Source organism: Cyanistes caeruleus, chromosome 4 (genome assembly GCF_971803275.1).
Source record: "Cyanistes caeruleus chromosome 4, bCyaCae1.hap1.1, whole genome shotgun sequence".
Classification (NCBI taxonomy): Eukaryota; Metazoa; Chordata; class Aves; order Passeriformes; family Paridae; genus Cyanistes; species Cyanistes caeruleus.
In genome coordinates, this window is record NC_141704.1 from 47,654,533 (window position 1) to 47,797,594 (window position 143,062).

General features: G+C 39.6%; 6 protein-coding genes and 2 long non-coding RNA genes across 26 annotated transcripts in view; 3 read left to right on the top strand and 5 right to left on the bottom strand.

Moving 5' to 3' along the window:
• Positions 1-2,373: 2,373 nt before the first annotated feature.
• On the top strand, positions 2,374-30,886 carry CPM (carboxypeptidase M). 4 transcript variants are annotated; one of them, XM_086884455.1, is made up of 9 exons: positions 2,380-2,534; positions 2,678-2,834; positions 18,047-18,144; positions 25,166-25,338; positions 26,799-26,983; positions 27,234-27,404; positions 28,210-28,362; positions 29,398-29,546; positions 30,193-30,886. In XM_086884455.1, the coding sequence occupies exons 1-9, from the start codon at positions 2,517-2,519 to the stop codon at positions 30,430-30,432; spliced, it is 1,344 nt and encodes a 447-aa protein (XP_086740581.1). In that variant the 5' UTR covers positions 2,380-2,516; the 3' UTR covers positions 30,433-30,886. The 4 variants fall into 4 exon arrangements, with proteins under 4 accessions (XP_086740583.1, XP_086740581.1, XP_086740585.1 ...); XM_086884459.1 differs by having other exon boundaries at positions 2,387-2,577; XM_086884457.1 differs by lacking the exon at positions 18,047-18,144 and having other exon boundaries at positions 2,374-2,534.
• A 1,227-nt stretch (positions 30,887-32,113) lies between these two features.
• Positions 32,114-50,134, bottom strand: MDM2 (MDM2 proto-oncogene). Of its 7 annotated transcripts, none has more exons than XM_086884453.1 (12): positions 49,996-50,128; positions 49,563-49,644; positions 49,402-49,474; positions 46,687-46,761; positions 46,189-46,322; positions 45,980-46,029; positions 44,636-44,703; positions 44,401-44,494; positions 41,684-41,841; positions 40,585-40,740; positions 39,180-39,257; positions 32,114-37,671 (listed from the first exon to the last, which is right to left on the bottom strand). In XM_086884453.1, exons 3-12 carry the CDS (start codon positions 49,468-49,470, stop codon positions 37,102-37,104), a joined length of 1,452 nt encoding a protein of 483 aa, XP_086740579.1. In that variant the 5' UTR covers positions 49,471-49,474; positions 49,563-49,644; positions 49,996-50,128; the 3' UTR covers positions 32,114-37,101. The 7 variants fall into 7 exon arrangements, with proteins under 7 accessions (XP_086740579.1, XP_086740578.1, XP_086740576.1 ...); XM_086884452.1 differs by having other exon boundaries at positions 41,684-41,844; XM_086884450.1 differs by having other exon boundaries at positions 41,684-41,844; positions 49,563-49,764; positions 50,104-50,121.
• A 39-nt stretch (positions 50,135-50,173) lies between these two features.
• LOC111932717 (uncharacterized) lies at positions 50,174-64,170 on the top strand. Of its 2 annotated transcripts, none has more exons than XR_015285534.1 (5): positions 50,174-51,582; positions 52,491-53,302; positions 55,303-55,401; positions 56,169-56,291; positions 63,620-64,170. It is a non-coding gene; the product is annotated as an uncharacterized LOC111932717 (long non-coding RNA). The 2 variants fall into 2 exon arrangements; XR_015285533.1 differs by lacking the exon at positions 63,620-64,170 and adding an exon at positions 57,832-57,916.
• LOC147653621 (uncharacterized) lies at positions 56,101-63,625 on the bottom strand. Its single transcript, XM_086884463.1, has 3 exons — positions 60,453-63,625; positions 60,236-60,299; positions 56,101-59,061 (listed from the first exon to the last, which is right to left on the bottom strand). Exons 1-3 carry the CDS (start codon positions 60,777-60,779, stop codon positions 59,024-59,026), a joined length of 429 nt encoding a protein of 142 aa, XP_086740589.1. The 5' UTR covers positions 60,780-63,625; the 3' UTR covers positions 56,101-59,023.
• Positions 64,171-65,591: 1,421 nt separating the features above from the next.
• SLC35E3 (solute carrier family 35 member E3) lies at positions 65,592-71,874 on the bottom strand. The gene is made up of 5 exons (XM_023938918.2): positions 71,435-71,874; positions 71,237-71,347; positions 69,557-69,715; positions 68,582-68,664; positions 65,592-68,125 (listed from the first exon to the last, which is right to left on the bottom strand). The coding sequence occupies exons 1-5, from the start codon at positions 71,822-71,824 to the stop codon at positions 67,939-67,941; spliced, it is 930 nt and encodes a 309-aa protein (XP_023794686.2). The 5' UTR covers positions 71,825-71,874; the 3' UTR covers positions 65,592-67,938.
• Positions 71,875-72,992: 1,118 nt separating this feature from the next.
• NUP107 (nucleoporin 107) lies at positions 72,993-94,943 on the bottom strand. Of its 3 annotated transcripts, none has more exons than XM_086884449.1 (28): positions 94,694-94,943; positions 93,530-93,615; positions 92,443-92,532; positions 91,590-91,705; positions 90,605-90,740; positions 89,987-90,090; positions 89,358-89,485; positions 88,967-89,015; positions 87,694-87,765; positions 87,126-87,214; positions 86,274-86,352; positions 85,221-85,334; positions 84,244-84,334; positions 83,027-83,103; positions 82,470-82,529; positions 82,126-82,271; positions 81,964-82,012; positions 80,797-80,866; positions 80,236-80,354; positions 78,683-78,721; positions 78,091-78,241; positions 76,982-77,088; positions 75,939-76,041; positions 75,598-75,758; positions 75,280-75,405; positions 74,486-74,599; positions 74,034-74,201; positions 72,993-73,343 (listed from the first exon to the last, which is right to left on the bottom strand). In XM_086884449.1, the coding sequence occupies exons 2-28, from the start codon at positions 93,597-93,599 to the stop codon at positions 73,236-73,238; spliced, it is 2,736 nt and encodes a 911-aa protein (XP_086740575.1). In that variant the 5' UTR covers positions 93,600-93,615; positions 94,694-94,943; the 3' UTR covers positions 72,993-73,235. The 3 variants fall into 3 exon arrangements, with proteins under 3 accessions (XP_086740575.1, XP_086740573.1, XP_023787646.1); XM_086884447.1 differs by lacking the exon at positions 94,694-94,943 and adding an exon at positions 94,384-94,507; XM_023931878.2 differs by lacking the exon at positions 94,694-94,943 and adding an exon at positions 94,019-94,394.
• Positions 94,944-96,904: 1,961 nt separating this feature from the next.
• Positions 96,905-131,203, bottom strand: RAP1B (RAP1B, member of RAS oncogene family). Of its 3 annotated transcripts, XM_086884462.1 has the most exons (10): positions 127,177-128,655; positions 126,946-127,050; positions 126,232-126,327; positions 112,575-112,659; positions 111,204-111,272; positions 108,379-108,435; positions 107,126-107,266; positions 105,102-105,245; positions 103,257-103,372; positions 96,905-101,831 (listed from the first exon to the last, which is right to left on the bottom strand). In XM_086884462.1, exons 4-9 carry the CDS (start codon positions 112,629-112,631, stop codon positions 103,286-103,288), a joined length of 555 nt encoding a protein of 184 aa, XP_086740588.1. In that variant the 5' UTR covers positions 112,632-112,659; positions 126,232-126,327; positions 126,946-127,050; positions 127,177-128,655; the 3' UTR covers positions 96,905-101,831; positions 103,257-103,285. The 3 variants fall into 3 exon arrangements, with proteins under 3 accessions (XP_086740588.1, XP_086740587.1, XP_086740586.1); XM_086884461.1 differs by lacking the exons at positions 126,946-127,050; positions 127,177-128,655 and adding an exon at positions 131,044-131,170; XM_086884460.1 differs by lacking the exons at positions 126,232-126,327; positions 126,946-127,050; positions 127,177-128,655 and adding an exon at positions 131,044-131,203.
• Positions 131,204-131,287: 84 nt separating this feature from the next.
• Positions 131,288-143,062, top strand: part of LOC111932690 (uncharacterized) — a 26,011-nt gene continuing 14,236 nt past the window's right edge. For 2 of the 5 annotated variants that reach the window (XR_015285536.1, XR_015285535.1), the window contains exon 1: positions 131,288-131,447. This is a non-coding gene — a long non-coding RNA (uncharacterized LOC111932690). The other 3 variants (XR_002866262.2, XR_002866258.2, XR_015285537.1) reach the window with 3 other exon arrangements.

The window sequence follows — 143,062 nt, forward strand, 5'->3', positions numbered from 1 at the left end:
GCTGAGCTCACATAAAGACTTTCGGGTTTTTCCCCACAGATACCACGCTCAAGTGCTAACCTAAACAATTACCAGTTGAATACTTTTGAATGTCCGGTCCGGAATGACATCGAGAGGAGAATAATGCTTCTTACAGCAAGAGGAGCTGGCTTCTCTGTGTATGCCACTTCTTCATGAGGGTCACTGCTCACTGCAGTGTGAGAACCACTGCAAACAGTTTTTGATTTTGAGCTACTGATGCTAACGGGAGATTTACTGCTAGTTTAGTTTCATTCAGGATTTGATATTTGGTACTGACTTTTACCCACTACTTTAGTGTTATACACAATATTAATAGCCCAGGCTGGTTTAAACTGACCTCGTAAAAAGCAATTCAAGTTTATCTCTGAATTTTGTGCAGGCTGCGGGGGGAGGAATGTTTTTTAATTCTGTCACATGTAACTCAAATATTGCCAAACAGGCTGCCTTGTCTCAACTTGCAGGTACCTGGCACAGAAACAATCTATCATTTTGAAGACTCCTATATGCAGCAATACTCTCATTTAACCATGACTGTGCTGGCTACATTAGAGGGAGGTGTAATTTCCAAATGAGATAACACTGTGTGATTACCCAGTGTCAAAGGTGTCTTTAGTTATTTCATTAAGTTTTTACACCCCTTGCGATTTTTACAGTGTTGCCAGCATCCTAGTCTGTCTTGAAATCAGAGTTCTCTGATTTCATGTGATTACCTTGGGAAGGTTCCAGGTATGTTTATGTGGGATTACCACCTGAGTGTATCTTCTTCCCTGCTTACTCAAGTGGTGCGTCCAGATCATCTTTCAAGGAGCCTATAAATATGTATATTATACCCAAATAAATTCAGATATGAAGCTCACATACTTGACTTCTCCCTTCTGCTTCTCTGGTGACATGTTTACAGTGTAACCCCACAGTTTCTCTCCCATTTGACATAGAAGGTAACTATAACCAAAATCAACTATCAACTTTTAATTTTTTTTTACAGAATGTAAAAGACATTCATATATAGGTCTCACAATAATTTTGTTTTGTGAATAAGAGAGAGAAGGTCTTGTTAAATTATAAGAGTTCAAATGAGGTGGAGTCAGTGTATTGGAGAAAGGCTCTGGGTCTGTCCCCTCCCCCAGGATACCATAGTGGAAGGAACCCTGTTCAACAGAAATATAATATTACATATCTCTTTTAATCAAGTAGCCTCATAATTTGCATACACTCCTTGTTGTATGCCATATATGATACAGAAGTGTGGTCTGGATGTGGACATCATGCGTTTTTAGATATATATGCCTCTGGTACATTGGGATACTACAGATAGTTGCATTAAAATATTGTTTCAACATTTTTTTCTTAAAAAAAAAAAAGGCATTTTTAAATTTAACAGTTTTTGTTCAACAAGAACTTTTGTTAAATATAGTGTCCTCTATTTGGAGCACAGGACTTGTTATTTAGGATCAGCTTATAGGTTCATTTGCTTTAACGTCCTTTGCTGACATTAACCAGCATAGTAAATTTCAGAAGAAAGCAGATGAAATCCCATTGGTGGTTATAACTTTTTTCTCAGTAAAATAAAACAGAATTTACAAGCAGCTGTTTTCTAATACTTAGCTGTATCCACATTCATATTTTAAAATAAATGCGGACACTATCCTAATTTTTGTTTCTGGAAGCCAGCTTAACTTTCTTTCTCTTAGTTCTTTTCAATCTTCAAGACAACAAAAGGTGATGAAAAAGTCTTTGTGGTGAATCCCAAGACCAAGATATCCCCAAGGCAATGTGGTTAGTGCAGAACCAAGAAAAGCACTTAATCGTGTAGATAGAATCCTTTTAGTAAGCAAATACGAGCCTATTAAAAACTCATCTTTAAACAAAGCAAAGAATAGCACTAGGTAGAGATTTTGTTGGATTTGCAGATATATTCTCTCACTGCTCATGCAGCAGGCTTTGTCTCTGTGCCTGCCCCAGGTGTTGCCGTCCTGATCACACGCCAGGACCACACAGGTGCTGAGGAGGAGCTCGGTTTTATTTAACAACCCTTCTCGTGAATCGAAATAACACCGAGAGTCAAAACGTGAGCGTTTGCACCCCTCCCCGGTTTGTTGTTTGGGGTTTTTTAATCCCTACAGGATTAAAACACCTCTCCCCCGCTCCTGTAAGCAAGCCGAGGGGGAGCCAGCGGCGGCGGTGAGGAGGAGGCAGCGCGGAGGCCGGGCCGCTCGGGAGCCGCGCCCCGCAGGTGAGAACCTCCGGCGGGGCGGGAGGAGGAGGGGACAAGGGACAAGGGGAGGGGTGTCCCCGCGGGGCCCCGACCCCTGGGCGGGCCGGGGGAGCTGAGTGGCCGCAGGCCGCGTCAGTCAGGGGCAGGGCAGGGCGAGGCGGGCGGGGGATGGCGGCCCCCGCCCGGCCCGGGGCGGCAGTGGCGGAGCGGCCGCGGCAGCATCAGCAGCATCAGCAGCATCAGCAGCAGCAGCAGCAGCAGCAGCAGCAGCAGCAGCAGCATGCGGGCGGCGGCCGGGGTAGGGCGGCGGCACCTGCTCCCGGCAGGGCGGGAGACGGCCAGCGGGACAGGGAGGGAGCGAGGGAGGCATCTCCGCGGGCTGGCCGCTGCCAGCAGCACGGCGCCGAGCCCGCGGACGGAGCTCCATCTGTTTCCTTCTAGGACGTGGTGGGCATCCTCATCCTCTGCCTGCTTCCTGCGGCGGCCGCGCTGGACTTCAAGTACCACCACACGGAGGAGCTGGAGGCGTACCTGAAGGGGGTTCATGCCGCCAACCCCTCCCTCACCCACTTGCACAGCATCGGGCGATCGGTGGAAGGTGAGGGCGGAGGGACGAGGGGAGAGAAGGCTTTTTGTTCTAATTAAATCACGGCAGGTGTGGGTGAAGGTGGCGTTTCCTGGGTGCTTGCTGGCGGCGGGGCTGCTCTAACAAACCTCTGTGAAGTTTCGTCTTCCTCTTGCTTAAGCGTGAATAACACACTCTGGCTGAAGCATCGTACGTGTCATCAGGGTAAAAGTTCTCCCAACACTTACGTTTCTGAGAGCTGGAAACGTCCTGAGTGGCAATTTCAGCAAGAGGGCCGTCCCTGTGGAGCGTAGGGTGTGTGGGACCCCTTGGCCAAGTGTCCGTCCTGGGTGGGACTGTAATTAAAGACGTGTGTTTTCTATCGTGTGGTTGTGTTAAAAATACCTTCTGATACAAGGTCCTGTGCTGTAGATGAAGAATAGGATTTCGGTCTCGAACCTCACAGGAAAATGTACTGAAATCAATAATCACCTTTCTGACCTTATATGAATGTTTTAATTCCTCTCTCTATGATTGGTACTTTTTTTACTATAAATTTGGGGGGGAGTGGCTAAGTTTTCAGAAGAGATTTAAAAGATTAGTGTTTATTAGCATATAGACTTTATTGTACGTCTGTTTAAGCAAAAAAAAAAAAAAAAAACCAAAAAAAACCCCCAAAACAACCAAAAAACCCACAAGAAAACCCAAAAAAAACCCCACTAAAAAGCCCCCCAAACTGCTTTACTAAACTTGAATTCGAGAAACTAAATCACTCTGAGAAGAGCTATAAAACTAGATAGAAAATCCACTCTTTAGAAAAATCATCTGTTCCTCTAATCCCATTTTGTACCACTGGAAGCATTTGTAGCATCTATTATCAAATCCATGCTTGTGTTTCAAAAAATAAAAATCTGTATTCTTCTTGGTAAATGATCGTGAAGACATTTTCATGCCTTCTCCATTGTTTTACCATCTATCTCAAAGCAGACAAGGAATCTTAAAGTTATTTATACTGTGTTGGTTTTGGTTTCATCAAAGGCAGAATTAGATTGGATTATATTATTCATCCATTCAAGAGGCTAGTTCCTGTAAGGACAGTTCCCTCCAGTACAAACTAGCAATTATCCACATCCTCATTTTCATACCTTTAGAGAACTGAGCTAGTGTTCTGATGATAGAACTAGATTATGACTTTTATGCCAGCAACTCACTGGCTTATCTTTGTGCAGGTAGGCAAAAACCTTTCATCCAACCTGAGAGATTGAAACTTTGGCTTTTACATATCTAGATACCTAAAAGCTGATAACATGAGGTGTTCAACTTGTCTGAGTCCCATCAGCATGAAAACCGGAAAAGCATCGTCTCTTGATGGTGATTGAGCAATGCGCATCATTCAGATTTTGATATATTGACTTTTGCTTTGCCAAACTCTAAGAGAACTGTGTGGGCTCTCCTTGCTGTTATTCTCAGTGTCACGTAAAGCAGAATGGCAGTGAAAAATGTTTAGTGCTCCTCAATTCTTTCAGTTTTCTCTAAGTGTTAGGAGATTCCTATCTTTGTTGAGAAATGAGCCTTCAGAGTCACCTGGAATATGGTAGGGAACAGTCTGAATTAGGGTCTAATTTGGTTTTTTTCCTTGAACTAATATAAAGTTTTATGTCAGAAGTGGCTATATAATTTTGGTGAAAATCAAGTTTCAGTTCTGGTCCATGGGTTGAAGTTCTGTTCCTCTATTCTCAGCTAAGCTGACGTGAGCAGGACTGAGCGTGCCGACGCTTGTATGGGTTTCCTAGTGTTGTCTTCCTGCCAATTAGCTAAACCGTGATAGCAACATGTACTTCTTGATAGTGAGAAACAGAAATTAATTTAAGTACTATAAAACTGAGATCAATGTTATATAGTAAGTTGATATTCCTGACATAAAAATTCTTGTTGATGAATACAATATCCCATGGATCAAAGTAACACCTCTAAATCCAACAGACATTATTTTGTTATTATCATGAATGGCTATTGTTCCCATGTTATTTGTTAATCTATGTTTTACTCCAATTTTATCTAATAATTGAATATTTTATACTGCCATCTAGACTTGGATTATGAAGAATGTGAAGTAAAGGCCTGAGTTTTGGTCAGTGTGTGTAGACCCAGAGCTCAGTAAGGATATAAAAATCCACTTTTAAAAGCCCAGATGTGGAGAGTGATAGGATCCTATGTATTTCCACTTCAGAAAGTGATTGCATGTATTCAAGAGAAGTCTCTAAACCCTCTTCATGTCAGAAGTCTCACCTGCTTCAGGCAGATCATAAAGTCATTTAGGTCTGGAGGCTATCTAGTCTGAGCTCCTGTTCAAAGCCAGGCTCACTTGAAAGTTAATTATGCTGCTCAGGCCCCTCTCCACGCTACTTCTGAAAATCTGCAAGGGTGGATGTTCTACAGACTCTCTGGGTACCTGAGCCACCTTGCAGCCCATAGGCTGCACAGCTGCAGCCCAGCCAGTCTGCAGTCTGTACCTGCATGAGGTTATTTTCTTGAGTTGATAATCCAAACATGGGGTTCTTTTGTTCCAGGTGCAGGATTCTGCATTTATCTTGGTCAAACTCCATGAGTTTGCTGTCAAGAAATTCCTTCAGCTTACCAGGGGCCCCCTGAATGGCAGCCCTGGCCCTGATGAAGATATTAAACAGCATCAGCCCCAGTAGTGACCCTTGAGGAATGCTGCTAATAATTTGCTGTCTCTTGAACCACCAGTTGCTCAGTCCAGTCAGCTTCTGATCTTACTGTAGTCTATTCCTCTAATCCATATTCCCATCTTGTTTGCAAAGACACCATTAGGTTGACTAGACACTGGGACGGGCTGCTCAGGGAGCATCCTTGGAGGCACTCAAAAGCTGTCTGAACACAGTCCTGGGCAGCTGGTTGTAGGTGGCCCTGCTTAAGGAGAGGAGCTGGACAAGGTGACCTCCAGAGGTCCCATGCAATTCCTGAATCTGTGATTCCACTGAAAGTCTTGCTAAGGTCAAGACTAAAGAAATAGGGTGCTTTGCTCCCTCTCACTAAGTCGGTAATTTCTGCATAAAACCCAAAAAGTGTGATTTGTTATGGATAAATTTGAGGTGAGATTTACATAGTGTGTTTATTTGATGCATGTAGGCTGTAATAGCAATGTGCACAACAGAATCTGTATCAAGATCCTCAATGGAAAATGAATGAAAAGATGCCAAATTTGTTTTGTGGTGATTAACATTGCCATATAGAAATTCCCCCCTGCCAGGTTACTGGGAGCAGCTCTGCCAAATTACTGGGAACAATGTGTTCTAGACAGGCAATAGCCTGTTCAGTCTCCAGATCTGATTTGGAAGCTATGACATTTAATGATGATCTGCCAAGCTACTATCCTTAAATGAGAGGAGAAAGGAGTTTAAAATATGTAGCTCATTGGCTGACAAAATGGAGTGTTACCTTTTGCTCTAATTTAATAGGAATTCTCAAATCCCTCAAGATTTGTAGGTGATTTGTGTGTGAGAAACCTGACATGGTCTTAGCAGCAGATAGGCAGAGGTATGTGATGGCCCAGAAAATACCTTAATTCTTTTATATTGTTTCAGGTGTGTTGTTGAGTAAAGGTGCAAAAGCTTTCAGTCAGGAGTTGAGTTTTCTAATATGTCCACTATCAGAACAGTGTGTGCACTCTACAATAATAGAGGAATCTGCAGAGCTGCATCAGTCTGGGATGGGAGAATGGGACCTGGTGTCATATTCACTAAACATGTCATACTTAATCATATTAACCCATCCTGCCTAATGCCACCTCAGTGAAAAACAGACTGTCTCTTCAGCAAGCAAATCTTAGAGTGCATTACCAAAAGGAAAATTGTCAATGCATGTGCATGATCTGTGGCTTTGCACTGTTCAAGATAAAGTGCTGCTGTTATTCTTTGAAAAGAAAATGAAGGTGGCGGGAAGCCGACTTAAGGATTCTAACAGACCTGATGACCTCCTTAGGAGGACAAAACCAGCCAGCTATTGGAAGAGTGGAGTAACTTTTGTAGTAGATCCACACTCTAAAAAGTCTTTTCAGATACACTCTGGATTAAGATAAAGTGATAGCATTCTAATTACAGCTTGGTTTAGATCTAGATTTTCTGGAGGCCAGTCTGCATTTTTAGAATTCCAGTTGACTTGGGACAGTTGTAAACATCCTCAGGCCAGATTCTGCTCACTGAGGGTAAGGTTGTGTATGGTTAAAGTACCCATGTCTTTATCTAGTGAAGTTTCAAAGTTGACTTTATATATTAATATTCCTTTGGCAGATTTTATCATTGGAGAGACAAAAACTAAAACAAACTGATTTTGTTGTGGTTCCACCAGAAATTCTCAGAAATACCTTGCAGAAGAGCTGAAAGACACTTTGGTTGAGAACTATGTGGTTTAGTCATCCAGTTCTGATGAACAGAATATTGGTGGTGAACACCAATATTCAGTTGCTCTCTCTGTTGCCTTTGGACAGACACATTCTATCCATTAATCTTGAAATGCTAAATTTAGGGCGGTAGTAAATCTTGCTTATTAGCATTTTGCTATCCCTGCTCTGTAAACAAGAGAGGCTGAACTGTGCAGGGAGTGTGTGTATGGTTGCTGTGAGTTTTACAGTGCGTGCAGGACTCTCCCGTGGCTGCAGCCATGGCCTGGGCTGTGGACTGCAGGGATGGTGTGCTCAGCAGGGCTCCCAGCAGACCAGGTTTCTCTGTGCCTGTTGGAGCACATTGTGTCTCCTTCCTGCCTGCATTCCTGTGTTTTCCTCCTTGGCAAACAGGAGGGAATGAGCATGCCCAGGTTTCCATCTGATAAGCAGCTGTGACTTCAGCAAAAGGGCGTGCTGGGGATTAGGACTCAGGTAGTGCCTGGTCATACAGTCAGTAGAAAACCCAGGCAATTAACCTGCCCATCGTTCCTCACCAACATCCGTGGAATGTGTACCCAGGATGTGCCAGAGGTCAGCTTGAATCTCCTGACTCTTCTGATACAGTGCAATTAAAACCTTTAGGCATTTATGAGTGGCTATTGAACAGGGGAGTATTGATTTAAGGTTCACTGCACTTCAGTGAAAATATTTAATAATAAAAGGTCAGGCATTGTACTTATCTCCTCTATACATTAGTAGTCTGTGTACGTAGCTGGGAAAAAATAGGAACTCATTTTAAATTATTTATTGTGACACAGTATGGAAGAAGCCTTAGTTACTACCATCAACAGTAGAGTGCATTGTAAATTCTATTGAATTTATATTACAGACTTTTATATCCTGGATGTTTTTACTTTGTTTAAAGTACTAGAAAACAAGTTTTACTGCTGGAGAAAACAAAGCTGAAACACGTTATCCATAAAATGTTTGTATTCTACTGGAATTATTATTGGGTAGGCTCAGGGGTTCTGGCACTGCCCAAAAATAGAATGAGAAGGTTTTATACAGCCCACTGTACTTTGAGGTAAGTTTCTTCGTGTTCCCCATTATTAAATGCTAGTACCAGTGTTTTTAAAAGGAAGAAAAATGAAAGGTAGTACAGGGCATTCTTTTTGTCTTAAAAATAAGCAAATTACATAGATGAAAATCCATAGTAAATATGTTGTCTTTAAACACTTTATTGCAGATTTTTTTTTTCTGTGGTTACATTTTGTGGGGTATATTTGTGTAGAAGATTGTTACCTTAGGCTTGTTCCATTTGACTACTGCAGATGACTTTCCTCCTGTCTCCAATCCTTGTTAATGTCTCTTCTTCCCTTCCCTCCTCCTTATCCCCACCCCACAGATTTCCTTACAGGCTCCTCATGCAAGTATGCTGTGTATAGATAATATAAGCATTGAGGTTTTTCAAAGTTCGTTTTTAGAAACAAGAATGAATGAGACATTTTCCATTCTGAGGGCCCCATGATGCAAATTATACTGAAGTTGCTTGTCTCCAGTCCAGAGTTCCATGTAAAAATGGGCACTCTAAAACTTACTGTGATAGTAAAATTTTTATCCATGCTTGCCCGCTTCTGAATTTTTTTCCTGTTATGTTACTTGCTCTTTTTCATGTCTTTCCTCATAACCATCTTTGTTCTTGTCTTTGACAGTATGTGGGGCATATAAATGTATGTTAACTATGTTAACAAGATTCTAAGTAGGTTTATATGTTAATTTAATTATTAAAAAGGCGTTTGGGTTCATGGGTGGGCTTGGTATTAATAGCCTTGTAAACTCTATTTGTAGCACATTATGTGAATCACCGTGATGGGAAAGAGAAACAAAACAGAAGGAGTACTGGCTCCTTCCTGGTTTATTTAGTGAAAGCTAAATCATGACTTTAAAAACAAGAAGTATTAGCTTGTATTCTTAAGTCTTCAGCTCCCAACTGAGCTTTGCTTTGAATCATGTGTTTTAGTAGGAGTCACCATTACTATATTAGCTCTAAATTCGAAGCCTGTTTGTCCTAACTGAAGCTAAAAGTTCTTTTAACACTGAAATATAGATTCATATATGATCTGACTGCATCCTCTAGCAGTTTGACTTCTGTGATGCGACACAAGTAGTTTGTGTGCAATCAGTCCAACAGCCAAGTACTAAGATTTTATCTGATGATAACAAGACTTAACTTTGCTTTCCTTTTTTCCTTTTTTTTTAACTTTTGCTTTTCTTGTTCTTTTTTTTTTCTTTTTTGCTTTTTACATGAATCATTTATAAGAAGCATGTCGTTTGGTCAGCATCAGATCTTTAAAAGATTGATAAGCTTAGACTTTACTCTTGGAGATGCAGTCACTGACACTGAGCACTTTCCTGTTCTCTTGCAGTGAAAGTAAAATTACTTGCTTAAGTCTTCTCTTCTTTACACTTGCTGTGAATTGGTCAATCATTTTTGTTCTGCCTTCTATGATCTCTCCTACTTAAATACACTCCTTGCAGAAAATTTTGTGGGAAAGTTTGTTTTTTTCCTGTGGAACATGCTGTATCAGAGATTTCGGTCCTAGCCTAAATAAATAAATAAAAAAGTGTGAGGGGAACCTACACTAGCAATATAAATCAAACGTTTCTCATATATAAACTGTTATCTGGTACTGAAATTTTCATGTTGTAACTTCAAAATGGAAAGATCTGGTTTAGAAGTAGTACACTGTTTATGTGAGAAGCATTTATTTAGAATCAGCCTTGTGGGAAAAATCTCTGTTCTCCTGCATCCTCTCTACCTTTTACTTTGTAGTTCTTTGGTTGCAGAATATATTTGCTGAACTTTTTTTCAGAGCAATAATGGTCTTAAGGCTGCAGCCATCCAGATTTCCTTCAGCAAGACTTTGCAGCTTTCTGTGTTTGTTTAGAACTGGGGAGAATTGACTACTGGATATTGTAATTCACACCAGTGAAGTTAGCAATGCTCTGGAGCTCATGTAACATAGAGTCAGCAATTGCAGCTGGTGGATGCAGTATCCATATCCTTTCCTGGTGTTGAGGAAGTAAATATGTAATACAATTTATATTTTGGGGGTTTTGTTTGTTTTAAAACTAACTAAAATATGGACCTCAGGATACTAACAATGGTGCACCATGGATGTAAATCACTGTTTTTTCCCCGCCTCGCTCCTTGTAGGAGTCTGCATTTTGGAGCATTGTGCATAGGTTTCTAGCCCTGTAAATGAAATGTGATTCTAATCACAAACTTAAAGAAATTAAACTCTTATTTTGTGCTTAAGTTTTACCCAGATGTTCAATTTGCCTGTGTTCTCCTTTCAGCTTGAGGAGAACTTGATAACACATCCCTCCTCCCCCAGACAATGAGACTTTTTAGCAGAAAAGCATTTCTAGTAGCTTTCCATTCACTTCCCACAAAAGAAGAGCAGTGTGCCCTGCATTTCTTCTGCCCAGCCTTTCTGCCTAGGACCTCTGGCTGTAAACCTTGAAGGAACCTGTCTTGCCTATTTTCAGGGCTACCTAATTAAAGGTTTGCTGTGTGTAGCTATGGCATATTGTGTTCACATAAGTACATGGAGACCTACTTATGGTCACGGCACCAAGCCTGACAGAGTTCAAGAGGCATTTGAACAATGGCAGATGGTGTGACTTGGGACTATCCTGTTCAGAGCTAGGAGGTGGACTTCAGTGATCCTGATGGGTCCCTTCCAGCCTAGCATATTCCATGACATTAATTAATGGTTTGCAAGGCTTCTTACAATGAAACATTTGTTCATTAGGCAGTTGTTCTGTACATGTTTTTATGTAGAAGAGAGATCTAGATAGTTTTTAGGGCCAAGACTTTTCTTTGAATGAAATCTGAATGTACATGTGATTCCTAAACTTTCTGAAAGTTACACTTTTGGAACTTTCTATTAATTAGAAGATTAATTTCATGAAGTGGATATAGAAAAAGATAATGCACTGGACTGGCTGTAGATCTCTTCCTCTCACATCTGAGAGAATACCTTCCCTGTAAAACTGCTCAGTCTTGTAAGCTATGCGGTGGCTCAAGTGTGAGAAAGAGGTTAGAGGATGTTTCTAAGCAGATGATTCTGCAGTTTGATATCTAGGAAATACTTGTTGTTATGGGAAAGGTCAGACCATGGCAGTTGGAGTTACTTAATTAAATTATTATAGCTGCTACGTAACGTGCTGAGCTCACAGTGGATTTAGGACAGTTGAGTTACATTTCCTGTTTGTCCCTAGCCAGTGTGTTCTACATCCGTGGTCTTGCAGTTACCTGGGGCATTTACACAGAGCTTGAGCACATCTAAAAAAGTAACATTTACCCTAAGTCTAAAATAAAAGCAAATTCTCTTCTCAATAAGAAATGTAGTCCTACTGTGTCAGTTCAAAAGTTCAGTCTGGTCCAATATTCTGTTTTCCAAAAAACAGCTAGAGAAACTTATGGGAATAAGGTAGTCACAGATGCCTTCCCTGGTACACACTTCAAGCAATGTGCAGGATGATTCTGATGGAGTGTATTTCCTGTTCATGGTGTGCCTAAAGTACGAAACTTGCTTTGATACACAATCGCATTAGGCTGATCTCAAAATCCCAAGAATAAAGAGAGGCCATCAGAACATGTTTGTTCAAGAGACCAAGGACCAATTTCTCCCAGCCTGATTCTTAGCTGTTGCCTCGTGTATTTGTTACTTTTCCTGAAAGCCAGTTGCTACAGAGACATTTTGTTACCTGTTTTAAGAGAGAATCTGGAAACAGCTAGTCAAGATAATGTAGTTTGTTAATTAAACCAGAGACAGATGATCACGACAAAGACTGGATTATTTGGTAAAAAAAAAAATCTAGCCTCCACTTCTTCCCATCTTTATTGAGTTAAAAAAAAAAAAAAATAGGGGTGGGGAGCCACTCAGTGTCTGGATTTGTCTGCCTGTCAGTGTTGAGATGTGCATGGTTTTGAACTTCCTATTCTTGAGGCAAACACAATGTCTGAGATGTCACAAGGATTTTTGCAGGATAGGTGTAGCAAGTCTCTTGGTGAGGTACTTCAGTGATATGAAATTAGAGTGCACCAGTGGCTTCTCAGCCATGTGTGAACCACAACCTGTAGTGTAGTCCCTCTATTACCTTCAAGTGGCAGAAATAGTTCTGACTGCATCTGGAGGTAAAAGCATAGGCTACACAGAACTGTTGAATCTGGATAAATTAAACCTTAAAAGAAACCACCCCTCTCTCTTATGGCTGGCTTGTGTTACAAGCAATCACTTTATTCATGATGATCCAATGGTACTGCTGTGAATGGGTAATATTTATTGCTTTCATGTATACAATAGCTTTTCTGAAAATTACTAGATGCATACCAGTTTCCCAGCTTTCTCAGAAAATAAAGTACCCCTTTTTAGAACTAGGTTTTAAAACCCTCTGGTGAGAGAAACAAGAGTCAGTGAAAAGGGAAAATAGTCTATTTGGTTTCTGGGTGTAAATATAAAAGCAGTCAGTGTAAGTATTAGAAAAAGCCTGCTCAGACTATTTCTGTGTGTCTGTGGTGTTCTCATCTTCTTAGTGAGCAATACTAAATAAGTCTAGTATAACTTAATTTAAAAACAGTATTCCCTCTGAGTGGCTTTTCTATGGCAAATTTATTTTTATTTCTTGATTTTTGTTCAAATAACCTGTAAGGTACTATTGTAGAGCCTGAGCTCTGTATTGGCAACTTTTAGTGGTTTTGTGCATAAAGAGTGTGTTCAGCTTGATTGTGAGAACTGGAAATGGTGCAGTGATGACTCACATGCACATAGGAAAGAAAGGCTTGCTGTTCTCATAAGATACAAGTCTTGTGAAAGTGTCCAAAGCAGCTATGGATGTCCCAATCAACCAAAGATTTGTAAGCCTTTAGGAAGATAAGCAAGCATGTGAACCATGAATTGTTTTGACTCCCTTCCTTTCTCAAGTGCTTTGGATACAAATAAACAGTATCTAGTGGTTTTTGGAGTCGTTGTTTATTCTGACAGTTTATTCTGCTTATATGGTGCTGACTCTAATTTAGAGTGACTGGGGTAATCTCTTGGAGTAGATAGGAACTGATTAAATAGTGGGAAAATGATACTTGTATTTACTTTTTGCCAAGAGAGAGTGCCTTATGTCCGTAATAAGGGATTTGTGGGAAGAGGCCAGAAGTACTAAGTTTAGCAGTGGCCCCCACATAGTGACACAGTGGCTGTGATTGACCTGTAGCTGAATGTTACCTTGGGTTCTTCTGGCTTTTTTTCCCTGCTTACCTAAGCACCATGCTGAATATTGCCAGATATGCCTGGTTGATATATGTGATTGATCTGTATCTCTTCATTCTTTAAAATACCTTAAAGACTTTCTTATATTTAAAGTTTCCTAGCTCTTCTGGGCACATAAACTTTGTTCATTACTAGTACCACTGCTACTGCAGGCCAAGTCTTTACATAATCTGTTCTCAGTGGACCATGGTACACCTGAAAGTAAGGACAAATGCTCACAAAATAATTTGATGTACCAGTTGTTCTTACAGGTGTTTGTCTGATCTCAGCTTCAGATATGTAGCTTATTTTGGGGGTGTTTTGCTCAGTCTGGCTAGATTAAAATCACATGTTTGTTCATGTTTGCAAGCTATTTCTGCAATACTGCTACATCAGTCATTCCAATTAACCATTTCTGGTTATCCAAATAATCTACTGGTACTTCAAGTTCTGTTAGAATCTGAATCAAGCCACATGTGTTGTTAGGCTGTCCCCTTGCAGAAGAAAGGTTCCAAAGTGGCCTTAGATTTTCCAAATTGACTTGGTGATGACAAATCAGATCACCTCAGGGCAAGGGTGCTGCTGGTGATGGTTTAGCAAAAGGAATTACACTTGAAGTCCTTCATTAGCTGTGGTAGTGTTTTACTGGAAGACAATGTTGCCCTGAGGAGGCTCATCTGCCTGGAGAAGAGAATGCTTAGGGGGGAATCTTATGACAGAATTCTGGTGCTTGAAGAGTGGTTACAAAGAGAGTGTGTTGTAATGCATTTTTGAGTGGATCCTCTCTCTTTGCAAGGAGCCACATGGAAAAAAAGCAAGGGGCAATGGGAACAAGTTGCACTATGAGAGGTTTCATCTCAATATAAGAAAGTTTTTTTACACTGAGAATCATTCACTGGAACAACTTCCCTGGAAATGAGGTAGTCTTCCTCACTGGTGGTTTTAAAGATGCAAATGAACAAAGTGCTAAATAATCTTATCTAGGTTTCCTTTCCCATGTAGGGTTGGACCAGATGATGTCTTGAGGTTCCTTCTAACCTGGGCTGCTCAATAATCCTGAGATTGGTTCTATGATTCAATTGCTCTGGGACCTTGCATTCTAATGAGAGTTAATCTCTCTTTCCCTCTTCTCTGTCCTGCATCTTTATAGGTAGGAACTGCCTCAACACAGATGAACATTACTGCAGTTCCTACCCATGAAGCCAGTGTGCAACTCATGGCCAACCCAGGAGGACTGTAGTCAATTGCTTTTTCTTGGACAAAGTGGTCCTCCCTTCAAACTCTTGAATCAGTACCCTAGCCTGACTGGTACTGACAGTGGGTCTGAGCCATTCCCCAGTCATTTCACTTCATTTCCTAGCCATAACTGCCTTTCATAAATGCCTGTCATAAATGAAGCTGTAAAGAACAAAGTGAAGAAAAACAGAAATAAAATTCAGAACAAAACCAGGGAGCACAATCCAGTCTCCAATCATCTACAATTTGATTTTGTTTCTTTCCCACTGGATCTGGAGATCAGCTTCAATTCTTCCTTTTAATTACCAGTTTTTGTACATCTGTTTAGAATACTTGACGCTACGTTGAGAACTAGTGGCAATGCTAGAAAACTTTGTAAAAAGTTAAAAAGGCTTCTCATTCTGCTAGAAGCTGTGTGGTCTGGCTCTGCTCCAAAACAAGTCTTGTTACTTGTCCTGAGACACACAGCTAGAAACACACGTTTGTCTTCATCACTTGAAATATGGTTCACTAATTAGTTGACGTCAGTTTTGGTTTGGCAGTTTGGCAGTGAGAAGTGGCTTTTCAAAGCATGAAGAGGAAGCTTAGCTGTTCCCTTCAGGTACCAAACCATAGTTATCTAGGCTTTACTGATTAAAGGAAACCATCCATATGCTGAATCTTTTTATATGCAGTTAATTACAGCCGTATGGAAAGAAATCTTACATCATCCCTCATAGATACACTATCCAGTACTGCAGGCTGAACAGACCCAGGAATGTATTTTAATTGTTAATGGAAGGTTTAGTACTTCTTACAAGCTGGAAATGCCAGGAAATAATTGGTATCCCAGTTCATGGGAGTGTTTATAGTGTAGATGGCCCTCACACAAACTCTGAACAGTCTGAACACTAATGCAGGAAAGACCAATTTACATCAGGACTTAATATTAGTCTATACTTAGCTCTTCCTTGTGTTTCCCATGAGTGCAATTCACAGTGAGAGCAGCAGGAATGAGTACTGCTGATGGCAAGACAGTGGAAGTATTATTTTTGTATCTGAAAGCAGAATATGCTATTATTTGTAGAAAATATTAAATGATGGAAACATCTAGTGCACTTTAGCTCTACTTGGACTCTGCTTGAGTATATATCATGAGCTGCATGTTGTAGGGCTGTAGCAGCCTCCTTTAGGTTTGGGCTGTGGTGGAAAGGCTGTAGTCACTGCTGTAAGCAGGTGTGTTCCTCTTGGTGCAGGAGTCCAGATGGCAACTGACACCAAGGAGGGATGTCTGAATTTGCCTTCCAGTAGAGGGAATGAGAGCTGGGAAGCAGGGCTTAGAGGGCATAAGGACAAAGAATCATAAGAGCATTCTGGAAGGACTTCCTTGGTAATTCATTGCAAGTTGCCCCAGGATACAACTATAGAGAGAATGACACATTGCAGAGTTGGAAAGCAAGTTGAGGTGGTTGTCCACACTTGATTATGAATAACAGTTTTTTCACTACTAGGATTGTTTTCAGTTCCAAACATATTCTACTGCAGCAAGACTTGTCATCTGTTTTCACAGAGCTGCAGGATGGTTGAGATTAGAGGAAACCTATGGAGGTTTTGGAGAGGAGAAGAGCTAGGGTGAGATGATTTGTGTTCTCTTTCTTTCCTTTTTTTAAGAAGAATGTGATTTAAAGTTAGTATCTTTGGGTTCTCCACTTTGCAGCTTGTCTAAGCTTACAGAAATCACAATTTTTCTTTTTTTTAATGAAACAGTAGTTCTACATACAACAAGGCCAAATAACTAGCTCTTACCAAATCAGTTGCACAGAATTATTTTTAAGGTATGGACTGCTTGCTCATGTTGTCCTTTAATGAAAGAATCAGTAGCATCATCTGACAGCATGGTTACATGGGTTGAACACCAGTGTCTTCAAGAGGAGCTGTAAAACCAGGGGATGCTGAGATCACTCTGTTGAATCTGTCAGCTCTCAGCACTGTCTTGCTGCTTCTTGATCCTAAGCCTAAGACTCTGATTCTGTTAACTGAGAGTTTAGTTTGGCAGCCACTGTCTTCAGTTTTACCTCTCTTACAACTGTTTCAGTGCATCTTGCAGTGTTGCTTCAGTCCTCTTCAAGTTTTTCTCCCGTTCCTGAAGCCATGACCCTTGTGGTACAGCTGCTGTGAGTCAGCTGCATAGCTAGAAAAGAAAACAAAAATGCTGTGGCATGTGCATGACTACAGGGGTCATGCCTTCAGGAATGGGAAGCTGATATGCTCCAGAGTTTGTTTACTTCAGATTTGATGAGCCACAAAGATTTAGGAAATAAGGCTTTTTATAGTACTGCGTGTAGCAGCTCCTGCGTTCTTCTTTCCCGCAAGTAGCGGTGATGGCTGGGCTCCTCCCAGATGGGCTGTGGGTCCCAGCAAGCCCTCTGTGGAGCTGGGGACAGCTAGCATGCTTGCAGGGTCTGGGCATTAGCAATCCATAGCCTGGCACTGCTACTGTCAAGGAACTGGTCCAGTTCCATTGCTGCCACCTACTGAAACTTGAGTTTTCCACCTCACTGAGCAGACTAGTGGGAAGCACAGATTTGCAGATGAGGTCTGAAATGCCACAGTATCACTAAAAATAGTAACAAAAACTGCCCTCTCCTCTCCCTCTCCCCCCTGCTTGTGGATTTCCAAAATGTGTGTGTGTTTATTTTGCTACTTAAAGTTCATCTTCTTGTGCAGCTTTAGTGGTCCTAACTAATAATCTTTCTGCAGCTTTTACTTCTTCCCCTGCTAATATATTTGAGATATGTCTATGATACAGCTCTTTCTCGTACCTCCTGTTTTCTGAGCAATAATGCACGCATTTAACTTTTTTGTGTTGTCTTTAGTACAAAACCAGATGTTCTTACTTTGTGATAATGAAAACTTCTGTATATATTTTAGAAAATCCTTATGATTTAAAAATGGAGGGGGAGGGAGGGGGAACGAGTGGTCTTATTTGCTAAATTTAATTTGCAAAGTGTTTATTGCCAAAAAAAAGAGCCTTCTTTTCTAGTCCTGGTTAAATGCTTTAGAAATTGCAGGGTTTATTACAGACTTGGGCAGAAGGCAAGGCATATTTATTCCTATAACTAATATTGCAAATATTGATAGAATAAAAGATCCCCACAGTCTACTTTGATATGTTGTATATGGGACTGAGTGGGCACCAATGAAATATGAGAAGTTTTACAATGGTCTTAGTGACCAACTCTTTTTATTCTTCTAAGGCTTGTATGATTTTACACTCGTTTTAAAAAATGTCTTTTCCCCTTCCCCTCTTAAAGGTAGAGACCTCTGGGTTCTTGTTCTGGGAAGGTTTCCAACCCATCATAAGATTGGCATTCCAGAGTTCAAGTATGTTGCTAATATGCATGGGGATGAGGTACGTTTCAATTTTTGCAATGTCATTTATACCAAATACACTTACCAGAGGTTTAGAGTGAGCTCCTCTCAGGCATGTGCTTCTTATTACTGAGGTATGACATAACTCAAGGAAGACAAAATATGTGTGTATTTATTGAGGAATTTTCAGAATAAAGTTCCCTTGTTTTGGTGGAAGGGCCTTAAGAGACCTTACATCATGCTGAAGAGTCCTACAATCCTACACTCAAGACCTCTCTTAAGTAGAGAGCTTTGTCTTCTCCAGGTGAGTAAACCCAGAGGCTTTAAGTTGCCTGGCAATGAGTCAGATGCAGTAGTTTGCTTGCACATTGTTACTGCCTAGGCATGAAATATGACTGATAGAACTCTTCAAATACATACTAAGATTAAATAATAATTGCTGTGAAGCATCGAATTATTTATTGTAGGAAGAAAATTTAGCTTGGGAACCTTAAGCTAGGAACAGCTAGATTCACCTGAGATAACACAGAGTACAAAAGGAAAAGTAATGCCAGAATAATAAACTTGCTCTGGGAAGAATGCCCACTTATTAATGATCAAGGAGAAATGGTGATTATGAGCTTACCTAGTGCAGTACTTGAATCTGAATCAGAAAGAATCAAAGCTTCACTGTACAATACTTTTTTGCTTTGTATTTCTTCTATTCTTTAGCTTTAGCTGATTATATTAGTTATCTTCAGGAGAGGTTTAAACTGTGCTGTATGTTTTTATGCATTCTTTCATGTGCAGGTTAAATAATATAACAGGAGGAGCAAGATATATATGTGTATGTATGTGCTAGACTGTGAATTCCCAAATCTAAGAAAAATGGCTATAGAAGAAAGTGTATCCTGTGCAAAGGGTAATGTGTCACGAGTTGTTGCTGTTAACAATACTGTGTGTGAGCACTTGCACGCCTACAGGCACTCGTGACATGATGTGCCAAGAATGTTCCCCAAGTTAGACTAGTTTCACCTTGTTCGACACTGGCCTTGCTCAAAGTATTGCTGGGAGTTTAACTCTGTGTGGGAGGAAGCTGATTCATGGTGTCAGATGGGTACATTTTTTACTGGATGCCCACGACAGGGCTTGCAGCTCCTGGAACCAGCTGTGTGCCACCAAGGCATCTATAGGAACTGAGGCTCCGTACTGCAGTCCCTGCAGACTGCCAGAGGGGATTGCAAACCTGTGACTGGAAATCACCCAGCTTTGATGGGGAGGAGGTGGAGGGCAGGATATGATCTCATCCAGAATGGGCTGGCTTGCAAATCCAATATTGCTGGACTGCAAAAGGCCACACATACTGAAGTCTCCACAAGGAAACACCCCTGTCATTATCACTGCCCAGCTGGATGTGCATAACAAGCTTTGACCATAGAAACACACACTGTTTGCACATCCACAGGGCTGGGAGTTGCTGGGGATTGGCAACTCGGATCACTGCCTAGGATCTAAGTTTTTATTGACAACATGAGGAAATGAGGCAAGATTTTCTCCTAAAGTCAGACACTGTGCCAGACAGTCTGAGCAGGGTTGGTCCTTGAGCTGCCTAGCTAAGAGGTCCTACATTCCAGTTGTTTGTCAGACCAAGCTCACACCTAGGGAAATATTCCTCCTTTCAGGCCCTCATGATGATTTTTGTGATATGGGTTATTTTGGAGCATACAGGTAACACACAGTTTGTGTTTGGGGTTTTTTTTATCTGATCATAAATGTATTTCAGATGGCAGGAAATTAATTTCTCATATAGAGAAGCATTGGTAAACTTGAATAATTTTTTCCTGGAATCTAAGATTCTGCTGGACCAGTCACTGGGGATAGATTCAATTACCACTACAATATATTAAGCGGATAAATTTTGCACTAATGATCCAACAAACTTCAATTTGTATGCCAGAGTCTTTCATAAATTGGAATTACAGGATTATGGGTTCATTGATTGGGTCTTTTGTGCTTCAGTGACGTATTCCACAAAAGATACCAAGTGAGACGTTCTGTTCTCAGGTGTTGTTTGGTGATGCTGCCCTTCTAACCTGTTATGATCACACATATGACACTTAACTTTGACTCAGCTGGCCTGCTGCTCCAAAATCATAAAAGTTGGGGTGGAACCTGAATTACATGTGTGTGGGCTGTTCACACATGCTGCTGGAAGAAAATCTAGGTTATTTGGAGAGCTGCCCAATAGGGAAGTTCTAATAAAGTAATGTGAGTACACAATACCAGGAAAGGAGTATTATTTTTTTAGTAAGTTCATTTTCTTGGTACTCTAAGACATAACCAGCCAAGATTTAAAAGATTTTCATTTGTGTTCACTGTAGCCAGATAGAGCGAACTTTTGCCCCAGATCCACTGAGAGGCAACAAAAGACTTCTCCCATTCTTTGTGTTGCCTGTATGAAGCTGGACACCATTTTTAGCAGTACTTTTTATATAACCTGAGCCAAATTAAAACTGATTTAAGCTAACTTTAATCAAGATGGTGGTAATTGACTGCAGAAAATGCATAATCCTGTGAAATGTTAGTAAAGTCTTCAGGGGCAAGGTGAAGGAGAGGTTGCCTGATCTTCTGGGGCAATTCCCATTCTGAATTAGACAGCAGCCTCTCTTACTTGAAATATCTTCTCTTTCTAAGTCATGCATTTCTCCCTGGGGAAGAACTCCTCCTGCTTAACATTGACCACAACCAAACCCCTAAATACTCCTAAGTCATAAATGGTGCAGAACTATCACCTTTGGACCCTCTGTGCCAGTGACTTAGGGAAAAGCACATCTGAATAAACTGCAAACTTCCTGTGTGTTTCTGCTTCCCCCCTTAATGTACTGAATATATGGCTTTAACTTTCTGCAGCTGTAGTGTAACTGGACCATCACTAGATTAAACTCTTAGGATGGCAGTGCTGATATCAGCCCTATTTTCCTAAAGTGCCCACTTCTGATCTCTTTATTTTCTGAGTATATAAAATAACAACAATGCAAATAATATTAAATAATACAATAGCTTATTCATAATAAAGAATAATTTATAATAATATATACAAAACACTAATATACATAATATAACAATATAGTAGTATAAAATATTATTTTAAATAGTAGTATTTTTCCTCTTTCATTACGTGAAACTGAGCCTGTACTGATAGGTCTGAACTAGCCTCTGTGAAAAGATGTGTTTATCTGCTGCCTTATCTTGTGAAATAAGTTAAAGCAACTCTACCCTATTTTCCATGTCATCATAGACATAGTCATATCCACAGTAGGGTTTCCTGAAATATCAGGGCTTAGGTGAATAGAGACTGGACTAGATTGATTCATTTGTGGTCAATATAATGGAGTCCTAAAAAACCACCAAACAATAAACTAAAGAGTCTTGTGTAGAATTTCTTACTCTTATTTCTAAAAAAATTAATGGAAGCTTCATTGCACTATCAAAGTACCACAGTGGAAAAAAGGCTAGGGTTTTTTTTATCATCCAATTGCACAAAAAGAATACTGCATATACTGCACAACCTGCTATAGAGAATTGTAAGCCCATACTGACTTCACTCATTGAAGTGATATGCAGGGAAACAGTATTTTCTCTAGGAAAAAAAAAAGCCTATTTATTGCATAGTGAACTATTTCCCACCTAGTTTCAGTATTAGCTGATGTACTGTGAAAAACGTCAGAAGCACCATAACTTTCAAAATTCGAAACAATCAAATCTCAGTGATTTTTTTTTAGAAAAAAGCTGGATGTTGCTGAGGTCTGTTTCAGCACATTTTAACACTGTCTTGCTGCAGTTACTTTTTTCCTTATCTTTCTTCACATTCTTCTGAGTGGGAAAAGAAAAAGATATCCATGTCTCAGCCAGGTAAATCCAGAAGCTGGTGGAGTTTGTCCTGGTGGTAACAACTTATGCCAGTTACTAGATCAAAAGCAGGCTTTGTGTTGCCGTTTTCCTCCAGTAATAAACCAGAGAACTGCACTTCCCTGTCATAGCCATGGTATTTCTCAGATGTCCATAGGGATTGCTGCTGTAGAAATAAAGGGATGTGTGCCAAACTACTCGCACAAGCAGCCACTTTAACCCTGTGTTAACCTGCTGGGGTGTGTCCTAGCGGTGCATAACAATTAGTGCTGTACAAGTGTTAAAAATAACATCTTGCAAGTGTGACGTTTCAGTGGGAAACCAGGATGGCCTACTGGTTTCTCTGCTCATACTCTGCTTCCTTAGGTGGGGTTGTGGCTGGAATGCTGAACCTGGCCTGTGGAGCAGCTGGGGCTGGAGCAAGGAGGCAGGCAGGACTGTGGTGCCCTGAAACAGGTCCTACCTGACGGTTTGCATCTTTCTTTCAGCATTGTTCAACTTAAAAAACAGGCCACGTTTAAGGACAGAATTTTAATAACAAAAATGGGCAGAGTCTGTCCACCCCTAGTCCCCTGGTGTTAGGTCTCTCTCATGTGGTAACAACACCGTTCTAAACCCAGTGATGCAGTGAAGTGGTACAGTACAGGTGCATTTGGAGCTGACCTTAATCTCCTAACTGGCTGCTGCTCGAGCTTCTTGAGTAATCCCTGTGGTAGCTGAGCAGGGTGCTGACACAGCCCTGCCAGCAGGCAGAGTCAGGAACTTTAGAGGATTTGTGTACAGAAGCAGCAGTCGCACCCTTTTCTACAGCGCTGATCCATGTCCTGACACATGCACACTTCTCCATTCAAGGCTTCCCCTGAGGATTGCTGAATGCCTTTCCTGCTGACTTTCTCCCTTTGAGGCACAGGAGGAAGCTGACATCTGAAAGTGCACAGAGAAACTTAATGTCTAGTTGTATCCCTAGAGGTGGGAGAAAGGGATTTCCTTTGCTTTTCTGTCATCCTTCCTGTGAAATACAGTAGTACAATCCACCTCAGCATCTCCTTTGGGATACTGCAATCAAAAACAAATGTTCGTGTCCTCTCAAAGCCCCAGAACACATTCATGCTGTCCCCTGCTCTTCTCACTATCTTCATATTAAAACTGAGGCAGGTAAAGGTGTCTGTCCTAGACTTTACTGTCAGTAATCTACCTTCAGTGTGTCTAGATCCTTTATTTGAAGCTCTAAAATAAAACTGACTCATAACTCTTATCCACAGGCACACCTGACCTCTGTAGTAACAGGGCAAAGCTTGACTGAGCAGCAGATGCTTTCCAAGGCCTCGATCAAAACTTGACCTTGAACTTGAGCTTTCCCAGAAAAAAAACTTTCCCTCAGATACTTCCAGATGTGCTTTCCCAAGCAATGCAGGCTGCTCTGGACCAAAACAAAACCACCCCTCTGTTGCCACACCAAAACAGTGGTAATAAGTATATTCTTTCCTCACTGTGTAATCACCCAAATGCCAACACTTTTATGATAATCTGAATCACCTAATGCCCTGAGTACAACAACCAGGAAACCTATAAAGTAGTTTGTAAAATACCATACATGTAAGTAAGCCTGGGATTAGCTTTTAAATACAAAGAAGGTCATCTGTGAAAATCTGGTCATCTTTCATTCTTTGTAAACATTGTTCTTTTCTGCCACATTCTTCTGTTCCTTTTCTTTTCCTCCCTTTCTGTTCCTGCTTCTCTACCCTTTCTTTTTGTGATTTCTTTTGCTCAGGCACTGAAGAGAAGTACAGTAGGAGATGAGCATTTTCCCAGTTTCCCAAGGCAGTCCAGCCTTGTCTGTAGTTTAGCTGTCTCTGTGGTAGAGCCATTCTTGCTGATTCTGAGTCTGGTAACTTCACCTATCATGCCCAGGGCCATGATTTGGCTGATTTCTCTCCTCTCCTTTCTTCCCCCACCCTTATATGCTTCCCAAGATGTCTATCACTCTTTTCAGGAGCTCCCTGTACAAGACAGGTTCTGTTGCATCCCTTCTTAAATTTCACAGAGTATGTTTATCAGACCTGCAGAGCAGTCTGTTTTTACATACTCAGGTGCTGGTTTAGATCCTGTTGTGATATACCAGGCTTTGTTCTTGGAGATAGAGATAAGTTATTTCTAGAACTCATCTACCTGCAAGTCTTGGTTTGTTCCCTTTCCAAACAGGATTTAGGAACCCTAAAGCACCCTTGAGGCATGGTGCTGTGGAAAGTGCCCCTGGAAAGTATGGTCCAGTGAACACTGGCAGTGGTTTCTGGGGTAGAATAGGATGGTCCTTAACTCTGAATCTGGTACTTGACACTATTTTGCCTAAAATCTGAAAGACTAAAGGGAGATGTCAGTTTTCATGACTTATACAAACTTACATGAACAAAAATATGTGTTTAACTTTTTCTCTGCCCCTGCCTTTCCTTGATCTAAAGTCTGTATCCAAATGTCTTTCCATGTCTTTTTCTAAGGATTTATTTGGTTTCCCCAATGCACACGTTCATAATGTTAAAAGAAAGCAATGTAACAGAAGTATCTACGTGGCCTCTTTGATCTTGTATTAATATTGACTTCCCATGAAAGAGGATCAACAAGGAAAAAATCCTGCTCTGTGGAATCCTGGAAAACTTGTGGCAGACTTGTCCTCCCTTCCCTCTGAAGCACCAGTGCCAAGCAGTGCCACACAGCGCTGGTGCTCGTGTGCAGGGTCATTCTGGCACCAGCACAGAGCTGGGACCCTGCAGTGGGGCTGAGAAAACACAGTTTTTGAGGCGTTCCCAAGCCCACACGATGTTTATCAGGCAGTTTTAGTTTTTGTTATAGCTGTTCTTTATCCATGTGAGATTTAAGCAGTGCATCTGACACAGTCAGTTTCCCATTATACAAAAAGGTCTGGTTGATCTGGGTTTAAAACCCTTGTGAAAACCCTCCAGTGATTCCTTTTATCTATTCAGTTACTTTAAATATATTTAAGGGAGGGCATAAAACAAAGCATTGTTGATCAGAGTGCTCTCATATGCCTGGTATGTCTGTGTAGTCCATAAGAAAAACCTCTAAGTTCAAGGTGGTGGATCTTTATTTATTTATTTATTTATTTTCTTCTTCTTCCATTATCAAACTTAAAGTAAAATCTGTGCTTCTTTACACAGACTGTTGGGAGAGAAATCCTGCTCCATTTGATAGATTTCCTGGTGAGCAGCTATGGACGTGACCCAGTTATTACCCGGTTACTCAATAATACCCGGATTCATATCATGCCAACGATGAATCCAGATGGATTTGAAGCTACAAAAGTGCCTGATTGTTATTACACACGAGGAAGGTAAGGGTGGCTTAGGAGGGTGGGAGAGGTAAAATAAATGGGTGGGGAGTAATAATCACAGATAGCCAGAAGACTGATTCATGCTTGGTGGAGAGCAGAGTCTACAGGATGTGCTTGGGCTAATTTTGGCTGTGCTCTTCTGAAGACATGTTGTTGTGGCATAGAGTTTCTGGAAGACTGAGTCAGAAGGGTATTTATATGTGGTGTGGCCAGAAAAAATTGGTCAGAATGGTATAATGACCTCACCTTCTAGGCAGGAGACCCAGATTGCGAATACAAGCACAATTCCCTATTTTGTAGCACCTTTGGAGTGCTACAAGAAAAGGAAAATTCCACCCACAAGGATCTATTTCAACTGGAGAATTCTGTAGCCCTTCTTAATGAGAAAAGGTGTGTCTAAGCTTGTTGAATGGACTTCAGCAATGTGTTTAAAAATCATGTTGAATGTGGATTTAGTAAGGAGTTACACAAGCAGAGCTGGTATAATAGATTCTGTGCTAATAGTAATGGTGAGAAAAAAAAACCTACATAGAAGAAAATATAACTTGACATTGCATCCTGTGCTACTTTTGCATTTTTTAATGTGGCTATTGCAGAGACCAAAAAGGGGATGAAAAGCTTAACAAGCTAGAAGAGGGAAAGAGACAGTGAGAGAATGGGAAGAAACACCCAGAGGACAAATTTGGAATGTGCAGAAAAAGCAAACCCATGAGCTAGAGGTTCTCTTGGATCACTGGCCTTGGCAACCTCAGAAACAAGAGAAAAGAAAAGTTTAGGTAGTTCAGTTCTTTAGGTGACCAGAGTAGGCCATCTTTTTTATTAGGAAAAAATGTATTCCTCAGCAAATAGATGGGACTTGTATGGAGGGGGATGTTTTTTATCCCCTCACTATTAAATAGAGTTTAATAGATTGAGGTAAAGAATTAACACAATCAATGGTGAATACCCTCTTTATTCCTGTACTGACCTATCTGAGTGAAAAAGCAAGAGAGCATTTGAACAGAGCTGGGCATTAAGGTTCAGGGAGAAGAAAATGCATCCCGTGTTTGACTCAGATTTTTTCCTGTCTGTTGAGATTGACGGCAGCCCAAGGAATACAACTATTCAATAGTTACCTTGGCCTTCTTTACAAGCAGGAAAAAACACATACAGGAGGAGGACAAAGTTCTTCTGACCTGGCTCTGGTTTTTCTAATTCACTTATGAGTAGATGTGCATTCTCTGTGCATGTTAAATATTCTCTGTTTCCACTTGAATTGTTTTGTTGTGGCCTATGAAAACTCCAGAGCTGCCAGAAAGCAAATTGAAGTCCATCACTGTAATGCTTGAGAAATAAAAAATGGTCATCTTGCCTGTTCCCTGAAGATAGTAGCACACCACAGATCTGGAGTACTGGGAGGCCGGTGATGTGGAAGTATCCACAGGCAAAACAGTAAGGGGAATGTCTTCTCTCTTTCAAAGGTACAACAGGAATGGAGAAGATCTGAACAGAAATTTTCCTGATGCCTTTGAAAATAACAGTGCCAGCATTCAGCCAGAGACTCGAGCAGTAATGGACTGGATAAAAAATGAAACATTTGTTCTTTCAGCAAACTTGCACGGGGGTGCCCTGGTTGCCAGTTACACCTTTGATAATGGTAACCCAGGTAAGCTGGTGACAAACTCTGTTCTCCTCAGCTGACTGGGTTTAGGAATCTTGGCTGCGCCAAAGCACAATTTATAAGGATTCATGCAAAGTTCTTCTACCTTTTGAGCTGGGATGGGCAGAATTTGATAAACCTCATCAAAATTCACTCCCTAATATATCCTTTTGGGAGATGTTTATCCTGCATGTAAGCCACCACTGTGTGTTTTACCAGTAATGAGAGTTGCACGATGGCTGTCTTCACTCTGCAGTTACTGGCTCTTTGAATGGCTATAGCAGATCTCCAGATGATGATGTCTTTATTCACCTGGCAAAAACCTATTCTTCCAACCACGCCAGCATGTACAAAGGGACGGGGTGTGACAACAGGCAAACCTTCCCAGAAGGCATTACCAACGGGTACTCCTGGTACCAGCTGGAAGGTAAGAATGTCATTGACATTTCATTCAGCTGGTAAGATGATCTCACTTTCTCCTGCCATCTCTGATGATGAAAGGGCAGTGATTTTAGTCAGAGTAGAGGGCTGATGAGGGGAGCAAGTCAACTCATTCACACAGGTTCTGTGAGCAGGACCTGGGTGTTTTCAGACTCTTCCAGCCAGCAATTACACAAGTAAATGAGGCAGTCACTGCTGTTTGCCTGATTCTGTGCTTAAGGCCTGCAGTAGCTGTAATACACATAACACACGTGTGCACACATTGCTTGGCATCAAGATCTTCTCCTTTCAGAAAGAAGGAATTCTTCTATTCATATGTCTTCAATTTTTAAATGTTTAATTACTGAAATAAATGTGAAAGAAATAAATTCTTTATGTGTAGCCAAATAGAATATGGGGCTTGTGCACTGTGTATGTTCTCATTGTCTGAATTCAAATACTTAAAAGGGTCTTGGAATGGCTTTGGCAGTAACAAATCCTATGCCAGCCTATCTGTCCCTTTTTAGCTGGGAAAGCTTGAATGAATTTAAGTCTAAGGCCCACTCTTTCTCAGTCACAATCATCATCATTTCCAAAATGAAGTATGCTTTAGAAAACAACACTCTATGAGTAAATAATAAAGATTTTTCACAGGAGGCAATAAATACAAGTGTGGCATTGTGGAATAACTTATCTGATTCACTTTTCTTACAGGTATGATGCAAGTACTAACGTTTTAATTCTCCTGTTTGTCTTTTAATTTGACCTTAGTGTTTCTTTGCAGCTGAAAACCCTTTTATTTCACTTTTAAGGTGGAATGCAAGATTACAACTATGTCTGGGGACAGTGTTTTGAAATTACATTGGAGCTGTCATGCTGTAAATATCCTCCAGCAGACCAGCTGGAAAAGTTCTGGAGAGACAACAAAGTTGCTCTGATCGAATATATCAAACAAGTACACCTAGGTGGGTATGCCAATGGGGGCAGAGAGAAAACTGAGGCAGCTTAGAGGGAACTCCTCAGCAGCCTGGGTCAGTGTCACAGCTCACAGGGGAGAAATCTGGTGTTAACTTGGGAGTTCCTGAACTGGAAGTGCTACAAAGCCATGGATGGGTAAGGTAGGAGAACTTACAAGTGTGAGGCGAGGGGCAATGGGTGCTACTACAGGTGTGCAAGGGGCTTAAAATGTGGGGCAGGAGCAAGAGAGAGACCCTAGGGGCTGTCTGACCATGCACTCCCCCCCTCCCCTCATTTTTCTGAACAGCCTTGGGACAATCATTTATTTCAGAGGTTTCTAAGTGTATGTGTGCCTCAGCACAAGTGTCACGGGTCTTTGCTTGCTTGGATTTTGTAAATTTGAAGGGCTTCTCTAGGTGTAATCTGACTTCATATTTGGAAAAAACCGCTGCTTAGTGAAGCTGTGGTGCTTAACAATGAGTTGCAGGGTTTGCACAAACCTGTTGCTTATCTTGCATTTTGTTGCCCTAAATATCTGACTGCTATTTTATCTCTGCCTAATGTCGGTGCTGCCTTGAAGATGGTGTGTGGGAATTAAGGGAAACTACTTCATAAGCAGACATTGTTGGTATTCTGCCTTTGGGAAGTACTAGACGAGAGGCTGACTTATTTTAAATCACAAAAAAAGAAGGGTGGGTGGGTGGGTGTGTGCAAAAACTGCCAAACCTGTACTGAAGATTGAAGCCCTTCAGTAAAGGACATAGAGTAAGTGTGCATGATGCCTTCAGCAAATGAGATTTAGAAGAGGAGATTACAATACTGCTAACTTAACATGAGAGTAAGCTATTAACAACAACAGCCAAGGATTTTCTGGTTTAATTCCCTTGAGCAAGGCCAAAGTGACTAGTGATATTATTAGATGTGCTGAAACGTGGTGAAATAGCCTTTGAGTGCATCCAGCAACAGAACAATCTGTCTTTCTCAGAGAAGGAGGCTCACCAGTTGCAGTTCACGATCTTTCCCTCCTCTCCCTTTTTTCAAAGGTGTCAAAGGCCAAGTTACTGATAAGAATGGGAATCCTATTCCCAATGCCATCGTGGAAGCCAAAGGAAGGCCACATGTCTGCCCCTACAGAACAAATGAACAAGGGGAGTACTTTCTTCTCCTTTTGCCTGGGACCTATGTGATCAATGTGAGTATGCAGCCTTACTGAAGTATTGTTTCTAATTGCACTGAGTCCCTGAGCACAGTGAGACTGCAGCCTTAGAGCTGAACTGCTAGGAGGTGTAAAGACTCTTTAGCAGACTTTAAAAAAAAGCCTGTATATTTAAATATTAGTCAGCAGAAAGGATATTTTTTGATACAGTCCTCAATGTCCAGAGATAAGCACTCCTTGGACCTTGATGGTGGAGCCAGCTGGGATGAGCGTCTGGAGCACAGCACAACAGGAGCTTGAGGTGTTTGAAACAAACCACAGAGCTCTTGCAGGGTGAGAGGGTGGAGCCTGGGATCCGGGCAGCAGCGGGCTGGCACCACCATCCGTGACTGTCATTGCCTTGTGTCAAAATAGTTTCTTGTGGAAGTCCAAAGAACACCCATGATGGACAGGCTCTGCCTGCTGCCAAGGGCTTGTGCTTAAGCATCGCTGCAGGATTCCGACTCTTGCACAGCCAGAGTCTTTTTGCTATAACATGAAAACTTTACTCTTTTCCCATTCCATGTTCTCAAATGTATCTTTAGAACATTTCCCCTGTACATTTAAAGTGTAAACAGTTACTGTTTCACAGTTGAACTCAGCGTTTCAAACCAAGGAAGAACGCTTTTGTGTTTGTTCTTAGGCTACTGTACCAGGATTTAGATCGATGCTGAAGACAGTGGAAATACCTGACAACACTGGAAACTTCAGTGCTTTGAAGCAGGACTTCTCCTTCCCAGAGGTCTCAGATCAGATCAGATCAAGAGTTACTTCATGCCCCAAAACTCCCCTCTACCAAGAGTTCACACGGGCTTCATCTGCAGTAAAACCAACTGTACACATCTTGGTTTTAATGACAGTTATGCTGGTAATTTTCAAATAAAGTCAGGAATGACAAAGGCTAAAGGCAAAATCTTCCTGCACAAATATGGCTTTTTGGAGAAGGAATTGTATATGCAAAAGAATGTATGTTTTTACAAACCAAATTCTCGGATTCACAATCATGTTTACTGTATTTTGTAAAATACTGGCTTGACAATTGAATGTTTTACTTTAGTTACAGCAGATGTATTTTTAATTGTAACAGACTCATATTTTTCTATGTATTTTACTCTGACACAATTTTGTACAGCCTGTGGCGATAACCACAGAATTTTGATGCAGAAAGTACAAATACATTTTAAAGACTTTTCCCAAATTCAAAAACATTGAGGATTGTACTGCAGTGTTTCATGCAAGCTCAGGTTCCTCACTGAGCCAACAGCTCAGGTACCACACAACTGTAAGTCATCAGCTCAATACTGATTTCTCATAATAAAGCCACTGCTATAAATGAAGAATGGCATTTTTTTATATGCTCTTTCTTACCTGGACAGATGGGACTGCTCAGGGCTCAAATGAGGTAAAGACCAGTAACACAGACATGTTTTAAGACAAGAAGATGAAAATTAAATGTGAGTATCTGCCAAAGGGCCATGCTGGGGAAGCTGGATGATAATCTGCACCAACAGGGAAAAGGGAGGAATTTATGGCTCTGAAAACAGTGTTCTCCTACAGCAGAGCTGCTGAAAACAATGTGGAAAGAGTCACTGACAGCTTTATACCTTCTCCATTTTTAACTGAGTATGTTGTGGCACAGAACCACGTACAATTCAGAATTCTTTGAATAGTTTTAGCAATGGCTTTATACTGTTTCAACAGCTTCACAGCCCTGCTACTCCACTGCTGTTTTAACACCCATGCCAGGAGCTGGCAGCCACACTCAGCAAGGCACAAGCCAGCTCCAGTTACAAAGGGTGGTTTCAGTGCTCCCCTGGCTGCATTGTACTGCAAGACAGGATTAGCAGATTCCTTTTGCCTGGCCAGTTGCAAATCATTTTCAGGGCCCTTTGAAGCTGCCCAATAAACAGAAAATTTATCAAGAAAAGCCAGTTAGTACTGTCTCCTGTGTTTATTTTAAAGCTTTATCTGCCAGTAATTTTCTTAAGCAATTTCAAAAGTAAACCAGCAAAGATTATCTTTGGAAACATCAATCTTTTCCTGTATACAGTAAATAAAAAATGCAGGAATGCAGTTAATCCTTTAATGCCTTTTAAAATCTTTCCTGAGGCACTGCTGCCTGTCACACCAAGCCCTACCTGCTGGACTGTGGAGCTTGGGCATCAGCCGCTTGTCTGCCAGACGGCCACATTCAGTGTGAATCCACTTCAGAACTTGAAACAGCAATGCTGACAGCAATGACAGCTGTGTGTGCGAGACTGGTTTTTGAATGTCTTTCTCATACCCATTTGCATTTTCTACCTTTTCTCATCCTCTGATCTGCTGTGGGTTGTTTACCACACAGAGAAGTAATTATCCACTAAATCCCATCACTGATCCTGCCACTTGTAGCAGGAAGAACGAGATTCCTTGAGTTAAAATTTCCCAAACCAAAGAAATCTGATAGAATTCAGCAGTCCAGCAGCTGAGTGGGGGCAGGAAGAGCCTGCATAAGAATCTGTGTGAAGACAAAGTACCAGAACTCCTAACAATCAAGTAACTGACATGAAAAAAGGAGCACCATGGAGTATATAAACAAATCTTTATTTAAAGCTTTTAAATGGAACACAGTATTCAATTTTCATCAGAAAAGGAAAAACTGAAAACTGAAAGATAAACGCAACATGTGGAACTCTTCATAAATAGGTCTATACTGTGTGCAATTGGAGTGGATATTTGCATTTTAATGGTTACTGACTGTGGTCATCCATGCACTGGGTAGCTGGAAAGTAATGCACCAGGTCAAGCTCTTGAAGGCGTGTTGCATAGTCATTTAAATTCACGATGAACTACTCTGTTCAACAGTCATCCCAGCTATGTGTACTCAGACAACAGAGATTCTGGTTTCAGAAAAACAATTTGTATTTTAGGTGTTCAGTTATCATCATCCTAACAGCCACTACTGTCCTTTGAAAGCAGGCTGTTAAGCTAAAACAACATCTACTCAAAAGGAGAGCCACCACCTTTTTAAGTATCACTGACAAATTTCACATGTATAATATAGCTATAGATACACTAAAGAAGCATTCACTTGAAGCTTTCGGTGCATCTGTGCTAAAAACCCCCCCTAGCAAACCCCCCACACTTTAGTTAAAATTTTTCATGTTGAGTAAGTGCAATCCATTGCTAAAATCTTAAGCTGGGGTTTGTGCTCTGCTTGTGCAACCTTTAAAGAGCAAGATGTGCCTTGGACTCTGGCATGGAGGAGCAGGAAAGGCAGGGCAGGGAATCCCCTGAAGAGGAGAGGGCTGATGCTCCAGAGCAAGGCTCTGCTGTGCTGTGGGACCAAGGCCACCCTACAGCCCCACCACAACAATGCTGCGCACCCACAAGTCCCGTGTCCAGTGCTCCTTCCACAGGGAAGCCCCACAACAGCAAATGCCCCTTTTCAGGCTAAATGTTGCACAACAAAATGTTGTATCTTCCTGGGATAAGGGGTAAGTCCTGCCCCACCATGTGTGGCAAGCCAATATGCTGAATGAATTACCTGCTTTAACATATACTCTACCTAAAGTTATGCCTTAACACAACAGCAGCCTTAGATTAAGATGGGGAAGAAAAAAATCTTCACCCCTATTTTCATCCTATTTATTCAGTTTATTCAGTTTCATTAAGCTCCTAATAATTTTCTAATCTTTCTTTCGTAAGATACTATTTTTTTAAACAATTATTCTTGTTGACACTTTCTGTAAGAACGAGGAATTTTCTCTTCCTCATATTAGTCATAAAAGAGAAAAAAAAATCTGCCTGAAGTCCTGCAAGCATCTTCATACCCACAGACACTTCAGAGACAGTGACATTTGAACAAATGTGCAGCAAAGAGAACTCGGTGATAAAAATAGTACCACACTCTTAGAAGAAATGTAAGCTTTTCACCAGTGAGCATTTTGAAACACTTTAACCCTTCTAAATCATCTGCTAAGGAGAGAGGCACAGGATGGCACAGCCCACGATCCTGCTGGTGTGGGGTAAATTTCAATACTAATATAAAGGCAATACTAACAAACAGGTAAACAGTTAAAGACTTGTATTTAAACAACAAGTAGGTTCATTGTACTTCCTAAAAAAAAAATAAATGCAAGTTTTTGCACCATTTGTACGTAACTACTGTCTACCTGATGTGCAAGAAGGACGAGACGAAGAAAATTACTGAAAATCACATACAGCCACATCCTGTGGGCATCTGGCCTCCCCTGCAACCTTCCTGGTCATGTGTGAAAAGGCAAATGCCATTGCCACCTTTGCAAATTAACCTTAAAGACTCCCATCACCGGGTCCTGTGTCTCCTAGACCATCACCCCCAGTGTTACCAGCACCCGGAAGCAATCAGCTCCTTGCCTGCACTGAGGGATGCAAAAGCATTCCAAAAGAAAGTAAAACACCACCAAAATATTTTCACTATGCTAATGTTGCATCAGCTCTATTTCTATTTAATAAATCTTGTTCATGTTCAATGCAGAGTTGTTTTAAGTGAAGGAAAGAAGGAAACATAGCCATTAATCTTCCTGTGCCCTTCTCAATCTGAATATAATAAAGAGTATTTCTCTGTATTTTAATGCTACATTTCTTAAAATATTTTTCTTGTGCCTGTGATTTACTAAATAAGTATATTTATATAACTATACACGTACCAGTAGACTAATTCAATAAATTAGAGCTCAAAACATCAACTGTGAGCACAAGGATATTTACAAACAGCAATAAATTAACGATCAAAATGTGTGCGATATTAAATAAGGATCTCAAACACCTCACCAAGGAGGAACAACTTTTGTACCAAAACTTTACTGATTTTTGTGCCATTACCCAAGGCCAGGACCGTGTTTAAGGGCCAGAACAAGCAGGGTGCTCGCTGCTTGTGCCCACACACGGAGCACGGCCAGGCTGGGAGAGGGGGTGGAGGCAGAGCCGGGAGTCACCAGGGGAGTGACTGTGACACAGCCCCCGGGCACCAGGCCTGCACTTGCACTCCCAGTGTCCCCAGCAGGAACAGGCATCAATACCCAGCACTTCCATTTGGAAGGCAAGCACCCACACCAAACAAACTAAAGTTGTACTAGAAGTCAGTAAGAATATTAAACCATAAAATGTAACTGAAACCCAAACACTTGACACAGTGATTTGCAGATGCAAAAATTAAAATTCCCCATTTCCTCATCACTCATAGTGAGTGGAAGGTATTTCCAGGGCTATTCTCTGCAACAGAAGGCATGTGACTGGAAAAGAATGCCAAGAGTGGGACGGTACAATTTGTCCCAACAGGAACTAGGTAAGGACAGCTGCTCCCCCAGCACTGCAGTTATACAGGCAGGGCAGAGAAGGCATTGTATGGAGAGAGGGGAAGACATGGTAGACAATGCAGTGAACAAAGCTTCTTAAGATGTAACTTTTTAAGTACAGTCCCCATGTTATTGATGCTTCTGTATATACATATCTACAGTTCTCCCTCACCTGCAGGTGCAATGAAAGCCTCTGGAAGCCTCACTGAACCTAAGTTTATCAAATCAAAAATTAAAAAAACATTAATTTTTAATTAGTGCAAAGTAAGGCAGGTAGCCCTCTTTTAGTACTCCAACTTGGAAAAATTAACTATCTACCCAAAGGCCTTCTCTATCTCAGGCTGAAGGATTATCAAATCCTATAAAACCCATGAAAGGTTTCTGCTGATCAAAAAACTTCCAAGAACCTCCAGCTACCTGCTGCCCCTTTACAAACTGCAGGAGACAAGAAACTTGCCAGTAAGAATTTGAATGTATACAATTGGGGTTTGTATTTTGTTTAGTTAAAATGAACTATGTTAGAACTTCAGGTATACCAATATCTTTTAGCGGTATTTTTAATGAAATAGCTCAAATGTATGAACAAAATATGAATGATCCCAGTAATTCAGTCTTTACCTATGAAGTTACTACTTTTCAACCAAGCCACAACCAAGGATTTACTGAGTCTCTCCTGTTCTTGCTTTAAATCCTTTTCCTGGGCGCTTGTAGGCATTTGCAGCCCTGGAGTTAAGGAGAGCAGCAGAAGTCTCTGTGCCAGCACACAGGCATCAGCAATTTTGTACTGCTGGTGTTAGGGAAGCTGTTGAGCCTTGGCCTGTAAGATGGTAACACAGCTCAATTCCTGCACTTGGACTACACCTCCACTCTTGGCACTCCCCTGACTGTTTATCTGCCATTCCCTACTGGACAGACAATCAGCAACCACCTGTAAAAATAAAACGTGCTAAAAATATGCAACTCCTCTTGTAACATAGCTTTCCAAAGGAATAACTATCACTCACTGGGTACAGAAACTCCACGTGAAAAGCAGCTGAGTGCTTTACTGCATCCTGGTTCCCACACTCACACTACCTTGCCTGAAGGCCCCCAGAACTGAGGCAGACTTCCTGGGCACAGAACTTAAGTTCACAAAGTTTCTGACAAAGTACAGCGAGGAGACAAGAGCTAAAAGCAGTAAAGAACAGGTCCAATGAGACCAACTTTGAGTTGGCCAATGATTTTCAGAATTCTTGTGATACAGATAAGAACAATGAGTTGGAAGGACAACTGCACTTGAATATTGTGAACAGGAACTGCATAGCTCAGTTGTTTCTGCAGATGAAGGTGGATTTTCTTTTCTATTTTTATTACAGTGAATGCAGCAGTGCAGCTGAATGTATTTTGCTAAGTCAGAAACAAGTGCAGAAAAAGAAAACAACTGTCCCCTAATACTGCCTAACATGACAGTTCATAGCATATCCTTCATTTATCTTGTCTGCTAAACTAATAATAGCCATTATCATAATCAGTACAGACCTACAAACCCACAAATGTCAGATTCTCAGGATACCTGAGAGAGAATGGTATGACTGAGCTTGGATCAATGACTTCTCATGGGGGACACACAGCCCTTAAGTTTACAATTGCAGACTATAAAAATAAAAGGCACACAATACCCTTTTCTGTTTCCAAAGTATTAATTATTTTCTACCACATCTTTCTCTACTTCCTGGTAAGATCTCCCACAGAATTTGGTTATCTGGAGGAATGTAAGATTGTATTTATTCATTTTATTGACTTATTCAGAGGGGTCTGATTGTACCTTATGTCTTCACCAGGCAACAAAAACAGGAACCTGGATAATCATCTATTTTCTTAAATCAGGAACTTGCAGAAATAAACACTTCAACATGTCTCTCCTCCAACAATCACTGAATTTGGGGTTTTAATGCATGTATTAAATTCAATAAAACAAATGTCACTAACTTGCAAGGAACATTAAACACTTGGAGAGGCAAGTGGTTTAGAGGACCTGGTTACTTCTACTGAGAGGAATTTAAAATCTCCAAGTTGACTTATGAGTATAGGACAAACCTCTTAATAACTCCAGTGCATTTATGTCAGCAATTATTTTTCACACAGAACGCCAAGAGACACAAAATATTAATTTTCCAATAAGCATACAAAAATAATTTCTTACTCTCTTAACCAGTTTATGAAGTTTCTTTTGCAGCTTTCCAGTCAACATATGTCTAACTAAAATAAGTTAGTACAATCATTTGTATGGGCTGCCTGCATACTGGGCAGGGTTTGTTCCTCTTCTTGAGCTTTTTTGCACACGTAAAACATGACATGAGGTGTCCTGTTTTGCCGTGTACTATGCAGCCATTTTTAGGTCTGCTCTGACATATGACACATGGCTCTATGCTGGTAACAGGCAGACTGGATTCCATGCTTTCCTCTTTGTCTTGTGCTTCTCTCTTCTCAGGTTCCTTAAAGTCCTCCTGACTGCTACAGAACATGCTGCTTGATGTTGATGGCTGGGAATAACCTTCACTTTCCTGGGACTCAGAAAGCTGTACTGCTTTATCCTCATTCTCATCCATAGCTGGCTCTTTTTCTTCAGTCATTTTTGTTTTCTTGCAGTCAGGAACATCAAAACCTTCTCCAGACTCTGCAGGAAAGGAGGCTTCTAATTTGCTCTTTTCCAATTTCTCACTCTTTTCATCTGGAAGCCAATCCTCGCGAAGGGCCCAGCATCTGTGGCAATGTCGTGGAAGCGGAGGATTCATCTCATTACATTCGGGACACTTCCAATAATCCTTTAGTGAATCAAAGGTTGGAACAGCTTAAGCTACTTTTGAAGTATTCAAATTCAAGTCCAATTGAAGTATTCAGACATTATAAACAACTTATTACTGCCAAAATAATTATTATGTTGAGCTATCAACTTGTTTACAATTTTAAAATTCCATTCAGTGGTTTTGGCCCCATTTCACAGTTCTAGATTAAAATGGTTCCTTTTTTAAAAAGACCTTGGCCTTCCTTCGTTTTGCAGTAGGTTTGTGAATATAACAATTTATTATTTCTTATGCAAAACTGCAGGAAACAGACCACAAAATTCTTCAGGGTAAGAATTGAAAAACGTGTTAAGAAGGTCATAATTTCCCTTCGATTACGGACTTCTGGAACGGGGACTATTCCAGACAGAGGGAGCCCTCCCCTGCGGTTTGCGGAGCTGCCGGTGCACAGAACGGCCGCGCGAGGGCGCTCCGACACAGCCGCAGGACACAAAACATCGGCCAATGCGAAAACAGACGGAAGAAGGGGGAAAGGAAAAAAATAAAACGGAAAAAAACAAAGCGGTGCATCAGCCTCTCAGAGGCTACTCCATATACTGCAATGAGAATACACCACTATTTCGTTAAAAACACATTTTCTTTTTAAGGACAGAGACCCTTCTTAGAAAAAATGCAGGCTGTAGGGGAAATCAAAACAAAAAAAAAACCAACCCAAAACTTACATAAGTCCTGAATAACATCAGTAACATCAAAAGCTTGTAAGACCAATTTTAAATCCTAAAAATAATGTACAGGTCTCTTGTTCCACACATAAGCACTGCTACGTTTTCAGAAGGTGGCCAGCTCTTTAGCACACAAAGTCCCTCAGTCCAACAGACTATCAAGGGACTGAACACTTCACAGTTCCACCTAACAGCTTTAATTCAAGCATCAAATGTGAAAAACAAATATAAATAAGGAGATAGCACACTTTAGAATAAAAATGCAGTGTCTTTTCACAAATATCTCCATACTTTGCCTCAAGACTGTAAATTTCTTCCCACCCTTCAAGAATGGTCTCAAAGAATGTAGTAAAGGCCTCTTCTACAGTAGTGTTGTGAAAAAAGGCTTGCCTTCACATCTGTATGTTACAGATACCTTTGTTCAAGCTGGACAATAAAATCAGGTATTCTAACTTTTCCTATAATTTGTTTAAACGTACATGACTAAGATTTAAATTTTTTTCCATTTTGTAGAGGAAGTCAGATTTAGGCTCTAAATAATTTACTTCCATTAAGTCAACAAAATCGTAAATTAGCATGGGATTGGGTTTTTTTAATGGATTAGGAAGTTTATTAATCATTAAAAAAAACCTCCAAGATTCTTTAATAATCACATTTTCAGTTATTAAAATATTGTACTGGAACCTTCCCACATAGAAGTTAATTTACTTCTTAAAAAAATCACTCATAGCAATAGAATTAATATATATTTCTTCATCTATTCTATGTCAGCTTACCAAATTTATCACCAGACAAGTTTTTACTCACAGCTAGAGAAATCTCTGGATCTTCATCAAAGGAATCAGCATCACTATCTTCATCCTGGTAAATAGTCAGCTGATAAACCTGGTTTAAATTTAAAAAATACATAACTGGGTTTTGGCGTTTAATTAAAAACCCAAAATATTTTTAACCTTATGAGTTTTTCAGATAGCAAGCCATTGGAGAGTCTCCAGGGATGGGCTATTGAGATTATTAATGGATTAGAGGAACTCTCACATGAGGAAAGGCTGAAAGAGCTAGGACTGTTCAGCCTGGGGAAGGCTCAGGGCAAGGGGTGCCTGATCAATGCATGTGAATACCTGAAAGGTTGGCATCAAGAACACAGAGCCACGCTCTTTTCAGTGTGTCCAGTGGCAGCACAAGAGGCAACTAGCACACACTAAACACAGGAGGTTCCCTCTGAGTATCAGGAGACACCTCTTCCTGTGAAGATGAAGGAGCACTGGCACACACTGCCCTGAGCGTCTATGAAGCCTCCATCCCTGGAGATATTCAAAAGGCACCTGGACATGGACTTGGGCAATCAGCTCTGCCTCAGCCACAGCAGGTGTTTAAGACAACTTCCAGAGGCCCCTTCAAACACCAGTCATTCTGCAATTCACAAAACTACTGTCTTCCTCCAAATTACCATCCCCTCTCAGGGTGCAGCTCTGCACTACACTACAGCTACATCAGTACAGTCAGTCCCATTCAGCCTCTCAGGTACCACAGTCATGTATGTCCCTGGTGAATTCTGCCTCTGGTACTTACCCAAGCTTGCCATGAGCTGATTAACCTCTCTTAAAGTAACAGAAAACTAACCCAGAAAGAAAACTCCATGTATATTCTCACTTCATTCCCAACATTCCAGAAATCTCTTGAAAATTGCAGTAATCCAAATTTTTCTGTCTTCTTGCCTATCAATAATGATTTCTAAAACTTTGGTTCAGCATCTCTATGAAACCCTTACATTCAAAGAGGCAAAGAACTTGGACATATCCCTTTGGAAAAAGTTACTGAGAAAGGTTTCCTTTGGTATCCAGTGTTGTCAAAGCTCAGCACATATTTCTAGAACTAAAAATGCAGAAAGACTAGAGTACACATTCTGCCACAGACCCCAACAGGTAGTGAAAGAAGTTAAGCACCCAGACTCTCCTACGCAGCCTGTTTCAGAGCCTACAGAAAGCCTCGGCACCGTTTCAGTCACTGGCTGGTGAGCTGTATAACAGTGACCCAATTGCATCGATGTGTAATTTGATTTAATGAACGACTGGGTGCAGACTGTGACACCAGCAGTTCAAAAATACACCTGAAGAGTTCTCCTTGGAAACTTACAGTAATTTTTCATGTTGATATTTCTTCTATTTATCATCCTGTACCCCCAGGGTCAAACAAGGAAAGCAGATAGTACCTCATCATCTTCATCTGTGAGCTCCTGCCCTTCTTCATTATGGCTATAATCTTCTGAATAAATAGACTCAACTTCAAACTCAACACTGAACTGGTCTGATACAGAACTGTGGTCAAACCAATCAGAATTTTCACTTAATGAACTACCATCAAGATCCTGAAAAGAACAAAAAAAGAAAGCACACATTCAACTTCACCAGTCCATATACGTAACATTACTGTTAAAAACAACTCTCAGGATAAAAGCTGTACTATTCTGTATAATTAGATATGGAAGGGAAAGGACCAGCTGCTGTGAGACACAGTACTTTTTATGAGATAAACAAATTACAGGTGGGTAAAAATAATGCTAGGTCTGAAGGCCTTTTGTTGGCTTTGTAATAAGAAACTGCACTCAGCTTACAGACAGCTGAAAGGCTGCAGTTATTTCAGAAAGTCCCTCCTAAAAAGTGAAAGAACAGATGCAAGAAGATGGTATCTTTTGGCTGCATTATGTCATTAAATTCTCTATTCTCATAAACTTTTAGTCTGAGACCATGGCTTAACAATTACAAAACAGGAAGACTGAAGATACAGTATTAGTTCTGTCAATTTAGAACACAGTATTTAACTAGGACCACTGTTAGTTCAGCTCTGCATGACTTTATCAAACTACAAATAATTTGCCTTAGTGTTTGCTAAAAACAGTATAAAATTTCCAAGAAAGTGGCATGGCAAATGAATACAATGCACCACCAGCATCCATTCCACTGGATACAGTACCAAAGCTGTACCAGAACTACCACCTAACTGAATTATGGGAAGTCTATGACTCTTTTTGTCTCCTAACATTTTCCATGCTGTGCCAAGCAGCAAGGATCTTGGTTTTTAAAGAATATTCAAGGTTAATATTTTAAAAAACTTCAGGTTTGCCAGCAGACCTATGAAAATCCCCACCACCACACACCTCCTTTTCTTTCAACCTCTTTTCTTTCCTCAGACACCACTGAAGGCACTGCTGCTTTTAATTAAGAACACTGTGTTTTCAGATGCATGTTTGCACTTGTGGCATCTGCAAAATTCGTACCACAAAAATACTTTACATTTCTATTTCGACTTACAGGAATGGAAAGAGAATCTGTTGAATCACTGCTATTGCTTCTTTCATGGCACAGACCACTGACTACACACCATGAGAGACTTTCATCAAACGTCAACGAAATGCTGTCTGACTTGTGTCGCTTTCTTCTCTCACTGTGCAGATCATCTGAAGAATTTTCTTCTGGGCATAGTCAAGAATTTTTTTATTACTCAAAAACATCTATGCAATGTGCAGTTTTGAATATTCTAAACAGAAACTTAAAATATAATTTACAATAAAGAAATCTAATAATTAAAGTAAAATATTTCAGTATTTTTTTTATGGGGCAAAAAGGCACTAAGACTTATTTTAAAAGACACAGTAACACTTATTAACCCATACAGTGTGAAACATTTCTGAAACCAGTGTTTTAGGGGCTGGCTTTCCCCATTTGTCCCACCAGTACAGCTTATGAATGGCAGACTCCGCATGGAAAACAATTGCAAATTTGAAGGAATTTTTACTCCACACGTGATGTGTGTTAAACCCTTCCTAATTTTAAGAAATACAATCAGAATTTTACTTGTCCTCACTCCCTCTACCAGCAATAGAGAGAAAGGCATTTTCAGAGAGCTTTTGAATCCATCCCAGAATTTGTAGAGACAGAGCAGTTAGCTCCCAGGTCACATGCATACAGAACACCTTGTGCTAAGCAAGGTAAGTTCAGGTTCAAGTTTCAGACACCTCAATATATTTATCAGTGAATAGTTGCACTATATGTAATTGTATTTACTCAACAAGACTTTTGTAATGAACCATTAGAACTGTCATTGCACCGCATCAAGAAAATCTTCAAGACATACTATGCAAAAGCTGAACTCTGAAAGCATTGCTTTAAGCTCTGCTTACTAAGCATGCTTGGTTTGAAGGCAAAAAGACAATGCTTTGTAAATACACTGTGTTTTAAAACAACCAGCTACAGCAGCGCAAGGACTAAAGGTAGAGCATTTTAGGGGTAGGCAAGTCAAAATCCAGCTCCATTGACTTCTAGAGCGTTTGGCAAAAAATGATTTTATATAAAAAAGTGTTGTAAATTCAGCATTTCAGTGCAGCAGAGTAAAACCTCCTAAGCTGCCAACAACTTTTGGTTCTACAGGCCTTGTTATGAGCCTGCCGCCCCCACAGGTGCCTTCTGCACCCACCCTCTGCTGCCCAGCTTCTCCCTCGCCTTGCAAATCACACTGTGACAATCCACAAGTCTTCAAGTCTTGAATCTTTCATTGAAAAAAAAAAAAAAAAATAGGAGAACAAAACACTTGTACATACTTTGAGACTTCTCTTACTTTCCCTTGGTGCTTCTTGGCTCAGCCCCTCTCTTTTCTTTTTTCCGCCCTGAGAGCCCCACCAAACTTGGTGCCCCCAGGCCCAAAGGTTGCTCCTGTCCATCGTTGTCCTCATTTAGTTGTCATGGCTCCATGCCGTACTGATACTGTATCACCACAAGGTCTCTACACACTATTTAAGTGGCTCCAAAGGAGCCGCTACCATCCCAATTTAACAAGAATAGTGGTTTAAAGGGAAGATTTCCTATAAATTAGAAAAAAAGTGTATATAAAAACACTATATTAAAAGAACTCTTAAGGTTGTAACAAACTAATAAATGGATGCAAAGACAAGAGTTAATAATCAAACCTACAATAAGTAAGCACTACACAGGACTTTATATGCTCTGTGCCATGCCTAAATATTACAGGTTGTGATATTTAACTGAGACTTTCCATCCTTTCATCAGTTTTAGTTACAACATTAAAATGTTCTTTTAATTTAGTGCAAACCGCTCAGCAACGCAGCACTGGATTGGGACTGACTTAATGTAACAGTGGCCTATGAGGGACACAAAAAATACTACTTGAAAGCTGAAAAACTGAAAAATGTCCCTGAGCAAGTCAAGAAAAAGAAGTTCTACAGAGTGACAGAAGGGTATCACTGTCCAGGTAACTACAACTACCAAATCATGAGGCAAGTAAGTGATGGAACAAACTAACCTAAGAAATTCCAGAGAATAAATTTAAGTAGAACCATAGAGAACACTTCCATTGAGAAACTTACTCAGGTTTTTGCCGACCAGATTGTTAAGGCTACTAATCAGAAGAAACATTTTGTATTTTGAAAACGTATCTGCCAGTGATTATTGAATAACCACAGTAAAGACAAAGGGGAGGCAAATAGGATGCTTAGGTCACCAGATGTTTTAACAAGTGCTTAATGAATGGTGAGGTACCTCAATATATCCAAAATCATCCTGTGTTACTACCACACCTTTGATGCCTCTCACCAGTTGAAATCCAAAGAAAACTGGCTTTAGTTTAGTGAACCAACAAAATGTCAATTTTTGTGGCTTTCTACAGAGGGAATTGAAATTAATTTGATGGTATCAGTCGATTACAAACAAAAGTGTTCTCATCATGAAGATAATACAACTGATAATGTCCTGCTGATGTGAAAAAGTTTAACAGAGCTGTGAAGCAAGTTATTCCATCATCTTACTAACAATTCTAGAGATCGAAACTGTAACATGATACTGGAGCAATGCAAGGAATTGTGTTTTTCTTTCAGACTGAACATTTTGTTTTAGATAAGCAGAGAAACACAACTAGTATTTGTCAGCATCTTTCAAGTCAGCAAGGCAAGAGAATGTAGCTTTCCTCCCTAAGTGGCCATGCTACTGAAAGCTCTTCATCATAAATCTGCAGATACCAGATTCACTGTGTGTCCTCCTTCTAGAAGATGTAGTTGGTCGGGAAGTCACATTTGATGAAGTCTGCTTCTCTTCTAACTCTTGCAAAGACTCCTGATAACAGAAAGGCTGAGTAAGCCTGAGCATGAATATCAGGTAAAGAGCTAGATTTGACTTACTGCATTAAACCACTGACACTATCATGCAGAACTGAATAGAATGTTTGAATAAAATTTATTAAAATAAAAATAGCACCTTAATAACGTTTTCTTCTTCGAGCGGAGATGCGGCATCATCTTCAGGTGTGTCACCAAGGGTAGAGTCTGAAACAAAACCAAAATGAAACCCATAATACAATATAGCAGAAAAAGTCTATTTCAGGCTTGAAGAATAAATTCTAAGTAAAACTTAAAATCCAGACATTTTGCAACAATTGAAAAAACCACTGCTCCTTTGTTTTTCACATGTGTGCAGCACCTTCCCTGAAACATTACTCAAGTGGAAATGACAAGAAAGAAATGCCAGCTGAAAGCAGGTCAGAATTCTGTTATAAATGGCTTCAAATGAAGTCTGTGCATAAACTGTGATTCTGCAGATATGAAATAATATAGGCATGAAATCTAATTACTTGCTCCTCTAAGTGCTTTTTGCTACTTATCTTATGGGAACCCTGGGTTAAAAAGACATATAATAGAAGAAAAATTAGCTATCATTAATGATTTATGCTTACTAAGACAGATCCTGAATTAATAAAGAAGTGTTTAATGAAAAAAGAATTGAAAAATAAATTTAAGTTTGCAAGCTTAACAATGGGGATGACAAAGACAGCAAGTTTCCCATCCTCAACAGCTGAACACTTGCCTCTAGGAAAAATTAGAAACAAAGGGTATCCTTATACAGATTTAGAGGACAATTTACACAAAATGGCTTCCATTGTTTAGCTTCTGTTTCATACCCAGTATTAGGCAAAAAATTACAGCTACATCGAGCATTTTTGTACTGCAGGACTGTGTATAACAATTCCCTATTGAAGGAGTGGCTTTCCACAGCATCACCACAAAGCTCTATTTTTATTTAACCATATACAGCCCATTTAAAACGGGGTTGAGTACAGCTAAGAACGACCAGTTCTAAATGTACTTCACATTCAGCTGTGAAAATTAAAATAGAACTTCAACATTAAAAAAAAAGAAAAAAAAAAAAGCTTTTGCCCTGATTTCATCAGTAATGTATGTTCAAGAAGCTAATTTTTCATATTAAAAACTTTATATGTTGTTGAGGGCTTTATCAGTAACAAATACAAGCACATTACTTCATTTTGTAATTTAGCAGCCTTTTTTTTCAGCTCTGTGTTTTTTCTGGTTCTAGACAAAAAAAATTACCCAAATGCTCTGTTCAGAGTATTTTTCCCCTCCTGAAGAAACAAGTGTTTACTTTGATTCACTATTTGTGATTGCTCTGGACTATAGTGAGCAAAGCCAAATAGCTAATAATGGGAGAGCTCATTGTTATCTGATCACTACCTGCAAGATACATTATGTAAATTATATTTTCCCTACTGCTGTTTCCCAAACAAATAACCTTCCTAAACAAGCTTACCTTGTTGATTGATTGCTATCAGATTTCTGGAAATCATTGAATATAGTCTCCTTAAACAGGAATAAAGAAAAATATGATACAAGTTAGCTACACGTAACCATAAAAGAGAGCTTACCATCTTTGTAGACGTGAAGAGTTAAAAAAGGGATATATGCACTTTGTTCTTCATTATTTCCCAACCAGATTCTCAGAAAAGAATCCCATTTTACCTGTGTTCTTTTACTGAAAAGCTTGTTACTCCAAATAAATCCCCCAGGAGATCATTTGCACAGTGTACAATATGCTGCTGTTTTTCATCATATAATTGCTTAGACATAATATATTGTCCAATATAGAATATTACCTGTGAAATAAATGAAATACAAATGTTAAATACCCAGGTTGTTGCTTCAAGTTTAAGTGTAAAAGACAAAGCATATTAAATACATTGTAATTTGCTCTTCAAACTCTGCCTAAAACTCTCTTTTAGCCAACAGATTTTCATCTATCATTCCAGAAGAACACTGCTACTCTACTCATCACCAGAAACTTTAGTTCATATTTTTGAGAAACTTGCTGAATACCCAGTTACAAGCCAGCAGGAGAATAAATACAGTGTCTTAACTAAATTTCTAGACAAGGTATGAACACTAGCCCCCCATTTACCCAACCCAAAACAATCTATCTGTACTCACTGTAGTCTACCTCTAGTGATTAAAAGTTCTTACCTCCTTCATAGTAAAAGTGTCCTTTTCAGCACCAGCTAACTTTAACAATTTCAGCAATAGTGGCTTTGGTTTAACCTGTGTGTGGAAGGAGAGAAACAGTATGCACTAATCAGAATTTATACAGAATACAGAATTTATTTATACAGGTTGTCTCCCTCCTTCTGTATTAACCTTATATGCAAACATACAACTGCATTAAAACCTATCTTCACTTAAGTTTTTCACTTTGCAAAGTTAAAACTTACAAGCAAATAATATGAACCAAATTGTACTAATCTTTTTATACACTGTACATCTTAGATCAAACCCCAGTTGTTCATTGTCCCCTGGTTTCAGCTGGGATAGTTAATTTTCTTCCTAGTAGCTAGTACAGTGCTGTGTTTTTGATTTAGCAGAATGTTGACAACACACTGATGTTTTTGTTGTTGCTAAGTAGCAACAACTAAACCAAGGACTTTTCAGTGTACCATGCTCTCCCAGTGAGGAGATGCACAACAAGCCCTAAGGGAATATGGCCAGCATAGCTTACCTGAACTGGCCAAAGGGATATTCCACACCGCAGAATGTCACACCTAATGTTATGAACACGGGAGTTGGCCAGGAGCTGCTGACTGATGCTTGGGGGACAGGCTGGGAACCCATCAGCAGGTGTTGAGCAATTACATTGTGCAACACTTTTCTTCCTTGGATTTAACTACTTTCCCTTTTCTTTACTATTACTCTTACACTTCAGTTACTAAACCCACATGTTCTGCCTTTTTTTCTGATTCCCCCATCCCACCGTGAAGGACCTGGGGGGCAGGAAACAAGATGCTCAATGCTACTTAGCAGCTGGGATTAAACCTCAACACATTGGTAAATACAGATTCCTTAATTGGAGCTACAAGATTTGTTTATTAGTTCCAAGTCCAGGGTCGGGTCCTCGGGAGTTCAGCTTTACTCTTTTAACCATTACCATGATTCCCAAAGGGGAGGGAGGATGGAAACAGGAAACTGTCAGGTCCAGACAAGTCATAAAGCGAAACACTTGTTCACCTCTTTCTTAGTTTCCTTCTGTGACAGTTTCTAGGGTTTTTGTTTTGCATTTGCCAGCTGGGCTGCTTTACCTCTGAAGACTTTTCTTCTCTGGGACAAGCACACCCTGTCCCTTCCGTGATACTTCACTCACTCCTACCTCTGCAGTGGCCTCCCACCCACCGTGCCAGCAGTTTAATGTACAGGCAGTCTATGACAGTTTCCGAGGCAGAGGAAGGCAAGTTTAAGAAAAGTCACCTCCCCCATGCCTACAAACTGCACTGTCCCACACAGCTGTGCCAGCACCAGTGCAGCAGATGAGAACAAGCTGCAGGGGCTGACACAACAGCAAAGCCTGTGGAGCCACTGATGCTCCCAGCACAGTATACTCTCATGTCACCTCTTGAACAATAGTGTAACCATTCTAAAACCAGGCTAATATTTAGCTATCCTGATAAATTACCTAAAATTAAATATAAAAAATAAACACAGAAAGTAAAAAAAAAACAAAAAAAAACAAGCAACAAACCAAAACAGAGAAGTGTGAATAAAATATCATGAGACAAGGAATAAATGTTTGAGGGAAGGGTGGAGGAGGGGAACTACCCTACATTACATTCCAAAGATCTGCTAAAACCAACCTTACATTTTAGTGAGTTAACAAGGTATTAGCTGCAAGAATTACACATAATGAAAAAAATAACTGAGCTTGTGGACAGCATTAACTGTCCATTCACCCGCTCCTAAGAAGTGAATTATTTAGAATATGCGGCATATATATTAGAGTTTCATAAAGGAAGCAAACAACTTATTCAAGTACTACTGACAGCTAAGCGTACCAAGGCACAGTTTCAGAACTCTGAATCCACAACTAAGTCCACTTTTATTCCCAAGCCCTCTCCTCCTGACTCCTCAAAGTATGAAGAACTACAGCCTTGAAGATCTGACAGCAGACTGCAGTATCATGATATGGTGACGTAAAAAAAAGGAAGACACAAATGAAAAAAAAATATCAGATTTTAACAGTCTGCTGTTCTCCAATTTCATTTTTGAAATTTTTCTACTGCAAAGTCCACATTAAGCTTTACTCTTCTACACAAGATAACCCAGTTCAACCATCATTGTACATATGTACTTTATTAACTCGCATTTCAGGTGTAAAAGGCTTCCATCCTCAGGAAAACTACGGACGAAACAACAGAACTGTCACTGTATCATGGAAAGCCTGGAAATGCAAAGCCATAAATACAAATGAAGACTCGTGATTCTTACAACCGTCTTACAAATTCCAATAGAGAAGGGAGTCGAAAATCTTCAGATTATTTCACCAACAGTATGTTTTGTACTTTTTTTTTTTTTGTATGGAGATTTTCCACAGCTCTTCAGTTATGACCTGTTAACAATTTCCACCCAAAATACTTACCACGATCAAATCGGATCATAGGATCCTTTTTATTAACAGAAAGCAAAAAACATCAAGCGTCTCCAGGAAACAGTCTAGATCTACATCATCACCCTGTACTCTCAATTATGATTAAGATTTGCTTACTACAGAACCAAAGAGAGAGCACCCTTCACTGGCTGGACTTCCTGGCATTTCTCCAACCATCGCTCGCTAAGCACAGCGGATCTTCTGAATGAGCCGCTAAAAACTCTGCAAAAAGCATGCAAAAAACCCACGCGCCCCACACAGCTACTGACCAGCGCCTCTTGCTCCGGAGCGGCGACAGAGGAGGCATCCGTAAGGGAGGACATCTTGGTATTGCACATTTGCCTGCAGTTAAGGGGAGAACATCCTCAGAACGCACTCAGCCACACAACCGGGGCGGGCGGCAGCCACCAGGCCGGCGGGGCCCACTCACCTCAGTGCCTCGTCCCGCCCTCACGCTGGACCCCGCCGGCGGTGTCTGGGCCGAGCCGGGCCGAGCCGGGCCTTATATAGCGCTGCCAGGAGGCAAGTCAGGGCTTAGCTCCCGCTCCGGCCCGGCCCGACATGCCTGAGCATGATCCGCAGCGCCGCCGCCGAGTCACCGCGGGGGGCGGGCGGGCGCGACGGGCCCGCCGCTGACTCACCGCGGCCGCCGAAGGCGGGGGGGTCCGGCGGCGTGGAGAGACGGCGCCGTGCACGAACCGCGGCGTCCCCGCACCCCCCGCCCGCCAGCCCCGGCGCGGCCTGGCCCCGTTCTCCCCCGCGGGAGCCCTTCCCCCAGCACCGAGGGCCGCACGAGCGACCAGCGAGAGACCCCCCCGGCTCTCCCTCGGCCCCGGTGCGAGCCGCGATCGATTCCCACGCACCGCCAACCAAACCCGCTCCGCTGCCCGGCTGCGGGCGGAGCGCCGGGACCGCCGCGGCGCTGCCCGGGCCCTCTACCGCGGCCCCGCCGCGCCGCGCGCGCCGCCCGCCGCCATGCTGGTGCCCGCAGCGCCCCCTGGCGCGGCGCGCGGGCACAGCCCCGGCGGGAGGCGGCCGTGAGGGAGAGGCGCCCGCCGGCAGCCCCGCGGCAGGGCCGCGCTCCAGTGCCGGGGCTGCCGGGCCGCACGCCTCAGCCCAACAGCGCATCCGGGCACCGATTCCATTTCCAGCGCCCGCTCATGCCTCCTAAGTCGTTTGGTTTTGGTTTGGGTTTTTTGTTGTTTTTTTTTTCGGATATATTTAAGAGATGGAAGTAGGAGAAAACACTGCATCCAAAGATAATTGGATGTTGTCGTTCTAATTTCTTGTCGTCTCCCATTCTATAATTTTCTGTATCTTTTAAATGTATGGCGTTTGGAAGTATGTTACTTTCACAGGCACTTATTAGTTGCTACATTCCAACTCAAAGTGGTTCGTTTTTATTCTGCCTGCCTTTTCTAATTCTCGGGTTTTTTCTTTGCCCATTGACATTTTAAAATTATTTTTGAATAATGAAAAGCTTTGTCAGAGAACATGAGTGCTGCAGACAGTGTTTAAAGATAGGCTAGAGCAGGGAGAGCGTAACGCTAAATTTTCCATGACAACTAACTTGTCCAAACAAGCAGCGGATAACTGCCTGGACTTGTCTGCTGGCCAAATACAGCTTCTCAGCAACCATGGCACCTTGTAAAAATTCCAGCAATGGTTTAAATCTAGATATTTGTGTGATGATGGATTTTCAAGATCACTTTGTTATCCCTCTAGAGCATAAAACTCAAGGTCTAGTGAGGGACAACCGAGAAGCTGCCAAAATTCTGCAAAGCCTGCTCACCTCCTTTTAGTGCTGGGATTTCAAGGCAAACAGAAATCTGTTTCAAGTGGAGTCAAGAATGTCCTGCAGCAGACAAAGTCCGATATCTGCTCTTTTCCACCCAGCACCCCAGTTCCTGAGATCCTTAGCTAGCTGATTTCATTATTAGGAGAAAACTCCATCTACACAAAAATACAAGAGGATGGAAGTGAATAGCTACTAAACAGCTCTACTACTGATGCTCAATCTTTTCCTCATGCAGACAACACAAAAACTATTTAATTCCAATGCAAAATATATTTTATTGAACTGAAATCAAACCAAACTGTTTATGTAGTTCTCCCCAAGCTATCACATTATTGATCCTTGTCTTAAGCACAGTTCCATTTTGCTATGGCTGTTTGGAAATTGAAGAGCTTTTTTAAATTTGCAATAAGTTTTCTGCAGTCCAAGACGTGCCAAACTCATTACTATGACTTGCTTTTCCCACTTCTCTACCAATAAGCATCTTGTGACCAATGACTTTGAGACTATTTAAATAATAATTTCCCTTACCGACTTATTAACTGCTAAGGATAAAAAACCCTCAACAGTTTCTGTCTAGAATTTTTATCAGTCCTCAAGGACAATCTTATCTCTTTTCTCCAACAGAATAATCTTGAGTTAAAGGTGATAGCAAGTAGGTAAAATATGCTGTCTGTGCTAGCTTAAGGAAAGAGGGGGTATTTTCTGATATGCAGTGGTGCAACACTTGTTTGTCACTAATACAGCTGGTGTTGCTATGTCATCAACATACATTATTATTTTCTTATTATTATGTGCTTGATAATTTAGGACAAGTATAATTAAAAAGTTTTACTTGAAGGATGAGTAATAAGCTTGTATAGTTACAAGAGCTGGCTTCTCCACTATTTGAAGGCTGTAAAAAGAAAAGGAGATGTCACTATACCTGTGTATTTTACTTACAGTGCTACAGAAAATATCTGGAGTAGTTAAGACCCAGCTGCCTTAACTGGAGAGACTTACTTTATATTGTGGTTAACTAACATTGTATGAGACCCTTTTTAATATAAATTCAGATTCTAACTGTAGACATTTCCCTGTTTAATGCTTACAAGCTAAATTATTTCCTGAGTTGGATCTGGTCCCCCTATAGGCACATGCGCCAGAAGAAAGGTGGGCCCTTGTGCTGCAGGAGTGCTCAACTCAAGTGAATGGATTAAAACACTTCAATTTCTGATTTTTGTTCCTCACTGTAATTTTTTTGCAACCCCAAGATGTCCTACTTACCTTTTCCTAGCAGACCCCTGTTCAGCATCCAGCACATACATGATGTGTTCCTTGCCAGATGCTGATCAGAGGCATAGGTGGCCAGGGTTTGCCAGGTCTCATCTCCAAGCCATTTGTTCCTGATCAGATAGAATAATCTTGTACTGTCTATGAACTGCACCCAGGCAAAAAAATAAATAAATTCAAAGCAACCCTCCTGGGCTTTGCACTGTGCTGATATATGCTTTCTGTAGCCTTAGATTGTATCTCTACTACTGTGACATAAAGCTGGGATCTGGGGTCCATTGTGTGTTGCAGATTATCAGGCATCTCAAGGTAAAAGGACAAAGGAAGAAAGATGCTGAAATGCAGCTGGGACATGTGTTGCTTAATGTGGCTTTCTGCCAGGGCTGCCTGCTGCAGCTGTGACCCCACGTGCCAGACAGTGGGTCAGTACAATTCTGTACAAATACAGGAGAAAGAATTCTGTTGTTTTCTTGACACTCCTGTTGTGTAAAAAAAAGCACAGCAATAAGAAATCCTCATGGCAGTAATAGCATATTTAATTCAGTGAAATTATATTTCATAATCTAACACCTATCCCAGTGGAGAGGTCTGTCAGCACCTCCACCAGAAATTCTTACTAGAAATGACACTCAGGTTCTACTAAGTGAAAAGCAGATGCAGCCTTCCTGGGAGCAAGTTTGAACAGACAGGAAGGAATCAAGAGCACAGCTCATAGCAGCAGTGAGAACCCAAAAACCACAGGCAATGCTATTGCAGTGGTTTAACAAGGAACAGTAAATTCTCCTTGCTGTCCAGCTTGTGTTTTCATGGTGTGCAGGAGACATGTTTAAGCTTCCCAGGGCTGCACTGCCGTTCCAAACAACCCCAGTTACTCTGCAGGCTGTGTGGCACAGCAGGCGTTCTACAGCTTCACCTGGGTGCACATCCTGGGCTGTGGTGTCTTATCACAGGATCACACAATATTCTGATTTGGAAGGAAACCCAAAAGGATCATCAAAATCCAACTCCTGGCCCTGCACAGGACACTTCCGAGAATCACACCATGTGCCCCATGAGTGCTTTGGATATGAGATTGCCAGTTTCCTACACTTCCATAACTTCAGGTATTTATTCTGAAAAATGTAAAATTACTTCAGGTGTACTGGAAAAGAGGGTCTCAAAAAAAACCTTTTCTGGCAGCTGTTCATGAGCTCTTACCTTCCTCCCACAAGCACTCAGTTCATGTGTGTCTGCTCTCCAGCACGTTAACTACAGCTGCTTCAAAACCACTGGAGGTGGAATTACCCCACATCAGAAAACAGCAGCTCTTCTGCTTTTGTTTAATTGGTGTACTTTTCATCCATCTGGGAGACATTGGTAATCTGATGCCCAAATCTGATTTCTATTTAGCAGCAGGGCAGTCAGCCACAAGCACAATTAAACAAAACAATAGTGCATGCTTTCTGAAGGGAAGCCAACTGGCAAAAATATAAACCAGTTCTTTTGAACTCAAATATCCAACACAACTCAATATCCAACACAGAATGAAAGGCTCAGGTGTTTTTTCCCACTCTAGTTTTCTGTTTAGTCCTCACTTTTGAATGAAGCTAATGGAACAATTCTAAAGAACTAAAAGGGAAAAATCTCAGGAAAAGACTCCTCTTACTTTCAAATAGTTTTTGTTAAGCACATCACTGAGTGAAGAAACATACTTTTCTTCTTAAGCAGGAGTGAAATATGTGACTAGATTGTAACCATATCCTGCTTCACTAAACTATGAAAATTAAACAATCCAGTGATCTCTCCTTTGGTAGAAATACTTGATTGTATGCAATTAGATCAGAAAAGCCCCAGTATAATCATGCTCATCTGCCTTATTTAATCAAACTAGGATAATGCCAATTCAGTTTAGAATTGTTCTTTTAATTCAGTGCTCATTTGTCATTCAAATGTGCTGTTCAATCCAGCACAAAAAACCATTTCTCTTCAAGGGAGTGGCCCAGAAGGGTGTGTGGGGTATGCGCAGGCTAATACGACTTATGTGAAACATAGTGGTATCTTTCAGTCTGAAACTGGAATGTATTCAGGGACAATCTAGATCCAGGAGAAGCTGAGAGCAAACACAACATGCAATCCAAATCCAGTCTGGAATGCTATGCATGGAGAGAACTACAGCTGATGATGAAGTCACGCCTGAAGTACTGTTCAAGTCAGGCTGCAGTCTAGTTTAGAGGAAGAAAAGACAAAAAATATTTTAAGGGTCCATCTGTTACTTGAACTGTTTGTTTCTAACAACAAAACCCAGAAGGGATTTTATTGCACAACCAGCTTCTTAACTCAGACCCATTCCAGGTACCTGATCATTTATCTCCCAGAATTGTCCTTGCTGGACCATCCTTGCTGGGTCTTGCTGACCCAGTTGCACACATCTCCTCTGCATGCTCCATACTTGCTTTCTAGCTGCCTGTTATACAAAGAATATATGCTTTCCTTTGGATCACAGGATCTATAAAATCCTTCCTTGCAGACCTTCTTGTGCTCCACTCCACAATTTAATGTTTCGTTGATGCAGTCTTACTGACTGGTGTATGATTTTACTTGACACAGGATGAACCATCCATTCCTGAAAAAAGCCTCAGCCCTCTTCCTTTCCTATTACGATTGATTTACAGATTAATTACAAAGTCACCTTTCTGCTGGCTCTCTATGTTTGGGAGCACAGCTTCTTCAGTACAAGTTTTAGCATACGGTTGTAGCATATGCAGTTAAACAATAGTTCAAGTAGCTAGACAAGTAGTTTGGAGCATTTACTAGAGGCATTAGTGTCTGATGTAGCCTTGACCTGAAACTCTCAAGGCAAGTAAGAGTAGTTTCCCTCCAAGAGTTTGTTGCCATCACAGACAGGGCTAAGTTATCACTCTTGCATGTATATTTTGAAGCCCACTTTCGAAGTAGATTTGCTGCAAATAGTTTCCTTGAGATTAAATATACCCCCAGATGAGGCATAAATCCACATACCTCCTGAAACAAGCTGATTTATCTTGCTAAGTCATCCTTCTGAAAAACCACACTGCTTACCCAGCCTGTCTTTTTTCTTTTGCCCATATGCCCTGTCTTGATTCAGGTGGATCCTGATCACAAGTCACCTCTGCACCCAGCAGCTGGTATTCAATAGCTTGCTGCCAAGTGAGAGAAGTTTTTTACAGCGCCCAGTTGCTTGCCTGTGAGTTAGCACCTGTTTAAACACAAACATGAAACAATGGCATGATGAAACAGAAACAGTTGTCTCTGTGGAGCAAGGGAATAGTAACCTCAGCACAGCATTCAGCAGAGAGCTGGGTATTGCTGGGAGGAGTTTGTGACCCACAGAGATGCAGCACAGTTCCACTGCAACAGCAATGACGGTTTACCTGCTTACTCCGAGCTGGGTTCCAAGGCCCTGGAACTTGACTGTCACAGAAATCAAGGGAAAATGTCATGTTTTCCCCCTGGGTCAAGGAAAAAGCTCTGACACATGTTTTACGTTCTCACATCTGCAGTAAGAAACACTAAGGAAGTGGAAATTTGGCATCCTCCAGATCGGATGCCAGACACTGGTTGGGATGACCAGCACTGTCTTGAGCTTCTTTTTCATATTCACCTCTGATTTTCTCCACTTTGACTCTAACAGTGTTTTCTTCCCAGTACTTGCATATTCCTGTATCCTCCTCTCCTCCATGTAATTTCTGCTTTTCAGATTGTGTCAATATTTCCACAGCATATTATATATATATATATATACACATACATGCTCTAGAGCTATAAAAAGTAGTTCCATACTAAGAGCTCGCAAGCTATTCTGCAATTACTCTTATGTGTCCTAATTTTTGGTAGTTATATTGTTTGTAGTTTGTAGAATTGGATCAAAAAAGAAGCAAGAGGGTTTGTTCCTTTTGAAAAGTGTTTTAATATCCATATATTTCACACTCTGCTTTTCTTCTTTTATTGTAGTTTTAATTCTTCATAAGTTCCACCTGAAAGCCAGCTGGTAGCAGTTTCCAATATGTGGCATGCATTACCCTGAGGTGGACTGTGTTGGGCCATCTGCACTAGAGACATTTGAACAAGTAAAAGGTAGTTCTTGTCCAAGTCCATGACTTGGTTTTGTTACCAGAATCTCTTTTTTTTTAAATAAATATGGAACAGTAAAGTTAAGGGAAATCCCCCACCCCACCTGCTGTACAAACTGAAACCTCTTTCTAAGTACCAGTGGGCAGTTCAGATCAGGAGGGTAGTATTTGAAGAGAGGAAGTATTAAGCCAAATGGTACATGAATTTTTGAAGGCTGTATGTGCCACTAAACTTGTTTTTCTGCCACCTGCCCTGATTCCATTAGCTGGTCTGACAGTCACCACTGCAGTGGTGGAGCCTTGGGACTCGGCAGGAGGTTGGTTAGGGGAGGTTCTCTGGTGGTTGCGCCTTCTGGTGCAGAAAAGGTTTTTTTTCATCTACATCACCCAAAAAAGGCTCTTGGAATTCATGCATAAAAGTTGCACAAACCCATTGATGCCTCTGGAAAAGCAGGACACAAACTAAGCTCTGACTGCAGATGATGAAACCATGTAAATACTATTCTGTACTTTCTTCAGTTCCATTGAAGCATTAATACCTCAGTTATCTCTTACCTCCACAAAAAGCAAGTGCATTGGTATTCCTTCATTCAGCTGGTTTTGCAATATCCATCCTAGCGTCTTAGTTTAAGTCACTTTTGTAGTTTAAAAATAATTTGGCAATTTCTTCTGCATTTGTTTGTGTACTTGGAAGTACACAATGCAGGCACCGGGCTTTGACTTCTGACCTACCTTATTTATCTTAACAACATGTTGTTCACCTATGAGCCAAGGCCAGAGGGTAGGGCACCTTGAGAGAAATGTACCATGTAGTGCTACTCACAAGGGAAGAATCCAAATCCACTTCTCTGGGACTGTAAGATATTACTGCGTAGTGCCTTTGCTGTCAGAGGACAGGCTGCAGTTTGCTCACATAAGCAAAACAAGCCTCACACAAACATACCCTGAAATGCACTGTAGTGAGACATCTGAGAGCACAGATCTGGTTTTCATGCCAAAATACAGTTTCAAAAAGATTCTCAAGAACACTTGTTTTCCCCCATATGTATTGAAGAATAAGAATTAGATATAATAGAATAAAAGGATTATTAGAATTATTAGAATAATATCCTTTTTGGTAGATAATTGCCAATCCTGAACTTTAACTCATTCAGTGCAGAAGATACCACAATATTTAATTTACTCTTTCTTATTGGATGGGGTATAAGTAGAGCTGCAGGGAGTCATTGACTTGGGTCTGTCTTACCTCTCTCTGGTCCTTAATCAGCCACATTATCTGCTCTGCTTGAGAATTATAGCAGCTGTGGGGCTTACTTAGCTGCACAACCACACTAAAATGGTGGTGTTTAATGGCAAGATGATGAAGACTCAGCATGCATCCCTTTGTTGGGATGGGGTTGGTGGCATGTTACTCCTGAGAGATCTGTTCCCAGCCATTTCTTCCATCCTCTTGCTGCCCTTCTGTTGTTTGTGCTCCTATTGTATAAAGTGGATAAAGTGACCTGGCACACCTGAGAAATAATGCCATTTTTTTTTTTCTGTAGATCAGTTCCCTGAGGTAGTCCTGAGCAGCTACACAGCAGCTGGCCCAGGACATCACTGGAGTGGCAGCAGACAGGCAGGGAAAAGGTGGGATCTGTTTCAACTATCTTAGCAGCATTACTAAGGAGGAAGACTACATTAAGCTTGTATGATTTCAAGGCATTCCACTGTGAGAGAGGTGTTCCATTCTCCTCCTTGCCTCCTCACTTATGGCTGTAAGCTGATGGTGAGAATGTTTTACGAAAAAGAGTGGTGTTGGATTGCCTCAGCTTCCTTGCACTGTTTGGTGATGCAGCTGAGCCCATCAGTGCCTCACCGAAATAATGTCTGGAGCTCATCTGTTGCCCTGTTGAAACATTAGCCTTGCCAGGAGCTGTGCATTCCTAGCCAAGCATTTCTTTGAACTGGCTTTGGCTCCTTTGACCACAGATTTATCTGATTCAACAGCAGGATATTTACTTGCATTTGCTGTTAGTATGTCAGCTTGCTTTATCAAGAACACATAAGACATCATAAAGAAAGCAGCAGGGACACACAGCTGGAAGCAGAGAATCAGAGATGGAAATGGGGAAATAGGCAGGGAGCCACTCAGTGGTCTTTTCCTTATTATCTAACCACACCTTGAATGTTATCTCCTGTATCAGTCACCTGGGCTGATAAACCAGTTAGAACTGGGACCGTATTCCCAGAAGTTTCCCTCGGGTGTTAGTCAGGGGGAAGCAAAGAGTGCATGTTAGCACTGATGACAACTTCAGTTACCCAAAGCCAGCTTTTCCTGTGTTGCAAAGGAGCTGAAAGGTTTGCAAGATACTACCAAAGAAGGCACTTCTGATGGTAATTTGCAGGCCGTTGTGTTTTTTAACTCATTTGCTCTGTACTTCAAACTGAAAGTGCTCTTTTCTGTGAGGGCTGATTTTAAAATACAAGACATCGTCCCCCTCTGCCGTTGTTGTGACTTTGTGACAAAAGTTACTGCCTTTGCAACACAATTTAAGTTGGAGGGATTGTTGGAAATGATACAACTTCTGACATTTTTAATGTAATTTTAGTCAGGGGTTTGTTTGCCTTTGCCCAGGGAGAGGGGAATTGAAGTTTCTCTTCAAAAGACGCTGTTCACCCCGCTGGCGGGGGTCTGATGATCTTAACATCTACAGACTGGGAGCAGCCAGAAGGTGCACAGGAGACAAGCGACCATCAAGGACCATTACCCGCCCTGGTGCGGTAGGAGACACCTGGTCAGGGAAAAGATCGCCAAGAGAACCGAAGAATGAGGATCAAATTAGCATCGAAGACAGAGGGAATCAATAACCCATAGAAAACAGAAATACGAAGATCTGTGTAATTTAAGACCAATGAATGTGAATTGATTTGGGATTCGTCTGTATAAAGATGAGAAATGTGTGGTGAGAAACCATTTGTAATGGAATCATTTTCACTGCACAAACCAGGCATGTGTGGAAGGAATTTCTATTGCACATTCTGGCCAAAATAGCATCCTGGCCAGAATAGAGTACTGCCTTGATTCTCTAACAAAGCAGAGATATTGGAGAGTTTCTGGTTTTCCTGCAGTCTCGGTGACAGGATCACTACCCACATCTCAGTTATCACTCTAACATGTTAAACTGATACTCCAAGGATTGTATCCACAGCATGGGCACACATTCCTTTTTGCTGACACAGACTGGAAAATAACAATCATCTCTGGAAAAACAGAAGCCTGAAGGAGCTGGGGGCGGGGGGCAGGGGGGGCGGTACTGGTACACACCACTGGCAACCTCTGCACACAGACTGAGTCCTTTTGGTTCATGTAGCCATACAATTATTTCATGCAACACCAAAATGATGACTGCACTAAAACGAGGAAAACTGTATGGTTTTATCTATGTTTCATATATGCATATCCGCTCTCCATTTTTACTAGATTCTGGTTCCAGTTTCCAGTGCAAACAATCCCTCTTTAGATCCCAGTGTCTCTGGCTTTTACTACAATCCAATCTGCCAAACCACTTTTGCAGCAAAGTCTTTATGTAAGTTTTTCTCCATCTAGCACTCCAAATTTAAATCTCATTAGACAAAATAATTTCTTCAGACATCTTTGCATACACTGATTTACATTTATTTTTAAAAGGAAACTCTGAAGATGAGGGGACTTGCTTATCTTACTTTTACACTCAATGAAATTTGACAGCATTTAAATCCTGGCTTGCTTAGGGACAAGTAACTGATTAGAAAAGTAACCAGCCTTTATAAATTATATCTCAGTGATTCGTGATTTGTGTGACACCCAGTGAATTACTATAGGATATGAAGGAAGTAGAAACAGATGTAGCACAGATTGGTTCAGCTAAATAAAGCACATTTTAAAAATAAATAAAAAAATAAAAATAGGATCAACGCACAACTTACATTCCAAAGATCTTCCCTTTATACGGGAGGCAAGGGGAATAGAGAACTGCCAGTCCACAGTAGGCTGCAGAGAACAGAAGCAAGCCACTGAGGCTCAGGGCCAGTCTCCCAAAGGCTTCGAGACAACTTAAAGGCTCATAAATATATTGAGTGCTTAAGAAGCTCTTTGAGGCTTCTGAGAGGCTGGTGGCTGTACATGAAAATAGTGTTTTCTCACCATTTCGTATATGTGTGACACTTCCTCCTTCGAAACCTCTTCCGAGTCTGGGTGTTCCATCCGGGCTCTGGAAAGAGGCGCCCGGCCCCGCCCCGCTTTCCTCGGTCCCGTTTCCAGCCGTGCGGTGTCACCCTTCCCCCTTGTCCCAGCACGGAAACTTGCCTGCCTGCACAGGAAGACTCTGCAGCTAGCCGTGGCTATTCCGCCTAGCAGAGGGCCATAGAAACTCAGTTCAGACAGATTAAGAGACACAATCAAAAGTCCAAACTGGGTCCACAGGGAGACGCGGGACTTGTGCCTTTGAGCAGAACATGATATACCACTCATGCTGCCAATAATGTGTGCTAGGAGTGTGTCTTCAACTACATCTGCTAATTTCTCAGTTTCTGAATGTAAATCTTTGTCTTCAGCATCCAAGATGAGGTTTCAATGACATCCAAATACGGCTGGTTCTGTAAATTTGCATCTACTTCTATAAAACCAACTTAGTGCAGGTGCTCAGCAATCGCAGCTCAGTGTCAACCTCCCACACATTCACACTGCTGTCAGCTGGAACTCTTCGAGACTGTAGGTATAGAATTAAGGTTTACATGTCCATCCCAATAAAGACAAAGCTATTAATGATCTGGAGAATGCTTTGTGGAAAAGTTTTGCTTAGGTTTTGTTTGAGAAGAAATCTAACTCATCTCTGAGGAATGATACTAGCTGGAAAACATTGGTTAACTGCTAATCCTGATCAGAAGAACCACTTCAGCAGTCAGAAAAGCAGGATTGTGTGTTTTCAGAAATGTATAATTTTCTGGAGGGTGTATGATCACCACTGTCAGTTTCTTCTCTCAACTGGATTAACAAATAGGAAACCACTTTCTGACTAACCACTACAAGAGATGCACTTAACAAGTAAACCACTTTGGATCCCAGACCTTAATATTGCTTTGGACTCTCTGGAGAGAAGCATCTATTTCACAACCATTGATGCTGTATAATAGGAGCTGGAGAGGCTTTTTCCATTCAGCTCAAAGACAGAAGCTTGATTAGGAAGATCTTAATCCAAGTTTTTAATACACAACTTTGGTGTACTGTAAAACAAAACCCATTCAGTCACTCTAGTTAGAAAATAAAGTGCACAAATGGTTTATTTTCCCCGGAGAGTAAGGAGGATTAAAAATGTTGTGGGCAGAGCAAGGAAACAGAACAAGGACTCGGTTTCTTGGTTGAGTAGGATACCTAATTTAGTTGGCAACAAAAAAATGTCAAACTTGTCAATTATGCAGTTTCCTTTCTGGGAGTGCTGAGCCAATGCCATTTTCTATCAAGTTCTCTTGAAAGGTAAAAAATTCACACTGACAAATATGGCCCTGTTATTGAACTGCCTAATTGTGGAGTTAAGCATCTAAACTTAGACCTTATATTTAAAAACCTGCCTAGATGTGCATGTGCTATTTACTCTTCTCAGTTGTTTCTTAATCCATTGTCTCTTTTTTCTTCTTTAATCACAACCACCCCTATTCTATGGTCTTAGATTATTATTATTATATACATGTATATATTATATACATGATTATTCCATGTGCTTCAGAACACAGCTCCTTTAAAAGAGTTTGCTTCTCTGTCTCTGCTTAGTAGGAAAGTAAAACCCAAGTTTTTTGTGCCACAGTTATTAAAAATTACATTCTTATGCTCTGCTTCAACCAGAGATCTCCTCCCTGTACTTCCTGGATGAGACACAACCATCTATGGTTCTAAAAATAATCCTGCTGTTTTCTGACACACTGCTTAGCCTGCATGTGCATCCTGCATGTGTGTGTTACCCACACAGCCATGCTGGACTTCTTGGAGCTCCTTGAATATAACCACATGCCTTCAAATGAATGGCTTGTATTCATGTTCCAGTGAAGCCACAAACAGATCAGAAAATATCTTTGCAATGCAAATCCTCCAAGCAGCCTTTGGATTGTTCCCCCTACTTGCTTCTAAATATGTAATTTACTTTAATTACATTATGTTTAATCTGCCCATGTCTGTTCCTGCCTATCAATTATAAAGGCAACACATTGTGCCTGTTTGATTTTGAGCAAGTGCAGCTGTAAAGTCATGTGCAGCTCCTGAGCTGACTAATTACCTCTTAATTCAGGTTAACCTGACTCCTCTGGTATTTTTAGCAAATAAGTTTTTCTGGATTGGAAGGCAAACAAGGGCCCCTGCGTAAAAAAACAGCAACAGTGGATGAGGTCAATGTATTTATGTGAGCAAGTGATACAATTTCTGTCTCAATTCAAGAATTCCATAAACTGTATCATAACTATACGGAAAGGACAGACTAGAACAGGAAAGGGAGCTTACTTATGAACCTACTAAAGGGAAATGACAAAGACTAAAATTGGAAAGTATTAGAAACTGCATGGCAACTGAAACAATGAGAAGGGATCACATTTCCCCCTCCTTTAGTCCTTGTACTGTAGATTGTAACTATGACCCCTTGGGCTGGGCTGGATTCCCTAGTGCTGACAGCCACTGTAGTTACACAAGGCAAGGGGGCATGTTCCACTCTCCAGGGTCACAGAAATATAGAACAGAATCATTAGGTGCATTAGACCTTTCAGGTCGTTCTACACAAATAAGGAAGACAAGAGAACGATCCACGTCAGTCAGATGAAAGCAGAAACAGCAACTCCAGTGAGACAAGCCCTATAGGGAGAGGTGATATGTTTTCATTGGACCAACTGATACAGCTGAAAAAAAGCAGAATTTCAGGAACACAAACCTTTCTTCACCAAGCCCAGCATCAATGGAGCAGGGGAGAAACAATAGCTCCTTTCTCTCAAGGAAGGTTAATCACTGCTGTGGAACAAGCTTGGCAAAGATCTTATACTGTCTGAATCCAGCTTTTTTCTTTCCCCCATGGCATTTATCTTTTCAAATTTATATTATTAAAAATTGCTTTATACTAAATTTGTTAACTAGTACAGTACAGTAAGAATGCAAACTATTTAGCTCTTGAATTCTTAGCAAAACCTGCTTGGAGATGAACCCACACCTTTCCCTGCTGCTTTGCACAGGCCTGTTTGGTAAGATGTGTCTAAGTCTTACTGTAAGATTTCTCATCACCCAAAGTTATATCAGCTCCTGCTTATATTTTTTTCCTTTGTGTTCTTAACCCTCTGCAGCTGACATCCCAATCATCTTTGCAACAACTGAGCTGTCAAAAGGAAGGCTGAGACTGCGATCAGAGGGAGAGCACCTGCAGGAAAAGAGCAAACTTGTATGAAGTAGAAAAGCTGGTGCTTCTTTCCATCTGCCCAATTGTAACAGTAGAAAAACAAAGAGCTGCATCTTCAAAATTAGAAGTGAAATTATTTTGCAAAACAAAACATATTTTCACTATATATACACAGTAGCCTTTCATTTATTAAAATAATTTCCCCTTTTTTGTTTTCTTATTAAACAGGGAATTTGGGTTTTGAAAGGCTAAAATAAAATTTTAAGAGGGAAAAAACCCGTAACACAAACAAACACCTGCGAGTCTTTAATCCAAAATCTGTTTGTTTCATAATCAAGGTAAAATATAACTATTTAACTGGAAGAAAATCTGTCATCTTGGAAGAAAAATCTTAATATGAAAGGTGATGTGGGGTTAAGTCATGCTCTCTGATTTTTTAACTTGCAAGCCTATTGTTAAAAGCAGGAACATAAAAATCATAAAGTTAAAAAGCTCTCACCAATCAGTAAGCCTTTTTCCTTCCCCAAGTACATTGATGAATTTCAGGCCAGATGTTTCTCAGTCTCTGCTAAATACCTGAACAGTGAGCCAGTGTCCACTATTGCTCAAAAGCAGGCCTCTCCTCAGCAGCCCAACTGTACTGATATATACAGCCAGCTATGAAATCCAGCATCTTTTGATAGATTTTGCAGATTTGGCAAGAAAGATGTGTGTTAGACGTTAGCTCAACTCCAAAATGTTAAAAACCACTCTTCTGAAGCTCTTATATAATCAGATATTATAAAAATGAGATTTTACCTTAATATTTAACCAGCATTGACTACCAGTAATATTTTTTAAAAATTAATAAAAAAATATGGGTAGCTAAACCAAGTTTTAATGTTGCTCTAGCCCCAGACCATCGCTGAGCATTCATTTCATGAAATGAGAGAGAGAGGATACAGTCCTGCTGAATTGCAGTTCTGTCCTGAAGGTTGTAGACTTCCTGCAAGACAAACCTCCTTTTCATACATGTAACAGCAGCAAACCACGCTCCTTCAACCCCAAGCCTGAGGGAGCAGCTGTTCACCCATCTACAGGAAAACTCCTCTGGCACTCTGCCCCAGAGCCTGCAAGAACTTAGCAAGTTGTACAAAACCCGATGCAAAAGCTGTCAAATGAGTGCCAAGTTACCAAAGTTAAAGGCAACACAAAGCTTTACACTGAGTATCTCTTAAATGAAGACACACTTCCTATTGCTTTGGGGAAAATGGGAAAACCTTGTGGATATTATTCTAAAGTGTTTTTGAGGACAAGGCTAGATAACTTACCACCAGTCACTCACATTTGAATCAGAATCATTTGTTCTCATTTTTAACTGCCATCTTGGTATCTACAGTTCCATTTGAACTACATCAATGGTAGCTTTTTAAAGAAAAGAATGCTAACATAGCAGGAAAGCATTGCATGGGAGAAAAAGACCAAAGCCTATCCTGTTGATATGACAGTTTAGTCATATCAAGTATGAAGTAAAATGAGAAGCAGAAAGCAAATTCTAGGGCACATATGGGATGGCTTCAATTGCAACAGCTCACACAGGGTGATGGCTACACATTGCTGAAGATGGCAAGTCTCTGATTTCTCTTTCAGGAAGCCAAGACTGCACTTAGCAGTGCACTTACATGCATTTACCAGGAAAACACATTCAAGTGATGTGTAATGAAAACTAGAATAAGCAAATAAGTATCAGTAATTTTTTGAAGACTCCAGTTCTTAAAATTCTCCTCATTTGTGCCAAAAGTCAAAAAAGTTCAAAATTCCCTGCCATATTCATATGGACAGAAATAAATCCATGTGGTACCATTTTGTCTTATACACACCTAGACCCCCAAAGTTATGTAATTCAAGTAGAAGATGAAAAAAGACAAGAACAACTCATCTCTTGTGCAATAAGCAGGTATCAGACAAATGATTAAAAATTTATTCCCGCCCTACACATGGTATCCAAAGAAAAAATACATACAAAGATCTATTTATCCCACAATTACACAAGCATCCTGCATTTAATATTTTGAACCATATGACAAAGTTCAAGATACTTTATTTATTAGATACAACAAGTAAATCTCAAAATAGGGTTCCTGAATGCATGAAAAAAAAAAAAAAATCACATCGCTTAAGTGACTCCCACACACACATCTTCCAGCACCAGATTATATTTATAATGTACTTTTTTTAATGATGCTGTTAATTTTCTCTTGCAGATCTGCTCTTCTCCTTACAGAGTCTTTTGTATTTCCAGACATTGTTGTTTAGTTCATTCTACCACTTTATATATATATATATATATTTACATCCATCTCAAATATTTTTGTCCTACAGGCATGTAATTCAGTTGTTTTCTAGTTGTTTCTTTTTTGCAGTCTATCTACATCTCAAAAGAACTTGTGCACAGCACAAATTAATGCAAATGGATTTCTCAGTCTACATACTGAAGGATATGCATCCAGAGCTTGACCATCTGAACACATCTTTCAGCAGTCCAGGCTGTATTTTTAAACTAATTACATAGATCTACAAAACTGTAATAAAAAAATTATTCTCAGACCACTACAATGTCCAAGAAACAGTTGGTAAAGATGTAAAATTATTCAGGTATTTGTAACTCTGAACTGATGTAGAGTGTTACCGTATAAACTTAGGTTACAGAGAGGAGTAACTTTTTCTTAAATCAAGAACTCTGTAGCAGAATAAATAATTTACAAGCTTGAGAAAATTTGCATTGTTTCCAACACAAATACTTCTTTCCTCTATTGTAAAAAACTTAGAACTAAATATTATTTCTGTCCATGGCCGCACAACTTAAATACTTGGTTTTTTCCACACAGTTCCCCTCTTTAAATCTGGTAGAGGTAGATGAAGACAAAACAAACCCCAACATGTAAAGATTAAGATACTGCAATTAAATTCTAACCCTGCAAATCTAGTGAACATCTGTTCTCACCAGATTTACAGAAAGCAGTTATTTTTTCTTCCCTTTTTTAAAATAGAACAGCACTGAACTTCTTCCATCCACATTGTCAAAATAAGTGCCTGATACTGTCATAAAATAATTTTCAAAGCATTTTTTAATTAGAGCAGAAGCAGGTCCCACCTTGCACTCTCCAGTCATTCAGATACATTTCTTAGGACTGCCTGTTGAGGAAATGCTGCCTCACACCCAGCATTTCCCAGACAGCCCCTGGGCCTCACCCCTAAAACGATGACAACAGACAAACCTACAGATCCCACCCGAAATAACTCTTGGGGAAAGGCGTGGGAGCAAGGGAGGTGGTGCTGAAGGCAAGAGAGAGAACTTGGCAACCTTCACACCCATTAAAGATGGTGACCTTTCTGAAGCCTTCTCAAAAATATTTTTTAGCATGGGTATCTGTGTGCAAGGGCTGCAAAACATTTGGTTACTACCACAAAATCAGAGATTTTATTAGGCTCACAGGTATTTACAAGATCTTGTGTAAATCTTCTGTCTTGGTTTTGGCACAGAGAAAATTATAAAGCAGAAACAACATTTTTGAAAACATTAATTACTTCATTAATGTCCTGACAAATTAAAAGAGAAAATTAAGATGAACTGTTTAGATCTGATTTCCTACTTTTCCACACCTTGGCCTGTGGCTTCAAACTTTCTGCTTTCCTCTTTACCTGTAATTTTACCTACTTCATCTAAAAATCTATCTGTGTTCAAGACAGAGATAAGAAAGCATATACAAGAAATAGGAATGAGTCTGGCACCTCTTTTAAAAATGACTGGACAAAATATGTTTCCCTCTTCATTGTTCATCAGACAAAAATGAGGAAGCATCACTACGTGCTAGAACATCTGCATAAAAATGCCTCCAAGTTTCATCACAATGGCAATACTGGCTTGATCACAGAGACAGGATTCTTTTTCTTTCTCTCTCTCTGTATTATAACTGTAGCCATCATGATCTCATTTGGTATGCAAAAAAATATAATTACTTCAGTACAATTTCCACAGCAATTTGAAGTGTGCCTTTTTATCTTTTAAGTTACTGTTTTAATTTAATGAAAACGATAGGACAGACTGAAATGGCAAAACCCCAGCATTTTACATCCTTCAGTTCGTTTGGTTTAGTTACAGAATAACAATCCTGGCAGTTAAACTAAAACCATAGATCTAAGTGGATGAGGCAATTCTGTGCATTCTAAAAATCAATGCACATTTAAATACTTGTTTTCCTTCACAAGTCTTCAGAAACTCTTGCTCTATGGACGCTGGGCCAATTTACTCTTATTGCTTTCCTGCTCACTAAGCTTGAAGTGTGTGTAGGCTAAAATGCCAAACAGTGTGCACAGAATCCCAAGGCCTTGGTTAACAGACAGTGGATCCTTAAATAAGAGGCACCCTCCCAGGAGGGTGATGCAGAACTTGAAATGTCCAAACATGTTATACCTAGACATCTGTTAAGGATAATAGCCAACACCAATATTATTTTGTGTAAAAAGAAACACTTGGAATTTTCATTAGTTCCACCCAAAGCATGCAATGGTACACTGTGTTGACTCAACTCACACAGTTTTCCTGATCTCTGTGGCTGCATTAACTTCCACCTAAAGCCTTTCACCCCTTTTCACTGCAGTCTGATGGACATGTCAACACTTCCTCGAGGCAGCCAAAGCATGAGTTAAAATTCTTTGCAGGTATGAATGTCAACAAGTGAACAGCCATTACCTATACACATCCCAAAGAAAGAAACAAAATGCACTAAAACACAAACGTGCTTTTCCAGCTTCATCATTTAGAATAAATCAGGAATGTTACCAAACAATTTTCCCACATAAATCAACCAATGAATTCCAACATAATTCATCTGGAAACAGAAGAAATGACCAGTGTTACAAAGGATACGTGACAGGTGATGTATTTCCAATGATCCAGTAAATGGACAAGTTAACCATAAAGGCTATTATTCCAGACAGCAGTACCATTATCTGTGGATTAATGGACACAGTCAGTAATCTGACTTGCTTTTGAAAATTTGTAGATACATTCCAAGTTATTTAGTTTCTTTCAAATGCAAAATATCAGGCAAGAAAAACAGGGAGAACAAAACCAGAAAGTTTCAAATCAGTACAGACACTGGTGATGTGTATAAGCAGCTCAGGGTATGATATCCATAAATATACACTAATAGAGCCACAGGCCTTTTCTCCTTTACTCTTGGTGAACATTTAAGAGTGATTCGGAAAATCTGGATACTCATTCACATAGAGGTTGTATTCTTCATTTGAGATAAAGTCTTATTTGTGGTCACAACAAAACCTATTATAGCAAAATATCTGATTTTATTACTGTGAACACTTGCTATCCCATTCATAAAATGCAATACTACAAGAAATGACCCACCACTGAGGGGGACAATCAGCAGTAGTAAGAATATACCACTGGCTCTTCTTTGGACAGAAGGATACGGAGAGAAACTATAGTCTTCCTGGTGAAAATAAACTACTAATTCTAGAGAACCACCAAAGTTGGCATCTTTCCACAGAAGAGAAGTTGAGAGTGTCCTCTGAGTGGACAGTCAGAACTAGAACTAGAGCACTTAATACACTAGGGGAAGCTTCTGGATTTCAATATTTTCCTGTTGTTCAGATGCCCTCTAAATAGAAACAAGAAATAAGGAGATAAATCAATTGACTGACTCACTCCTCTCAGAGGAAGTGGGGCAGACTCAGCAAGGGGCTTTTTGTCCTGCAAAATGCCCCTCTCACGTCACCATGGCCAGCAGCTGTACAAAAATCTGTTTCACAAAGAACCAGATCTTACAATCAGATTTAACTACATCAGTGATAATTATTTAAATAAAGTCAACAAAAGCCTTACCACAGCAGAAAGCGTCCAGGGCCCAAATATTCCCCCTTCTCCAAAGACTGGCTCGAAGAAGGGTATGATGAACAACAACATAGCTGAGGACATTGGTGCCTGATAGTACAGCAACTGCATAGAGTTTACCTGCAACTCATGCTGCTTAGCGCCTACCCACTAAAATCAAAAGAGAAAGCTGTTAAACATCAGGAAAAAAACAAACCATGAACTGAAAAACCTGAGCAAAAGCAAACTGGTTACTAACACAGAGGGAGTCTCACATGGACAATACTACTTAAACAGGCCACTGAGCCTCACCTTTGCCTCATTGGAGGCCCCATGTGTTTGTCTCTTTCAAGTGAAAAAGTCATGAGAGGAGAAAAATGTATGCAGGGGCAGTGGAAAGAGTGCCTAAACTTTATTTTTCCCATAGCCTGGGGGTAAAGTTTCGTACTTGAGGAAGAACAAATATGTGGAGCTGGGAAGAAAATAGCAACTCCCCTTTATTTTCAACATAAATTCCTGCCTGTGTTGGAGCTGAGTATCCTTGCCTAAACAGGGACTAAATTCTGTTCCTTTCTTCTTATTTTCCTGTACATACAAGCTAACAAAACCAGTACACATTTGTCTTTTGCCAGTTTATTCCAGATTTAACGATTTCATTTCAATATTGAATATAATTGACTCTAACTTAAATTTTTAGGATTGCATGATTTCACAAATATTACTTATCTATGGCTATGAAGACAGATGTCACAGCCAAAAGGAAGCATCGTTGTGTTGTGCTGAAAACTGATATTTAACACTTACTTAAATCACATTAACTGGTAATAGGGATGCCAGCATACAAACTTGCTCAGGTTTTTTTGTCTTTTTACCCAAGTACCATTATTTCTCCAGTATACACATCATCACTTAATGTTCTTATGCAGCACCTCTTTCTTCCTCCTGCCCCACACAACAGGTCAAAATACCCTTATTTACCACCTTACACACTATGGGTCAAAGATCATCGCTTTGTTTTGAGGCACAGTACACCTGGTACAAAGAAATTCGCATTTCAATCTATCATATCAACATGACAGGAGTTTCTAATTTAGGAGGCTCTTACAGTCATGGTCAATAACAAATCGGGCAAGATACTAATACAATGTTACAGCAGAAGGGGCTGAGGAAGTCCTTGGACATATCAATTTCTAACATAATAATTATCCAGAAAGTGGATTGTGTTTATGTACTAATCCACCCTCTCCAAAACCACATTAGAATGAGAGAATGCGTATAGTCGGAACTGAAGAAGGATACTGATAAAATGTAAATGGCTCAAGGATAAACCATGGGATTGAAGGACTGGAAAACATCCTTTCTAGGGAAAAAATCCTTTCTAGGATATTCTCCAACAAGGAGAATATCTGTTCCCTCTAGAAAAAAGGAGTTTTACCGCTAAAGCAATCTTCGCCCCTTGACCATGACGCTCACGCTAAAGACGACACTCCAATTTTCAGCAGCAAGGCCGATCAATTAATTTAGCAGGGGTTATGGCGGATTATCATAATTTGGTGGGGGTTTTTAGAAAGAAATAACGGGGCACGGAAGGCTTCCTGGGAGGCTGGCTGCTGCCGCGAGGCGATGACAGCAAGGGGCAGCACCTGGGAGCCCAAGCACCGCATCGCTCCCGCGCCCCGCGCCGCTACCCACCACTTGGTACAGGGAGGTCACCAGCACGCCCAGGGTGGCGAACGCCATCCCCAGAACGCTGAACTTCACGTCGTAGTAGGAGTTGAGGAAAACACCCAGCGTGATGGGGACCTGCGGGGGGGGACACGGCGGTTTTAGGCAGGGTCGTTGCCCTCAGCGCTCCCCTCCCCGCTCCCGTCGGCCCCGCCGCCTCCTCACCAGGGTCAGCTTGATCCGCAGAGGGAAAGTCTTGCCGTAAGCCACGCTCTGGATGACCACGATGACCGGCGTGGTCATGGCCTTGGCCAGCTGGTAGGTCCCGATGGTGTTGCTCTGCAGGGAGAGGTTGGTGAAGACGACGAAGCCGCAGAAGCTGAGGGCCAGCGGCAGCACCTGCGCGGGCTGGAGGCTTTTGGGGGAGAAGGCTCCGAGCGCCTGGCACAGGTAGAGGCCGAGCCAGGTGATGGCGAAGTGCACCAGGGTGAGGCTGAGGTTGGGGAAGCCCAGCCGCACGTACAGCCACTTGTTCAGGAAGACGATGCAGATGGAGGCGGCCAGATTGACCAGCAGCCCCGCCGCCAGCCGGCCCTGCGCCGGCAGCCAGCCCATGGCTGAGGCAGCCCGGCGGCCGCCCGCACCCCGGCCGGGCCCGCCGCCGCCTCCCGCCCCGCCGGGACACGTGGGCTCGCGCCTTCCGGTGGCCCCGCCCGCCACGAACGGCTCCGCCCGCCCGGCCCGGGCGGCGTGAGGGGCGGGGGGACAGCGCCAGTGTGTGTGTGTCTGTGTGTCTGTTTGTATGTCTGTGTGCCTGGCGGGGGGACAGCGCCAGTGTGTGTGTGTGTCTGTGTGTCCGTTTGTATGTCTGTGTGCCTGTGTGCCTGGCGGGGGGACAGCGCCAGTGTGTGTGTGTCTGTGTGTATGTCTGTGTGCCTGGCGGGGGACAGCGCCAGTGTGTGTGTCTGTGTGTCTGTGTGTCTGTTTGTATGCCTGTGTGCCTGGCGGGGGGACAGCGCCAGTGTGTGTGTCTGTGTGTGTCTGTATGTCTGTGTGCCTGTGTGCCTGGCGGGGGACAGCGCCAGTGTGTGTGTCTGTGTGTGTCTGTGTGTGTCTGTATGTCTGTGTGCCTGTGTGTGTGCCCCCACCTCCTGCCCAGGAGCCCCGAACATGGGCTCCAAGCCGCAGGTACCTGTCCACAACTGACCGGGCATTTCTGCAAACAGAAACACGAATTGTACATACAGATGTACAGCAGGAAGTGCGTTGTGAGCTGACAAGAGACACCGACTGGGGTGAAGGAGCCAAAGTCCTTGCCTAACGTGTCCTCTGCACTCTATCTTGTTAAGGGAAAGGAAGATAAATGTGTAAATGGGGGCAGAACAAGCTTTAAAAATAAACTACAAAATCTCAAACGGGCTTCAATGTATGATCATCTTTCCTCTGGTTCAGGATTTCATCAGCATTTTAGCAACTCCTTCACGTACAGGAGAAGAGCCCAAGCCATGAGGCAAGGCTGCCTTCTCTTCTGAAGGGCTGGAAGTAACCCCTCACTTTTGCTTTTTGGTTTTCCTTTCCTCCAGTGGGTCTGTGTTCTTCTCCCCTACTTTCTCCATACACCTTCCAGCAGTCTCACTTTTCTTCCCCCTGTATCCATGCACATTTTACTGCTAAGTAATGTTTCCAGTCTGTGGGCAGCTCTTTTTGGCATGTAGCAAATACATTAAGGAGGTTCATACAATCACCAAATTTATACGACATTTTAGATTAGAATGAACAAACATTTTCTGTTTTTCAAGCATTTTTATTAGGAAAAAAAATATGAAAAAGGTTTTATAACAAATAACATCTCTGAACTTGGTCATGCTTTTTCAAGCTTAAATTGAAATCTGAAGTTTGGGGTTTTTTACCCCACAAAAAGAGAACACTTTATCCAAGAAATGATTCTATTGGGGGTCTCTTGTTTGTTTTGTTAATAACCAGAATGTCCATGCTCAGGAGTTTTTGCAAATATCTCCATGAAAACTTATGACTGAATTTCATATCCCAAAGGATCAAGATCCTGGTCCAGAAGTATCAGAGAAGATTCCCTCAGTTTCTGCAGAAGCTTTCGGAGTTCTTCTTTTGAAAATACCTAAGAAAAAATAATAAAAAAATCATAAAGTTATATTTATTTGCAATGAATAGCATTGATACAAAACAGTAAACGGTGGTTAATTAAGTTACTATTTTTCCATTTGATTATTTATTTCCATTTAACATATTATGACCGTCCAGCATTTCAGAAGGATATTTAGTAAGATATGGGAGGGTAGTAGCAGCATGCAAAACCTGAAGGTAGGCTCAAGATAGCTCTGTCTTATTTTGAGGTTGTTTTTCGGGCTTTTGGAGGCAAAGATGGTCGTGGGTAAACCAGATGCTCTGCACCAAAACCTGTTTATATAGTGTTTGAAATGTAATGGAAATAAAGAAATCAATTACAATTCTACAGCTAAACTTGGAATCATAGAAGCATTTAGGCTGGTAAAGACCTTTAAGATCGTGAAGTTAAAATTCAATAGCCCCCATCCAAAAACTAACTGTGGTACTCAGAACTGGTTGTCAGAACACTGGTCATTATCCTCATTGCTTCAAAGTTAACTCTTTTGATTCCTTAAGTCATAACAGAAGGAAACCTTTTAGTGCTGCAATGAATGGGAAGCGATAGAAAGTTATGATGTTAAGGAACATATGGTGTCTTCCTCTCTATATAGAAGCTTTTTCCACAGCCAACCCACAGAGCTTTTAATGTAAGGCAGGCTGCTGGCAGCCCTGCCTAGCTCACCGTGTACAGCTTGTGGCGCTCCGAGGCGACCATGTCAGCGAGGCGCAGGCACTCCTGGTGCTGCCCCGTGCTGTGGAGCACTGTGTGCAGCAAAAAGCACATCATGGGCAGACACAGCTTCCGCAGCAGGATCATCTGGTGAGTTCGCTCAGGGTCCTCCTCGGCATCCTTACCCGAGCAAAAGAACACATTACTGTCATGGAAATCTGCCCTTAACAGGCAGCTCAGCACAAACACGCAATTAGCACTGTTGGGGCAGAAAACTGGCCTAAGCAGCCTGGAGCGGACTGTCAGATATGATCTGTATGGTAACTGAGGAGAGCAAGCTTTAAATGCTCACAGCAAAGCCAGAGCCAATTAAACAGGCACACATGAAGCTAAATGTCACAAAGGTACAACTACATAGCATCTGTGCTTTGTGGTCTGCATCATGACATAAAAATTCATTTTACCTCTCTGACGTCAACCATCCATCCTCCATCAACAAACAGCAACACATTGTACATTTTCTCCTTAACATCAGCTGTAAGAGCATCCAAGAGGCCTTTCCAAATGCCATAATCCATCTGGCAAAGAAACAAAAAATAAACTACTGCAGAACAGGATTATTTCCACGGCTATTTTAAAACAGACTGCAACAGGCTCTGTGTTGAATTTGAGCTCTGTGTAGCTCCAATTCAAATTAGAATCTTCAGCCAGTGGCTAAAACTTAAAAGCCTGCTAACAGCTATTTCCATCCTTGCTTAAAGCCCTGTCCAGAGAGTCAGACAGGTTGTTCAGAAGCAAAGCCACTAGAGGAAGATAATTTTAACCAACCTATTCTACCACACTTATAAAAAGAATGTTTATATTAACTGAATACGGTATATTTTTACTGGCCAGACCTGCAAAAAGAACTTCAGCCAAAACAAAACTGCAGCATCTTTTAGAAAACAAAAGGTGATAATACTTAATAGAGTTAATAGCAAAATCAGGTGCTCACATTTATTAATAACACAGACAACACATGATAATATTTACTATTACATTACAATATTTTATGTAAAGCTGAGTCATGAAAAAACCAGAATTTATTGTGAAGTGGCCTTATTATTCTACTGTCTCTTACTGTCTCAACATAAAAATAATTTTTAATAGAGTCCTTAAATAATATGAAATAGTAGTCTTCTACGTTTTCATTAAACTAGACTGCCTCTGAAGCAAGAACATAGAAGTTTGTAAGTAAATAAGGTAGACTTCCACCTACCTCATACTTCTTTTCCTTATGTTCATGGGCCACTTTTTCAGTGAAACTTGCTTGTGGCAACAAAGAAGGCTTCTGTGGAGCTGAGTTCATGTGTTTAAACCATTCATTAAAGGTTTCATGGGCTTCCTGGATTGTATTGGAAACAGTGTTCAGAGATTTTTGACTCATTTAATAACCAGAATGTCATCATATGCACACGTTTAATGCATCAAAGAATCAGAAGTTAAATCAAATGGACAAAGCTAAATTTTCACCACTAAGGCAAAACCACCAGTATTTCTAAACAATAACTTGGAATACTGCGTATTTGAAACTCACCAAATATGCACGAATACATAAATGTTCCCGGATAGCATTGTCATCCTCAGCTGGAAGCGGGGTGTCCATTCCCTGTTCTTCCCATTGGTTATATATTTCTGCTATAGAGTCTTGGGGAATCTTCACAAACACATCTTTTGCAGCTTCATGTTTCTTGGATGCTATGAGAATGTGAACTGGGTATCAGAGCTTTGCAATTTCCATACCTTATCTTCTTAAGCTGGCAAACACATGCTTTTTAATAGACTAGATCCAAAGTTACATCAAATGTAGTCCCAAGAGCCAATGAGAACAAAAGCAACATTTAAAAATAAGTCTACAATATTTGTGAAGCTTAGTACCCAAGAACTTCCTCATGATTGCATTGCTTTGCTTAAGTGCTTCTGCCCTCTGTGCAGGATCGAATACGAGCCAGTCAATTACATCTATTTTCAGCTGATCCGCCTGTAAAAACCAACAGAGAGATTCATCACCATTTCAAGCACACAGCTGATGACACATTAGATCTGGTCAGGGAAACATACAAGTTTGGGAAGCATTACAACATGCTGGATAACAAGGATCGCTTTATTCAAAAGCTTAGAAAATCTCTGCCATCTGGAATAATAAAAAAATTACTTTCAAAGTCTTTCCAAGATATTCAGATCATCATCTCTCAACATTTTTTATGGATTATGATGCATTTTCCTCCAATTTTAATATGAATACACTGTACCAACATGTTTTATGAAGCTCTTGCTACAGTCTCCAGGGACACCATCAACCTGCAACCGGTTTTCCAGCTCTGGTGTTAGATAATCTACTTTTTTGTCTTAGGGAGCTTAAACTTTGTACTTTGAACAGCAAAAATATTACCAGAAATTTGCAAATGATCTGTTGCTTTCTAAACAGTACTTCAAATAGAGCCTATTAACATTACCTTGCTATCCCTAAAGCACTGAGTTGGATCCAACCAATGCTCAATAGCAATGACAAGGAAACTGTCAGCAAAAGCAGTGTCTGCTGTAGCTAGAAATGCCACTTCAGCATCTTAAAAGGTACATCTGAGAGCCAAAGTATTAAGCCTCGTAAATCATAGAGGCTACAGCAACATCCTACTCCCAACTACAACACAGAGTGCTGCAGTCATTTCAGGGGCCTTATCTTCACCTAATTTTTGTACACAGGTAGGTCTGCTGATAAGCACACACCCAAAGAGCAAGGAGAAGTAGAAGCAGTCACAGATTTGTGCAATATCCTCACTTGGTCAAATGAAAACTACTTTTCCCTCATAGGCTTTTTCAAGGCAATTTTCACCACTGTTGAAAGAAAAATATGGCTCATACATGGTCAAAGACTCTGTAGTTGATTACAAACTGGACTATCTGCTCTGCAAAGCACTCACCTCTGTTGTGCCTGCATCTAGCACATGGTCATGGTGGCTGAACTCCCCAGCATCCTTCTTGCGGATGTTTTCAACAACAGTTTTTGTTATGGTTGCAACATCCAGACCTGGGTTACAAGAGAACTGTGTAAGAACTATCATGAATTCAAACTTGACACAAATTGAATTTCAGACTCCAGTTCTTCATCTTATTCCTTCCAACTGGTAATTCTTATCAGTCTGTTCACAAACACCTTGTCAGAATAAATAACAATCTTTTGTGCTATGTAATTTATTGCAGGTATTTTACAAGAAGAAAATTTGACATAACAAGGAATATCAAATATGAGAATAATACAACTAGTAAGTTTTCCAGTCTGTGCTGAAGAATATAGAAATATCTGCTAAGATCACTGATTCCTACAATTCTGACAGCAAGCCTATGATTTGACAGGAATGTACCAGGAGAAGCTCAGAATAGTTCTTTTACAGATGCTTAAGCAGGATGTTTTATTTTTGAAACCTTAGCTGAGTTTAAAAGAAAATGATTGAAAAATGACTGTAGAGAAGTTAAGACACTGAAATCTGCTGGAGATCTGCTTCTTTGTGTATTCTGAATGGCACAGAGACATTGACAAGCAATAGGCAGTGTGCTGCTTCATTGTAATCCCTTCTAGTTTCATTGTCCAGGCCTGGGAGGAAGTTTACAATTAATGCAAGCAACCCAGCATGGCTAAGAAAAAGCACTATAAATAGGATAAAAAATTTAAGATACTCATAACCTTCCTAAATCCACGAAGAGGTATGTACTTTCACAATTAGTTCTCTGAAATAATATGAGCATGTCAAGGTTCAGAACATATATTTGAGACAGACAGCTGGCATTTACTTCCTGGTGTGTTTGGACATAACCCAGAAGCAGAGATATTTAGCTTAAACAATTCCATGTTAATGAAAGCACACCTATACACCTACTTGAAGAAGTGATCAGCAAATTAATTTTATTTAACTGAAAAAAAGACACTGGAAGGAAAGAGTATCATATTCATAGCTAGGTTTTGGAGCAGAAACTACTGGAAGACAAATAACCCAGGGTATAAAATGATACTTGGACTATCAAGGTCTCTCACCTGCTTCTTTTGCTAATTCAAGGCAGTGGTGGCGTTGATCGCTCTCAGTAACATCTTCAAGAAATAAAGCGTACTGAGCCACAGCGAGCTCTGGGGGCAGGTGGCTGACATAAAATGCTATTAAATCTGTGTGCTTCTCGGACACCAACCGCTGCACAGCACAAACCAAACATACAGAATGAGAAGAAAATATATAAGAAATGAATATACAGAAGATATCCACTAATACATAAATATATATATATATAACAGACATGCATACTATATTCCTTAGTGTAAACACCTAAGTGTTTACACTTGAGTAAAAACATGTACTGTGTAAACACTAAAATGTGTCACAAATTTCTGATTAATTAATTTTGATACAGGAAGATCCCACTCAGCTTCTAACCAAGGACAAGTAAAACTCCCTCAATTATTTAAGAACTGCTGACAGAGACTTTGTGTATTAGGCAAGCTTCTATGTATCTCTTGCAAAAAGAGCATTAGCTGCATCATAGCTCTTATCATCCTGTAACCTTAAGTCTACTTTTCTTCCTCCTTTACATCTAAATTACACTAGAGAAAACAAGTAATATTTCTGAAAGCTTACCTGAATGTAAGTCTTCAGGACTTCAACAGAAACCTCCTCCTTCCAAACAAATATAAATTCAATTTTAAATCAGATAATGTGGAAAACAACAACAAAAAAAAAAAGATACCTGACAGGCTATCACTATTAAAATAGACACAAGGTTATTTGCCTATTCCTGCTTCAGTAATCTATACAACAGGCTCAACTGGAAGAACTGTTTCTTTTGGAGCATGATTAAAAAAGCATGTCTTCTCATTCAAAGACTTAGTGTTCCAAGGATTTTCTTTTTCAGCAACTAGATAATATAGTCTTTAGTCTAACTGGAATGTTACTTTTTACATGATTTTTAAATCTTTCCATTTTACCATATTTTTTTAATTAATAAACAAAATGTCAGGTGCACAGATCACTACTGCAGTGTACTACATGCCCTGTTTTATTATAGAAAATGATCATGTAACAGGGTATAAATATCACCTGACTCATCTGGAATAGTCTATCCTAAACAACCACTATAGTCCAAAAGCACCTGAAACTGCTTTATCCAAAACTCAAGTATTTGTTGCTGTCAGGAGTTATCATTTTAACTTTATATGTGTAAATTGAAGACCTTTACCTAAGCATATATCTATATGAACTGTATACAATCCATATACAATAAACATCATAAAGGATTGCACTTCTGCCTCTTCCCCGTGAAGTTTACTGAGGGTTGATTGAGTAATCATACAATAAATTCATCTACTCCAAAACTGTAAAGGCAGAATCAATGGTTACAAATTCCCACAATGGAATTCATGTAGGAAATTGCACCTTTTTTGTCCCCTCTGACAAACATATGCTAATGGTTAGTTCTATAGCTTAAAGACCTACTCCATAAAATTTTGAGTTTGTCTAAAAAATGAGTATGTATACACAGACACAGACACACATGCATCCTTTCCTCTTATTTAGCTAAATGTTAACTGACTTCAAATTTCCACAAGGAACTCAAGCAATGATTGAAAGTATGAATAAACAATAACTCAAAGGTGTATTTAAATCATCTAATGAAAACACACATTTGTGTTTTCCCAAAAGAGGTTACATTCAGAAAATTACTTGGTACATAACAGCTGCTAAATTTCAGAACAGTAGAAAAGGAGAGCCCAAATTACTTGTGATATTGTCAGAAATGAATAATTACACCTATGTGAGCCATCTGTGTACTTAGCATAAATAGGCCAGGTAGGTAGTAGGCTATACTTAGTTTATACTTGGAAATACTAAGAAAGTTTCAGCTGGTACTAATTACCTCAAGCAAAAGCATTTATGAGCTTACAGAAGCAATAGGTACCGTTCCAGCAATTGCCTGTAAGAACAGGTTATATCTAAGACATCTTGTCAGCTGGAAGGGAAGAGGATGCTCTTTTCTCTTTTAGGCTCTAAGATCAATAAACACACTATTTATGCATGCATCTCCTCCCCAGCCTGGTAGTAATTTGTATGTTGTCTATGTATTTCCACACAAGCAATTATACTTCAAAGACTGGCTCCTGCTATGACAGCAAGTCAAATACAAGTGAACTGACCTTAGTCTGCATACCCAAAGTGCGGAAAAACAGAATAAGATGAGTCATGAAACGAAGGAGGTGTCCTGGGAGCACACTTCTGTCTTTGGAAAGCCACCTGCTGACTTCCTCCATCAAACCTATAACCACCAAGGAAATGTCTGCATTAGCCACAACGGAGAAAAAGAAAAAGCCACCTAAGAAATATTTCAAAATTATGTATTTATTCAACAAATGTAATTGAGTCTCAGAAGTCTAACAAAGCAGAACAGCAATAATTTTGGAAAGATGTAACTGTTTGGCTTAAAAATGTACTGTATGTATTCCATCATTTTTCAGAAGTTATAGATATAGTCTGGCATGTATCCTGACACATTTACATGATTTCATTACTTCTTTGAAAACTACCTTGTAGGTCAAACTGTCCCTACAGTTCTTGATTAGAGCATAGCTTTAATGCAGAGCTTGCCTACTGTGTGCTTCTAGAAATCCATTTATACAGAAGTTGTTGGAAAGATCCCTCAAAATAATGTAGTCAGTTGATAACAAAAAAAAAAAAAAATCACTTAGGGAAATGCTTACCATCCACATCTCCAAGTATAATGAATTTCTGAATGACATGATAGTGTTCTTGATTCTCCTCTATCACCCTCTGGAGACAAAAAAACTTTGAATAAAATGTCTAGATAATGTATGAAGAAAACAAACTTAAAAATAAAGCAAAGGTTCCTCAGGGGGAAAAAAGCGATCTTATTTCAAAAGGTATTCTTCATTAATAGCCAGAGAAAAGGCACTTGCTGTCTCCACATCAAATTACAAGAATATCGACAAACTGAAAGAAAGAACTGGCATACAGATCTATGCAGTTAACACTTTCATGGAATACATCCAACACTAAAGGCTTTTTGCTCTGAAGAGGAGAATAAACAATGATGTTACAGACCAGATTTACAAAAATCACAGAAGCAGGAATGATGTGTATAAATCTTTAAAGAAAAGGCCTGTGGAAGTTACCTCAGGAAGAAATTCCACCCTCTCCCCAGAGGAATTAATGCATTAATGCATGTAATGCAATCCAAACTCATCTGTGAATTTGCTTTATGGTGAGGACTGCATTATGTTGCAATGGTAAATACACCTGGGTGTATCTATAGCTGACTGCATGTCTTTGTTTCAGCAACATGATAAATGCTATGTGTCCATTCCAACAAATAAAAGTAAGTGTAGTTTCAATTTAATCACTGCAAAATTAACCTGTAAGTTATGTATCCCCATCTTACATGAACTGAGTATTTTGGGTGCTAAAAGTAACAAAGAATCACAGTCTAAGCAAATATGCTTTTCAGTTTTGAAAGGCCTGTTCTGAAATATGCACACAAACCTCCTATGAAGAAAATTAAATGTAATCGATTTTGAACATTTTATTTAAGTCTTGAATAGTTTATTTACTCTGTCTGCTCCAAATGTCTGACAACACTTGACAGCCATCTGTTTCTTTAGCACACCCAGCTAGTTTGGCAGATACAGGGCAACACAAAACCTGTATCACTTCCACTGTTAGAGAGGTAGTAGCATGAAGAAAAATCTATTTGAACTGGGAAATCACACATTTTTGGGGATAGAAAATATGAAACAAATTAGTCCTTGTGTATATTTAAGCGTTTCATTAAAGAGTGCAATAAAAAGTAAAATCCAGTGAATAATTAAAAATGGTAAGAAGTGAGGAGAAACACTGCAATTATTGCATACCCTTTTGTCTGTTGCCTGAAGTTCTTCAAAAACTTTTTCTGAAGTCCAGCTTTAAAGCAAGAGAGAAAAGACAAAAAAACATCACCTTGAATATTCCACACAGATTCCATACAGGATGCTTTGCTGAGTGTAGTAGTGGCATAATTTTGACTTGAAACTTACTTTGTTTCTAAATAATCTCTAGGGAGCTCTTCCATCTCCTCTGCAGTTACTACTGAGGTTCGTATTTCCTGCTCGACTAGAGTGTCCACCATGACCCTGAAATATGCCCAAACAGTATCTTCCCAGGTATCACAAACTGGAAGAAGCTACATATTAAAAAAACAGAGTAAAAATTATCAAGAGATGGAGAAACATCAGAACCCAAACGGAGCAACTATAATTTAGGATCAAATTTTAAAAGTACAAAAATCAGTAACTGCAAAATTTCTGATGATATCATTGTCTCATATGAGAAAGGAAATGCACTACTACCAAACACTACTTAACTAGGGAGCTTCACATACCTGTTTGAGGTTTCCACTCAGGGCTGCATAGATTGCTCTTTCATATCTATTAAACTGCTCCTGCAATTAACAGTAAAAACACCCAAACTTTAAATTACAAAGCATTTAGGTTTTCTAGTCACTTTACATTTTATTAAAGATTAATCCATTGGAAAACGTTCCATCTAACAGATTCCAAGTAAAGGTGGAAAATCACAGGATACACAAGGAGCCAAAATAAGAATAGCAAGTGACTTTCCCTTCACTAGCACACACTTGTAACTTAATTGAAACATTTACATTGACCTGGAAAGAAAGCTGTGTTTTCTCTTTCCCATTCAATTAAGTCAAGATGAAAGTCAGTGTCAGTGGTTTTACTTTCAATCAAAAAAAAAATAGCAGACATTTCCTGAAAAAGTGTGCTGATTATGTAGATTTCTCACAATACAGAAATATGGTATTTCAGAAGTCCTCTTAGCAGCAGTCCCAGAGTGGTTATGTTTACTTAAAATCCCATTTCATAGGTCAGAAGAGTTCAAATTTATTTATTAATAGAAAGAAAAGCAGCACTGTCTTACCTCTTCAGCCATGCGCCAACAACTTATTTTCCAAATGCACCTGTATGGATTGCCTTCAACAGGCTCCAGCTCTTTTCCTACATGCAAAGAATAATTACAAAAAAAAAAAGAAAAAAAAAAAAGGGAAAGACAGAAAGTGTTATTAAAAAAAGAGAATCCAGTAACATCTAAAAAATAGTAAAGTCTATTTTCTTTTCATAGCCCGATTTCAATCCCTTTAGAACTCTTCCTAAAGCTTTTTGATGCTTTGACTGGTCTGCAAGGTGACATTTCTGGCTAGTTTGGTGAATTCGCATTTGTAAGTTACAGTAATTTAAAAACTTGGCTGCTATCTAGCTTTTAAAAGAATAATGCTTTTGACTGTAATATATCTACACTGTCCACATTTGGAAAAAAAATAAGTAAAGGGGAAAATAAAGATTTTTGTATCTTAATCAAAGCTTCTTAAAATGTCACTGCTTCAGTGTTGCTATTTTGCGTGCATCTGCATGAGCATTTATAACTGTAACAACAGTTTAAGTAGGCAGATCGGAAAAAAAGCTAGGACAGTGGTGTGGCATGCATAACAGGCTATCAGGATTTGAAAAGAAGGAAAGCATTAAGCCTTCCACACCTAGCTATAAATAACACTTAGACTCATTCTTAAATTCCTTGCTAAATCCTGCAATGTACTGAAAACAGAGAGAAGCAAGGTAGTGTTATAAATGTGGAATGATGTGCAAGGAATCAAGGACAAAGGTACTTTAAAATTTTCAAGTATTTTAAAAGCATCTCTTTCTCCTGCATTTACATCTGCTAAACTCTAGTCCTACAACATCTTTCTGAAGCTGGGCATATAGCCCAATTTGAGTCTGCAAGCAACAAAATGTGTGCTGGGTGGCATAAGCCAGATGTTAAGAAAATACAGACCCAAGTATTATACAGAGGTGGAGAAGATCTATACAGAACTCTGAGACATCCATTTCCTAGTGATTACATCTGTCCTTAAGGAAGAAAATGGCTTTAGCACTTGTCGATGGATTCAAAGAATTCACCTTCAACTAAAATAATTTCATGTCAGTTTCTACATGTTCTACAGACATGGTAAAATATTCCAGATGCTCAGGAATCTGAAGCACATCAGATGAAAGGAAAGAGCTATTTCTCTTTGCCACAAACAGGTACTATGAGATCTTAATATTTTTATATCTGTCTCAAATGCACTTTAGAGCAGATACCTCCATTTATGTTAGGATCATGATACAATTTCCAGCCTTCCAAAGTTGCAGCTCTCCAGGCCTGACCACATCGCTTGCATAACCGCTGTGCCTGAAAAAGAATGCATTTTCTCAGCAACACACTTCGAGGTAGGAAAACCACCAGCTTCTTCTAATTAAAAAACTGAATATTATTAAAATGGTTAATTTGTGTAGAGATTCTACTATGTGAAAAATAAGCACAGAGGATCTTAAATTCAAAATAAATGTCATTGTTTTTTCACTGAAATTTTTAGTTTTTCAGTCAGTTTTTACAGCAATGTAAGAAACGTGCTACAGTCCCATCTTTGTTAGCCAAACAGCTGTTATGCATCATTCTGATAAGTTTAGTGTAAAGCGTAGCCCGCTCAGATGTTGAATTGGCGTCTTCGTGCAGTCATCTCCTCTCCCAGTTCACTTAGACTTCCCAACCCAAACCGAAGCTGCAAATTTCTACTCATATTGCCCTGCAGCAATATGCTCATGTTCCCATACCATCAAAAAATGAATAGATGTGCACCATATTGGAACAGAATATGAGCAAGTAAAATAACCATAGTCCTCAGCTAAGATCTTTGGCATGAGGATCTCAAATCCCCTTTCCTTCCCATTACTCAAATGTCATTATGTATACAGAGCTGATAATCCATTTATGATTAGAGACACAATCAGGAAGCTCTTTAAAGCATTCTGCGTGTTTGTCTTGGCAGTGTTTAGTATCAAACCACAACAGTGAAAAATAACCCAAACACCCAAAACTACATTTTTCCATAACATCCATTCCACAACCAAAATTACTTTATTAAAGGCAAGTTTGATTAAAATGCTAATTTGGTAGTCAGTATTGACAACAAACTGAAAACTGAATCACTACAAGCCTACAATTTAAACAGACAGTACACAGCTTATTTGCTTTAACAGTAAGATATTTACATTTACTTAATTAAAACTTACACTACCTCATCTGTCATTCCTGCTCTGATGAGAGTGAAGAGATACTTCAACAACCTTGCATCATCTTCTTGGTCCAAATCATCAAGTGGCAGTTTCTGTCGAATAGGAGCATCTGGATCCTGCGAGGAAAAACATCAGCACTCATCATCACACAATACCTATATGTCTCTGCCTGGATGTCATTAACATCCTGCCCTGTTTTAGAATTTGGAGTCACTTTTTCATGTTGGCACAACAATCCATACAACCCATGTAACATTGAGCATGATACTTGTTTTTCCTTTAATTTCTTTTATTCCTCTTCTGTCAATGCTCCTATCAGGAGTCAACGCAATTAATTTACTCCACTGCTTTGTTATTTCCCCCAAATTTCTTATCTTCCAGCTCTTCTCACCTTCAAACATCCTTTGCCCTTCTGTCTATCTGCCTACCAGACTGCTTCTCCTCCTCCACCTTTCAAGGTTTTTCACAATAGCTGCACTTGCTTCTATTTAATCCAAAGAGATTTTCTAAAACCAATCAATACCTCAGAACACTTCCCAAATTAATTAATCTTCTACGGCTGCGCTGCTGTCACTGAGGCAGTTCATGACCTCATTCTAATGGACAGTCCTTTCTTTCCTTGACTTCTCTTTCCTGTTAGCTTTTATTATAGAACTCACAAATTATTGCATTAGGGCTTAGTTTCATTGTACTAGTTACTGCACAAAGACAGCATTCCCTTATCTGCAAGGGCTCCCAAGTTTTATAAACTTTGGTTAGGAACATGAGTTTGTTTCGGATATAAAAAGTCATAATAAAGCCATTACTTTACCAAATAGATCACAGGTACTTGTGAGGGGGTAGTGGAAGTATGGAAGTGATTGCTGAAAGAAGACACAAGTCCACAGTGATCCTGAAAAGAATTTTTGAGGTGCTCTGCCTCACAATTTCTGTAGCCATTTTTAGATACTACAATTTCAGACAGCACAGCTAGCACAATGGGAATCTGTAAAGACAGCATGTATACCCTTTCCAGCCCATTCTGAAGCCAAGCCTTACTTCTGTATAATACTTACCAACTCTGTTACCAGAGGACGAGAACTTCCCATGTATGTACTTGACTGTCGCTGCTTCAGGGTGTGTAGTGTGTTATCCCTGAAAACAGCGAGATGTTTTACAGAAAAATGTTTTTTTTAGCAAGCTTCTTTTAATAAGACAAATATTGAAAGATATACTTCATCACATGGAGTATATTTACAGAACACACACTTGGTTTGGCTTCAATGGACCCTGCTAGTGTTGTGAAAATGTAATATTTCACAGCAAGTACAATATTAGAATTCATGCACATGTATGTGATTTCTTTCAAAAGCATTCATTATTTCAATCATTTATGTATTCAGCTATTAACTGATTTCTGCACAAGCAAATTTTCCCATTAGCATTCACTGTAAAGTCAGTCTAGGACAGAGATTTAACAATTCCAAAAGCCTGTATTCACCAGACATTAAAAGCAGGTTTATTCTAGGCATCCAGCATGAAAGGCAGTCTTTGGTCCATTCTGCCACAAAAACCAGCAGTGATAATAAAGGTGACAATTAACAGCTTCTGGTGAAGGGTCAATGACCCTTCACCAGAATGACAATGATAAAATCATAAGAACTTAGACAAGCAAAAACTATAGCCAGACAAAGATTAAATTAAGATGGTTTGATGGTATTTTATTTCATCTTTGCCACTAATTGTCTTCTGAGATTTACTTCAGTGGATAGGTAAGAAGTCCCAATTTTTACATGTGTGAATTTAAAGAAAAGATGTGAATGAAGAGAACAACCTAAAAATACCTCTTCTTTTCAGGAGTGATTCTATGACTCTGAATCTTACACTTGATGGGAAAATGTATACAGTCAAAGAAAGTCTGAACTCACCAATATACTGTTTTTGCATAAAACTCAATATTATCGGAGAAGTCCCCAATTTCATCTTTAGCAATGCTCTCTAGCCAATCCACCACCAGCTGGAATAAAATTAAATTGCATTTTTAAAACAAACATGTAACAAACATTACTTTTACTGCCTTCCTCTCATCTCTGGATCCACTCATTATCTAAGTGGCAGCCAAAAGACTGACAGATGCAGAAGACTATTACACTTGCATTTTAAGTATCCAGTGTGAAGGTGGTTGGCACTTGATCTCTCTTTCTCACTGGATACAGCAGTTTAATACAGAGCTACTTAACACCTTATCAATCACCATCAACAGTAACAGATGCTGCAAATGGAAACAACTCTCAGCCTTTCATCCTCTGCAAAACAGCCTGAAAAACCTTTCTGATCTTTAGCAACAAAGGAGCATCATTTTTATGCATACAATTAATAAACACTTGAGTGAATATTAAAAAAAGTATTAGAAACAACCCCAAAAAGTGCATAGGGCATTAGTGTCATGAACATTTAATCTATTTTCATTCTCATATTAAAAACTATCCATCATACCTGACTTTGTCGAACAAGGGAATCTTTCTGAAACAAGTTGTCTACAGTTGATTTTTCACTAGCAGTTAAAGCCTGTTTAAGAAAAAGCTGATTATTACTTCACGGAACAGAAAATTTCCACAAAACCAGAAATATCAAATTGAGCACACACTAATTCAGAAATTTGCTACAAATTCAATATGCTATCTTTCCCCTCCATCTTTTTAAAAAATAAATGCCTTACACATTGTTTTATCTGATCTTTATATCCAGTTAACACTAAATACTTTAAAAATGAGATTTAGAATATAATTCACAAATATATGACCACAGAAAGATTCCACATAGTAGATTGATTCCTTGCATATTATCTTAAGTCCCATTTGTTATATTAAAAAATAGCATTTTTCAAGGTCATACACACATTTAACATTAAAGTGTGAAAAACAAACAAACAAAATATCAACCCCAGAGCCCTGATTCTTCTATCTGATCTCCTGCATTAACTTTAATTAGACTTTACAATAAAAAGAAAACAGAAGATGCATCTTCCTAAAAAACACAGGTAGGAGAAAACTGGGTATTTTTGGCACAACAGCATTTAACACTGATAACTAGCAGAGGGAATCATAGAGGAAGCTATTTTATGACTGAGAAGCAAGATCTGCAATCATAAATTTTACAAAGGCAGAGTCACTTTACTTATTGTTTTGTTTTCCTAAGCATATTCTGGCAGCAAAGGCTGGAAGCACTGTATTGACACAGACAAGATGACTACAGCTGTAACAGGAATGCTAAAAAAAATCTGGATTTCTCTTGAGATAAACTGCAATCAGGACTGCAAAGGCTTGACAGCTTGAGACCACATGTTCCTCTTTTAAGCAAAGAAAAATTATCTCTGATCTATGGGAATGTCATAGCTACCGATGCAGCTTTTAAAAATAAATAAATAGTTATTTCTAGTGAATTTAGGGTTGTCTTGTGCAGAGCCAGTAGGACTCAATGATCCCTGTGCATCCCTTCCAACTCAGGATATTTCAGGAAACAAACAAAGAATAGTTTACAATAATTTTTACACTAGCATTCTCTCTTTAGAACGGAATATTTATATTTACTCTTCACAATAGATTAAATAATTTAATAATTGTCTCAATAAAAATCAGTCTCATTTTTTGCTTTTGAATTTTGAGTGACTGCCACTTTGACTTCAAAAGTGAAATACAAGCATTAGGCTACATTTTGCTTATTTAGCTTCTTTTATCACTTAAAAAAAGCCAAAAGAGTCCATGCTTACAGTGATATCAAATGCTGTTTCATCTTCCAGTGCAGACTGTATTCTGTCTCTAGAAATAAAAGTGCAAAATACTAAAGATTAAAACAAAAGCTGAGAAAATTTAGCAAAATGCCTAAGTATAAATGCTTAAAAAACTTTACAAAAATGTTCTTAAAAATACTAGAAGTTGCAAAGGTAATAAGAACACTGCTATTTATAACTTTTGTTTTCGTAAATAGATAATGAATAAACATATAAATCAGAACCTACTTCTATAAACAGCTTATTAATAGGTACTTACTAATAGGTACTTAATTGCTTGACTCCCTATTTATTAAAAACTCATAAAAATTTTATCCAAGAAAGTCACTTTACTGCAAAAATGTAGTAGTGTGCTTTTCAAAGGAATTACCTATAAAGTGAGGACAACAGTCTCCAAGTTACCATCTCCTGCTTGAGAAGCCACAACACACTGGCAGTTTTGGAAAACTTCTGCTGTCCAGGAGTTGCTCGATAAACTATTTTCCCTAATATGTTCACCTGAGGGAAATAAATTTATACAGAGTTAATATTGCCCATGAGTGTATTTTTTCCCTAAGCCATTAGAGCAATCTTTTTATTATCCTGAATGTTTCCAACAGGTTTGATTACCATCTCTTCAAATTATGATTTTATTTATAAAATAATATGATTAATTAATTAATTAATATATGAGAGAAATAAGTACATTTTAATCTATCTTATTAATAAAAATATTATTAATCCATCTCATTAATGAAAACATTTATACATCTACTTATGTTTATTGCCACTTGACACTTTCAGTGGAAGAGCAGCCAGATGACAATTTTAGTATTCAGCAAGGTACACCATTCCTGTGCCAAAGCAGTGTTTGAGGGAAGTGATGCTACTCAATGCTCATGTTCAGTGACTCATGAGCTGGAATATTTAAAATATCTATGTTAAGCACTGTGACTTCACAGCTACACTGCTTTGGGAAGGGAATGTAAAATAAAGAAAAAAAAACAAGTAACTACTTACCTGACTGTTACAAATATTTTCATACTCATCCACAAGATCAAAAATGGTAGTTGATGTATGCTTCAGAAAGGAATGCAGAAAGTCTGAGTACATGCTCATAGTAGCTAGGACAGATATAAGAAGAAACAGCCATATTAGTGAGGCACCAGTTGGCAAAAAAGCTCCCATTGGACTATGAAAACATTCTTCTGATGACAAGAAATCTCATTTTTGCAAATTTAAATGAGTACAATGATGATATGACCTACCTCATGAAGTCAGAAGTATTTATCAGCTAAGATAGTAAGATATACAGAAACTATGAAATATGTCAGTTATAAAACTTTTGTTGTAAATACACCACCTGCAATAATTTCAACAGCAAACTCATTTGTGTATCTCCACAAAACGAATCCAGTTTGCTTCCCACATCACTAGACCATCATATTTGTTCCATCAGAACAGGTTCTATAGAAAATACAAACTCACAAAACTGCAATAAACTGGAACAACAGAATTTTCTGAACTTTTAAAACTAGACTGCTTTTGACTAAGGAATTCCAGCAAAATAATATATATATTTGTATCCCACAAATCAGAACTGGGATCAATTATTAGTAAAACTTCAGATTGTCTCACCAGCTTCCCCAGGATCATCCTCACGCAGCAACACAGCGCTCATAGTGACATCTTCTGTCATGTTGGTCATGTCTGCATTTACAAACATTCCTGTCTGCTGAGGTGAGAGTGCCATCGTCCAGCTACTTTCATCCAACTAAAACCACAAGAACATAAAGAAAATAAATTGTAATCTCATATATTACAAGCCTAGCTACACCTTTTTTCCTTCTGTATGAATGGTATATAAACAGAGAATCCTAAAAAACTAACAGTGAAATAAATGCCCTTAGATAAGGTGCAACTATGTCTTAAAAAGTTACCAGCGCTAAGAGTTCTGTATACACATTGATCAACTAGGACACAAAAGCTGATAATTTATGAAGGAACAAATGGCCTGTATCAAACTACAGAAACAACTGAAAAGGAGAATGAATTAAAATGTAGATAAACACCTTAAATTATTTTGAGTTAATTTAAAAATAAATGGAGGTAAGATACTTCAGAGGTCCCTACTGATAACTTTTCCAATCATTTTTTCCAAAGACATTGCAGAAGAAGATAATCACTGCCATCTAAAAAATCATCAGAAGAGTTTGTTCTTTGAAATCTGAACTTCAACACTCTAGTGAAGCCTAATGCTGAAGAATGCTAAAATAAGAAAAATCCCAGAGTTTTAACTTGTTATCATAAAACAATTATTTTTGAAAAATTTATAAACAAGCACAGTCAGGACTTTTGTAGTCACAAACTGTCGTTACGAGGACTAGCTTAACACACATGGTGTTTTTGTAAAAAGTCCTTGTAAACCTCTATTATTCCTCACTGCACTGTATCAAAGAACAACACAGTAATAAATAACACCAGCAGTAAACAGCAATAGCAGTACTAGCAAGCTTGTACCACTCACAGTTTGTCTTCAGAGCAAACAACACAGAAACACTAAACTTGTAGTTTCTTATGTTTCACAGGGACAAAAGAGAAAAAGATGCTCTAGTCATCTTACCATTGACAGACTGCCAAAAAGTCCAGAATTTGGTAGAATGAGAGGAGATTTCCCTCCTGTTCCCAGGATGCTGGACATATCTGATGGCTTCATGGAGCTGCGATGTAATGCAGCACCTGAAAGAGAAAGGCTTTTCTGAAAAGAAAAAGTATTTAAATATATTCTGCTCTATCCAGAAATTCCAAAAGAAATTTCTAACAGAGACTGAAGTACTTACGAAGTGGAGATAAAAGCCTGAAAGCAGCTGTATATATACACCCAATAGGCAACATACTTTCAGTTACTAAAGTTCACTGTAAACACACACAAGCATAAAGACCAGTACATCTCCACTCATTCTTTCTTGGAAATTGGTCTCCAAACCCTTAAAGCAAAAGGCAGCCCAAAGGTGTGCCAACTAGAAAAGATTGCTCAGGACCTTGTACAGCTTTATTTATCTCAAATGACAGAGACTCCATAGACTATCTGAGCAACCAGTCCTAGCATTCAACCACCATTAGAGTAAAAGAGGGGGTGTTTTTTTATGTTTAAACAGAATTCATTGTATATGCTGTTGTGCCTATTGCCTCCTGACTTTTCAGGACACCAAGAAAAACTTGGCTCTTTTTTTACTCCCTCCCATAAAATATTTATATATATTTACAAGATGCCCCCAACCTCTTTCCCAGGATAAAAAATCCTAGCTCTTCTCAGTCTGGCCTCATATGTCAGATACTTAACCCTTTAATAAACTTCGTGGCCCTTCAGTGGATTACAGAACATCTATGTCCTTCTTATGGATTGTCATTAAGTTTTAAGTACAAGCACATAAATCCTTTAATTGAATAGTAAGCAAACAAGTAAGCAGTCTTACCTGGCTGGTGAAGCAATGAATTAGGAGTTCGGGGCAGAAACTGGCTTTTGGGCGTCATATTTCCAATAGTGTCATCCAGGGATGTAAGAACTGATTTATAAACAAGTTAAGAAACATTCTCCTAAACCCACTTTTGGATCTATTCTAAATGACTGTGACTACTTGGAAAGGAAAAGTATTTTGTCACAACTCAAATGTTATGAAAATTACACATCTTGTCTTTCAGAGTGAAACAGAAACTTCCATAAAATGTTTCATCAGAACTTTAGAAGCTGGACGGTTAAAAGGGACGCCACAAAGTGAAGTTCAGAAATATGAACACAACAGGTCTAGAACTCCTCACAGTGGCTCAGATCAAAGAAAATCCTTCTGCCCCAAGAGGAGCAGCTTCATGCTACATCAACCATAACAAGAAAATGTGATCCTGAATGTGTTTTTTTAAAACATTCCCTCTCTCGGTTCCAGGTGCTCTACTTTTCTTCTTCCTGTCAGAAACCATGTTCAGTGCCCTAGGTATGATTTACTAAGAAGCAGTTGTATAAAAGTTTCAGTAGCTTGTGTTATTAGCATTCAGAAACATCTTGGTTCTTAGGCACAACATAATCAGGGCCAATATCTCACCAGCTTTATTTTACATGCAAAACCCAGAAGAACAAGCAAATGCACTGGATTCCTTTGCTATCATAACCATGAAAATACCATTATCTTAGCTGTCAAACTACATGGTGGGGGGGTCGGGTCCTTCTTGTAAAAAAGCAGGGGAGAAAATTTCTATGGAAATTTAAATCTATGTCTGTGCACTACTCTTGCTACTACAGTGGATGGAAAGTTAAGATACACTAAATCATCATAACACTCTGATACTACAGTACCTGCAAATAAGCATAAAATCATAAAATTAAGATATAATGAAGAAACCTTATTATTTTCCAAAAGCTCAGAAATGGAGTCAGCTATGGTTCACATAGCTCTCTGGGGAGACAACCACCTGAGTTCATACACCCAGGAAAATCAAAGCAGTATTACAAATATGCACACCTGGTGAATACAGCAATTAAGACAAAAATTCTTTACAGAAAAGGGATACTAGAAACTCTTTTCTGAGAGCCTTGCTTCCGTCCAGGTCTCACCATCTCTGGATCATGGGGGGATGGCATGTCTTCAAAACCATTTCTACAAAACAGCAACACAGACAGAAAACAAGCAAGCTGAATTCAAGGACATCCACGATCTTACTGTCATGCCAAAGTAACTCCACGATCAGGAAACTAAAAGTGTAAAATCATCTCCAATCTTATTACTTATGTCCAGCTTCCTCTGCAGAAATCTAGCACTGCTTATAAGCTCAGGGAAACGAGCGTTTGTGAAAACCCAGACTTTGTTCCTCCTACACCATAACTAACATTTTACTATTAAAAAGAAAAAAAAAAAAAAAAAGGCCAGTAAGAGATGCAACAGTAGGAAAATCAATTTTGAACTGAAAAATTAAATGGAAAGAACGGCATGCTTTCACGACATGTTTTTTTTCCTTCGGTTAACGCAATCACCACAGACGGGGAAAGCTCCCGCGCCTCACCGAAAGGAAAACACCCCTTCCCAGCGACTGGGAGCAGAGGAGCCGCTGGCGGTGGGCTGTGAGGCAGGGCTGTGAGGCAGGGCTGTGAGGCAGGGCTGTGAGGCAGCCTCAGCAGGCCTGCCAAAGGCCCGGCCCCGCGACCCCTGAGCAACTCTCAGCTCCCGCTTAACCCAAAGACACGCTCCAGAAGCAACAGCCAGACTTGAAAGCTCCCGGGTGACAAAAAGCCCCCGGCACGCTCCGAAGCTGCTGCGGGCCCGCTGCGTTTCGCAGCCCGCAGTGCGGAGCCCCGCTCCCCGCCGCCGGGGCGCGGCTCACGGCAGGCGCGGCCCCGCTCGGGGGCTCCGGCCGCCGCCGCCCCTCACCTGTCCATGGCGGCGGCCCCGGCGCGGCTCGGCCCGGGCTCAGCCTTCCCGCCGCCGCCAGCGCCGGCCCGCGGCCCGGAAGGACACGGGCGCCTTCCGCCCGCATCGCCCATGCGCCCCGCCCGCCCCGGGCCCGGCCAGGCCCGCTGGGAGCCGGCAGCCCGGCCGCAGGTTGCTCTGCTCTGGCAGTGCGCGGCACCCCGCGTGGAGGGTCAGAGCTTAAAAAAACCCCTGGTGTAAAAGTGCCGGGTGCTATTGGGGTTATCTCGCCGCACAGAAAAGGGCTAATCAGACGCGCAGTGTTTCATACATTCGGCCGTCCCGGCCTTTGCAATGACGAGTTCGTTTTCACCGAGTTACCAACGCGCGTCTCTTGCTTTCCCGTTTCTCCCAGTGTAACTCAGGCTGCTGGCACCGACGCTAAAGGGTAAAGAAAGCACCATGCAGGATCATTCAACCCTTCAAAGCTGGACAAACTTAACAGAATTATGAAATGACCTCTCCCTTTCCTTCCCCGAATGAATCAGACTAGCTTCTAACTTCAGAAAAACATTGATACTACTTTTTAAGTACAAACGACCGTGGTTCATTTAGTTGCACTGTAGGACAAGGAAAACTGTTCAAACTGAATCTTTTCATGTAGACAGGCAAATTCTGAAATACACTTGCAAGTACTTGGGTATTTTCGGGGTTACAGCTACAATAGGGTAAAGCAAATCAGACAGGATAGACCTGACAACAGCTGCAAAAGGCATCAGAAGTGCAAAACATGGTCCGAAGTCCTCCAGCTTGCTCCAGGTAACTCATAAAATACCACAATACCCACGCATAGGGTCTCACTGAAGTTGCCAGAGAGCCTAACTTCAGAAGCCTTCACAAGAAGAAAGCTGATGAAGACTGGGTATGCAGAAACACAAGCAAGCAGAAGATCTGTAAGGAGATTAGTCACTCAGGAAATATAATTTTGGATTAAAAAAACCCCAAAAACATAAAAAACCAACAACAAAAACCAACAAAGAAACAAAAGGAGGTTGTCCTTCTATCTTAAAGACTATCAAGAAAACACAAGCAAAGGCAACAATCTTCGTCATGGCATAAAACCAAGAGAGTGTTAAAGGAATGATTGCATCCTAGTTCAGTATTATGTATTTAACAGAATTTACTTCTCAACATATCCTACTGAAACAGTGTAGCATTATCGTCTCCAGTGCAGTGGGAAATTCAGAGTGCTGCACAAATCAGTGTCTGATTCAATCGTTTGCTAACAGCTCACACCCTCAGGCTAGCCCTGCCTCAGGGCAGACAGTAAACAAGTGAGAAATGTAATGATGACAGAGAAGGTGCTTCCTTTGTGTACCATCTCAAGTTTATTCAAATCAGTGACAGATGAGAACAAAGCAAGGAAATCAGTCTGAAGAGAAATTAGGAGGGCAGGATGCATACTTTAAAAAAACAAACCAACCAACCAAACCCGTAAAAGTATATGAAAGGCTGGGGTCTTTCAGCGAACTTAGGTTGTACAGGCACTCTTAAGTGCAGACTGGGGAAGCGCCTTGGAGGCTCCAGTAAGAGGGCAAGGCAGAGGGAGCTGGGTAAAAACCGGGAGGTGTGTTTCAGTACTTTTTGACTGGCATGCCATTTCATAATTATCTACCAGTATGGAAATAGGGGGAAAAATGAAGAAAAAATAACTAAAAATCTCATGAAAGCATCTTATGCTTCCAAGAAGCAGAAGAGAATGCATTTTTTTTTTTCAGTCGGTGACATAAAGGACTCTAAATTCAAATTTATAATTAAAATTCTTATATCTTAGTTTCACATATTTGCAACAGATACACTGATGATCAGGGGAGGTAGTAGTGCTCCTTACTTAGAGGCAAGACACCCAAAGATGACCCCACAGCCAGCACAACACAGAAACCTGGCATATTTATTGCCAATGCCTAAGGTTCCTCTGCTCCCTATTACCTTCCTGCAAAGTTAACAGAGCCTACAGGATGTAGTAGGTTAATTTTAATCTAGTATATCCTGAACTTTAAACAAGTAAACTAACTCAAAACTCCAATACTCTTTGCAAAATACATTTTAAGACAGCTCATTAATTAAATTTTCTTAAAGCCCTGCTAAGATGCATACAATGCCATCTACAAATAAAATATTGTTAATTCAGAATTACCAATAGCAAGAGCTCAGCAAAGTTCATGTGCAGTGTGTGACAGCAACACAACTGCATTCAGTACAAAGAAAACTGGAAACTACACTATACCTTGCCTTTTTGCAAGAGAAGCAAGAAGTTCATGTTTTAGTCCATCTTTTCTAAGCTGAAACACATCCCTGGAAGTGTGTAAATTTTAGTATTTTAATTTAAATGCATGCTTAGTATTTAAATACATGTTGACTTTCAAAACATTTACTCAGGTTCGTACCAAAACAAATTGACTCTCATGCTCTTTCTATTGAGGCAGCCTTTTTTTAAAAAAAAACTTTTTTTTTTTTTAATTAAACAGGAAAAAGAAAGAGACAAATTTGTAACTCTTTATTTGTGTCTGAAAATCATGACAGTACTGCCAAGGGTCTTTGTTGCTATTGGGTGCATTACAAGCAGTAAACCCAGTTGATGAGATCTGGGATTTCACATGTAGAGACTTTTTTTGTACTTAGTACGGGAGTGAAGCTACCGAGTCCTCCCTACTAGATTTGGAAGGTTAAAATGCCATACAGTATGAAAAGGTAAAGTATACCAACAAAAGAAGGAACTGTAATGTCCACTAGGATTTCACTCAGTATTCAAGATTGCAGAAATGCCCCATGCCTCCAAGTTCATGGTAAACAAAATACATCACACAAATTAATTAGAAATGACAGTGATTCTCAAATGAAGTTCACCCCAGTCACAACTTCAAAAAAAAAGATCCTGGTGGTAGCAAACTTTCTTAAAACAATGAAGCTGTAGTTTGTTGTTTGGCAGAACTAGGATCTCTTGAGACTGAAGTGAGTACGGTGGAACTGCAAAGACATTCTTTTATCCATTCACAAATCTCTCCCTATAGAACAACTCTTTGAAAACAGGAAGTCACTCTCTGCTCTTGATGACTCAAACTTCTGAAAATAAATGGTTTTGGAGGTTATTTAAATGAACAAACAACCCCCCAAAAATCCCAAACACAGAAAACACAGCAAAATCCACATTTATATGTTGGTTGAAGATATTGAAACACTGTGAACAAAATCATGACTATGAAACAACTTCGCTTGTCTTTTAGTTCAAGACTCAGAATGTAAAGTTTTCCCCAAATGGAACTATCATTCCAGAGTTTACTTTATAAAATGGAAAAGGTAGATAAGGTTTTAGAATTCTTCTTTGAAAGAAAAGCATAACATGTTTGATATTCAGAAATAAAAACCAATTTAATAACTATTGTACTCTAATGCTACCTTAGAGAACAACTTACAACTGCATTTTGTTACATATTTAATCAACTTTTTATTTGTCTTTATTCTCCTCCCCCCACACACAGGCAAAATAAAAGCAATAAATTGAAATATAATCTAATGCTGTTGGGACAGCAGTTTAAAACTGAACAAAAAGCTTTTTGTCTACACTTGGCTGAATCATCAGATTACAATTTAAAAAGTGCTACATAGCTGTACATAGACTGTTTTTGACCATTCATACCTAGTATAACTTTCTACTGTTGATATGTCTAAACTGAAGTCTATCTAGAATTAGTACAGTATTGTCGCCAAATTTTTTCCCAACTAAGCTATTTTCAAAACTGGCAAAGATTAGAAAACTTGGGGAAAGAATTCATGTTTGATTCATTGTTGACAGCATTTTAAAATAAGAAAAATTCTCATCTTTACTACTTACACCTGTAAGAAAACTGCAATTCCACTTATGACATCGTAATCCAAATTTCAATCTCCTGCCATCTTTCATTTCTAGCATCACAGAATCAGTATGTCTTATGAAAGAACTGTAATATCTAACTCCACAATACTTTTGCAGAATTTAAGTCTCTTATGCAGGAGAGCAGTAGTGGTTTGAGCTTGCACTTAGTTCATTTGGACATCTGAAAACATCTTGCAATGTCTCAAAACAGTCTTCTAAGTTAGGCAAGTAACATTCATTTCACAGAATAATTTGAAAATGAAAAAGGATAAGGTAAGATATAAGAGAAAATTTATATTGCAATGAGAGAGTCCTAATATGAAGAGTGCAATTCCATGAAATAATACTTCTGTACTGCTTTTTCCATAGAAGGCTCAGACTTAAAATACTGACATACATCAGTTTCAGATTAAAGAGGAAATAAAGCAGGGTGCACTGTAAGCATAAGCTAACTTTACAAGCAGTAAAGTGTATTAACATCGTATTTGCAAAATGCCTGCATTACTTCTCAAAATGTGAGTTATGCATGTTTTCATCCAAAGCTTTAGAAGTGTTCTGTTTCTCTACAAGTAGTTCAAGCATGAATTTTCTTAAGCATTGGTACATAATGGAATTGTCTTGAAGACATGTAAAAGTTCATTGAAAAATCTCAGCAGACAGGATTCTTTTCTAGAATTGGTAACTGCTTACATAGTTTCAATTCCCATGGGGAACTGGGTGCTCACTTCCTCAGTGGGAAGAGATTTTTACACCACAATTATTTAGACATGAAGACATTTTGTATGTTTTTCTTTACACTTCATCATTTCATTAGCAATATTTTGTCAAGCATCTTCCCTTTAACAACTGGGACACTGCTCCCTTGAAGCTTGCCTAAGTTCTCAGGAATATTGGAGTTTAGGTGTTACCTGGGTTACAATGTCCTGGCTTTACACATCTGACATAAGATCTAAATATAGGGGAGGGGGGGAACGTATTTCCCTTCTTTAGCACATCTTTAGATGTTAAAGCCTAGAGATTCTGAAAACTTTACTTCCTTAAGAGTTTGATCCAACTGGATACCTCTAATGCTGAGGAACAGAATCACCAAGAATGCTTCAGTACAGAGCTTTTCAGGAGAAAGCCTGATGTTCCCTGTCAATAGTATTCTTTGGCTGCATACCAAGGCCCATTCTCTGATGTTCTCAAAGAATTTTCTCTCACTCCCACCCAATGCCATCTGTACAGCTGCCTGGAAAAGAAACACATTAAAAAGAGGAAGCTGGGATATATTGTTTCAAGACCTGAATAAGCAGAGGTTGGAAATGAAGAGAAGAAAAATTCTGATTAGCTTACCAAAGAAGGTAGGTACCTAGTGAAAAAAGAACTAGGGCATCTAGTGCTCCAGTGCTACTCTGGGGACTAAGCAGGCTTGGGGATCACATTTTAGTTTCTAATGAGAAATGAAAAGGAATTTCAGTCTTAAATCTGGCTCTGCACAGTAGAAGTATATTACCTCCGTTAAACAATGGTGATGACTGATGAAAGAGCAGGAAGGATCAGCTGGGCTCCTTAATTCACTTTGGGCAACAAAAATGGTCTCAAAGCTTACCACTATTAGCTAACCTAATCTGACTGAATTTGCAGGAATGAATTAGAACAAGCTCTCTGATAATTCTCTGCCAGAGAAACGAGAGGTATCAAGTATTTGTAATTGTCACAATGTTTGTGACATTAATTTTCAGCAGCACAGCCAAGACTAGGAAATAAACTACAGTCCCTGCATTCCGCTTCTCAGCCCAACACTATTAACAGGTATTTCAAGTCTGCAAAATTCTACACTCAATACTGCAAGAATGCTCTTCTGCAGATTTCCTTTAAAACCAAACAAATAAAAGTTTGGTTCATGCAGAAATAATGCAGAAACATCATTCTCTCTCACAAGGTAATTTTTTTTTGCTTGACTAAGTAAATTCTAAAAATTAATTCTCCCTGGAAAGAAGGAAAGGAGCAGGCAACATATTTTCAAGTTTCCAAAACAGCCACTGATAGTGTAACCTTTGAAGACAGGTCTTTTTCTGTTAGACTTTTCCTTTTGTTAGAGCTTGGAATATTCCAAGTCCAGAAATAAATGGAATTTCATTCAGTCAGAAATTCACTCACACTAACACATGGGACACTATTAGAAGAAATATCTATGGCATGTATACGTCAGAAAACAATGACATAGGGGTTCCTCTTCATCCTAAGATGTATGAATCTGCACTGTGCAAGAGATTTAAAAATCAATATTTACTAGCACTACTAAAACACAAAACATTCAAGTAGTATAACTGTAATGCAAGCCCTTGCATGGCAATCCAAATTTATTGAACTACTGATGCTAAGTCATACAAAATTGCACCACTTTAATTAAGGCTTTTAGTTTACATTTGGCCACCTCAAAGCAGTTGTAACATTAGGTTGGTCAATTTAAATACTGTGGCTCCCTGTTGGATATACACACAATCTTTACACCCAAACGTTAATGCATACAAAGCAACAAGGCATTGTTAAATAAATCAGCAAAAGTTAATTACTGCAACTTAGGCCCTGTGACCAATTACACATGATTAAAATTACTTCCCACATTCACATCCACAGTACTCTTCCACCATTTAACATCTCAACCAAAACGTTACACATGTAAAACAATCACTAACAGGCAAAAGTACTAAACCTGTATATTTGGTATTGCAAATACACTTATGCATGAGCAAGCAAGGGAATTCACAGTGAGAATCTACAGCTGCAGAAGCCCGGAAATGATTTACAAAAAATTGTTAAATCATTAAAAAATTGTTTTAAAATATACACTTCTTGTTGTAGACCCCCACTGTACACACAACTATAAACATTGTTCCCTATGTAAACAAGGAAAAGGAAACATACAATAAAAGGTTGAAAAGTCTGGACATTTCCTTCCCAACAGATATTAAAGGCCATGTCTTTAGTCAGACGTTATACTGAAAGGACTCTTAAAGACTAGGTCACTGTCTCCACAGGTTTTTCCTAAAATTAAAAAACTATATAGCCGTTGTGTTAATCAAAGCGCTTTTGTACAATACGATGATGATGATGATGATGATCCTGTATTTCTTTAAAAAAGTTACAATAAGCTACAAATACCGATGAAGCAAAGTTATCTGGAGTAGTCTATATAGGAGCTCTTTGGACTTTCTTTTATTATGCTAAAATAGTGGTGCTTTTAGGATTTACATTATTGTACTCTCCAATAGAAAGTGGGGATTGTTGAAGTATACAGTACACAGTTTTCATACATGTACAACATTGGTGGATGAATAATGTCTCTTATCAGTAATACTGGATGTAGGCTCTGGTTTTACCAGTTGCATACACAGAATATTTAGAAGTAAAAATCTCTCATGACACTGGAAAGTGATAGAATGTGCAAACTGATGTAGCTTTCATCCATTTCTTAAAGGGGTACCACCACAGGAAAGTCCATTTAAGATGTTGGTAGGTTTAATAAAGTTGGAATGCTGGCACTGTTGAATTGGGCAACAGTTCTTCAGACCTGTAACAAAAAAACAAGGGGTTAGTATTAGTAACCACTATTTTTCCTTGCTCTTTACTTAAAACACCTACAGCAGGGACTAGAAAAGTTCTTGACAAACAGAAAACAGCCTTAACACTTCTCTAATAATACACTTCCTACTGTACACATACAAATAACAGACTATCTCAGTTACTATCCTAACTGGATTAGGACTACATAGAGGAATCCAGGCTGCACTGTGGAGGTAATGTTTGATTGATGGGACTAGGTTTTGCTTACAGCATGACAGTTCTCATGGCTTTAAAAACAAACACAATTGAAGGATAAAAGCTCCTGAATCAAAAGTCCTGTTAAGGAAATGGAGCAACCATTTCTGTCACCCTCAGCTAATGATTTTGGAACCATCTTAGTTTTACTTTTAACTGAATTGTTCAAAATGAAAAGGTTTTAATACACCAAAAACAGAGTCACATGTGGCACTACCTGGTTATTAATAAAAGCCTAGGATTTCCGGCAGTGCAATGTCCTACTAGGATCCTTCAGTACCTTCAATAGGTCTACTGGATGACAAAACAATGCATCATAGTACTGAAGTAAGTGCACCACTGTATGTTCACTAGCACTGAAGGAAAGGGAGGTAACAGGCAACTTTGATGATGTCAGGTCTATCAAGACAGACCTCTGCCCATACTAAGGCTTGGAGATGGAAAGAGGAAAACAACCTGCCCAGAAACCCCCCAAAAAATTTGCAGAAAAAAAATCCATGCCTCATGACTAACTTCCAAAAGTTAGTTGGTTAGTTGCTTAAAGAGCAGGCTGGAGCTTGCTTTATCCTTCAGCACCATTCTTTGTGCACATACTAAGTCATGTAGAAATTTAGCCAACTGCAAACAAGAAATTGATCTAGTAACCAACTAGCTTCAGGTCAAATATTTGACTGTTACAATGATTATTTCACCTTTCTCATCCAAACATATGAATTACAATTTGGCCTCTGAAGTATCAGTCTCAAGAAAGGAAGCTAAATTCCTATGACATCACACAAACATATGCAGGAGTTCAAAGAAGAGACACCAGCATGCAAACTACAGTATTGTACTGTGTGCATTCCAGATAACTGAGCTCTTGCACTATATTCTATCAGGCTTTAAATGAGACAAGTGTTTCCAAAAGCTTTGTAGTATCAGAGGAAACACTGTTAATTTGAGCTCTACCAACACCTTAAAACTTGAAAAAAAAAACCCCAGACTAGCGTGAAAAGTGTACCTTGCACATATTTGTAGTTCTGACTTTGAAATGCCAAAATAAAGACCATTTCTATGATAATGTAAATCAATAATTTTCAGTGCTGTTCTGCATGAACAGCTACCACAGCTGTTTTGGGTTTTTTTAGTTGTTTTGTTTTGAATAGACATAATGCACAAAAAAAATTAAAACGTTTACCTGGCTCAGAGCTACAGTACAGCTATGCATTAAAGTAGCTGACATGATGACTTTTTGCGTGCTTTTCCAGGCACTGGAGTTTTTCTGTTAATTTGTCGCACAAGGTCATAAAAGATCTGAAAAGATAGAATCAGTTGATTATGAATATTAGGAGGCTTCTCTTAGAACCTTAAGCTTTGAATCCTCACACATAATGCACTCACATACTTAAGAACCCCTGAAAATATTTAGTTACCACAAAGCTATAAAGTTAAATTGTATACTTAGTTTTCTCCTTGGTTAAGATAACTGTGTGCCAAGGGTTCTACAGTTTCAATGAAGCAAATTGGAAAGGCATCTATAACCCACAGCTATTTAATCTCTGGGTCAAACTCATCTGAACTCACATGAAAAATGCCACAGTGATCAACTACTCTATGGTATTACTTTGCAGTTTAGCAGTAAGGTCAAGAAACAGGTCACAGCTTTCTTCTAACTCAAATCACTCTTAGGATATTCTTTGAAAGAAAATTCTAGTAAGTTTTAACTACAGATTTTTCATGGTAACTCACATATACTACATATTCAATAACAGTCTCTTGTATTCGAATGAGATCATGCTTTTCCAGATACTTAAAAAATACTCAAGTCTAAAGATTCTAATTCTACCTCTCTAGACCTACAGCATGACAGAAGCATTAAATTTCCTAGAAAAGTAACTCATTTATGGGACTCTCACACTTTAAGTCTTCTAGAATTCTAATATGAACGTGGTTTTTTTGAAAGGCTAATTTAAAACAAATCAACATACAACATTTCAACACCATTTGTTTAATTCATATTTGACATTGCTCCAATTACTCCTGCATCATGTAAACTAAGGAAGCCCTCATGCTAAAGCCATCCTGGCACTTTTCTAAGCACTGGCTGCAAAGCAGCAAATATTACAACAGGGGCTTACAGTATTTGCAGGAAGCTGTAGCTTATTGAACATACGACTTTTATACAGTTACAGTGATTAATTTGAATTTTTAAAAAAGTCAATGGCTTCCAGAAATTCCCAACACATTACTTCTTTTAAAAATCAGCTGTGTTAAAACCACCATACTGTTTTGATTACTTGCGAGTCTTGCACAGAGGCCCTTTTAACTTGACTGATGCTGCCAACAATGTTTTCCAGATGACCTAATGAACTGTAGAATTTATCATAAAATTCAAGCTGTTCCAGAAATGTAAATACTAATGCATCTTCTTTTTTTTCTAAAATTTTTGTATCCCTTTCTTTATGCTGGCACCCCTCACTGGATAAAAAGGCATGCATTATGGCAAATCCCCAAAATGCATACATTTGATTAATTGTCTAGCTCCTGTCAAATAAACAAGTAGATATATAGTAAAGAGGCTTTTACATTCCTTTTACTTTACAGCACAGCTAATTTTAACAAAACATTTAACAGGTATTGTACTTACAATCTCAAATAGTGTTAACACCAAATAAATCCAATAGTTTTAGTGGCTTAACTCTCTTAAAGGTCTTTAAAAAAAAAAGACTAACAGTGCAATCTCAATTGATAGAGCTTGCAACAACTAAGGAATGGAACATGAGAGAAATATTCATCCCAAATTCATAAAAAGACCATTTGAATATTACACTAAAATGAATATAATTTGAAAAAATCCCATGTCAAAGCTAAATACACCCCTTAACATCAACATCTCATAACAGCAGGGTACAGTTTTGTCCATTATAGTGAATATTATTCATGATTTTGTTAGTTTTTCCTTGACAAAGAGTAAATGGTTATCAGGACAGTGTCCCACTCTTCTACCCTGACACCTCTCCCCACCACAGGTAAAATGCCTTACCTCATTAACATTTATCTTTGATTTTGCAGAAGACTCTAAGAATGCACAGTTATTCCATTGCCTTGCTAGGTTCTGACCTTGTTCCTTTCCCACAACTCTTTCATCTTCCAAGTCACACTTATTGCCAACCAGAATCATAGGCACCTAAAAAAGCATTCAGTGGCAGCAAAGAAACAATTAAAATTTTATAATGGCACAATGTAAATACACACTTAAAAGCCATCTGATTCCTCAGAGGATCCTGATTTTAATAATCAAGCTCTGGTATAACTGAAACTTAAGTTTACAGCCATGTGATATTTCAATCTTCAAATGAAAATGACTGCATTCTGGTTGGCTTTTGGCAGGGCAATAGCGGGAATGGTTTGAGGATTCAGTACACTGCCAATTGAGCAAACTACATGTTTTTTAAGAGGACTTAATGAAATTTCATTTCATTTTTAGATGTCTGAGGCATCAAGAAGTCTACTGAAGAATTTACCATATGACTCTTACAAATTCCAGTGTCCTCAGCATTATTCCTCAGCATATCACACAATTCTTATTAGCAAGCTACAGCACACAAAGAAAAAAAACATGCTATCTTACCAGCATTCCCAACCACAGAAAATGCTCAATTGACCTTTGTAGCACAAAACCACCATCATGTATTTTTTCCCCCTTCCTTTCTTTTACTAATTCAGGGACATAGCTAAAGTCCTCACAGATTCAAGTGCTGAAATAAGGTTTATAGTATTTTGACCATTTAATTGACCAAGAAAACAGGTCATGCCTAAGCTTTGGCATAAGAAAAGCTTTTTCTGTGAATTCTGACGGAAACTAAATTCGCAACTTGAAGCTTATTATCTTTCTACTGATATTGTGGAATGTTTTTCAAGACTGAGGCATGTCTTCTGAAAAACACAATTCTAAGCAAGTACCTCCAAAATTATACTAATCAGCATAAATATAACATACAAAGTAAGATTTTAAACATCATCATATTTATCTTGATTTTATTGTACCAAACTAATTTAATGGTAAACAAGACTATTACTTGGTAAGTTGTGAAGGAGAAAGGTCCATGCAACTAAAAATATTGACCTTTTGAGATAAATTTGTTATAATGGATAATAAATTGCTTCAAGAAGAAATCTGCTGAACATAGGCAAGACCTGAAAGTGCCTATGGTCAAGGAAGTGCAAGATGGTTTGTATTAAAAAAGTCTTAGAGTATGCTTCCCTGAAACTGAAATGGTTTATATATTCTATGTCTGCTGACAGCACAAGCATATGGAAATACATGCAGTAAGGAATATATCAAAGTTATCAAAGTTTGCATAAACACAGTTTAAATGAGATGATCACGCTTAAAACGTGTTCATTGCTTATTTTTTTTCTTCAAGAAGGTAGATTTTCTGCCTGAAGGCTACAAGGTGTTTCTGTTAAAAACACTCTTACTGCTGTTTTCACATTTGAAATACTTCTTTCCTTTATTAGGGGACCAAGCATTCACTTCCTCTGCTGTAAGGATCTTTTCATCATTTATAAAATATAATGTTTTAGCCTCACTTTATAGCTTTAATAATGCTAAGAGATGCATAATAGAAATTGTGTGGAAATAGGATGACAGAACTTAACTGTGAGCAGACAGACAAAATATAAAAGCTACATCACATGCAAGTTTAAAGGTTACAACTTAAAGTTTTATGCTTTTAAAATACTGTAAACAATAAGGATATTGAGCAGATGACTTCACTGATAGTAATTAAGGCAATAATAGTTGTTTTAGAAATGTTTGCTGCAGTCTAGTGAATAAAGTTATACCCAGTTTCAATTAAGGTATTTTAAAGAGATTAAACAATTCTCCATATAACACATGACAAGTTACATAACTCCCATTCACCTTGAGAAGGTGCATTTCTGTTCTATGCATCTACTGGTTCTTACATCTTAGCTTAAAACTTGGAAACCACCTGACTACAGTGTGTACACTGCAACATGCTAATGAAAACTTTAAGTATTAAGAATTTTTAGAGATCTTACATCATCAGTGTCTTTGACTCGAAGAATCTGTTCTCTTAGATCCTGTAAATCATTAAATGTGGACTGAGCTGTGATGGAATATACTAATGCAAAACCTTGTCCATTTTTCATGTACAGATCTCTCATTGCTGTAAACTGTTCCTGTAATTTAAAAAAAGATAGAGATGTTGCATTCAATTTGCATTTTACTTGCACAAACTGCTATAAACTTTGTGTCCAGTTTAGGGAAATTAGTGTACCTTATACTGTACTTGTCTCCAGTGAAATTACTCTAATCTGTAGATTACAGAAGCTAAATTCCTCCTGAATCTCTCCTAGCACACCAACGTTTTCTCCATATCCTGATAGTTCCTTAAAATGGATCATAAAATAAATGCATGCCTTTTCACACCCAATTTTGTAGTCTAAGAAATTTCCTATACTTTTTTTTTTTAATTTAATTGCAGGGAGATGGACTAGAGGGTGGAGACGGCACAACAGACTTGTCACATTTCCTTAACTTCAGTGACAACTAAGATATTGCAGGTATCACATCATATAACATCAACAAGTGCACTTGTTGGTGCACTCTTACCAGCACAACTGTAGAATGGCATGTGCCTCATTCACGCTGGTGACTTGGCTATCTGGTGCTTGATCAATCACTCCCTGTCCCTTGCTGTATGTCAGATGAAAAGTGCAACTTATTTCTAGAAAAGAGCCACTCCATCTTACTGTATATTTACAGAGTATTACTCTAATAGGGAATTTAAATAAGTTATTATTGGACCAGATTACTGCCACACTTCAGAGAACACACATTAAAACTCCAAGAGTCTTGAGCTTAAACTCACTGGAATCAATAAAGGAAATTACTGGTTTCAGTAATTTTGGAACTAGTCAGGGAAAAACCTGACCAGTATGTAAAGGGTCAGCATAACCCTTGTGCTTGGAGCTCCTATAAGCTGATGGAAGCAATACTATTTTTATCCCAATGTCACAGTACATCTCACACACAAAAGAAAAAGGACATCAGAAGAAAGCACGTATTCTCTACAGCAACAGAAATCAAATCTCAGTGGCCAGTAAGTCCTATTTTTTTTTCTGGGCAACAAACTTAAGTCAAGAGCACAATCTTTTTAAATGTTCTATTTCTTTCTTCTGTTACAGAATATAAGCTCATGGGAAATGTGCAATTGTTTTCTGCAGCAATACTCAAGTTTTTCTTAAATATGCTGTATATTAGTATTTAGGAAAGTTGTTTTTTTACATACCGTTCCTGCAGTATCTAAGATTTCAAGCATACACTGTTGTGCATCTACTTCAACTTGCTGTCAAGAGAGAAAGATGTGGTTAGAATTTTTCCCCTTGCAACTCTCCCCTCCAAAGACATCAGAAGTTGTGTGATTTTTAATAAGTAAATTCATAATGCATAAAGCAACATAATGTCTTAAGAAGATTGTATGGATATACACTTTGAAAACAGCAGGAGGAAGCCTTTCAAAGAGCCCCAGTGACATTTTCAAATGCAGTGTCAGCAGCCAAGTACCTCTTTGCAAAGTGATTAGGGATTTTTGATTATTTAAAAGGAGGCTGCTAAATTTGTAATGATGGTTATCAGCAACTAGCACAACTAATTTCCACTTGTTTCAGGGATCATCACAGATTGAAAGAAAAGTACAAGTAAAAGCCAGAAAACTGGACTGGCATACTCAGGCTCATTTAAAAGTAATTTACATCTACAAGAGAGTAAGTAGTACACAGCAAATAATTAAACAGCCACCACTTAAAGTGGTGTCCCCAAAACAAGCCTTTAGGAACACTAATTAGAAAACTGACCCAGTTGAGAAAAGTTTGCGAAAAATGGAAGGTTTAAGAAGACAGAACAATTTCTGTATTCATTCCAGAGTTCCTCTATCTAGTGGAAATACCTCAAAGAAATGGCCCAGAGGGCAGCATAGGATATGGAAGCGCTCTTAAGCTGTTTCAAATGTGGCACTACCCAAATTTAATTTTGTTTTTTCTTTCAAGCTATTGGTAAACTTTCTTTGTTTCCATTTGCATGTAAAATTCCTAGTTAACAGATCACCTCTTCTCCATTTATGCACTGTCACTAGTTTAATTTGCAGCTGTTCTTCTGTAACTAGGTTTGAGCTGGGGACAGGGAAGGGGAATATTTCCCCTCCTCTCACACCTTCCCCATGTTCCCTATGGATTGTGATTCCTGAAAAATAAGGACTATTTTAACAGGTATTGTTGCTGAAGTTATTCAGCTAATTAAGCAGCATTTATTCACTTTATGAAGAAATATTTGGGGAGTAAACCAATGCATAAAGTTTCAAGACTTCATGCGCAATTATTTAGACGAACCAGTCACATCCTTTCAACTTTAAATATTATAAAATTACATTTAACATAAATAACATGGAATTTCTATTGCCAAACCAATACAGTTTGAAATCAAGAAGCAAGTTCAAATTGTAACTAACAGTGAGAAGGTGAAAATGACTACATAAAGTATTGTCCAGACTTTAGCAAGACTTGAACAATCTGGCTGATTTGAAAAGAAGGATACCCAGAGTTATTACTAGTTATTTCAGGAACAAACCTGAAAGGAATATTATAAATCTTTATTAGCAGCAACAAAAAAAAATGTAGTTAGCAAATGGCAAAATTTCTTAAGATGGCATTACTTTTTTAGGTTCCATGGAAACAACCTTTGGAAAAATTCACCCAGCAAACATCATGATTCCACTATCACCTAAAGAATGTAAATATATAACAAAGGAAACACTTCACTTTAGATCAGCCTGTGAATATTTTTTGGTGTCATTTACTGGGTAAATTACTCCATATACTGGAGTATATACTGGTATATACTGGTAATTTACATTACCCAGCAAAGTCCTGCACCAAACACTGAGATATGGTCAAAAATTCCTGCTTCAGTAATACAGAAAAAGTGTCAACATAGAATTTGGTTCTGCTATTTTGTCTTTAATAAGAGTTCTAGCTTTGGAAGCCCACATACTTAAGACAGACTTGGGTTTTTCCAACATAGAGTTTATATGTATAGGTCAAAGAAAAGAGGTATGAAATTATTATTTTTCTCTAATTCCTCTTCTGTTCAGAAGCAGTTCTGGTGTAGGCTGCAACAGTTCAGTTCTTAATGCACCACCTTTGTTCCAATACAAATGTAGCTCAGTGATGAAAGAGGAGGTCTTGCAGTTTGCCCATTCCCAGCTAGGGTTTGTGCATCTTGCCTCCCTTGTATAGACACCAACATTTTTGTGGCCACATGATGAGCAACATCAGAGTATCAATGCATATGAAAAGAAGAGTAATTCAGCTAAAACAGACAGATTAAGAAACTAACACAGCCAAAAACTTCTCCCTTGCACCAAATGGTTAATGGTAGCAGTTTGGATATAAACTACCTTAGTCTGGAATCTTAATTGTGGTCTCAGGTAAAACTGAAGAGTGAGCAATATGGAGATTCAAGATGATGAAGCAGAATCAGACCTTTCAGCCTGTCATGCTGAAGACAGGAAGAGAGAAACTAACAGGCCACTTGATATAAGTGCTTGTTCAATTATGACAGGTTTGTGTTAACTTATTAATAAAACAACAACCCATGTAATGGAAGCATATCTAGCTATCATTTAAATTGTTATGAGTACAGTATGATAGATGCCTCCAGTATTCTAAGGGTGTGAAGTTGTTTTTAGCTATTTTTCCAGTAGCAAAGCAGCTTAGTACCTCCAAGTCCAAATCTACATGCAAATATTAACACACAAACAAACTAATAATAAATATTATAAAATTGAAAAGTTGGAATGTTTTTTGTATTTTTTTTTTCAATCCATGTTCCCAACTCTGACTATGAAATATCCATTTTTTACTTATTAGCCAGCAAGGTATCATGCTTAAATGTTAAAAAGCTAGTCTTGAATTATTCCTTTTAAACAAATTTTAGGAGAACATTTATATTTCAAAATTGTTATCTGGTTTAATATGGCATTTTCAAGCAGTGACTCAAATATTTAACGTGTACTATAGCTTTAAGTTTCTGTAACACTAGGAGGTCTTTTGTAGGTACCTTTCTGTAGGAGTCTTCTATCGTAGGATCGTATTTTTCAACAAATATTCCTTGAACAAACTGTACAGTCTGCAACACAAAAGTTTTGTAAGATTCTCTTGCAAAGCAACATTTTGAAAACCTTGTACACAAATCACTGTTCTAGGTATATACTCTGTTATCCATAACATTTTTAAAGCAAATCAAATGATTGTCATAACTATAATTTTAAGAAACAACAGAAAGTTAGATGTGCATGCCTATTTAACTATCATCTAACTTAACAGTTAGATGAAGCAATGCTACACTTTCCTTTATCCACTGTCACATGGAGGGTAAGAATTAAAGCATGCATCAATTTAAGGTCTGCTTAACTCTTAGAATCAGTATTAGCTTCTAGATGACCAGAATACTATACAGCTGCACAGCTTCTAGATTTGTATTTAGAATTACTTCATCTTCTGCTACTTATCTGCCAGCACAGGAACTAGTCAAAATACAACTGCCAGCTTTTACTAGTCTTAACTACACCCAGTAGGCTGTTCCTGTGTACCTAGCACAAAGGACATTTTTAGCACAAGTCAAATGGAATTTAAGATTCAATGGCCAAGTCAGAGTAGGCACATTCAAATCCAGAAATGCTGCAGTAAGATAAAGAATTCAGAGATGAATGAAAACGTTCTTTCACAATCTAATATGATTTGTCATTTAAGTTTTTCTTTATGAACTGCTGCATAAGAGAATAGATCTTACTCAAGGGAGTGTGCAAGTTCTGGAGCTTTATGGTAAGGTGCACAATTAAATGGAAAGATGCAAAGTTCTTAGGTGGGCTGAGAACATCATATTTTGTGAACTTTTTCAATTCTAGTCTAGGTCAGACTAAACCATTCTGTAATCATTTAATTGTAAATAAAAGCGCTCATGCATTTTAATCATCTACCTGCCACAGCTACATACCTACTCTCAGAGAAATGATGCAGCAAACATTAAACTTCCCACCAACATGCAAATCTGTATTTCTATCTGCATAAAAGTATTAGCGATAAAGAAAAACACTGCTGTCAAACATCAAGCAAACAGCACCCTGAAGACCTTTCTAGGACTTATGGGGCAAGCTAGTTCACATCCTTTGAGAGATTCACAAAGGAGCTTGATTTCCCACAGACTGATAGCACCCATACAAAAACAGCAGTATGTGAGAATGCACCAATGGGTGCAGATGCACCCAGTAAAGGATCTATTTACTAGTCCTGATGCCTCATTGGGCATTACTAACACTTTTATTTATTTGTGCACACTTACATAAAGAAATATACTTCAGCAAAAAGTGTATTAGAGGAAAAAAAAACATACAAGCCTAAAATAACCATACTTGAACTGCCTCATACTTACCAGAGCAGACTTTCCAACACCTCCAGAACCAAGAACCACTAGCTTGTATTCACGCATGATGCAAGAGATAAATCACCCTCAATATCTAAAACACACAAAATACCAGTCTGATTAAAATTTGATCTACGTGCAGGAAGTACAATAATGACACCACAATCCAGTTCATGAAGCAGGGTTTGGTAAGAGTTCCTTAGTTAACTTCTTTAATACAGCAAATATTTTCTAACTATCAACTCTCAATGCAGCTATAATAAAATGCTGCAAACCATCAGATATAGTATTTGCTCATAGTATATACCTCATTACTGGTTCAAAGAAACCCTAGTATACTAAAGCTAACAGCTACTATTCATAAGAAATAATTATCCAAGAGGAAACAGCATGAATTTTATCATTCTGAAACACTTAAGCACTAAACAAAGAATCATAGAGACCTTAACAGGAAAATTAAAAACTCCCCTTCCCAGCAAAAAAACACTTCTTAAAAAGAACAGCAGGATCCCAGAAATCATTTTTCAAAAAAATCCCTTCCCTAGACTGAAAACTGTTTAATGTTCCACTAGATCTATTATGACTCATTTCATGAGTAAGTGGAAGCAACTAAAGTAGTATTTTGAGACTATACCTCTTCTACAAGCTAGATCTGCTTCCCTGTTCCACACTAGCTGGTGTAGTTACCAAAAACAAACTATGATATCTGCTTGCTCATCTTTGTTGGAAACTGACCCATCAAACCAAAACAAGGCCACAGATTTTGGGAAATGTCTTTGCGTCATACTGCTCAAAAATCCACACCGCCTCATACAGTCCTGCTGGCAACAAAACTATCAGGACTGTTACTGCTTCCCTGAGAGGAAGGTCTCAGCTCCTTCCCTTCAGGGACTCCAGCAGTTGTGAGATTGAATTAAACATTTTCTCCCCTCCACCCCAAAAGAAAGATGAAACCCTCCCCAACTAAAGAATAATCTATAGGCCAGGGGAAAGGGAAAGTGCAAGGATTCAACACAGGTGCTTGTAAAAGGTAAGCAGGGAGGAAACTAAGGTAAGAAAGATCCTTCTCATCAGTAGTAATTTGACAGCATCTCTGAAATCTCTGAAACACCATCTCTTAGGTGTTGAGCACAAAATGCTAAGATGATTTATGCAGAAATTAAACCACCATGGTAGAGTCCTGCCTTTACCACCACTGATTAAATCTACCAATTGTCAGAAGACGAAGAAATCAAGAGACCAGGTCCTATTTCTTCTTGCAAATGCGAAATCTTTCAATTTATCTAAACTGTCCCTCACAAAAGGAACACAAGGAAAAAACCTTAAGGAAATAATTGACCTGATGTCAGCAAAAGAGATGTCTCCACAGGCTTCCATTTCAATACATTTTGACACTCTATTTTCACACTTAATAGGACATCTTTTCACTCCTGACTTAAAAAATTCTTTCCCTTCCTACGAAATTTTTTGTGAACACAGATCACGAGAACCATTTCCACCACAAGTTTCATCTATTTGGCACTACTGAAAATGCTGTTAAATCCATTAATCTGTAAATTGTGCAGTCTTTCTATAAACAGGATTGTTTCTAACTGTCCTGAAAGGCTCCTCTCAAACTCATGACAAGTTAAGCCTATAACTACATTACTGTCATTTCTTTAAAACAAACATTCAATTATCCTTTTATTTTTAGAAAGGTATCACTAGAATGACATAAACATGGTGAGTGTAGTAGAAATCCCAGTACAGTAATCTGCGAGAACTGCAGCAATTTTACTGTCTTTGAAAGAAATGTTTAAGCTGAATTTTTCAGTTTTCACACTGAAGTTAGCAACTAAATATGGAGATGGCAATAATGAAGGCTGACAGTAGTTTAAAAGTAATAGAACTTCAGCAGCAGGTACTACATATCTGTTTTAAGTTATTTCTTTTTCTTACTCAACAATCTACAATTCCAAAGCAAATTAAAAATCTTGAAATAAATTGGTTTTAGTGAGAGACTGCCAATTTCATTTTTGGCTCTGAAACAGCAATTCAGGAATTTAATGCAAGCTGAAGCTTCTTTCAGCATCCAGACTTGGAAGTTCAGCCCTAAATATCCAATCAAAAAAAAAAAAAAATCTTCTAGCTTAAAGAGCTTTCCTAAGAAAATGTTCCTGCTTGCAGGTCTTTGCCTCCTCACCCAAGAAACCACTGGATCATGTAGGACACTGCAGCCTGCCACACTATTTGACATTGTTAAAGCCTAGCTTAACACGCTTTTTCACTGACCAGTATGCCTCATGGCTGCACACATGCCCCAGACTAAGCTTTGGCTCTTATCCTGCCTGAACTTGACTTTCCAGTGATTCCCAGCTAACCTGACTTGGCTCTGCTCTTGATCAAACCTATTTTTCCACATCAGATCTTGTAGAAACTGCTGGCATCCTAAATCTTAATCATGCTCTTACTTTATTTCTCAGTTGACACAATGTTTGACTCTGGAACTAATAATGTATCCAGATTCATCCAGTGCCAACAGGATTTCCTTTTGACTCATTAGTGACAAATGAGAGGGGGAAAAAGCAGAAGACAAAGTCTGAAAGAGGAAGTTTAAGCTATAAAACACTGTATCTGGCCAGCATTTCTAGAATAAGTCTAACAACAGTATCTCTGCAGTCCCCAGCTCACCTTGGGGATACAAAATGAGTATACTCTAATAAGCAGAACAGAAATAAAGATACTAAGATATGTAAGCAACATAGCATAGCAAGATGTCCCCAGATTTATTGGACAACTGAGAAGTATCTACCAACCACACAGCAATTAGAAAAGTAAGTTTAAACCTATTCCTAGCAAATATAACAAGTAACCTGTTTGAATCCCCCTCTTCATTTAATGGAACTTACTTTACGGAAGAAGTTTTGCTTTAACGGCTGCCTACCTATAAGGTGACTGACCTGCAAGAAGTGACAGCAATACCAACTTTTCTTTGTATTTTTATTTTTCCATTCCCCTATCTTTGGGCAGGAAAATACTGTCAACTATGGCCCCTACACAGACGCTAAAGAGCAAGAAGATAGGAAGCATGCGTAAAATAAGACCTTTTTTTTATTTAGTTGGAGAAGGTACTGCCTTCTAACAGCAGTTTTTATATGCACAGATATATCTGACCTAACTAAACTGTGGAGATGCCTGAAGTTAAGATTTAGCTACAAAAATAAGGGAAGTTACTCTTTAAAAAACAGCACTATCACAAACTTGATTCTAACATTGTCTCAGTTATACAATCTCTCAAAAGTTCAGAGCTCAATTCTAGATTGCCTCCATTAACTGCCAGTGACACCCCAAGAACTGCCTTGCACACTTCCTGAGATACAACTGTCCATAAAATCACTGTGTCTGTGCAACCTCTCTAAGTTAATATTACTTTTTGTACTTAGTGAATTAGTGCAGTGTATTAAGCTAACTGCTTAATTCTATTTCTTCATCACATACTTAAAACTAAAGTACTCAATAAAACTAGAAGAGCACATGCACATACTTGATATCCACAGACACTTTTCCCAATAAAGATTCTCTCTGAAGGATGAGCAACACATCTTTGAATAAGCCCATTAGAACAAAAGGTTAAGCAGGACAAGTCACTGAAAATGCAGCATTTCAAAAGTTTCACATCTGACAAGGACTGTGAACATGAAAACTTGCTTTCTGCTTCTGCCCTTCTCAGACAAACCAGGAAAAGGTGCCTCCTGGACATTTTTGTCAGTAGTTTCTTGAAGCATGTCTCCAGAAAAATGCAAACCAGAGATGATGCTAAGGAAGTTGAGGAATAAGTAACCTTACTATAGAGGTCAACTGTAAAAAACGGCACACTTACAGCATGTAAAGTTTTTCTAAAAAGCAACCACGCGATAAAGAATTCAAGGAAATTCATATACCACTGGTAATTGGGCTGGACGTAATAGTTGTGAAAATGAGGTGGGTTTTTTATTTTTAATTTACTTTTCTTTCAATTCCTTCAGTTTCAAATTTTGGATTCTGATTGAACTTTGTTATCTAAGGGATAGGAAAGCTAATAATCCTATTTTTTCAAGTGATATTAAGCCATATGAAGCTGTAACTGGAGCTCAGCCCCAGCCAAAGACATGAACTAAGTACAATCACTTACTTGAAGATATCCCCAAAATTTGCTTATATAAACTAGTTGTTCAGGTATGGAATTAAATAAACTGGCCCTCCCAGATGCTTTATCATCTTCAGAAAGGATCATGATTATGTAGCACTTCATATACACCATGATTCTTGATCAGACCCTGACATTTTGGTTGCACTGTGTTCACTAAGATTTTCCTAATGCTTTTGCCTCCAAACATTTACCTCTCTGAAAAAGAGACTTCATTAGAATCACCTTTAGAACAGCACTCCTAAATTAATCCAAACTATTTGCATGAGAAAAAAAAGATTCAAACACCAGATTGACAGATGAAACAAATTAACTAACTGGTTTATCTGCCTACAATTAGCAGTGGTGGGAAAAAAAGTCAAGAGAAAAAAAATCCAATCTTTTTCTCAGAAAGGGGATACTAGCCCTGAGATAACAAAACAAGATAACAATGGTCAGACATTTGGAAAAATAGCACTAGTTCAGTCAGAGGACCAGTCAAGCTCAGAGGATTATGTCTCTCCAGAGATGTTTCCCATTTCTGATACTGGAGTAATCTCAGGTGGCCAAACCATCCAGATTCCACTCTTTTGAATCTCCTAGTTTAGAATCTTCAGGTAAACAACTAAGTAAGAGATGATGTATACTGTTCTTAATATTCCCCAAATACTTACATGTGAGATATCCCAAATTTTTATCTCTCAACTCTTAGGAGGGTTCCCCACCTCCAGAATAATTTCAGCTCATAAGCAGAACTCTGACAACATGGCCCAAACTGGAAGTCTGTTCATTTTCACCAGCTTTTAGAGTCTTTAGAAATTAAAGCAATTCAGATAACCCTTACTCAACAGGGTAAGTGTACCTCTTCTAAGAGGAATTAAAATACTCCAGAGCTGACTTTCACACATTTGTAAAAATTTATGAAAAACATTATTCAGAAATCAATTCTGAAAAGCTGATCAGGGCCTAATAAAGACATCCATATTCAAAATTCCTGTAAGTACAGCTATTTAATTAGTAATGGAGACTCTATAGAAGCAAATCAACTGTTCAGCAAACATAGCTAGAAGCAATTTTTATTTCTAGTTTTTACCTGCTTTTGATAGTTTCTGGTCTTGACAAACATGTATTTCATCAGTTGAACAGCTAGTTCTTCTGGGCACTAACAGTGTAATTTTTCTTGGACAAAAATAGCTCTTCAATTATGTTCAAATATTTTAACTGATGTCAGACAATCTTCAGAGGATTTTCAAAAAGCTGAGTGGCAAAGCTTATTCAGTGACATGATATCATACTAACCACCTGAGAAACAGCCAGAAACCTGTGAACAAGTTACTGCAGCACAAACATGGCACCAAGGTTTCACCCACCCCTTGAACAGCCCACAGGGACACTTACACAGAGAGAGCTTAACCAAGTTTTCCTCCTTCCACTGAGGGGAGCTACCTTGATTAATATTGCACACAGGGACCAATTCTGCAAAGCAGCTAACAGCATCTGACCTTGTGAGACTAGTTCCACTGTCTATAATTAGTATAGCTGAATAAAATCTGAATTTTTTTTCTTAAGTCAAAGTTAATTCCCAGCGAGATCTTAAATTTGAACATAAATTTAATGGATGTTGTAAAGGTAAACACTGCCTGTTTAAAGTCACTGGTATCTCAAGATGAAAGCTTCCTGATGCGAGAGACTAGCAATCATGTGCAACTTGCAGTAGATTCACACAAAATATAAAAAGCATTTTCAAAGCAAGTGATGTAATGAACATTCTTATGCTACTAAGAATATGCTATGCTTCAACACATACCGAGTTCAAGTTTCAACTTTGTGCAAAAATTCTAACGTGTCAATTCAAATGTGGAGGGAGTACCTTATAAAGCCCATGCTCTAGAATCTATTCAAGCTTCAAATGGAATTTGTAACATTTATCAGATATATTCTTGTTTTTTGTGTCTGTTTGCCACGATTTTGCTTTTTCTCCCTATTCCTGTCAAATAGTCACCATCCCCCACAAAAGTTGCTGGTGACTGTCCTACCAGTCAGACTTACAGTCAAAATTATGACCTCAGAATTCCTAAAGAAACTGAACTGCAAATAGTTTTTATGCTTGCAAAGAAAATCCAGGCATGCAATAAATAGAAACAACACACAGATTTTAAAAAATACTACAAGTATATTAAATTCAGAGAATGCGTAATTGCCACGTTTCACTATCTTGCTATGCATATGCTAGGTATTCAACAATAAAGCAAGTTCTGAGAACTGAGCCAGCAATTTGATGCTGTGAATTTGGCTCTATTGTCATTACAGAGAAGGATCAGTATTTAGCTTTGCAATTTTTCCAAGTTAATGAATTGCCATATCATAGTATACACAACACGCTTTACCTGATATGCATCCTTCTGATTAAAAGCAGATGCAAGTATTTGTTTGTCCCCATAATTGTTGCACTAAATTTTATCTTTCAAGCTACAAAACAAGGTAAAACCCAGCAGGACTACAAGTAAGGCATGGAAGTTTTCTGAGTTAAGATAGTTCTTTTGTAAGTGCGGTTTGAAAGTTACTTTAAGCTTGCCAGCTGGCTTAAGATACTCTTTAGAAAACGGCATCTTAATTTCTCTTTCAGAAGCAAGACCTAGTCTCAAATTCCTTCTGCTATCTGCTTAATATCTGGCAATCCTAGCTCTACTTTGATTGTGACACTGGCTGCCGAACTAGTAAAGCCTTGTATCGGGTTTCCTTCTACAGACGTAAGCCAGTGCTGCATTCAACTGCAATTCCAGGATCACTTTTTGTCTCTCCTGTTTATTTTTCTCCATAGCCTACACATCATACACACCCCTGGCAATGGCAGAGCTTGCATGCCAATTTATCATTACGTGCACTGTCTTCATTATAAGAAGTTTGGGTTTTAGTCAGGTTTGTTTAGATTACTAACACATCATCAAGGCACGGATATAAAGGTTTCCTTCATCATAACATGTTTTCTTATTGGCCATTTAAACCCAGCTAGCCTTCCAGTACAACTTACCGTAATTCTATTACAAATCAGGTTGGTAGCCAGAGAGGTCTTACAAATTCCCATACGTCATTTTAATTAAGATTAGAAGTTTTATCTGTTGAAAAGAAAGACACTGATTCTATGCAAATTGAGACTACTCCCTACTAGCATTCATTAACAAGAATAAAATCACTTCTTTCGTGATAACTGAACCACACCAGCATAGTCCCAAGTAAATGTAACTCATGTCTGTTTTGACTCTCAATTGATACTTCCCTAACAGAAACGTGGTATTTGAACACAAGCAACAAACCTGATTCAAAGTCACCCAAATTAAACTAAATTTCACCAACAGTTCTTTTGTTACAGCTTCAGACATCTGTCCTGAGGGTAACCTGAAAAAGGCATACACTGATACCCAGCAACAACCACTATTTTCTGCCACATGGTTTTGCTACTTGTGCAATGATGGAGGTGCAACTTTAATTGCTTCTTTTCACAACTAATTTCATTAGCTGAATCCACTGATGAACATGAATTTCTAAAGGGTTTGACATGCTAAACTGAAGAGGGTGAGACTTGGGCAAAACATCCTGTTCTGTTTCTGCCAGCAAGGCAGTAGAACTTTGAACCTAGGGATGGTTGCTCCACAGACAATGTACAACCCATAAGCAAACCTTCACTCGAAGATGACAACTGCAGATGTTGACCTTTAAATCTCTGCCCATTTGGAGATACACAGACAACTTGGTTGTTCCTTAGGCAATTGTTAAGTTGCCACAAGCCTCAGAAGAGGGCATTTAAGAAAAACCCCAAACACAAAAAACGCTCAACCAATTAAGACTAAACCCTACAGAAAAAATCCCACCCACTAAAATGATTCTCCATGTCCCCCACCCCCAAAAAAATCAACCAACAAAAAAAACCCAACCCAAAAAACAAAACAACAGCTCCCATGAAAAACAAATTCTAGCTAATATTTGCATGCAAAGCTGTGAACTGCTATAGCTCTGCATCTGCCCTGTCTGTGATGCACCTTAGCCCCCCCTCAGGCTCATCTCATTTAATGGGTCACAAATTTTCAAGAGGTAAAAAGATCTGTGAGTTAGGAGCATAACCCCAAAGGAAAGCAATTCACACTTGCAAGCCTGAGCTCATGTCCTCTCCCAAGAGGACACCTACACAAAAAGCTGAATAATTTTAAACAAATGAATTTGAATCACACTCATCCCCATACCACTTTCATACCACATGGACTAGATCTTTAGCACAGAGTTACCAAATTAATGAGGGTTAATCTTGTTTAATCATGTCTCCACAAGATTCTATTTGAATCTTAAGATCACTCTAGTTCATGTTTAGATCATAATTCTTGGTTCTTCTGTATCTTCAAAGCTTGCCATTTTCTGGAGAAACCTGTCATACCTCAAGACTCACTTTGCCAGAAGTCAAATTTTATTTGGTTTGCATAGCAATGTTTTGTTAGCTAGGTGGATTCTGTGAGAAGCTGCCAGAAGCTTCCACCATGTCCAGTGCCAAGTGGGCATATTTAAGAAGGGGGTTGGAGGGGTCAACTGCTGGGAGAACAGCAGCAGCAAAGAGTGAGAATATGCAAGACCAACAGCTCTGCAGACACTAAAGTGAAGTGAAGAAGGAAGGGGAGGAGGTGCTGCAGGTGCCAGTGCAGAGATTCCCCTGCAGCCCCTGGCAAGACAGGCTGCACTGTCCCACTGCACCCCATGGAAGTACACAGTGGAGCAGAAATCCATTGACAGCCCATGAAGGACCCCAGACCAGAGCAGAAAAATGCCTGAAGGAGGCTGCAACACCATGGGAATGACATGCTGGAGAAGTATGTTCCTGAAGGATTGTACCCCAGAAGGGACTGCCACTGGAGAGATTTTGAAGGACTACCTCCCATGGGAGAGATCCCACACTGAAGCAGAGCAAGAGTGTCTGGATTGCTCCTACTGAGGAAGAAGGAGCAGCTGAGACAACATGTACATGCCACTGACCGTAGCCCCCATCCCCTACCCCACCGTGCCTCTAATGGAGAGGTGGTAGAAAATGTAGGAGCAAAGTTATGCCTGGGAAGCAGGTGTTGCTAAGATTTGGGTTTATTTCTCATTATCCTACTCTGACATGATTTGCAATAAATTAAACTGATTTCCCCAAGCAGAGTCTATTTTATCCCCATGACAACAACTGGCAAGTGGTCTTCCCTATCTTTACCTTGACCCACAAGGCTTGTGCTGTATTTTTTCTATCTGTAGAGAGTTGATCCTGGCAGAATTGCCAGGCACCCACCAAAAGAGTCTTTATTGCTACCCTCCACCCTGGACAAGGGAGAGAAAATACAATGAAAGATTCATGAATTGAGGTAAGGACCAAAAGAGATCATTCACCAAACCAAATCAGAGGCAAAACAGGCTGGAATTAGAGTTATTAACTGAATTTATAATTAACAAAATCAGAGCAGGATAATGAGACAAGGTAAGACCTTAAAACACCTTCCCCCCACCCCTCCCTCCTTACTAAGCTCTACCTCCTTCCCCAGCAGCACAGGAAGAAAGGAATGTGGGTTATAGTCAGTTCATCACAGGTTGTTTCTCCCATTGCTCAGGGAGAGGAGTCCTTCCCCAGGGAGACAGGTTACCATGAATTTCTCTGATGTGAGTCCATCTCACAAACAACAGTTCTCCATGAATGGCTGCAATATGAGTTCATCCCACCGACAACAGAACCCCTCACACTGCTGCAGCAGTATCTCTCTTCCATAAGGTGTAGCCCTTCAAAGACAGGCTGCTCCAGCATTGGCCCCCCAGAGGATCACAAGTCTTACCAGGACACTTTTCTAGTGTGGGCTCCTTTCTCCACCAGTCTTTAAGACCCTGCCAGGAGCCTGCTTGAGCACAGGCCTCCCTCAGGTTCACAGTCTCCTCTCAGGAATCTACCTGCTCTGGGATAGGTCTCCTCCATGGGCTGCAGATGGATCTTGGTAATCTCATGGTCCTCCATGGGCTGCAGGGCCACAGGCTGCAAAGGAATCCCAGCTTTGGTACCTGAAGCACCTCCTGCCACTTCTTCTTTACCGACCTTGGTGTTTGCAGAGTTATTCCTCTTACATGTTCCCACCCTGCTCTTCTCTGGCTGCAATTATGACTGTGAAGTAACTTCTTTTTTCCTTCTCCTTCCTAAATCTGTTGTCACAGAAGCACTGCCACCATTTCTAGTTGGCCAAGCTTTGACTAGTGGCACACTCATCTTTGGAGCAACCAGGGACTGGCTCTGCCAGACATGGAAGAAGAGTCTAGCAGCTTCTCACAGAAGGAACCATATAGCCAACATGCTACCAAACCTTGGCCATGCAAACCCAATACACTATTCCATACAGTTGAGGAGGGGGGTGTGATAGAGCAGCTTTGGTGGGCACCTGATGTCCACCACGGTCAACCCACAACAAATCAAACACATTGATAATGTAACAGAAGATATCCAAAGGTTACTGAAATGTATAATTGACTCTAGGGTTTTCGATGGGCAGGCCTTTCTAAAAAAATATCCACATATGTCTGTCTTCCAAGAGTTATCTATTATTTAGGCTACATCAATCACAGTCACCACAGCATTTGAGTGAGCATCACCACTGCATCCTTAATCTTTCACTGACGAGTTTTACTTTCAGCAAATTAAATACAAGCATCTCAAAACAATCTGTATTTTGGCCAAAGCCCAAGCAGAAGAATGACTTTTCAGTCCACCCTGATGTCCCAGTGAAGCAAGTTTTTCTTTCAGGAAACCAGTCTTTCATTCCCACATTGCTTAAGGTGCCTGCAGTTTATCAACTCTGTCTAGGTTTTTGTTATCTGACTTCAACCTTCTGCAGCACGTCTGTGAACAGCTCCTTATTTTCACTTCTACCACGGCAGATTCAGCACTCAGGTCAGAAAACAGGCTTCAGCTTTCCTCTATGAAACTTATAGCACCAAGTTTAAAGAGTAGTCTCACAATAAGATCAAGTAATGAAAGAATTGCATTACCTATAAATGCAAATATTTTCAAATTCACATATTTGTCTTTGAAAAATGTTTTTGCGAACTGCATCTTAAGATCTTGCCTCTGGCTAGAAGCAGAACTAGTTAGCAAAATTGTACATTGTTCAAAATATTGGTTACTGCAGTTTAATTATGTTCAAACTAAAGTGCACTTAATGTTGCTTCTTCACTAGTTTTCTGGCTAAACAGGACCCAGATTTCTAGCAGAAAAGGAGGACTTCAGGAACTTTTTTGTTCTTCAAGCATAAAACCAGACAACCTACTAGATCTTTCTGTTCCAGGCTCCACATGAAATATTCTTATTTTCTCATTTTAATTTGTACTTACATTGATACAGCACTCTTCTTCTGAGATTACTCTTACAAGTTTGATGAAAAGCAACATACAGATCAAAAGGATGCCAAACACAAGCACACACAGTGGCCTAAAGCACTTAATTGTAAAACCTCATTTTCAACACCTCAGTCTTTGCAGAATTTCAGCTACCACACTTCAGTTTTCTAAGCAAGATCTCTGGCTGAACCTCAATTTAGCTTTGAACAATTCCTGAAACAAAAGGTTTAGGGATATCAGGACAAAAACCAGAGGATCATTAAAAATATAAGCAAATATAAAAATTTAAGCTCAAATAAGAAGAATGGTGAAAATGTAGCAATAAAATAAAGACAACAATAAGCACAGGTATACACAGCTATAATTCAGAAATGTGTGCTTCCCTCTCTAGTATTCAGATTTAAAAGCAAGTAAAAAACTGTACACCAAAAGTAAGAATATTTGAAGAACAAGCATCCAGACAGAAAACTAGTTATGAATGCTTGCTTATTATAGTATTACAGTTCCTCTCTATTCATCTCCAAACTTACTCAAAGCCCACAGAGATAAAGTGCCAGGGTGTCTCTTATTTGGTGAAATTCTATCTAATCTGCTACTAAGTCAAAAAAGATATATCAGAAAAATGGAAGAGTAATATTCTCCAGCATGACAGTTAGCTATTCTTGCCTCTTCAGTGCTCCTCGATGCCATGGGACTACTACAGTCTCTTTGATTCCACCAAGTGACAATTTGATGACAATTTGGCATCAGTTTCTAGAAGAACAACACATTCTGAAATAACTTCTCTTGGTAGAGGTTGGATTTTTGAACGTAAAATTTCACAGCTCACAAAGAACACAAATCCATGGCATCTTGAACTGCATAGTTGTTGATATAAATCTACCTTGGAAATAATTCTATGGATTGGTATTACATTAGTAAGAATTCTGAAAGCGAGTTCACACTCGCCACAAACTTATTTTTGATGTTCCGCATCATAAAAGCCATGAAAGCACATTGCATTTTCTGTATGCTTCCACCAAGATAAATTACAGTAAATAACAAAAGGACCATTCCCTGAACGGGAATAAAGTCACCACACTCAAAGAATGCCTATTGCCCATCAAATCTCCATTTTAAACAAGTCAGAAGGGTCACAAAAAGACTGTATGATATATCCTTATTCATACTATCTAACTCCAGAAGTGCAAGAGTCAAGATTTTGCAAGCTGTATTAATTTATAAACTCTCTTAAACAAAAGAAAATCCTTCAGCTATATTTTATGCAAAAAGCAACCATATGAAGCCAAGTAGGCTATGTTTATGGGTCAACTTGTACATCAAGCTTTCAGAATGTTACCTTGTAGATAACTTCACAGTGAAAGATCACAGGAGGGTTACTGACCGCATCTTACAAACTCTAACAATCCCCTATAACTGCTTCACGTTTACAAGATAAATAAAAGAGGTTTCTGTATGCTGTTGGGCTGCCCCCACACACACCTGGACACAGCCACATACAAAGAATGGCTTGAGTAGAAAGGCACCTAAAAGATGATGTAATTCCACCAGCCACAGACAGGGATCCCACCCCCTAGATCAGGTCGCTCAGGGCCCCATTCAGCCTGGCTTTGAACATTTCCAGCAATGAGGCATCCATAACTCAGTATCAACAGTAAATGCCACCTGATAAATAAATCAATCTAGTCCTAAACACTGTATTGTATAGAGTAAGATTTTTAGGTAACTTCCACTTCAATGGAGATTACTTTGACTCCACATTCCAGTTACCCTTCTGAAACAGTTTGCTACTTTCCACTAGTCTTGTAACAAATCACTTCTAGGAAAGGTATTAGACCAGATGTTATAGAAGTCTGATTAACTGCAAACAAGGATTGTACAGTTTCACAACTTAACTATCACTGGTTATATGGGTTCTGATGCAGTACAACTACTGTTCAGCATGCTAGCTTCATCTCAAATAAAAAATACTGGCCAGACATGAAACCTCAGAAAAAAAAAAATCAAAGTAGCTGGTCTGACTCTGCAATTACCAAAACCACTTTCACTTCTGTAGTGCTGAAGTGCCACTCCTAGTTACAGGTCCTCCTATCTCCTGTACCTCCCCTCTGAAACTCCACATAGATAACTCACAAGTGTCTGCAGCTCATCCTTGACAGAGACGTGGTGGTACTGTTTTTTTTGCTTCCTCCTGATATACGAAGCATGCTTTTAAGAAACTTTTCTTCACTGCAGATATAAAAAAAAGTGAAGGCACAATTGGTTAGGTTTCAGAAACAGAGACTGTAAGTGGGAAAAATAGGACATGACTTCAAAAGCTAAGACAACTAATGCAGAGAAACAAAAAGAAACAGTTGCAGGGACTGCCTGTGTTCACAAATTATTTCAGATTAACTGAAGACGAGGTTAGATAACATACGTTATCTGGGCAATAGTTAAGAAGTTAATTTAAGAAAAAACTTTTGCCATCTAATGTCATAAAAAGTTATAGAGTAAGCCATACTAATAGAAATGCTGAAGTACATATTTTCTTTTAATCCAGATTACCTCCTAAAACTAGGTGAAATAACCACTATAATTAAAGCAAGTAAGAGTCACTTCAGTGTCAACAAATCTTGATGCAAAGAACACCTTCTCCTGAGTTTCTATGAAAAAAAAATGAACTGCAGAGCCTTGCTTTGTCTTCAGTTATGAAAATAAACTGTTCTCCTCTTCCAGGTTCTCAATACTACTTCAATACAAAAATTTAATGATGTAAGGTTTCTCACAGCTCTACAATTAGGGTTACATTGAAAATTATTTCATGAATGAGTAACAGGGGCACACAATATCCTTTTTGCAGCAGACCTGGTCAAGTCGTTCAGATTTAGGCCAGCTTCCTGTGTTGCAACAGCTGCAGGAATGATACCCAGTGATCTAAGAAAGCACAGATTTCCTGAAGAGAATTTCAAGCTGCGGAGAAACATGAGATGTTGCTTGTCTGCCACAGGATGCAAACACCAATCCATTTGAAGGGCTAGGCTGTCCTACTCCTGCACCATGGTCTAACCTTCCTCCTTTGGTCAGGAATGAACTAACCATGTGGACGTACTTGGCAGTCTCTTTTCATAGTTGCATAGCAGGGATTTACTTCAAATAACATCAGGTCCTTAGATTAATAACTATAGAGTGCTGACTGGGACAGTGTACAAGATATTGTCAAATGTGTCCTTTTCTTCCTGGTTCACCTCTAAAAAGTTCCTGTAGTTCTATAACTTATATTCCTCTAGGGTCTTATAGTGACTTTCCCTCTACTGCTTCAGTAGTAGAAATCACTATTAAAACACTGTTCTTGAAAAAGAAGCATTCTGAATAACTAGAGGGCCCCCAAATAATTTTATGTTTCAAAAGTTGCCTAATAGGCAGATTTCCAGCCTGGTGTTTACAGCCTTCCTCCCTCTTCCTTGCTGCTAGAAGAGAGCAACATGCACTATGTTAGAAGCTCACAACAGCATACATGAGCAGGCACACATAAAAATAAAAAGCTTTTTCACTTTTAGTTGTCCAGTGTTGCTTTACACATTCCAAAGCTTGACAGATGAGAGTTTCAAGCCATAACCTACTGCTGCTTTTGAAGGTAACCTCAACTGCTTCATGAAGAAAGTCTGTACCAGCAGACAAGGTCTTTGACTTTCTCCAAACAGCATTTGCCTACTACAAGTAAACTGCCATAACTTCAAAACATTACTTCTACTATGCCTGTCTCACCCAGTTGCCTCATGGATGAGCCTTAAGGAAAAAGCTATGCATTTAGATGCTCTAAGGTACTAAACATCTGCTACACTCAACTGTTAAACAATTTTGAAAACTCAGTCGACTTGAAAACAGGTCTATTAATGGCATCCAAGTACAAAAACACTTCTTTTTTTCTCCTTGTTTATGCAAGAAGAATAGACCATCTTAACCACATCTGAGCAGGAAAACAAAGTTTGCCTTGAAATATGAATGTGTAGTTACTGTAGATGCTCCTTTCATCTCTCTGAACAAGGAGGCTGTCTAAAATATCCCTCTACCTGACCTAGATGCAACAGAACACAGCAGAAGCCTGCCCCAACTCAGCAGGGATTCAGCACACTGACACCACACAGTGCATTTCGGTCTGCTTTTGGATTTGTTTGGAGGTAAAGCAGTGGCAGCATTCACAACCACAAGCTAAACACAGACTTCTGTCACACAGCTTATGCTGAGTGATCTGTTTTACTAAGAGCAATTTTGATTAAAACTCACAACTTGAGGCTACCCTGACAAACACTCTCAAACGTCAGCTAGGTATCTGAAAGCCATCTAAGCATTACTTAGAAAGGCCAATTCACGAAGGAGCCGCCTACCCTCTCAGCATACATGCAAGGACAAGAGTGCCTGTTTTTATCGGTAAGATATTCTTATCCTCAAGAGCACCTCTCTGTACCTAACCCTGAGCAGCCAGCAGAGCTCTGTGGATGACAGGATTGGCACAGTAGCAGTAACCATCAAGTACTCAAGTACTTCTGTGACTCTTGCACTTCCCACATCCCAGATGATAGGTGGACAACTGTTTATTTTAGTTCCTTGTCACATTTACTAACTGTGAGATCACAAGCTACAGTGTAGCCTTCAGCACACTTCCTTCCTCAGCCATAGAAGCAATTTCTTTCTCCTTTTGTAGGCCCTCACCTAGATTCCCATCTGTTTGCCTCTGCTCCAGAAAGGCTCTCAATTAAAAAGACAGTCAGTTTTACTCTGCAAAAACTGGCACAGCAGAAAAAGAACTGTCATGGCTCACTTCAGATTTATTTTTGATGAACTGTCCTACAGGAGAGCTTTGGAACAAAATAGCACAATTTTAATTTCACTCAGAAAACTTATGTGGTGTGCATATATAGTAATAGAAACACAGGTACAGACAGTAAAAAAACTATCTTTCCCCACCCCCCACCCCCATATAAAAGTTCTGGTTTTACTTTTTTTTTTTAGGTCTTTCAACTCTGTTTTGCAGATTATTTCACCCCCAGGCAGACAGGTGCTCCAAGTATGATCATCTTCGCTGCAAAAAAGATACATGGCACTTATATTCCATAGTGTAATTCCAAACTCAGTTACTTGGGCACAGATAATAATACAGTTTTACACTACAGCTCTAAGTTAAACCTGAAGTAGCTCATATCACTACAAGAAAACATCCCTGAAAACACACAGGTACCAAAGGAATAAAACATCATATCTAATTAGCTAAACTTTACTTTTGCAAAGCCTTTAATGTGAATAGCACAAGTATCCCCTACTATTCACTTAGTTCATTTTTATCTAGAATGAAGTCTACATGACAGATTTTGAGCAAGAGTAAAACAAGATGCAATGAATAATAAAAATGAAAATGCTCAACTCTACCAAGTTTGGTCGGGTTTTTTCCCTCCCAAAAGTTGTGATTTTAATATAGAGGCATGACATACAAAAGGCAACAACTTAAACAATGTTCAAAGTTTTCGCAGAGATAAGAGACTCTTTCCAAAGAAAAATACACTTGTTTTTTAATGGGTATTCTTAAAAGCAATGTGATTTCTTCATTGCCTTTTAATTATAATTCAATGAAAGAAAGAGTGTTTCTTGTCTCCTTTTCTTATAACAGTAATTTCAACATATACTTCACTGTGAAAGAGTACTGAAGTCTTTGTCATACACTGTCTACACATCTCATCCTGGGGTAAGATGTGGCTGTTATATGTGGAAAATTACAATTACACTACTCAAAGTATCTAAATGCAAGAACATATACACAACCTGTATGATTTTCAAGCTGGGCATCTCTGACATACCTTCTCTCTTGGAACTGTACTACCTCACTATTGCACCCCAAAGCAGTATAGAGAAAGGCTTTCCTTTCTTTTTGTTTCGTTTACCCTGAGCAGCATAACCCATGCCTTCAAGATGGAAACAGGAGTAAAAGCATGCTATTCTTTTTTCGCAGAAACCCTTGGTTTCTCATGTTCTTTTATAATCTAGAGCCCAATGCGAGAACAGTCAGATTTGGTTTTATTCTCCTCTCTGAAAACTTTGTTTTCCTTCCACCACTTCTTCACCAACGCACACAGATGGGTAGAAGGATATCAGGCTCATTAGAAGGGTTTGGCGCAGGAAGTGTCTGTCAAATTCTTCCATTTGCTTTGACACGGGTGATGGTGGGGTGTTTAGACGAAGCGAACATCCCTGTCATTTCCTCTTCATTTTATGATAAGCAGGAAGGGAACTCGCAGGCCACCGCGCTGTCTACTTGTCCCACTCGGTGGCCAGCCCAGGCACAGCCCCGGCGGGCTGCCCCGGCCGGCCGCGCCCGGCCTGACCCCCCCGCCTCGCCCCCACGCACCGGCCGGAAAGAGCGAGCGGCTTCTCTCCCGCGGCCGGACTAGGTGGGGCTCGGCTCGGACTTCCCGCTGACAACGCCGGCGGCCGCCGGGCACCGTCCCCTTCCCCGCCCGCGGCGGGGCCGACCCGGGCGTCACCCGCCCCTCCCCGCGGCCGTCCGGGCCCCACGTCGCGGCCCCGACCCGCGGGGTTACAACTTTCCGCTTCCGCTCCAACTTCTGCTCCGGGGACCGCCGGGCGGGGGGCGGCGGCGAACGGCAGGGCCGGGCCCTGGGCCTGGCCGCGACGGCTGCCCCTCAGCGCCCCGCTCCCCCCACCCCCTCGGGGTCCCACCACGCCTGAGGCCGGACGAGGCGGCGGCTCCCGGTTCCACTTCCGCCATGTTCCAGGCTGGTGCCCCTTCCCTCAGAGCGCGCCGCTCCCCGCCGTGGCCGCCGCCACCCCCCTCTCGCCGCCGCCGCCCCCACCCCACCCCGCCCCGCCTCGCCACCTGTACCAGAGACGCCGCGCCGCTCCCCGCCACAGCGGCGCGGCGCGGCCCGGCCCGCGCTGCCCGCCACTACCCACCGGACAGCGCCTCCGCTCCCCGCCGACCGCGCGCCGCCGCCGCCTCGCCGGCCGATCCCGCTGCGCCGCGCCCGCTGCGCTCCGCTCGGCTCCGCTCGCCGCCTGTGCCGGGGCGCGGCTCGGGGCCGTCGCCGTGACGCCGCACGCCCAGCCTCGCTCTGGCGCGGCGGGGGCGGAGGGAGGGGCGGGCGCGGGGAGGGCTGACCCCGCGCGCGCCCCCCGCGCAGGCGCGCGGCCGCCCCGGCCCGGCCCGGCCCGGTGGCGGCGGGGAGCGGGGGGCCGGGGCCGGCTCCTCCTCGGGGTAACGCCGCCCCTCTGCCCGAGCTCCGGTGCGCTCCAGGTGCGGGCTGCGGCTCGAAGGTGCGCCAAAGGCACGTTATGGTTGCCTAAAGTTAATTAAGAAGGTAAAGAGCTGGAAAAGTAAATGCCGGTGCGGTATTTCTTGCATTTCTCAAAGGATGTTGAGATCCGGCGGTGAAGGGTGTTCCAGAGATGCCGCATGCTGCGGGTGCTACGTGGATCGCTATGCCTTTGGATGCGAACGGTCTGTCATTGGTCTTGCCCATACAAAGCAGGCTTCCCAATGCCTGCAAATAAGTACGGTGCTAGCTTTTCTGTTACTTTCGTCCTAAAATGTGTAAATCAGTTTTTTTCCCACCCTCTGAATGTTACTCATATTTTCCAGTTACAAAGGGTTTAGCTGATAAAGATTAAAAATAAATGAGCGTTTATGTTTCTAGGAAACACTTAGTAAGCAAATAGTTAACGTGGTGCTTTAGGATGAAAACTTGTGCTGTGAGGAAGTCCACGGCACTTCCACACTTACACAAGAGTGTATAAAACTGACAGGAAGTTGCAGTGAGGCTTCTGGCAAGGAGAGTGGGTGTGGAGGAAGCAGAGGCTTTTCTGTTTGTAGGACAGAGATAGAAAAGGCAGACCATATGACTTCAGAATCTGTGGGAAGATGCTAAAGCTCAGAGCAGGGTCAAAGGATGACCAGTGAAACGAACTGCCCTTGGTAGGGAACACTTCATCGAGATACAGGGTATCCAGAAGGTGATGCACTTTAAAAATACATTTTTCTTTTACACTTGCTCCCAAATCCTGAACATCATAAAATCTCTTCCAAGTCCAATCTCTTGGTGTTTTACAGCTTAAACCCTTGTGTAAATGATAATGAGTCCCTGTAAATGATGGATAATGCAAGAGAGCTCTGGTTGTGAGAAATCAAGTTTCTCAGCAAGGCATCCTATGCAGGACAAAAATCATTAATGAGACGAATAAGTGAAATACATCCTTTCAAGTGAAAATCAGAAAAGCATTTCATGCAGTTATTAGCTGTGTAGCATATTAGCTCACCAGACAGAAAAGTACTTGTGTTCTAATTTTTTTTCTGTCACTAGATATTATCAGCGCCCAGAAATATTCGGAGGAAAAGAACAAAGATGTATATCCTCAGCCTTCACAACTTTATTCAGTGAACTAGGTTAATCACAAACAATTTGCAGCATTCCAGGAATATGTCATTAATGTAATAGTATTTTATGGTGTGCCTTTCATTGTTCTGTGTTTTATAGGCTCTGGGGCAAATCCTGTTCTTCGCCATACAATAGGAAAAGAAGAAAGTGACCTTTGGGTGTCTTGAGTAAATCTCTGTGAGCAGATCCTGGTGTTTTGAGTTTCATATAGGGGTATCTGGAACTTAGTATTTTACAAGAAGTGTATATACACTTATATAAACATACGGTTTGCTTAATAAAGACATGTTTGGAGATTGATCACTATAACCAGAAGAAATAGGCAATTAAGATTCATTCTAAGCAAGAGACCGAATGTTCCCTCTACCCAACTGTCTCAGCCACATAGTTTGGATGTAAATTGGGCCTTTAGTTTTGGATTTTCCTATGAATCATTTAGCTAATCTTCAGCACAATTCTTAAACCAGCTTTACTCATGTTGGTGTGACAGGCAAATAGCAATCGGTGTGCTTGTGAAGCATACTCACCCAGTACTTCACAGCGCTTGTTCTCCTCAGCTTGCTCAGTTTCCTACGTGCCTAATCACTGACGGTCACTCAAGCAGCTGAACAAGTGCTGACATTTCACTATGATAGAGCAACTCCGCAGAGAACCAGGAATCTGGGTGAAATGAGGGGGATATGGCTGCAGCGTTGTTGTGTTGAATAGGAACAACACAGACACATGCTTTAGTGGGCCTGCCTGTGCCCAGCACTGATCTGGAATTTTTAGAAGGTCAAACTGTTTACTGAACAAAAAGCACTAGAGACCTGCTTATGCACATAAATCTTAACATCAAATAGATTTTTCTAAAGCACTGTAGCACTTGTCCTTTGTGCTGTATTCTGTGTCTCCCAATTTACCAATTGCCTGCATGTACTTCAAAGCCCTTTAATTTCAATGACCAGTGCTTAGCTAAGGTAGTCCAGTCTGGTCATCACTAACACAGTGAGCCATATGATAATGTCATGGCTGTTGTGGTGAACAAGAGAACATAGTAGATCCCCTCTGATGAAAGATGAGGAGGAAAATACTGAGAAATCTTGTTAAAGTTCAGTGGAATTACTGGGGGAGTAAGGTGGAGGTTGATGATTATTGGGTGAAAACAAAGTAATATTTTTTAAATGATTCTTTAATAAAAGCTTGGCAGGGCAGCTTTTGGTCACCTCCATGTAATTTTCCTAACTTTGCCTGCATTGTTTTCACTGGGACTGCATTGGTGTTGGAGTGAAGAATGTGGCACTACGTGTATTGCAGTTTCATTGCTGCTGTAACACAGCCATCCCTGGGACAGAATGCAGAGCTGGCTTGAGCCAGCAAACTCTAAAGTTAAATGGGTATGTGGTGCCAGGGAATACAGTGCTGGCTGCATGCCAGCTAGCTGTGAGCTTTTCTAGAAATTTGTCCTGAAGGGAAAAGAAACACCATTTGGTAAATCCTAAGAGGATGCTTTGCTTTGAGGGGAGCTAATTTCTCATCTTTTAAGGTGAATGGACTGAAAGGGATCAGTTCTTAGCTCTACAACTCGGCTGTTCCAGCAAGAGAATGGTTACTAGATCAGAATGTGCTCTGGATCATGAGAGCAATAAAGAGAAAACTTCTTCAACACTAAAGAAAAATAACATATTTTTGAGACATAGGTATGTGAGATTTTTTTTTTTTTTCATTCTGTATCCTTCAACATGATTTTCATTTGTTATTTCTCCATACTCAGAAGATTTAGTCACACAGAGTGGGAATACCTGTCTGTCTGGAAAGAACCTTAAGATGTGTCTTTCCCTCCAGACTCAATGCAATTTCTCTGTGTCTTCGTATCTGTTGATACAGCTTCAGCCTGAGGTTTTTCACCTGATAATTATCAGTTCTACTTGTTCATCATCTTCCCTTCAGACACAGCTTCCATTATGCAATTCTGCTTCTTAATGTCTCTTCATTGCATCTTCTTGATGTATTGCTGTTTGCTGATCAAAGTTATTTAAACACTGGTTTAATCACAAGCTTGGCTGAAACTTAATATGAAGAATTTTTTTCTCAACTTTTTTTTTCACTTCCCATACACTTCATTGTTGAGGAAAATTCTGTTACTTTGCTGCTCCTCCTCCTCCGACCTATCTTGAGTTAATGCTTTTTCTTATCTCTTAGTGATGCTCCATGACTCTTCAGTTTATCTGCCAAAATCTCTTACTGAACTAACCCTTTTCCTTATCCTTGGCCAAAATCCTATTATTTGTTCATACAATGTGGTTCTCCCTTTATCCTGTGATTTGTCTCCTTCCCTACCCTGTGATAACTGCTTTGAGGAGCAAAATTTGCCTTTGTTTTTTTAAGCTGGAGAAGAACAGGCAATGGACACTACCGCAATTTAAATTGTAAATGTCAGCATTATTTACAGGGGCGTAATTTTTTAATCTATTTTCTTCTGTCTTTGAGAGACTACTTTTATATCACTGCAGTTACTTCAGATAAAGCAAGGAATAGCTGTTTCACAATATAGCTGTGGTGAAAACACAGTACTTTGAATTGCAAAGGGATTCAAGGAAATGTCCCATCCTGAGCTCTGGAATTTAAACTCTTAAAAATAAGGATTCATTTGGTAAAAGGTAAAGCCTACTTTATTTTATCCTCTGTGTAAAAGATCTTTCAAATTGCTTTGGATGATCAGCTCATCAGATAAGAAACAAGATTGTCACAGCAACATAAGTGATTTGAAAGTGTAAATGGAGAATAATGTACCTACTTGAAACTAGAGAAGGAATGTATTTACCTGGAGGAAAATCTGTCCAGGATATAGGTGACTATTTCTCAAAAAACCTGAAAGTCACACACATTTTCACAGTTTCAAAGCTTCAGAAGTTTTATTTCCTGGCTTTTCCAGGAGAACACTTCTAGCAGTGCGTGATGGGGAAAGGAGATTACAACTTTCTGAGTCACCAGCTGCTGTGATACCTGGATAGTTCTTCAAAGTCTTCCATAAAAGGGCTGGGTGCAATGCAGTTAACTGATGGTGATGATGACTGATCACAATGTGTCAGTATAAAGTTGTAAACTAACAGTTTCCTCATTTAAAACCCCTCACTATTCCCAAGAATGTCCTTCTTCACCCCATTACCACTCATTTTAGAATAATGCATGGAGCAAAATAGAGCAGCCTGATCAAAGGTAGTACTTCGTCCATAGTGGTAGTGCTATCATGTAAAGGGAAGTGGATACTTTTCACTTTGCTTTATGAGAACATGAAAGTACAGAATTTTCACTTGGTAGAAATGTGTTTATAATTACAACTGAATGTCAGTAACAATATTTTAATTACCCTTCTTTTGTTCTTTGTTTTTTTTTTTTTCCCCTTTTTCATGGCTACATGTTTTTAGCATACTCATTTATATCCAGATTTTGACTGCTGGAGATGGCAGAAATTGATTTTAATGAACTTTATACCAGGACCTAAATTCAGCCCTTGAGGGATGTGCAACATTTAGTAATACTTGCATTTAAAATATATATTCACTTCTGGTTCATGTCAATATTAAGACAGGAACAAATATATTTAACAATGACAGGACTAAAAATACTCAGTGTTTTTGTCCTGCTTTTCCTAGCAGCTGAACTATATCCCAATTAATACAGCAATTTACACTGACATATAGAAGTGACTTTTCATTCCTTCTTTTTTGTTTCTGTCCACTTCAGAATTAAGCCTTAATTAACACAATGGGCCAAAAGCATTAATGGGAAAATAATTATTTACATTATTAGTTCATTAGTTTTGGTACTCAGTTTGGTTAGAAAAACAAAATGTACCACACAGAAAGGAGATTTTATTTCATAACTTCGCTAAATAATTTTCCTCTTAGCTTTCTCTGTACATGTGGCCTTGTTCTGCCATGTCTTTCCTGGCATGTTGCTAAAAGTACAGTCATGAGTGAGGTCTTAATGACTATAGGTAAAGTCTGCACCAAGGCATAAACATATTCCTTGCCTTTTAAAGCTAGCCAAAAAGTAGGTTAATTTTTTTTTTCCAAATGAATGCATTGTGGGTTTTTTTAGCTGATAAAAATTTGTTTTGCTTCTTTCTTAAAAAGTCCATAAATTGCAAACCTCTGAAATAGTAAAGTGTTTACCACTAATCCAACAGTATATGTTATAGTTAGAAGAAAATATTTTAGTGAAATTTTGTATCCTCTAAATAACCAGTGTAAAATCAGAAAAATGTTGCTTTTGAGTAAGTCAAACCATCTGCAGATAAGATGTTACATCTGGCACAGGCCATGGTTCACAGTCTGACCTGAAAAAGTTGGGATGTTTTTTCAGGTCATATGTGATAATGGCATCAGACCTGTGCAGAGATGATGTGCGGTGATGCCCTACTCTGCCTCCCCTCTCTCGCTCCCTCTCATCGTGCTCTGCCACTTGTTTGCTTCACTTCAGCTCAGCTTGCAGGGTGCTTTATCAGGCCTATAACCTATTTTCCCCTTTCTGCTTTAGAAGATCTTGGGGATCCTTTCTTGTTCCTTAACTGTCCTGATAGTCTTTACAGAGGATCTGTGCAATACATCTATTTTATAAATACTTTCATTTTACTTCTGCTGTACTATGCAGTTCTGTTGAACTTCAAATTGAAGGTCTCATAATATCCTATTCACATGAGATATCTTTGTTATTATATTCACTTTTTATCAATAAAAACATGCATTTGAAATTAAATTTTGTCCTCTCCCTTTCTTAGAAATTCAGGAGTCCCAAGAGTTTTAATTGCCTCTGCACTACACAGAATCTTCTGTTTCAATGTCGAGCAACATTAAGTTTGAACTCCAGACAGGATTTCTACATTCAGAGAAGGCTGGTGAAGAGGAGGCCTGTGAATCACTACCAGAGACAGGGACAGAATGGAAGCTGTAGCCCTGGTGTTGCATTTCCTTCCATGAAAATGATCCTCCTGTTGCCCTGGTGCTGTGTTTCACATGCTAAGGTGATACTCCATGGGCTATGCTGGTTGTGCAGCCTGTTTGTGTGCCCCATGTGGCATTTCCAAATTCAATTCAAATTAAAGAAGACACGGGGCCATGATTTTAATGATGTGACATCAAATAAAGCTTCTAATTTGTTTTAATGGTGTTGCCACCTGAACTGTTATTTTTCCTCCCTGCTTTTACTAAATTTTGATGTTTTCTACATTTTTCCTTTCCATTCTTCCTTAAAAAAAAAATCATCAAATTATATGAGTTTCATACCCCAGTGAGGCCACAATGAATTCAAGTAATACGTTTCATGCTGTCTTTCTCTAACTCCTATAATTGTGTCTATCCTTTATTCTACATATTCCCATTATTTTATAAAACAGCAAGTTTTCCTTTCTCCCTTCTTCTCTTTATCTTTTATCTTGTCTCCCTTTTTGCTTTAACACAGTAGTTTAAAGACTTCAAGTTTTTTCTAGGGTGGAGTTGTGTGATATAATCAACTTCAAAATGGTATTTAAGTTCCCTTTCATCCACTACAATACTGAAATTTTTGCTCAGAGATCAGCATTTACTCTTACTGTATTTTTTTATGCTCCTTCAGTGTTATAAGGAGAGGACTGTAGCTTTTTTTTGCCTGAAAACAATCTTAGATTAGTACGTTGTTATTTAACAATTCTGGCACATAACTAGATTCAGAGAAAGAGCAGTGCCTTGTAGATAATAGTCATTTTATAACCAGTTCTTGCAAATAGCTTTTTATCATTTAAGTGATTTTTATTTTTTCTGTCTCTGGCGTTCAGTAATGGAGGAAAAGTCCTCAGGGGGTAATCCTTCCATTAATAGAAGAAATTCTGAGGGGCTTCAGGCTTTTCCAAGTTAGCCCATTTCCTACTCTCCCTGTATCTGCGCTGTTCTAGCTGTAACATTGTATTGTGAATGTTCCCAGAAACATTCTGTGCATGGTTTAGGCTGTTCATGAAGGCACACAGACTCCAGAAAGTGAACACAACTACTCAGTACTTAAGGTACAGAGAACACTGAGTGTCAGCAAGTCACAGGGCCAGAAATTCTCAGAATTTTCCATACACAGGATTTTTGCTCATCTAGCCAAATTAGATGATTAGATGTGATTAGATGGCTCTCTCTGATGATGATGTAGGGAGGGCAATCAGTCACGACTCCTTGCCACATACATGACACCCGTGATAAAAAGCTGAGTGTCTATTTGTCCAAGTTACTCTCTGGAGATACATTTTTTAATGCTTTATAATAAGCTACCTGTGCACAACAGAGTCATGAACCATTCTGTCTCATATATTCCTGTCAGCTTGTTCCAGCTTGTTCCAGATTTGCTAGTACATGTCCAAGGCAGCCTAGTCCCTAATTAGGAATCCTAAACACAACTAATAAATCTTATCCCCATTTTCTTTCAGAAAATCAATGGCAAAAAGCTTGCCAGCTGAACCTATATAGAAGCTGCAATTTCCCTAAAAGACAATTTAAAACATATTATATGCTCAGTGTCCTGTGGTATGGTACCAGTTTCACATAAAACAGGTCCCATGTAGTTACATGGAATTTGTGAGATGGACATATGTACCTTAGTTCTGCCCTCCATATAAGCAACAGCATGATATGTAAGCAAATCACAAAATTAGTCAAAGAATATTTTTAAATGTATCTCTGAAGTGAAATTGATTTGGTTATTTGCTTACCCACACACTTCATAAACATATACATGTAGGCAAAAAACCGAGTGCGCAGTTTTGATATATCAGTTTCCTAATAATTTGTCTGCAGTCTAAGGGGTTTTCAGTGACAACATCATAACTGGGATAATGCACTGTACCTATATACATGTAAACATTTAGCTAGAATTGTTCTGGGAATCCTATTTTTGAATTTACACCCTTCTTTGCAATGCAACGTTTGACCTTCATGATGTATTAACATAGTGGGGTTTTTTTAAATTTAATATACTGATGAAATTGGGGCAGAGAACACAGATGACTGCCTCTGAGCCCTCAGGCTCCTGATTGTCTCAGGATAACTGTGCCTTCCTGGAGTTGCTCAACTGCTGCATTAACAGTCTTTACTGTGAAGAAAGCAGTGTTAGATAAACATCATTCAGAAGGGTATCTCTAATTGTTTGAGCCTATGGAAATAATGTGCCCCAAGCATCAGCAGTAGATAGGTGTGGTTTTCAGATTGTCAAGAAATATCTTTGGCTAGTATCAGCTCAGTGCTGTGTCATCCTCTTGTTTTAATTGACACTGAGTGTATCACTTGCTCATTCTAATGTATTTACAAATCTTGATTAAGTCACAATAGTTAAATGTCAATATATTCCTAGCAGCTTTATAGGCGAGGGAGTTACCTGGCCTTTTTTGTGTTTGAATGCTTCATGCAGAGAAAGTAAAAGACATTTATTTATGCCCAAATATTGGCTAATGCCGGCAGCAGCTGCCAGCAGCTGAGGGTGACACTAGGAAGTTTCAATTCCAAGCAGAGGCATCCCGGTGGGTATTGTCACTCCCCAGCTGAGCAGCTTTTCAAAACCACCATCCCTGTGCTTGCAGTCATTACAGCCAACAAATCCAGGGAGTGAGGAACTTCTAAGCCATTGAGAGCCACCACATGGATTCAAAACTGGACAATAACTCCGCTGGAGCTGGGGTTCTTGTGGTTGCCCTCTCTGTGTATTGTTGACAAGGAGTGTCTTGAGGATGACCTTCTTTGCCCCTTGTATCTTCAGTGTGTTTGTGACTTGTTACAAATGACTTTTTACATCTTGCCCTCCTGCATATGTCACCCCAATCTTCTCATAAACGTCCTGCAATTCACCTTGCTCAGTGCAGAGGCTGTGCACCCTGTGTCACTACACCTGCAGTTCACAGCTCATGTGAACACAGAAAACAGGTAGATATATATATATATATATATATATATACAGATATATACCCTATAGGAAGCTTGGTGAAATGAAAGTGTTGGGGTGCTTGGAAACTCCAACTGGAAGGTCTGTCCCACATAAATGAGGCCACTATTCCAGTAAATTGCATCTATTTCTGCTGTGTAAAAGTAGGGAAATTTGGTTTCTTGGGACCTTGCTGTCCTTCCAGATTAATTGCATCCAAATTAAATAGAAGGTGTTGATATTATTCTGGCAATATCAGATGGTTCTGTTTCATTTACTGATATACAAGTTCTGTTATATTTCTCCATGAATGACAAGTGGTCTGGTGACAGTTCCTGAATATGCTGAATACAGTAAAAATCAAAGTCATTCTAAGGGGGAAAGAAAAGAAAATATAGCTTGATTGTTGATTACTATTTTTTTTTTTGGCTAGTTTTATCCTAACTTGTCCTCAAAAATAATTTACCATTAACAATTTGGATATTGATAGAATATCTTTACCATAGTTACTTCTTATTTCTCCAGGTTTTTTTCATATGTGCCTCAAACTGTGATACTCTGTGTCAAAGTACCTATCACTGCTTTGTGCATATGTATCAAATAATATATACATCCACTAATGTTTACTATTTATTTATACACTTTATATACACTTTATATACCATAGTTACATAATACATTATTGTAACAACATCCTACATATACTAACACATTCCTATACCATATGCAATTATTATACTGGGCTATGTAATAATAATAATAATTACAATTGAGTATAAATTGTATGTGGTGAGAAAGATTGTAAAAAGATTGTATCAGCATCCTACCTATTGCTAGTGGTACTTATTTACAAGGAGAAAATCAACTAAAATAGCTGAAGTGGATTATATGTGCCTGAAAAAATTGTTGTTCTGGAACTGGCATACCTTACTTTAATCCAGAGAAATGTTATGAGGTACAGAAACTTCCTTGTTATTACTACTAGCTTCCCTGCAAGTTGTGAGATGGGTGCAGTGAACATTTATCTGCAGAAAAAAGTTGCTGTACTTTTTACAAAGACAACACAGAACCACAGAAAGGTGTTAACACTTCAGCTCTAACACTGTGGTTTGTGAACACTGATGGCTTCTGAAGCCTCTCCTCTTTCCAGGGCAAACACAAATCTGCTGTAAGAAGAGATAAATAGCTAGACTTCAATCCTAGCCTGCTTCCACTCCTCATGGAAGGGAATGGCTCATTCAGTAGCGCTCAGCTTTACAGACATTTTATCCTGAGGCTTTTATCGCTGAAAGGAAGTGGGGACTTGATTTCCCTGTTCCCACTGCCAGCTCCCTGGTTGCACACAGATCTGCTGCTACAGTAGGCTGTAGTCATGTTTCAGCAGCAAGCATGAAACAGGCCATAGCTACAACAAACAAAGAGGAATAATAATAATAACCTCATCTGTTCTCAAGCTGACATAGATCCATGAAGTGCCGCTAGTATTTTGGTTGCAAAATGATGATACATGAACTTTTTAAAATGATACTAAGTAATCCCCTATAATTATACTGATTAAAATGGGAAGGATGCAGACCACGCACTCTTGCATCATAGATACTGTCTGTGAAGTTTTAAGGTTTGAAAATCATTTGTTCTGTCTTTAAAAAAGAATTTCCATCAGTGCAAAATTTAGCAGTTTAATGATACCTTCATTCTATGCAACACACGGTCCCCTATTTAAACAAGGCAAGGGTCTGATCACATATTTTTGACCAAGCTATAACTTTCATAGCTCAGAGTGCACAAGGAATGTATATTCAGATTTTGGGAAACTCAATTCTACAGCCCACAGCTGCCTTGAGTATCCCTTAACAACATATATTCCTAAGGCTTCCTCCCAGCTACGATGGAGATGGAAAGATATTAATTAAGGGTGCTATATCAGTTCATACCAAGCTGAGATCCAACCTAATAGTTATAATCCACAATAGAAAGAAAATTCTTGATGGAGATCTCCAAGATACAGATGCTAATTATCCTGAAGATAATTACCGGGTGCAATGGTAGAAGATGATGAGTACACTTTACTCACAGGAACCTGTGGGCCAAGTGTAAAATGGTGCTGGCTCCATTCCTACTGGCTGATAAAGTATGAGAATCACAGATACTCAGCATTGCTAAGGGAAAAGCCCTATATGAAAACTGCATGTACATTAACCAGCAACTCTTTGGAGCGGAGCAGGAATGTTCATATTTAAATTGATAGTCAAAATGGGTGCAAGAAACTGCCTGTTGGATTTTAAGGACTGAAAACTTTATCTCTTTCTCCTGCCATGTTACAGTAATCTAATAGTTTTCCTGTGTTTCTTCAGTCCATGTGTTTTATATTGTGCTCACAAGGTTTTCTCTTGCAATCAGAGATGCTGATCTGCTGGAAGGATTCTTCTGGACCGGAAGACAACTTGGCACTATGGCCCATTATGGTCATCCTGCAAATCTTTTGTCTAAGTGTGACAGAAGCTTTCCTGAATTCCCTCAGTACATTTATAGCATTAGTGCCATGTGTTCATCCCATGTGCACATTTAAAGAGTTCTGGCAACAAATAACAAATCACATCCGAAACACTTTCCATTCCCCAGGGATCATA

Excerpts from the sequence above, each read along its gene's own strand:
- RAP1B (XM_086884460.1), bottom strand. The coding sequence starts at position 112,631 with ATGCGTGAATACAAGCTAGTGGTTCTTGGTTCTGGAGGTGTTGGAAAG. Across the intron at positions 108,436-111,203 it reads TAGAAGACTCCTACAGAAAG|CAAGTTGAAGTAGATGCACA; the intron begins GTACCTACAAAA and ends CTCTCTTGACAG. Across the intron at positions 107,267-108,378 it reads TCTTAGATACTGCAGGAACG|GAACAGTTTACAGCAATGAG; the intron begins GTATGTAAAAAA and ends TTTAAATTACAG.
- SLC35E3 (XM_023938918.2), bottom strand. The coding sequence starts at position 71,824 with ATGGGCTGGCTGCCGGCGCAGGGCCGGCTGGCGGCGGGGCTGCTGGTC. Across the intron at positions 69,716-71,236 it reads TGACCTCCCTGTACCAAGTG|TGGGTAGGCGCTAAGCAGCA; the intron begins GTGGGTAGCGGC and ends TTTTGATTTTAG. Across the intron at positions 68,126-68,581 it reads GGAAATACATCACCTGTCAC|GTATAACATGTTTGGACATT; the intron begins GTATCCTTTGTA and ends ACAGATGTCTAG.
- NUP107 (XM_086884447.1), bottom strand. The coding sequence starts at position 94,496 with ATGGGCGATGCGGGCGGAAGGCGCCCGTGTCCTTCCGGGCCGCGGGCC. Across the intron at positions 82,530-83,026 it reads GTTGGCGCATGGCTGAAGAG|GAGCAGTTTAATAGATATGA; the intron begins GTAAGACAGTGC and ends TGTTAATTGCAG. Across the intron at positions 73,344-74,033 it reads AGCGCCACAAGCTGTACACG|GTATTTTCAAAAGAAGAACT; the intron begins GTGAGCTAGGCA and ends ATTTTTTCTTAG.
- CPM (XM_086884455.1), top strand. Across the intron at positions 25,339-26,798 it reads TGTTATTACACACGAGGAAG|GTACAACAGGAATGGAGAAG; the intron begins GTAAGGGTGGCT and ends TCTCTTTCAAAG. Across the intron at positions 28,363-29,397 it reads TATCAAACAAGTACACCTAG|GTGTCAAAGGCCAAGTTACT; the intron begins GTGGGTATGCCA and ends CTTTTTTCAAAG.
- LOC147653621 (XM_086884463.1), bottom strand. The coding sequence starts at position 60,779 with ATGAGTGGTATATCATGTTCTGCTCAAAGGCACAAGTCCCGCGTCTCC. Across the intron at positions 60,300-60,452 it reads TGTCACACATATACGAAATG|CCTACTGTGGACTGGCAGTT; the intron begins GTGAGAAAACAC and ends TGTTCTCTGCAG. Across the intron at positions 59,062-60,235 it reads AAAGGGAAGATCTTTGGAAT|GTGTCTCCTACCGCACCAGG; the intron begins GTAAGTTGTGCG and ends TTCCCTGACCAG.
- MDM2 (XM_086884454.1), bottom strand. The coding sequence starts at position 49,470 with ATGTGCAATACCAAGATGTCCTCCCTTACGGATGCCTCCTCTGTCGCC. Across the intron at positions 46,323-46,686 it reads ACACTTTTACTATGAAGGAG|GTAATATTCTATATTGGACA; the intron begins GTAAGAACTTTT and ends TTTATTTCACAG. Across the intron at positions 46,030-46,188 it reads TTTTCAGTAAAAGAACACAG|GAGACTATATTCAATGATTT; the intron begins GTAAAATGGGAT and ends TTCCTGTTTAAG.